Genomic DNA, 144,179 nt, shown 5'->3' on the forward strand with positions numbered 1-144,179 from the left:
AAATGCAAAGGCATAAAATATACTCGACTACTGTAAGGCAATGTTAGTATTTATTCATTATTCTCTATGATTAAATCACAATAGATATACTACTACTATAATATTATAGAAAACTAAAATATTTTTAGATGATTAAGACTTCTACTGAGTGATTTAAACACATTAGTATCAATGGGGTGCATGTTTTAAAAAATGATATGAATGTGTAACAACCTTCTTTTAGAAAAACAATCTTAATGGAAAACCACACGTATACTGGTGTCCTTGCAATTAGTTTATAGGAAGTGTTTCAAATATGGGACAAAATATTAAACCTTATGAATAGTCATTTTGTTTATCACTCACTATATACATCTAACCTATTATATACTTTCTCACCACCATTGGAATGAAGCCAAGACTGTCTTGAGAAATCTAAATAATATTTTGGTCTGTGTGCTTCGCAGCAAGTGGGAGGCCAATTCTAAAATCAAACATACTCGGAACCATATTTAATGTACCAGTTTCCCCATTATTCGGCAAACATAATGCCTCCATCATACACTGACCTCTAGTGAAACAACGCTGTAAATACATCTATAATGTATGTATAAAAGTTGTTTCTCTTCTGAAGTGACGCTGCCATTGTTTTGGTTTAAGAGGTTTGTTGTCCTGACATGTTTTGCTCACTTTAAGGCTACAGAAATATTTTGTAATCTGACCAAAAAGACACATATACATACAGTTATTTCATACATAAATCAAGTCTCGTTGAACCACCCTCTCAGGCACATTCTCGCGGGAAGTCACCGTTTGTGAGACGAGTGATCTCGCAATCAGCTAAGTGGCGCGAAGAAACGTAAGATGGCAGCACAGCCTCACCTGTGCGAAGCAGAAACTCCCAATATCACCATGTATTCTCATTCAGTTAGAGAAGCAAATTGTGACGGACCACAGCCACACTTGGGTAAGATTGTGTTTCTCCTGTCTTGTATGCCCTCTAACTTTGCAATTTTCTCATTATAACATTAAATATATGAAATAATCAAAGTAACTATGTCATAGCTAACAGGTACAGTAGCCCTTTAGTCTCACAGAGGCCTACTATCTAGCTTAACAATGACTATATCATTAAGTACTTATATGTGTTGTAAACTCTCTCTTAATTACACATGGTTAAATTGTTTAAGAAGAAATACCCCTTCATCTGTTTCTAAATCGCTAAGTTGCTATCTTTCTCGTCTCTATTAACACTGGTTAGTGTAGGGGTGACCGGGGTTGGTTAGCAGACAGATATATTCTGGTTCTTTTCGAATCTAAGAAACAAACATTTATCAAAATGCTAGCTTTTTTTGTCCTGCTATAAACTTTGTCATAACATCTGACAAAATGTTCTGGTTAGGTTAATAGTTTTCGTATGTTAAAGTAAAAAATAAAAATGATAGTCTGTACACTTATTTAAAATGTTTTACTTCCAGTTAATAGATATATTATAAGCTACATTTGTTTTAACATATATAAGTATGATATGTGACGTGGATTGCATCAAAGACAAAAAGTTGGGTCAAATGTGATTGAGTTGGTTCAGTCATTCTTTTAAATCTATTAGAAAGGATGGTTAGTAAATGATCATGATTTTTTTTAAATGTATTTTCATGAATCTTATGTTCAAATTGTTTCTGTTGGTTGCCTCTTGTAACTATAGATGTTTACCATTCCAACCCGTGCTGGGATGGGCCTGGTTGGCACAAATGCACAACATGACAGCCTGCAGTTATATCTCAAACAGCTTAATTGATGCTTTTCTTTTCTCTCTTTTCCATTTGCATCATCCATCATATCATATACACTGTGAATTGATGACATTAGGGTTCATATCAGCCTGGTGGAGCTCAACATAAAGAACAACAAGATTGAAGGAGAGGAAAACAAAGAGTGCTCATTAGATGATGCATTCTCACTCAACCCAGGAAACACAGGGAATGTGGCATGAGTAAATGGATGTGTGTTTGTGTCTATGCGGCTTGTAAAGAATAGAAGCGGTGAGATCTGAGGCCGGTAATGAGACCAGAGCTACTACACTAATTTAACTAATTGGCATCCCTTGTCAGAGAAATCAGAGGCTTTTTGTTCACCGTTGTTAGGAGTTCATTAGTTGTGATTAACAAGCTGACTGATCAGGAAAAGTTGGTAACGAGGTTGTAATTATCCTGTCTCCATGTGTCGAGAGTTTAGGATGTCCATGTTAGTCAGATTTATGGCGACAGATTAAAGCGAGAAGTTTCATTTGGAGGTTTTAAACCGACAGCACTGTGCTAAATGCCTGTCTTTTCCATCTTCCAGGTAGTGCTCTTAAGTGGCTGGTGATCATTTTTTGGTTTGGCTTTTTAGTACATGACTAACAGGTCAAATTAAAGCTTTATGAGAGGATTGCTGTTTCGTGTTATGAGCAACCACATGATTATAAAACATGCAACAAGCAGCAGCGACTCACGGTGACTCCTTTACTCTCACATGTTCAAATGATGACTGCAGCGTCCGCTGTTTCCTGCTTTCATATTGCAATAGTGTCATTTCCAAATATCAAAACCTTTTAACCTTTAAACTTCACTATTCAGGTTTTCCCTAATTTACAGATCTCAACTCTTACAATTGTAGTTCTCTTGTACTGCATTTTGGAAATAGTTGAAGTGTGCATTTTGCAACTGACTTACCACCGACAATATTAACACACGTAACTCAGCCTCTTTACACGTTGACATCTGCAGTTTCAAACACTTCTTTTTGTAGGTCTTTCAGTTGAATTAAAGCCCCGGAAAAAATGAAGAGGCTGCTCCAAATGTTCTTAAATCTCAATCTCTACATGTATGGCAGCCATTCCAGTATCTTTTGAATTCCAACTCAGAGAAACGTTGTCAGTAGTTTATAGAATACAGTAAAAATAAAATAAAAATCGTTTAACTCAAAGACAAACCTATAAATAATAAAACCAGAGGAACTGATAATGCTGCAGCGCTCTCTTTTCTGGAGCTGTAGACTGTCGCACAGGAGTGGTTAATCTTACTAATTCATTTAAAATGTATATAAGATCTTGCCTTTATGTACGTTTTTTTATCAAGTAGCATGCTAGTATGTAATATTTGCAAGCTTGCTATTTCTTGCTAGTTGGCTCTGTTAGCAAAGTCGTTGTCTTAGTCATTATCACAAGGAACGTAATCTTACAAACGCACAAGTAAAGCTGTCGATAATTACAACACTGGTGGATAACTTAATTGCACAAATGTAGAGTGACGAATTACAAAAATACCAGACAAAACTACACAAACACACCGTTCTGCTGTACAGGACAGATGAGTGGGCCACAATAGAGACATTACAGCAACGAGGGGTAGGCAGCACAGACTCGTATAACTAATTGTACTGATAACAATAAGACATGTAAATGTGTCGCTCTTAAAACTGAGTAAAACAACTTCTCTGTAGGGAATGATGTTTTACTGAGCTGCACAAACATTTGGTGTAATTATTAAAACATGAAGCTTCATTTAGTGGTCACTCCAGCCGGGGCCCCGGGCCATCACTGGAGGAGAACCATGCAGGGACCTCTTCCTCTTCTTCTGTTGAATAGTCACTTAATTATCAAGCAGGTCTGACCAGATTTGCCCATTTCCAATTAAAAGCTGTATTAAGGCATGTGTAAACTACGCATTACAGAACTTCTAATTGAAATGTTAAACTGCTGGGTCATATTAAAAAAAACTTCACTAATTATACAATTGCAAACAAGTGTGGAGAATAAATCATTTAGGCTTCAGAAGTCCTTGGAGAGAGTCTATACTTGTTCATTTGCACGCAACCTAAATTCATTATTTATCCCGGAGAATGAATAAATTGTCCCTGTTAGCCCTTGATTGAACTTGAAGCTGGTGAAAAATTCAGTCAGTGCTGCCTTACCCCAGCGAGCAGCTATCTAATGACAACAACAGAGCGGGAACAGAGGCACGGGCTTTAATTATTGCATCTGGGTCGGGAGTAGAAACGAAGAAAATAATAATGAGGACGAGGAAAGAGACTCATCGAGAGGGTTTGGTGCTGGGAATGTAAAGGAGAAGGTTTGTTTTAGAATCACACTTTTTGTTTTACTCATTCCTTTTAATGATCTTCATTGTTTGGCCCCAGTTTAAATCGCTTGAGCCCCTCTCCCCAACCTGCGTTTGAGGTCCTGAGGCAAGAGCCTGCTGACTTTTTCATGGCGAGACTTCAGAATTAAGCAGCGCAGAACTTTTGCTGTTGGGCACCTCAATTCTGATCTGCATAGTTGAATATCTTTAAGGGGCCTTTTTATGCTTATTTCCAGGTTCATATTGGTATTTTTTGCCACTACTGTGACATGTTTACATGCTGTAATGTTCAACAAGGCTCTTTATTTTTCTCATACTGCCTGTGCTGCAGCACCTCTTTTTCACCTTGTGTCTGAAACAAGAGCCCAAGAGTTCAATATTGTAAAGAAACAAAGAAATTATTGCAAAGAAAATGAGTGAAAAAGAGATTATCAGTTAAAGTGGGCGAGTGAGAGCATTAGGTAGTGAAACATGTGAATAAAGATGAAAGCTGATTTGTCTTTCTCATTTCCACTCTCACTAGGTTTTACTGAAGCAGTGAATAGGGGTGTGTGCCTGCATCTGTGTGTCTGCAGGGTGGCCACAGTGATCTGCGATCTATCTTGCTCCCTCCGCCTTCCAGAGAGCGAGAGAGGGAGAGAGAGCGAGAGAGCGCAGTCACACGCAGAGAGTAGCTGGGACGAGAGACAGAACAGAAGAGAGCTGTCAAGCTGCGAGGAGGCAGCAGAGAGACGACTTAGTTTTTTCTTGGAATACATTTTCCCCTCCATCTCTGAAGCCCACACACACACACACACACACACTCAAAGTGAAGTGTGAGTGCTGCTGTTGAATCATTTTCAGGATCTGGACTTATTCTAGCACGTTTGGATTCAGCATCTTTGGACTTTTCTTCTGAAGTGCAACACTTTGGATAAAGAGTGTTGAGTGCAACAGCCATATTGTGACACGTTCAGCACTTGGACTCAGTGTGCTTTTGTTTGTGTGTGTGAGGAGGAAGAGGAGGATGTGTCGGTTGGTGACAGTGGTGCTGCTTGCCCACCTCGGGGCTTCCTTTACTGGGGCATGGAGAGCATCTCAACCAAGACTGCAGTTCACACACTCCGGTAAGACACTTTGTTGTTATCCTTCATTCTTCTCTCTTACTTATCTGTCCCGCTGTCATGTTCCAAACACACACCATGCAGGTGACAGGTTTCACACACCTTCTCCTTATGTTTCAAGTGTCTTTCTTTCATGTTGGATTCCCGCCCACAAACTGCCATGCGATATCTCGAGCAGAAATTATACCGTTGCCCGTCTGTCCCTTTATTTGTTTTGGGTCTTTCCCACACTCTTACTTCCTCTATCCCTGTAATCACCTGCATTGCATTCATCTTCCTCCAGCACTCACTGTGAAAGCCTTGTCTTCAGTAGTCACATGAATCATTTAAGTACTTATTTTGACTCTCCAACACTTGTGCAATGTCAGAAACTGAGTCTTTTTCCCCTAAATTACACCTTTGCCACTCGAAAGTGGTTACCTCAGTACAGTAATGGCAGCTGTCAGGTTTATAAGACCTTACAGCACAGTTCTAGCTCATTCCAGCTGAGCTCTGTGCTTAGAGTAATGCTCATCTTTTTCAGGTATGATAACATTTGCCCCTTTAAATACATTTCTCAGATCTGGGTATATGGTGACATCGCGACAAACCAAGTCAGACAGTTTGTAAACAAACAAACACTAACCAGATTATCTAAAATCCTTTTATGGTAGCTTTAATAACACTGAACTGAAACGTAGCTTTTATTCTATGATTACACAAGAAAAACTGTGTACAAACACACTTACAGAAAGTACAGTGCCTAGTTCACTAGGGAGTCAGGCTGTAATCTGCGGTGGACTTTTACAAAGCACAGTTTGTGTAAGTTTTACCATCTACATATGTTGTCTCTCCTATATTTATCACGGGGTTTAATCGCCTGACTCGCCTCCTGAAACATGACTCCTTGTTACTAATAGAAATGATGATCAAAACTGTAAGAATAAAAGCTGTGATTTTGTATGTCTTTTAAACATCAGTTACCACATGTATGCAGATAGAAGGCCATTTTAATCTCATTTAGATACACTTCCTATAAAAGTCAAATCAACAACTCTGAATCAATTTAGCAATCAAGCTTCTCACCCAGAAACATGGCGACTGTCATTCACTGACGGGTCAGACGCCCCCTCAGTATTTAAAATCAAGTGTCTATGTCTGTTGGTTTCAGTAATGGCTCACAAAGAGAAAATGATCTGATGGCAGAAGTCCCAGATCCAGATCAACCAAATTAATTATCTGTTGGCCCCAGGCCGATCCGTCAACCACAGTGAAATCCAGGCAGAGGTTGCTGCAAATCCTGCAGACACAACAGAGCCTCTGAGAGCGGGGAAGCAAAGACATAATATTATTTTAAGCATAGTTTAAGCATGGTTGAATAGGAACGACAGGACCTTTTTACAGTTCAGCCGAGCCCCACAATCCTCTATTAGTTGTTTGTTTTTACCTTGTAGGTGCAGCAGTGGGGTGTGGCTTGCCTCACTGGAGAATACAAAAAATAAAATTGAAGCGCTCTGAAATGTCCTGAAGCATCGACTCCTCCCAGCAGGATGGGGTTTAACACATTGACCCATGTTGAGTGTTTTGATGTTTGGGTATAACAAACGTGACGGTCAAAAGTAATGAGGAAGCAAAGGTCTGCATCTTCTAATTAAAAAGGGATTTGGGGTTCAGTCTTTTGCCCTCTCAGCCATATTTTAAGCAAATAGCCTTCAAATTAAAAGCTGCTTTAAGGTATCCCGGCCTTTAGTTACGGGGAGATAAACTCATGTCCCTTTGATCATGTTTACCAGAGGACAACGTAGAGCAAGAAAGCAACTGATTACACGTTCTTACATAAGCCCAAAAAGAAACACAAAGGGTCTGTGAAGTGGATGTGATAAGGATGAAGTCGACTAACCGTGACCTAGAAAGAGAGAGGGAAACCTTGTTGGATTCTCCCAGGTGGGAATTTAGCTCTAATGAAGTCTGAATGTGAAAATGTGAAGAGCTGCTGAAGTAGCTGCATAGTGTTTCTGTCAGCATGTGTGTGGGGAGTGTATGAAAGTGTGTGAGTGTGAACTTAAATTGTGCAGTTTTAGGTTCCAGGATCTCTGCCCACATCAGCCTTTGTTGTGTGTGTGTTTGCATGTGTGTGTTGTATAGCTCCAGTTGCCAGTGTGTTCATCTTTGGGAAAAGAACAAAAAGGAATGGGTGATGCAAAGATGTGTGTAGAAGTTGTGTTGTCCACCATCCTGCCCGTGTGTGTGTCTGCTCTCTCCCTCCCTCGCTCTCTGTGGGAGCTCCACGCTGTGGTCATTTCCCTTCCCATCTCTACGGAGGTTTTTCTCAGACAGAGGGAGGAGATTATTTTGGTGGGGAATCGCTGTAATTACAGAAGGGTTTCAGCTCCACTTAAACACTTTGACTCGGAGGTTGTTTAGCAGTTCAGAGAAATCATCTGTTGAATGCATACCTGACAACCACTCTGCAAACAAGGACGTTAATCTGTCACATCGCTGTAATAGTGTTGTTTAAGTCTATTTCCAGCAAAGATTCTGTAAATATAGTCAATTGAATGCATGATTGGAAGAAAATGGTGCTCTGTAAAATTCTGCAAGCAAAAATGAAGCTTCACATTTTAATTTCCTGTACTGGCGGCTCTGCCCACTCATGTTAAAACCACAATGTAAAACGTCTGAAATCCATCAAGCTGAAATTAGTCTTTTTGGACATAGTTACGGTTCACCTGCCAGCACTTGTAAACTATATTCCTTTCGGCCGTTATAATTGAAACATAAGACTGACGCTGTGTCCCAAGTCTGCGCCGCTTTCTGAGTCTAACGGGGCTTTGGGTATGCACTGCATTCACTCTGGATACAATTACAACACAGAATTGATACTCACTCAGTCAGACGACTGTAAGCAGAATATATTCACTTTGTATTCCTTACTGATTGTGCTAATGTCCCAGAATGCAAAGCCCCACAGAGATGGAGGAGCTGCTCACATCTGGAAAAATCTAAAATAAATCTGTGTTGGTAAAAAATGTGAAAATAGAAAGATGGGAAGCTGTTTTTGTATAAGAGCCTGAGCAACGACGTCACAGTCCATCAATCATTAGGCTGGTAACACGCCAAGATATGCTGGGATGCACCTGCAAAGACTGCAGGCTCAATAATTGTGTAAAGCTTTGATTTTTGGAGCTACAAGGAATATCCCTTATATTGAAGTAGATATGTAATTGAAATCTCTTTTCCAAGGCCATATTTCTGCAAATTGGCAGCCAATCACCCCAGATGGGAGTAGAACCCACAATCCCTAGCTTAGGAGGCTTGCTACCAATCCATTGGGCCACTGGCACTTCTGACAGAATAAATTGACAAGTTATGTCAACAAAGACTCAGTTTCATTCTAAATCAACAATATCAGGATCGTTTTTTCTCCAACTAACCGTCATCCATCATGTTCTGCGCCTGCATGAGAGGAAACAACTCTCTGGCGGAGGAAGTCGGTAGTTAAAAAACAAACTGTTAAGATACTCACATTGAAACAGCACTTTGACACCGCTCTCACTCACCTCCGCGCTGTATTCGAGATGACTTCGGCAGTGTGAAAATATCCGTGAAAATGAAATGAGATGGAAATGAAAAAAGATTAGTTTGTTTTCTCATGTCCGTTTAGAACCCAGGTTCACAAACGCTCACTGACTGCTCCAATTGGCCGATGTCAGATAATGGGCTTGGTGTGTTAGTGAAGTCAGGTCACAGAGACCGGACAACCCAACAATCTTTATGATATCAACTCATTCACTGTAGTTGGATTGAGACCGGTTAACTATGCAGAGTGACTACATACACAGATCTAAACATGTTTATGTGTTGGTTAGAAAGCCCCAAAACACAGTTAGCAGAGAATGGTAATTCATCGACCCCTTGGTTATAAGCCACCTGTGGCTTCTCTACAGGGGCCGTAGAGTGAGTAGTTTGGTAGCAGAGCGGCAGCTTTAGTGATCAGTCTGTATCTGCACAGGAGGTGCAGGCATCTGGCACAGTGTTGAGAGTTGGAGTTTTGGCAGCACTTAATATGAACTGTGTAAATCCCTGACAGTATGGAGTTAAATATCAGCTGTCAATCACCCCAGATGGGACTTGAACACACAATCCCTGGCTTAGGAGGCCAGTGCCTTATCCATTAGGCCACTGGGGCTTTGCAACAAGTGGTATTGTGCACAAACAGTGACTTTATAATAGAGCAACATGATTGGACGAACATCAGCTTTCAAAAAAGCCACAATGGGCCCCGATGCTGCTAGGGAAAAAACGGAGAGACAAGAAAAATCAATAAAGAGAAACACAAAGAGCAGGAGGATACTGCACATTAGGAAATCATATAGAAGCTGTGTTTATCTTTCACCACAGTTACTTTATTGACATTTTTGTAAATGTAGTAAAGGGGCATCCCAACATATTTCCTACATGACATCATTTGTCTTGTCTTGGCCAGGGGAAACAGCTATAATGTGTTCTGTGGCTCTGTCGGGAGCTTTCCTAAGCGTCTTCCTTTGAGATTGGGACTAGGGGTCGTGGGGTTTGAAAGACAGGGGCGAGGCGAGGATGTAGTGCGCCTCGACTTTTACCAAAACAAGGAATTAAAGTCTGGATATTCTGCTCTCTGCTGCACTAACTTTGAGAAATATCTGCAAAATAAAAATAACTAAATTGACAGTGGCTTTGCAAAGTCGTAATTTAAATAACATCCATCAAATTATGTATTCATGTCTTAACATTTTAAGAGTCAAAGGGATGGAGCTGCTACTGCCATCAGAGCCAGGCATTCAGAGCTGTTGGTCCGGAGAAAGAGGTCCTGTCCCTGTATCAGAGATTTGTTCTGATTGGTGAAGTGCAATCACAACGACTGAGCAGAGAGCTTCATGTGTCTGGGGAAAAAACAGCTTTAAATACTTAAATGCATGCCTGATTACCTCCTAAACCCCCCATTTTTCTCTAAATGACTAAATGATCTCAGTTATTCATTCAAACTCCATGTCGCACACACAGCCTCACACGGCCCCCCCCCCCCCACACACACACACACACACACACACACACACACACACACACACACACACACACACACACACACACACACACACACACACACACACACACACACACACACACACACACACACACACACACACTCACTTGTGTGTAATGAGCCCATTATCCCAGCCATTCAGTGGACGGTAGTGTCATTTTCTTGATGGCAGTTAGAGATAGTGTCTCTGTACCACACACACACACACACACACACACACACACACACACACACACACACACACACACACACACACACACACACACACACACACACGCATAAAAAGGGACAATTTCCTGCAAATCGTTATCAAAAACACGCACATAACTATTGAACTAATCACATTGGACACACCCTATTAAATATCACACACAGAGGAACTGAACATCTGAACAAAAACAAAAGCATCATTCAAAAGGCACGCACTAAACACAGAAGCAGCTACACCTGCAGCTACTTTAAAACACATAACTGTCACATGAGCATATAAATAGTCATTATAAAGCTCCATAAATGCCTCCGAGGAGATTTAGGGCGTTTGTTACTGTACGTCATTGTGAATCTATTTTCCCACACAGAGAGACTCATGTTTTATTCATACAGCAATCATGGAGCGACTTGTTTTGCTGTACACATTTTAATGCAATTCAGTGACTGGAGATGATTGGAATTGAATCTTATGAGTTTCTCTTGTTTAAATCGAGGCATTGGCTTTGACCTTTGAAGTCTTTACGGCTGATTACTTGCGATGGTTGGGATTTGGACGTTAAAACTTATCCTGCTGTTTCCCCCAGTGTCTTCCTGGAGGAATGCCCAATTTGTAATGTGAATGCAAATGGGTCCTTTTTTAAAATTCATGCAATTAGCATGCAAATTGCCTGGTTATACTAGACAGTACCATTAGTTCTTCAGTGTCCAGTTTGCTCATGTGCATGTTTGTAAAATTCTATTTAGATTTCCTCAGAGAGAGACAAACGTGCGCAGTTTGAATATATCTTCAGTTACTAACTATGCTATTGTTTGGGGACTTTGTGATTAAAGCCCATTTCTCGCCTGGCTATCCCCAGCAACAAAACAGATGAGGAATGTTAAGGAGCCATGGACGAATGCTTTCATACAAATCCAAGATGAGCTGTCTGTTCTTAATAAAGTAGGCCGGAAAACAGCGGCCGTCGGCTGATATCTGAAACAGATTCAAATGATTTGGGAGAACATTTAAATCCCCTTTACGGCACAGGGGATTGGATATACATTTGCTCATAGTATTTAAACATTTCAGCTCTTTTGAGGAATTTGTGGAAAAGCTACGTCATATCGACCTCATCATATGCTTTATTGCTTAAAGTCTTCAGTTCTCATTCCCTAGCTTAGTGTGGAATTCATTTGGATTTTAGCACATTATAGCTTTACCTTCCCTTAAGCCTTGAAATATATCTTTGTTTATTGTTGAAGATCCAGCTCAGAGATACAGGCGATACAAATAAATACCTGTCTGGTTTTCTCTTCCCAAGGAAGGATGTAAACTGTTACATCTTAAACAAGTAATCAACTGTAAAGTGATACTTCCCATTGCAAATGAACCGTTAACAATCGTCTTTTTTAGCATTGCATTGGTGACATTGCTTTTAAAAGAATCAGTTCTGACTTCACAGGCTATTTTTTCTATTTTTTTTTCTACAGTTTTCTGCTTTCAACTATAATCTTAAGTTACTGATAGACAACTATATATACGCGGATATAATAGGCCCTAGTTTTGTTTGATTCTTTCTATATTTCTAACTTTGTTTGTGGCGTTGAAGTTGAGAGATGAGTTTCTTCCACTTGCCCCAGCATCACCTTTCTCTCCTCTCCGTAAAGCCCAAAAGCCTTTAGGAGGAAGTTAAAAATCAAGAGATATTTCATTATTCATTATTCTTTCAGATCTGTTTCTATCTAGGCCAGTGCTTTCCAGGCTCAGGGCTGGGGATGTTGCTGAGCCGCGGATTTCAATGGGTCGGTTATCTGGCACAGAAACAGGCAATTCTCTATTATTAATTTTAACTGAGGCATTCCCCAAAGGTGGCGCTAACATTACTTGTCACTATTGAAGTCAAACGGCGTGTTTTTGCTCAACCCGCAGATCAAAAAACTCCAAAGTAAAGCAGATGTTTTCTCTGCAAGTCGTTTGAATGCTAATATTGCAAATACTAAGTTTTTGAAAGTCTTGGGCCTCTTCTGTTGTTTAAACAACTTTTCCAAGGTATTTGAAGCCTGATAATTATTAATGGCTCTAACTAACGGTCTTTGAGTCTAAGGTTTTTCTCCTCTCTGGACAGAGACAGTAAAGGGAGTCTAATTACACTCTTGCTTTGGCAACAGCAGCCCCTGACAACAGTGGACATGCGGTAAATGTACCCTCAAGAGGTTAATGGTGTTAATATCAGGGGCTATGTTTAGCCGGAAGCCTGCAATTAAGCAAAAAAAAACAAAACCACAAGCTTCATATTTATTCTATTTCCCTTAAGTATTAATTTGCAGTCAATAATTTAGAGCTTTTAGGAGTATCTCACCTTTCCTCTGTGACTCAGCAGACTTCTTACTATTAGTCAGGTGTGGTGCATGCGTGGCCAGGGGATTTGCTATGAGCTAAGGTAAAATAAATGAATCCTTTAGGTTATATTGGTTGGATAAAGTGTATTAACCCTGATCCATATGTCTTGGGTTGTTTCTCTGTTCAGTACAGAAGTATATTTCTCACTACATTCCTTTCACTTTAGCTGCATGAGGGAATTTAATCCACAAAGACACACTTGACTCGTTGGCTAGCTGGAAGCCAGGAGTAGACGGGATCAACAGCGCTCACTCTAACCAGCACTTTAGCTCATTAGCTGCAAACGAGGGCAGGCTGGACCTCAGGATGTGAGGGCTGTGCAGAACCCAGAGGTTCATTCCTAAAGGAAATATCACGCTGTGAGCTTTTCTAGCAGGATTGTGAAGAATGGGATCAATTAAGTTCATCAAATTCAGTTAAGTCTAAGATAACTTAAAGGAAAGTGGCAGCACACAGACTCCAGTCCATCCTAGGATTAGCGCTGCACACCGGCACAAAACATCTTGGCTGTATTCACAGGCATTCTGACAGAGATGCTAGAAATATCTACCAAGATATCCTAGCTAATGATTATAAGATGTGAGCAGTACTTTTAAATCAGTCTTCACAATGTTTGCTGACATGTACCATCCTGTTCATTTTAATGCCTGATCTATTTGAGAATAACAGCGGGAAAATAGCTCCGCTTGAATCAAAGTCCTCCTTCTTTTTCCTCATAGTTTTCCACCTGAGGCTCTCTCTGAAGGGCTAATATCATTCGTGAACAACTTGTATCTTTACCAAGATCTAGTCCCAACATTATTTCTAAGAATTTTCTTAGAATTTCATCATTAGGAGCAAATTCCTTTACTGGGAAGCTTTATGACTAAAACCGCTGATATTTTTAATCCTTGGTGTTAGTGATCTGACATTCCCTTGGCTGTGTAAACAATAAGAAACCACAAGAATTGAGAATCAAATTCTTGTGGTTTCTGTCTGTTTTGTCAGTGATGGAAATATCAGACAAGTGCCACAAAGGGTCGGAAGTCGGGCTTCCTCTTCCTGTTTAAATAGAGAGGATGTACTGCGACAGATAGTGGTTTTATCATCTGGCTTTAAAGTATGGATTCGTCATACATTTGACACTCAAAGCTGATAATAAGTATACATCTGAACTCACTGGACAGCATTTTGTTTAAGTACAGATTGGATTGTTGCCCATTCACCAAGGCAAATGGCAACGAAGCATGTCTTGCATGCTTTGATGTCAGGCCAACAAGCGGAAGCCACGGACAATTTAAAGGCTGCAGTGGTTTTTCATTCAGAATTTCTAGCAAAGTGTCAACTCTTGCTATTAATTCTGTGCCACAGAGTACTGCTTAGTATGCGGGGGAACAGAATAGTGATTTTCTTGAATATCGGTCTTCAGTCCAGGCCACTGAGCGTGATTGTTTCCACTCGAGATAAGTGTTCTTCATACATTTGTAATATCAGCCTCGCCAGCACTTGTTATTTAGTTACATTTATAGCTCAAAAGTCATCTGTTTTTATTGTAGGGATAGAACATCATCTCCATGAAAAGGAGTTTTAACAAATGTTGGTTTGATTTTGTTATTGTTTGTTGAGGGTTTATCTACAGTGCAGCAAGTGTTCCTTACCTAAGGAGCGTATAAGTGTTTTTGTCAAATGAAATCCATTAAAGTTAAGATTCCCTAAGGTTAAAGGAAACTGTGGGGTGAATGCTAGTAAGAGACAATACAGTAACTGGGATCATCTGCGGGGTTTTTGTGTTCTTTTTTCATTTGGATAAGGAATCATCAATTTGTAACTAATTCAATTCCAGCTAGTTGCATCACAAAAGTGTATTACTTGTTATAAAACGTCCTATTATAATCATCTGTTAACTAACCCTCACCGTCTAGCCATGAGCAAAGCACGGTTCAGCACTGGGCCGCTCCACCGTGTGTGTGGCTGTGTGAACGTGAAAACAATGAGTGTTCTCAGTCAACCTTCTTTGAATAAATAAAGATGGTGAAGATAGAAAGCAAACAGTGAGCGGACTGTAATGTGTGTGTGCAGCAGCAGAGCGAGCTGGGCCGAGCAGTCTGATGATGATGAATAATCATATGCACCGAGGTCAAAGGTCAAGCTGTCCACATGGGTCTGGTCTCTCTGTGACACAGTCCAGACGTACTGCGACTGTGTGTTTGGGTATAATGTTTCGTGTGTGTGTGTGAGACAGAAGATTTGAGGCCATGTGGAACAGGAAGAAGAATTGACTTGAGAATGAGTCTGTGTTAATGGGAATAATGAGAACGTATTGTCATCTGACTTTTTATTTTTATTTTATAGAAACACATGAAACCATGGGACAATGGTTATAATGGTTTTAACAAAAACATTTAAGGTGTATTTTTAATTCCATTTAAAATGACGTCAAAGGGGCGACACATTCACTTAAACCAGACAAAATGAAAAAGGAGGTGATAGAACGACACATGTGAGTCAAGGAGAAGATGGAGGTGCGGCTGACTTTTTGTACAGATCAAACCTGTATATTGCAATAACAATGCGTCTTAACTTGGCCTTACCTCTTGGCACCACTGGATTAGAGAATTCATTGTACATATTAAAAGATGAATAGGAATGGGTCATCCTGATGCGAGTACAATCTGAGGGCTCGGCGCATCAGGAGGGAAATCAGAATTGAACTGAGCATGAGATATTGTTATTTTATCCTCTGTTGTTTCTTAGTGGTGGCTGATATTGCATAGGATTATTAAGTACAACAGAATCGGCATTAGAATAATACGAAAAAATGTACAAAAGTACATGTTTATCCATCTACAGGATAGTTTTACCCAGCCTCTTCATACAATGTAATTATAGTCACTCTGTATTTTCAAACCAGTTTATTTTCTTTGCTTTGTGTGGTACTCTCTGTACCGCATGACAACTTGTTTTTGGTATCTGATATTTCTTCCAGCTTTCAATGCAATTTAAAGGCATTTGGGAGCTGAGAAAAATGAGAAAATCTATTTTTAATTCAGATATTCTGAAAAGGCAGCATGATATATTGTTATTTTATCCTGTGTTGTTTCTTAGTGGTGGCGGATATTGCATAGGACACACCTAAAAGGCCCAGATGGAACAGTCTCTGATTATTTGTTTCTGATTCCTGATTCCTTTTCTGACACAACAAATTGTGGCTTAATTTACGGCCGCAAGAACACCTGATCTAACATAGTGACCATCTGTAAAGATATAAACGTAGTGCGATGTGATCTTGAACCAATAGAGTAATACAGAGGGAGATCTTTGTCCCTGCTGCACGTGCACATGTGTGTTAGAACTGATCTGTGCACGTCTCCACATGAGTGCCCATCTGTGTGCCGATGGGCTTTGTTCCCATGCTTCTGCAGGCCTCCCGCTGTAATTGCACCAGTAATTGGTGAAGTGATAACCCCATTTCCACAGGAAATGTACCCCCCGGTTTCCTCGCCCCCGCCACCATCACCTCCCTCTGGTGGCGCAGCCAACAAAGTCCTCCCCCTGGGAACGTTGCACCAGACAGCTAAAGTTCCCTGCGGCTTGGCGAGTAGATGAACAGACGGACAAAGACAGACACACAAACAGACCTCAGAAACAAAATACACACGTGTGCAGCTTACCAACACACATGGAGGAAGCTGTAGGCTGTGGGGGAATAATTGGATAGATCAATGATAAGTGAGGACTTGCTATAACACACCAGGAAAATAACAAACTGGATTCCTATGAGTGAGATAACGATTGAAAGAAAGACTTCTTTCATCTACTTTTTTCCTATTTGTTTCCATTATGTCACTCATATTCCACTTTGCTAGTTTTGCACCCATTACTTTGTATACATACAGCTGTGATACTTGATATGTACTGCAAGTCCTGCCTCTTGTCGGGAAAGTTTGCTCCCTCAAACCTGTAACTGTCCAGAATAATCGGCGCAGCATGCATGCTAACCAGATGAGTGAACCTCCTGCCTGAACCATCACGGCGCAGGTTGTCTCTCAGCCTTGACGCGTTACGCGCTGCCACCATGGAGAGCAGTGCTGATGCTCACTGTTTGCATAATGGATACCCATCAGAGAGCTTCTGTCTGCCTTTTTGTTGCCGTGACCTCCCTGCACCTCGGCTGCCAGTCTCACCTTCACAATCCCACCTGAGCACAAAGCCTGCAGGCATACATCTCAAACATCATTCAAACAGACCTGAGGAGCTCAGAGAAGGGACGCCAAACCACTGATTCTTTCTAAGCAGCCTTTTATTCAGGGATTCAAGGATTCGTTTTCATTTAATGATTTGTTGAAATATAAATCTTGATTTCGCAATACATCCCAGCCAAACAGATACTCTGACAGACCAATCACAGCAGCAGAGGATTGGACGTTTGGAAGTGAGTATCGGATATTTGTGGCTTCCCAAAACTATCATGTGGGAATCTCTGGCCTTACCTCTTTAGTACTGTTGCTATGGTAACTTGCAACCTAATATAGGTTGAGAGCTGATATTAAACTGTCGAACGTAACTACTGTACGTTTAAGACATATTGACAAACTGCGTTCCCAACTATAAAGGAGAGAGGAATCTTTAGATCAGCTCCGCACTGCTTCTGGTTCTGTGTTCACAGAGCAGCAATGAGTCCTGGGATCTATAGCTGCCTGTCTGTTAATGTAAATACTATTAGCTTAATTCCTTTGATCATTTGATTAAAGTCTGCAATGCATGTCATGTAGTAAATGCAATAATGCACACAGAGCTGACCCTTGATCTAAAACTGATGAACCTCATCTGGGCTGGGACTGTTCCTCTTCCACATTCATCAAGTATCCAAGTGAGAAAAGTTGCCTGAAGCAGCTTTATATTAATAGTTGTAGACTAGTTGGAACTGTCTTGTTTGTTTGTGTAAAACAAACAAACAAACACAAAATGTCAGTCAAATCAACATTTGATAAACAGCAGCATCAGCACGTTCAGCTGCTTTAGATCAGCACCATCTACCTTAAGTCTGTCTGCCTGTGTGCAGGTGTGCCTGTTAATGAGAAAGTCCGACCACATATGCGTGTGTGTGTGTGTGTGTGTGTGTGTGTGTGTGTGTGTGTGTGTGTGTGTGTGTGTGTGTGTGTGTGTGTGTGTGTGTGTGTGTGTGTGTGTGTGTGTGTGTGTGTGTGTGTGTGTGTGTGTGTGTGTTCTGTGCAAGCAATGTAGGAATGTTCTTAGCTGTATCACACGGCACACATTTGCCCTAATCACATAGAGGTCCATCACAGCTCCCATGACCAGCAGCCTTTAATCTAATATTCACCATGGATAAAAATATAACACACACACACACACACAGACACACACACACACACACACACACACACACACACACACACACACACACACACACACACGTATAAATGCACAAACAGTAAATAAACTAACTCAATAAGGCAAATATGGACAGGCTGACTCATGCAGTGCTATAAGAAACCATTCACACACATGTCAGTGTGTGTGTCTGCATGTGCGTGCATACACCAGCAGGATTGTGTCTTAGCATTTCTGTTCGTTAACGTCTTAACCTTTTCCTTCTTTGATTCACACTGACGGGGGTCAGAGGGCAATTGGCTCGGTTCAGAGGTCACAACCCTCGTTGACCCCGCTGTCAACTCGATGCCGATAAGAGTGGCTGCATTCTGCAGGCGTGTGTGTGTGTGTGTGTGTGTGTGTGTGTGTGGGGGGGGGGGGGGCAGAATGCGCACATTGCATTTGTTTTTATAGAACAAGGAAGCTCTTTTTGCAATCTTAGTTTTTATCACTCAACTCTTATTGGCTTCTATCATTTCAGTTTTATTGGATCATTTACTTTAGTGGCATCCTGGACGGACGCTCAGAAATTATACTTGTAATTTTTGACTTCTAATGATGTTTGACAATAAACTAGTGTGTGCTACTTGCAAATCACATTTTCTCCCGAAAAAAACCCCCAAAAACATAATAGATGAAATATTTTTTCCAAATCACTCCTACTAAGACTTACAATTTCCCCCATAGCAAATAGCATCCATCGTACCATACATCTGCGTTTCTTAACTGTCTCAAATTAAGTTAACAACAATAAGTAAAGCATTTATATTTAGGTTTTAAAATTCATAATTTAGTGCACTTTTAGAAATTTGAAATGGAAGTTGTGAAGTATATTGGCAGTAACATCAAAGTTGGTGAATATTTCAGTTTTGTGGTTTGTGTTAAACCCAGAAAGCTGCCGGTAGCTTGTCATTTATTTTGGGTTTAACACAGTGGTGGAAGTACTCCCATTTAAAAAAAGTGCTTGTTACAAGTAAAGGACTTGCATTCAAAACTTTCCTTAAGCAAAGTACAACAGGATCGGCATTAGAATATACGATAAAATAAATAAAAGTACTTGTTTATCCACCACTGGCTACAGGATCGTTTAATACGTTTTACCCAGCCTCTTCATACAATGTCATTATAGTCACTCCCATTTTCAAACAAGTTTAGCCATTTCTAATGATTTCGGTTATTCTTTAGCTTTGTGTGGTACTCTCTGAACCATATGACTACTCGTTTTTTGGTATCTGATTTTCCTTCCAGCTTTCAATGCAATTTAAAGGCATTTTGGAGCTGAGAAGTCATTAAAAAAAAAAATCAATTTTTAATTCAGAGATTCTGAAAAGGCTGCAGAGTTGGAAAAACAGATCGCCTCAGGGTCGATAAAAACATTACAAACAGACACAGATTAATGCTTAAAAAAAGAAATCACTTGCGCTTTCACACATAAAAGCATTTATTCAGGAGTGGGTGCAGAGTGTGTGAGGTGGGCGACCTTTCCCCACCGTGTTCCGTTAATGTTTGCAACCATTTAGTTTAGTCTTGGCAGGCATGTGTTAATATCCTGTTGAATGCTGATCATGACAGATAGCCAGGCAGCAGGGCACGGATGCTGCTTTTTGTGTCTGGAAATGTGTGTGAAATTGAATGCGTGGATGTGAATGTGTGTGTGTGCCCTCCTATTAACTTAACATCTTTCATCTTGTGGAAAAAACACTCCGTTATTCTAAACTGCCCTCTGTGCTTTAGCCCGAGTGATGAGCGGTGTGGGCCATAGCATTCATTACTGGGTGTGTGTGTGTGTGTGTGTGTGTGTGTGTGTGTGTGTGTGTGTGTGTGTGTGTGTGTGTGTTAGTGTGTGAGAAGGTAGGGTATGGAGGCAATGCCAAGAGACACCCCTCCACACACCACACATACCCCCTCAAAAAATAATGTCGGCATGGTTGCTGTTTCCAAGGCAACTGTCCCAAGAGTAAGGGTGGGGTGGGTGCAGCTGGTGTTTCTCGACTTATCCCAGTTTGCGCGTGTGTGTGTGTGTGTGTGTGTTTGTGTGTGTGTGTGTGTGTGTGTATGTGTGTGTGTGTGTGCACATGCACGCATGCCAGGGGGAAAGAATGTGTGTGTGTTCATACTCAATAGGAGGCATTCATTATTTTTGTGAGGTCAAGGTGGGAGACAAAAAAAATCCGAAAAATTCTACTTGTGTGAAGGTGTGACAAAGATAAAGGGGTTGCATACACACCGGGAGATGGTGTGTGTGTGTGTTTGTGGGGAAGCTAAAGCTAAATGTGTTTTAGTCTTGAACATGTGCTGCTGACTCACTATTGCACCCACTTTCTATCTTTGTATGTATGTGTGTGTGTGTGTGTGTGTGTGTGTGTGTGTGTGTGTGTGTGTGTGTGTGTGTGTGTGTGTGTGTGTGTGTGCGTGCATGCTGAAAAGCAACTCCCAGTTCCCTCTTAGATGTGAATGTCATCTTTAGGCCTTAATGCTGATTTAATGCTCTCTTAAGTGGAGATGCGAGCTGGATTCCAGCCGTCGGAGCCAATGGGATCTGGTGATGCTAACAGTTGCTGAACGTCACTTGGGTTTCGACCGAAGACCTGGTTTCACATTCAATTTAGCTGAGCTCTTCCTTTTATATTGAATTAAGCAAGGTCATGGCGCTCTTGTGGCACACTCTGTAATTCAGATGAAGTGCCTGATGCTTGAGTAGGCAGAGCAAGGCATGAATTCCACCGGGGTTAGATTCCCTGTGAAGATGAGGGAATAAACGTCTTTAAATTGAAGGCGTCGGGTTGTAGTTTCATCTTAGGAAGTTAAGTGGGATATGCTCGGAATTCAAATAGCTGTAACCATGAAAACATGGCCAGGAAACCAAAAGGGACCATGTGCTGTTTTAAAAGTTGTAATTACTTCTTTGTGTGATTTTTGTAAATAAATATAAAATCATAGCTTTCAGTAATGTTAGTTACACGCATGAGTTAAAAATAGCATGGGAAAAATATCAATAAATAAATACATTAACACATTTCTCAGAACACAGCTTTACTAACATTTATCCGCTGGTCATGCGAATGAAAACAGGAAGCACTACCACACTGGAAAGCACCCGAAACTAAAACACCACTGCTTTTTTATTGCAAAAAAATGCTAACCCCCCCCCCCCTTAATAAGTAATATAATAATAATAATAATAATGACTTTTCTGCCCAAAATGTCTATCACACAAATGTACATTATGATATTGATGCTGCTTTAAATGTCAGCTAACTTTGCAAGCTAGCTGTATAACTGTACTGCTACTCTGGCCACTATAAAAGAACAACATGTTAGCGAGGTTGAAAAGGTATAATAATCTTCAATAAATGATCTTAATGTCTCAAATATTGGGCTTGAAATGCATCAGGACATGTTGTAGGTTAAGGCTGTTTATTTTTTACAAAATGTTTTTGTTTTCTGATCAGCCTGTCAGGTGTTCTTTTCCCCATAATGACCAACTCGCTGCACATTATCCCGCTTATCACCCGGCCAGATACTAAATAAACTAACGACTCGACTCCCAATATAATAATTGAAATTGTTTTATTGACTTTAAAATGATCGTATTTCTTCCACTAAAAAAAATAACTGTTCCACGGCAAACAACTTTGCGGCAGCTCTGATTGATGTTTTAACCATACATGTTGATACATTTCCCCTTTTACAAAACATCTTTATAAATACAAGTGCTGTCAGGATGTTACAAAGCAGTTAGTGGTTGATATTAAGTACAAAATACTTCAAAGTAGTGACATGAATGGAAGTCATACAAACATTCAAAAGCATAATGCTAGCTTGTTAGCTGCGTTAACATTAGCTTTAACTACATTAGCACAGATAGCAAGGCAGCACATAGTCTAATGTCAAAATTATCAAACATTTGTTTTACAAAAATAGGTAAAGGTAAAACAATTCCTGGACGTGATTGGTTGCTTCTCCTCTTGGTAGTGTTGGTGTGGTGTCGTCTGTTAGTTTATCTGATGTCCAGCACCCTATCTTTTAACATCTTTTCCTTTCTCTTTTTTGATCCTCCTTAGCAACGGTCATTGTAGTCCTTGACAGCGGTCTGTACTACTGTATTAACAATGTGTCACACATGTCGGAATCGACCAATTAGAATGGAGTATTCAACCTAGCCGTGTCATAACTAAGGTTATTGTACTCTGCCTTATGTAAGTCCAGCAAAATACAATTGCGAACAACTGGGTAATGTCAGACCTGATAATGAACTGGTAACAATCGGGCAATAAGGGAAGTCATCAGGGTATAGGGACATGTTGTGGGACAAAATTGGGACATTGGTTTTTGTTGATAATCAGCAAGTAGGTTTCATAACTCAAAAGCCATAACCAGCAAAAGTTCTCGGAACATAGAGACAAAACAATGTTGAGAGCTTGGGTTTATTATCCACAGTTTTGGTCGTCATTCCAGTTGATTATCATAGCATCTTGTTTGAGGGGGATGTGGTGACTCTCAAAACAAAAGGAAGTTTGAACCAAACAAACAGAAATGCATTGAGCTGCTGAGCTGATGCGCCCACTGTGATTAATGACGGCGCGATCAAAAACAATTTACCTCTCTGACCGCCGGCTGAATATTCATCACAGAGTACCCGGCGGCTCATAAGTGTGGATTTCCCACTGAGTGAAAGTATAGGTTTCTACTTTGTGCCCGCAAAGCTTTTTCTCCCGCTGCGACTGTTTCAAATTATCTCGCCATTTCCGTTGAGTCATGTCTTCCTCTCTCTTTTTCCTCCCCTCATTTTCTCTCTGCTCATCCATCTCTTGTGTTTTCTCCCGACTGTCAGCATGTTGTTCCTCTCATTGCTGTCTCCAGCATCGGCCCATCTCTCTCTTCTTCTCCCCCCTTCATCAGACTTTTTTCTGCCTTGCATTTTTTCCCGTTCTTCTCTGACATGTTTCTACTCTTCTCCTAGCGTCGCTCTGTCTTCCCACCTCGTCCCCTCACCCGTCCTCTACCCAATCATCATTTCTCACCCTGTCATCATGTCGTTCTTTCCTCTCACTTTTGCCTCTTTTCTCCTTCTTCTCCTCCTCTCTATCCATCATTATTCCCTCTGTTATTAAGGGGCAATTTCCCCTCCCGCTCTGGGCTACTCTTCCCCTTCATCCTCCTTTCTCACTTCCTCCTCAATCCCCCCATATGCCTATCATCTCCCGCCAACCCTGTCATCTCAACATGAGCTCTCGCTTCTACCCTTGACCTTTCCTGCCCAATCCCCACCTGTCTTTTCCCATTCCTCCTCTTCATGCTCCTCCTCATCATCATCCATCAACTTTTATTAATTTCCTCCATCAAGATTTCCTTTCACTCCGCTCTCCTCCTCCCCTCTCCTCCTCCCCTTTCCCCTCATCTGTCTGTCATCGTGTCATGTTTTGATATTTTTCCTATTCTCATCTCGTATCTGTCTTCACCCGTCGGACTGTTTTCATCTTCTTGTCACTCTGGCCTGTCTTCTTCCCCACATCCCTCCCTCCTACGTTAGCTTTTTTATTTTACCCTTCTCACATTGATTTTCTACTTTATGTGCATAGTGAAAAATACAGATGTTCAAAACTATTTGAGCATCGGGGATCAAGATTGGAGAAGTTCAACAAAATGTTCTCCGTACCAAAAGGAAAGCGAAACTGCACTAGCAGTATCGGGTTCTGTCCAGATCACTTAATCACATTACTGAGATTAAATACCAGACACTAACTGTGAGTGAAAGTCACATGGGCTCCCAGTATGCAGCTTGTTAATTGGGCAGCGTTTTGCAAAACTGTCATTCCACCTTGTTAGACAATTTGATGAAGTTGGATCCGGTCCAATGTCCTGATTCAAGTTCCTGTTTATCAGTTAAGCATGATGGACTTCCCACATTCTCTCTGTCTGCTGCTCATGGCAGTTAAAAGCACACAAGGAGTCGGCTGGATCTGAAGTTTCATCTGCTGAACACATTTGTACGTAGAGGTTTCTGTGGACATGTGGAGCTAGGGTGTTAACTTCTTAGTGGCATCTTAGTTTCTAGTAGCTGCATCGAAAAACTATTTTCATTTTAGATTTATTCATTGATGTGTTTTCTAGATACATCGTTTGGTCCATAAAATGTGAGAAAATAGTAGAAAATAGCATCCCAGCTTTCTACTTTCTACTTTGAATGACAGTTAATCTAATGGTTGCATCTGTAGTTACCAAAGGAATCCAAACTTGTGGGACTGATGCATTGAGATAAACAAGAAGGACTTGCACTCTCCGAGTGTTGTGTCTGAATTTACCCGTTAAACCTGTTACCTGTTTGGCCGCTGTCACTATTTAGAACATGACTTGTTTCATTGTTATTGTGCCGTTTATTCAGAGACTATTCATAATCCCAACAAAAAACACTCAATGGTGTATTTGGTACAACCAGAGTGGCCCTGTCTTGTTCTTGAGTATTATATTTTTACAAACTGACAGTGAAATCTCCCCCCTCTCTCCGCTGTCTCTCTTGCCATCTCTTCATCCATCCTTTGTATTTGATTCCAGTCCGTCATCATTTCAGGGTCCTTCTCAGCAGTGTCGTCTCATTTATTATTAAGTCTTTCCGATCGATCTGCTGCACCTCCACAGGCTCCCACTTCTCAACCTCTCCAATCTCCCCCTTTCATTTTTCCCTTCTCTTCCCCATCGTGTCAATCCTCAACCAGTTTCCTTCATCTATAAGTATCTTCATCTGTTCTAAACTCCTTTTCCTTTCTAACTCACATGACCACTAACATTATATGTAACATAGAGCAACATTTTGAAGACATCCAGAGTCCTTCATTACCTCATTCTTAGATCCCACATCTACTTCAGTCAGCTGTTTAGATAATGAATGTGTGTTCGGAGAGGAACGTGTGTGTGGGTATGATGTAGAATAAGGGGTAGCCACAGTGCGTGTCAGCAAGCCAATTTATGTTGTGATGAATACTGGATATTTTCTGTTTGTTGGGCTTAAAAAAATAAAATAAAGGGGAAAGCAGAAGAAGTGTGACAAGCAGTTTCCATTTTAGAACCCGTTTGATAAGTCCTACAACAGCATTAGAAATCATTTCAAAAACAGGTTTAAGTACATTGGTTAGCCTTCTATTGCAGGTTTACATCCCTTTGATCCTTACATGTGATAAAAAGTCATAGAATTGAAAGGAATTTTACTAACCCGATCATATTCTGATGATCTTTGTGTTTCAGCTGCTTGAGGAAACACGCCGTATTTTAGAGAGGCATTATCACTGCAGCGGGGGAAGCACCACTCGAGAATACAAAACTAAACATGGTCTCTCTTTTAATAAGAGTGAGCTGGGTTTCTGCCGCAGTGAAAGATGATAAATCATTAATAACGTCTTCAAATCTTCCCTTGAGTGAACCAAAATGATGTGCTAAGGTAACGTTGAGGAATAATTCATCTTAATTACAAGCTGTGTTATGAACTCATATATCCCATTCCTCCTCTGGGTCTGGTTTATACACTCAAAGTACAAACTCTTCTGCCTCTCGTCCCTTTGGTGTCCTTTGCTGAAAGCAGAGCGGCCAGGTTGCCGAAACAGGAGAGTGCTGCGTGCTATCACCAACATAATGTGCCCAATTTTCAGTGTTTTGAAGTTCAAACCGTGCTTTATGAGCTCTGTCTGCCTCTCACTGCTCTTCAGAGCTGCCAACGTGTGAAGCCTGGTTCTGCTTTAGAGCCTATACGTTCATACTTTCAGCTTTGTGAGGCCATGCCAAGTCCGATCCACTGAAGAACACTTGGCAGTCAAAATATAAAAGTTAACACGAGACAGACAGACAGACAGACGTGTCCTCATCGTTCTCATAGTTTACACGGTGCAACATTCTTATCATTTCAAAGCATTTAACCTGCGTGCTACGCTACCATACCGTCTGTCTGGAGATGTGGTTTAGGTACACTGTGTCTATGTTTGTTTATTCACAGAAAGAGATTGTAGTTACTTTTGTTTGACCTGAGAGTGATAAGGCGAATAAAGCAAACTAATTGTGTGTGTTAGGAAGGTTGAGGGTGTTGGGAAAGTAAGTCTTTGAACATTTTGTACGTTTATGTGGTTGTCTGTTGAAAAGAGAATTGTCTCGCGACAAATCTTTGCATTCGGTGTTGTCTATTTCATTTTAAAAATATGTTTGGATTAGTTGTTCTTCCATATACCCATTTATACAGTTGCAGACAGGTGCAAAACATTTCCATTCAGAGAAACATCACACTGTAAATACAAAACGCTGAAAATAAAATAAAATGCTGCAAGAAAAAAAACGATTGCAAGAATCTCAAAACACAACGGAAACGGGGACACTAAAAAGGGATGCAAACAGCTGGGACCAGAGCGCTTGTAGACGTTCGGGATTCTAAAGTTGGCCAACCGTCACTGTTTGCAGACTTAATCTGTTTCAGAGTCTGCAATCTCTGGCCGTACCGTAGAGCTGGAGTTTGTCCTCACTATTTTGCTTTTTGTCGATAATGTGAATGTTGTCTGAACAAATGGCCCAATAGCCATAAAACAAGTGTGTGAATGGAAGTGTTTTGGGCAGTTATAGTGCGTTTGCACCTATAGGCCACCGTACAAGCATGTGTGTAAACCAAATTTCCCATTTTTATTGTAAGCAAATTTCCCTCTATTCTCTCAAATGTTCAGACTGGCAGACTTCTTGTTTTATTACAACTGCAATTTAGCATTCGTTTGTTAATGGATTTTAACACGTTGTGTTTCCTGAAAGAGTGTCCGATGCTTCCACTCCTTACGCCCAGCTAATCGAATCAAATCCTGTCATTAGTTCCATAGTTAATGATCACAGATGGCAGTGAAGTCTTCTTATCAGACTCCCTGCAAGACGTGCTTTATGTTAATTTCTTCCAGATTTCCTTGCACGTTTCTGATTCTAATCCTTCATTTATCTCCCCCTCCCTTATCAGAGCTGATCCAGAATGGCCGCCTGCTGACGCTGCCCCTGGTGGCCGGAGACATGCAGTCCCTGCTGCCTGACGAAGACAGGAGGCGTCTGTACGTGGCCACGAAAGATAACCTGCTCTCTACCAGTCTGGATGACATAACGCAGAACCCACGCAAGGTTAGAACTGGAGGACACACACACACACACACACACACACACACACACACACACACACACACACACACACACACACACACACACACACACACACACTCATTTTCACATACCACCGGAGGCAAGGTGCATTGCAAACATGCCAGGGATCGTTGATGAATGCTTGGAGACAAACACAGATAATTAATGTGAGGGCTTTGATGGGACTAATTACGATATAATATGAGGAAGAGGAAACCCACACGCCTCTGATTACAGATATCTGTTTCTTCCTGAGTCCCCCGCTTCCTGGTTTTTACCTTCTTTGCCTCTAATCAGGAAGAAATCCCTTTCCACATAGAGAGCAGCGATGTGTTCATAGTATATTACACAATCTGGCCCTCGCTCCAACCTGGCCTCTCCATAAGAGCTGCAGTGTTGTGACTTCCCTAAAACATCTTCAAAATGTGGATTTATTCCTTGGCCTCTCCACCATGTGTTGTTTAGTTTATCCACTGATAGTTGGAGGGATTTCAAAAGCCTAACAAGCCTGCGTTAGTTGTAGGACTTAAAGGTGCCCTGTGGGTTTTTCTTGTAAACAAACAAAATAGGTGTTTATATTCAATTCTACTCACCAAAACACATTGTGTATAAACATGAGGTCTCAAAATATCAAATGCATTTCTTGTATTGTAAAGAATTTGCAAAACAGCAAAGGCATACATATTTTTGTTAACATATTTACAAGCTTGCAGTCATCTTCTTCCCTGCCTTTCATAGCGCATTGTTGCATATTTTGGCACGTTACTGCAACCCGTTGATCAGTTGAGTAGTGGGAAACCTTTGGCAGGACGCATCTGGGTGTGTGTGCATGTCCGTCCAAGTGTTTGTGTACAAGATAAACAAAATCGAGACTCACTTATTGCAAAAACATCTCCATAGTGCCAATGGAGGTCTAATAAAGCCTTCAGAGACTGAAATCTAATCCAAACTATTGAACTACTGCTAGCAATGACGCATAGCATTCTTTTGTTGTCGTGTTATTTGTCACTTTCTAAAACCGACTAATACATAGCAAGATAATGGGTTCCAGGAACAAATTATTTCCCTCCCAGTTTCCAAATTCCTACCTCCACCAGTGTTCACTGCCGGGCAGTATTAAAGAAAAACAGACTTTTTAGTGATTTACTTTAATATTGAGGGCTTCTGCTTTCTTGCCGTTTCTGATTTAGTGGATGTATCTATTGTTAAGTGTATACAAACAGTTTAATGACCGGATTTTCACATGTCAACAATCCTATACAGCTTAAAGATTTAAACATTAAGACCTTGAGTCATCCCACTGCTCTGATCTGACCTCGGAGTTCAGCGGATCCAGTTCTCGCCCTCACAGATGTCTCTCCTCCTTATGTGTGTCGCTACCATAGAAATACAATAGGGGACAGTAAGTGTGGTGGTTTCCACCGTACTACCAGGATTTTCTTTGCAGCAGTTAGGCCGGAAAGCCAAATTGTTTTTTCATGTACAGACATAGGGACCTGAGAATTGTCATTTAACAGGCATAATTAGGGGCAACATGGATTCTCCTTATGGAGAATTTCTGATAAAGATTCAGTGACTTGTACCCAAAAGGACTGTACCTCAGAGCACTCCCAAAACATATGTGTAAAAGTACTCACGCAACCTTGTGAACATAATTGGCAAAGAGAAGATGGCACTAACTTAATCCGGTGTCTAAATACAGGTGTTGTGTAAGTCCTATGTACAAATCTTAAGTGAATGGTTTGATGATTAGGATTCTTTGAAGCTTGTTTTATGTTATTCCAAATAGTTTTCCAAGCTATTTCGAGAGAAATCGAGCTATATTCATGTTGCCAAGATGTTTGAATTTTAATTGGTTTATAGGAGCTTTGCATTATTTGGGAATACATTGTTGATACAGTTCCCTTGGTATTGTTAGTATTGTACAGTGGTTTTGTAAGGTCATATTTAGGAAGTTCAGAATTCCATGGGACTCCGTACGCTTTCAGGGCGTATAAGGAAAAACCTGGTAGATACTGTTGCTGGAATGTACGGAGACCATTATTATTGAAAAGCTGTCCAAGTAGATAGACTCCATTATTTGACCATATTGGGTAGGCTACTGTCCGACCACCAAGCAACAAATTATGGTTCTGAAATATCGGAGTATGGTAATGCCACTTAATTTTCGATTTAGTGTAGTCAGTCACTAGTTTCCTGAAGATCACTCACCAGGGAGGGAAGTAAGGGTACTGAATATACTTATATTGTGTGTATGTGTGTGCGTGCATGCTTTTGTGCATGCTTACGTTTGTGCGTGTGTATATATAAGTATGTGTGCATGCACGTTTATAAGCAGCGTGCGATTTGTAGGGGGGGATGGTGAGGATTTCCCCCCCTCTGGTTTTCCTATCCCTACCTCTGCTAAATTATTTTTATCTCCGGTGGGGACAAGGATTTCCCCCCCTTGATAGCGATGAATGCAACTTAACTGCTAGCCTACTTAAACTCTTGAAATCTAACGATCTTCAGTGTCTTTACATCAGAGTAGGCTATTCAGCAGCCTTCTGGCAGACGGTGCATATTTCTGAACGTCATCGAACACATTGTAACATTTTTGTGCGGGAACTTCGCAGGAAAAACAGCGCTGAACCAAACATGAAACGCGTTCAGAGCAGCATATCATCTTACTTTACAGGACCCATTTGCAGAATTGTGGATAGAAGAGGGCCGAAATGCTGCAGACAATGCCCCGATAGGAAAAACGAAAAAGCCACCACAAATTTGTCACCAGAGCCAACTTACTTTGTCTAGTTTTCCAGACCTGTCCCTGAGTGTTGACAGCACGTTGTGCTATTTAGTGAATTATTTTGAGTGTTTGATTTAAGTTAATTGGAGGGTCTTTTCATGGAGAGCATTGATGCTGTTCTATGGTGCTTTCTGCCTGTTAGTGCGTACGCATGTTTTTGTGACGTTGAATAGAAACATGTATGGGTTATTAAAAGTTTTGCCATGTTGTGATGGGGACTAATCCACGACCCGAAAAAAGGGCCTGTCTACTTTTTGCGTTTTTTTCTCCCTAGTTATGCAAGTTAAAAGTCCAATGTTCTTGTCTATGAATAAATTAAAAAAAACATCCCCCCCTCTGTTTTTTTGTCAAATCGCACCCTGTTTATAAGTATATAGGATTAAGTTTTGTATGTGCAGGTTTACCTCTGTATCTGCTTGTGCATGTTATGCCAATCTAAGTCTATGGATATATGGATATATGTATATTATTTGCATATTACCGGGTGTATGTACATGCACACCATGAATTTATTGAAGTTTAATTTAAAACGATATCTGTATGTGTATACATGCTCTTTTCTGTTAACATGAATTAATCAAAAATGACAAAAAAAACAACAGGGGAGCAGAACATACATTTAAATTTAAATCAACGTAGCATGATGATTACAACGGCGGCCATTTTTATGTGTTGCGTATGCATTGCGACTTATAACAGTCACGGACTCAAGGAGGTGAGTTTTTGCGAACGTACAAAGCCAGAGTAACTAAGTGTTGTTTATTAACTTTATGCTTCAGTAACACTCTTGTCGCAGCATAGGAAAACAAATTTGCTATAATTTTCTGTGAAGTATTCAAACATGGTCCAATTAGCAAGTTAACTAACATACCAACTAGCCTGCTAGCTAGTTTCTTAGCTAGCTTGGTATCTCTACCATGCTTTGCCGCTAGCTAACCAGCCAGTGGCTATTGTGGGTATATGTAATGGTCTCTCTGCCTTACTTCCCACCGCTCTGGAGATGGGCAAGCTAACTAGCTAACATGCTAACTTTCCATCGCCACAGTTTGGTCCAACCTTTATGTCCCCAGTGACGTGTGATGTCAACATAACAACTAACAACATTTTCTTTTGTGCCCGACCACGGGAAATAGTGCAAAGTGTCTCCAAGTCTGTAAAATTCTCCTTATGCGGTTGCTACGCACTTATTTCCTGCAGTGCTGCTTAACAATGGTATAAATGACACAACATGTCTAACACCGGTGCAAAGGCCTCTCATACTCACAGGAGCCCCAACCATTATTTTAGGTGAAAACACAGCATCTTGTAGCTTCACGAGGAATAGAACACAGAAGAGATAGAATATGGATGAAAACTATAACAATACGTTACAGGTGTTTTACAGTATCCAGTTTCAGGCTGCAGCTATGATTTTGAATCTAGTCAGACAAGGTGACAGTTTCCCAACCAGTCAGGGTTAGAGAAAGGACAATGCCTTTCTACTTTTGTGAAATCCTGCAGACTCAAATCAATCGCCTCATCTGTCCGATGAACACGTTAGCGATCAGATAACTGACAGGTAGGCAAGCAGACAAACGGCCAGTGAAGCAAAGCCGTGAAGCTGGCCAGCCACCCACTCAGCCAGGCAATCGGCCAACGAAAGATAGATAGTCATATCGAACTCATAACTCAACTGCGTGCTGTAAAGTCATACATTTGTGCGTACAGTATTTATAGTGTGTTTATTCTGTTCCAGCTCGGTGCAGCTCTTCCCTTGCGGTGTTAGAACCACTCACAGCCATATTCTCCACATTCCTGTTTTTTTCTCTGCTACTGACACCCAGGGCTCCTTATCAGTGCAGCTTGAGGCCACTTCATTCCTACTTATTTAATGCTTTCTTTTCATGATTTAAACCTAACACTTACTTCTCATATATGTGCAGTCTGACTGACTCAATAGAACAGATGTTGGCACCGAGAGACGGACACGTAACCGGATCCTCCGATCCATCCTATTGCAGGGCCGAGTGCCAAACGTGACGCGGTTGCCTTCAGTTGCATTTTTCTTTGATCAGACCAAAAACCCTTGAGACATTCCTTCTGTGTGAGTGTGCAGCTGGCAGCCCACATTACACACAGGGTCAGCAAGGGTTGGAGTGTGTGTTTGTGGCTTTTGTTGCATATTTGTTCTTTATTCATTCTCCGTACTCCTTTTGTTTCCACTTTATTCCTTTCCTTTTTACAGCACCAGTGTTCTCCACCTAAGTTCATTAATGAGTTATTTCTATAAATCTATTATTCCTTCAGATTTGTCCTGCCTATGAGTTCGGTATTTCCCTTAAACTGACAACCAGCACGCTTCTCCCAGAGAGGTACATCTACATTAAACGGGTTCAGTACCTGGTGAGAATCCTTTAGTGGTGGTCCGTGTGCCTGTCAGTGTGTGGTATTTGAAGATAAGGGGGAACATGGGCTCTAATCTAATCTAATCTGATCGTCTCTGCTCCGCCAAAGGCTCTGCGGGAATGACTGCACCAGAAAACTCGACGGTCAGAATAAATTGTTTCCTGAAAGCACCATCATTTGTCGTTAGTCACTTTCAAACAGTTGATGTTATATTTTCTAGATCCAATATCCACACGTTTCACAGCTTATGTCTTTCAGTATTAGTGGTGAGAAGTAGGTGTTTTCATTTGCCACTTTTCATTTTAAGGAGTAATGTTCCTGCCTTTCCTTCAGTAAACTTTGCAGATGTTATGGTATGTAGCGATAAGTGAGAAGGATGAGTTGTCATATCAATTCAATCTCTGCTTGAATGACTGACTCAGTGAAATATTTAGATTAGTCATGTAGCTGTCATTTCCCATGAAGCCATATTTTCTCTTCCTCTCTCGAAGCCTTGTCTACTATTTTTTGCCCTTAATCGCTTGACATGAGAGTATGGAATGTTATAATTATATAATAATCATTTTAACATAGACACAAACAAGGCAGTTTTATGTAATAGAGACAACAACTCAAGGATGGATTTCATTAGTTCCATTAGGTCTTTTTTAATTAGTCACTGGTGAACGAACCCTTTCCCTCATTAGAAATAATACCTTTCATTATTGATTCTCTTAACTGAATCTATTAAACACGCAGCATACACACACACACACACACACACACACACACACACACACACACACACACACACACACACACACACACACACACACAACCAACCAAACGTAAACAGGCCTGAAGCAAATGTAACCTGATCCCTGAACAACCTGTGGATTTTTTTCAGACATAAGGATTCAGACAGTTTGGAAAAAAGTGAATAAACTGTCTCATGCCTTCCCGAAAAACCTAAATTCGTTAACGTCTGAATATGTGCCCCAGAGCGACAGGTGTGACATCTGACAGGTTCCATTGCGCACCTCATTTCTGCATTACAGACGTTTCTCTCTTTTAACCTCTGGAAAAGTGTCATTTTTTTTGGCAGAGATGCACAGGGCTACATACGTTATGAAAATATACAGATATAATAAGTGTACTGCGTTGCTGTGGAACGGCTCATGATTGGAAAAAGACATGACGCATGAAGCTTCTGTGTGGGCGAAACTCTGAACAAAAACAAACCAGCCTACATGTGTATTACCTAGCCAGAGTGCTGTTCTTTGAACATAACATTCATAATCTAATTATACGAAATTACGCCTAAACCTTAATTTTCCTCACACATTCTGGAAACTTGTTGCAAAGAAAAATGAAGTTGACATGACATAGATAGACGAGTTGGAATTTGGGTTGAATCGGTGCTGTCAAACGTCTGTAAACAGGATTGATTAGCATTCTAACAATGGAGTCTGCAATAATGCCTCACTAAGCCGTAGGTCACTGCTGTTACAGTGCTTGCACAACTAGGACTGGTGTATCCACATGAATGATAATGGTTTACATTCAGACAGAGGCATGCTAATTCATTCAACAGTAAATGAACTGATAGCTTTTTCCAATCTGATGACAACAGTTACTGTGCTCATGTTAGTGTAGCGAGCACTGCAGTCACAGTCTAACAATAGCTGTGTTTGTCATGTTGCCACCATCACTGCCGCTCTGACAGCTTGCCTCATCATTAGGACTCGGCGCTGCTGCCAGTAACTTTCTATATTCTCCTCCCTGAAGCTGCATCCCTAGAGGTATTGAAATCTGCCTCGTCTCCTCCCGTTGTTTAACATCTAGATTAGTCATGTTTTGCTGCCTCGCTTCCACCTCGAGCACACCTCTAAAATCCTTTTATCAGGGAAATGTAGAGTGAGTAATAAAAACTGTTTTTAAATATCTTTTTGGCTTCTTTATCTCTCTTGCTCTGTAGCTGTACTGGCCTGCCAGCCCAGACCGAGTCCAGGAATGTCTCATGGCTGGGAAGGATCCAGAGGTGAGTCAACACACACACACACACACACACACACACACACACACACACACACACACACACACACACACACACACACACACACACACACACACACACACACACACACACACACACAGCAACATGTACCACAGTAAATAAAGTGTGCAGCTGTAAATGCAGGTGAGCATTTCTTAAGGCAGGAATCTGTTCAGATCAGAGTTCAAATCAGGTTTAACATATTTGTTTCTTATATTTAAAGATATCTTTTCAAATGAAAACACTGTCTAAAGAGATCAGCATCAATAAAGCAAGACAGTGGCACGGTAGATTACAATCTAGAGCAGAACTAAAGCTGAATGAATCTGATTCATTTGAACAATAAACAAACAAGACAGCTCTGATCCTGGCCAAGTTATCAAGATTCAGGTTAGCTGCATTTATTTAGACGACAAAACAACATGTTACGGGACAAAATGGACAGACTGACAGAGAAGAAAAAGAAAAACAGGTGGTGCTTATCAAATCTTAGCCACCTTTTGTAGCACCCAGGCTCTTTCTGGTACTACATTCCCAATATTGTTACCTGCTGATAGAAACTCAACCAATTAATATAAATGAATCACTTACTCATATATGTAATAAAGCATTTAAAAAGATATTCTTTATATTGTTCTCTCTCAATGTGTGTGTGTTTTTCTCTGTACAGTTGGAGTGTGCTAACTTCCTGAGAGTTCTGCAGCCTTTTAATCAGACCCACCTCTACGTTTGTGGCACTGGAGCCTTCAACCCCCGATGTGCTTTCATAGCTACAAGCGTCTTCAAACAGGTAATACTGCAAGCACACATACATCAGCATTTTGGTAAATATATTGTTGTATATAAGAATCAGATCAGAATCAGCAGCCCAAATAAAGTTGATGTGGACATCCCCAGTTTGAGTTTCCCCTTAAGCACCTTAACATATAAAATGTGTGCAGGATTTCCCCGAGGATGGAATGTGTTGTTGACTAAATGTAACCGGCCCTTTAGTCCTGAGTCACGGTCAGAGATGGCAAACTATCAAGAGATAGACCAGTGATAATTTCAGAATTGGCACGGGCAGAATACTACCAGTTTTAAGAAAGTCTGCATTACAAACTGGTTGCATGATGTCAATTATATTTACTTCTTCACAGTAAATCTCAGCTGTCAATCACCCCAGATGGGACTCGAACCAACAATCCCTGGCTTAGGAGGCCAGTGCCTTATCCATTAGGCCACTGGGGCTTTGCATGCCTTCATTTTACCCTTTCATGAGAAATTAGTTCCACTAGGAAGCAACAAACGGGCACAAACATAGAGTATAGTCCACAATGGCCCAACAATTGAGAGACAGCACAGTGATGTTTTCACAGTTGGCATGGACTGGAGAAGACACATTTTAACAGGAAAGCTTACTTTACAAACTGGTTGCATGGTGATTGAAAGATACATAGAGATATAGAGTGCAGGAGTTTTGGCATCGTTCAACACAGGGTTTATTACTTCAGAAATCCAGCATAATTATCAGCTGTCAATCTGGGACTCGAACGCACAGTCCCTGGTTTAGGAGGCCAGTGCCTTATCCATTAGGCCACTGGAGCTTTGCGTGCTATATTTTAGCCTCTCACAAAAAATGTTCCACTTCGAAGCAGCAAAAGAGCACAAACGTAGGCTTTCGTCCATAATGGCCCCTGAGGTTACCGTGGTAGTAGCAGGGATGGTAAAACAATCACAGCACAGTGATGTTTTGGATTAAAGGTCTACATTTATAATTCCCAGTCTACCAACGTTATGCAAGTGCAACTCCAACTTTAGTACTTCTTTATTTATTTAATTGAAATGTCCAAGTCCAAGGCTTTAGCTTAAATGCATCACTACAGTTGATGCATTCAGGCACGGTATAGAGTGCAGGAGTTTTGGCATCGTTCAACACAGTCAGGGTTTATTACATCAGAAATCCAGCATAATTATCAGCTGTCAATCACCCCAGATGGGACTCGAACCCACAATCCCTGGCTTAGGAGGCCAGTGCCTTATCCATTAGGCCACTGGGGCTTTGCATGCCTTATTTCAGCCTCTCACAAAAAATGAGTTCCACTACAAAGTCACAATAAGGCTTGCACAAAATAGGCTTTAGTCCACAATGGCCCCTCACGGTCAGAGCCAATGTTACCCCTTTTCCACTGAAATGAGTTCCGTGCCTGTTCCGCTGTGGTCATGGTTCGGGTCATAATTGGTTTGCAATGATGAATCAACTGCAAACCAGTCTGCTTTTCCACCAACAAGAGCCCTGTAGGAGCCAGGTCATGACCTCACAGTTTACGTCGCTTCATTTTTCTCTCAAACTCCTTGAATATCAGAGATGGCGCAACAATAAAAAGACAGTAGAGCGATGTTCTCATAGTAAGCATGGGCTGGATTTTGAATAGAAAGCCTGTATTATATAGTGGTTGCATTGTGTTTGAAAGACATGGACCTTTACCATTCAGGGTTGGTCTAACTCAGGGGTGTCCAAACTACGGCCCGGTGGCCAAATGCGGCCCGCAGGCCATTTTGAATCGTCCCTCTGCAAATTCTAAAAGTATAATGTAATATGGCCCACAAATGATCTTTTGTTTGACTTATATTGTACTTCTCAAATATATATGTTCAAATATATTAATGAGCCCAAGTTTCAAATACATTTTGTCATTTAACATGTATACATTTTCTAACAAATCTTAGTTGATAAAAAAAGCCCTATAACTTATTTCTATACCAAGCTTGAAATTGAACCGTCATATTTACTCTTATTATCAGCAATCTGAGGCTTCTGTTTTAAGGAATGAGCTGCCAACAATATCAATGAAGCCCTAAAGACAGATGGGATGTAGGCTGTTCTTTTCTGAACACGTTTTCAACTATCATGCATTAATCACCTACATTTGATTTGTTTTGCTACCTTATAACTTCACTTTTGAGACAATATTCACCTCTATAAGTGGCCCAGCTCTCCGTATATTTTTCTGTATGTGGCCCTCGGTGAAAAAAGTTTGGACACCCCTGGTCTAACTAAAAGATGCTGTGTGGTTACACATTGGACTAATGGTGTACGTGGCAGTCTGTGGAATAAATACTCTGAGGTTTATGGGAATTGTAAGGTCAAGAGTTTTTGAGGTTTGACCTATTTAAGGTCAACTAATATGTTCATAATTCCCAGTCTACCAACTTTAGGAAAGTGCAACTCCAACTGCAGCACTTATGTATTTATTTAATTGAAATGTCCAAGTCCAAGGCTTTAGCTTCAGGCACGGTATAGAGTGCAGGAGTTTTGGCATCGTTCAACACAGTCAGGGTTTATTACATCAGAAATCCAGCATAATTATCAGCTGTCAATCACCCCAGATGGGACTCGAACCCACAATCCCTGGCTTAGGAGGCCAGTGCCTTATCCATTAGGCCACTGGGGCTTTGCATGTTATATTTTAGCCTCTTACAAAAAATGAGTTCAACTTCGGAGCAGCAAAAGAGCACAAACATTGGCTTTCGTCCATAATGGCACCTGAGGTTAACGTGGTAGTAGCAGGGATGGTAAAACAATCACAGCACAGTGATGTTTGGATTAAAGGTCTACATTTATAATTCCCAGTCTACCAACTCCAACTTTAGTACTTCTTTATTTAATTGAAATGTTATGTCCAAGGTTTTAGCACACTGCTGTATCTACAGATGATGCATTCAGATATAGAGTGTAACAGTTTCGGCATCGTTCAACACATTCAAGGTTACATCAGACATGGTCATGTTTCCAACTTAATTATCAGCTGTCAATCACCCCAGATGGGACTCGAACCCACAATCCCTGGCTTAGGAGGCCAGTGCCTTATCCATTAGGCCACTGGGGCTTTATGTGCTGAATTTTAACCTCTCACAAGAAATGAGTTCGACTACAAAGTCACAATAAGGCTTGCACTAAGTAGGCTTTAGTCCACAATGGCCCCTCGCGGTCAGAGCCAATGTTACCCCTTTTCCACTGAAATGAGTTCTGTGCCTGTTACGCTGTGGTCATGGTTCGGGTCATAATTGGTTTGCAATGATGAAAATATCAGAGATGGCGCAACAATAAAAAGACAGTAGAGTGATGTTCTCAGAGTAAGCATGGGCTGGATTTTGAATAGAAAGCCTGTGTTACATAGTGGTTGCATTGTGTTTGAAAGACATGGACGTTGATCAGTAAATATATTATTGTATACAAGTATCAGATCAGTAAAAGCTGAAAAAAAAATGTATCTGGACATCACTATTTTGAATCTCCCCTTTGGTGCCTTAAAATATAAAACGTGTGCCGGCTTTCCCATTGGATGAAATGTGTTTGTTAACCACATCTTAATGGCCTTTTCATCTCTATCACATTCAAACAATGTAGCTCCTCAGTTAGCTTCCCGCTATGCTAGTTTTTCTGCTATGATCTATAATGTCATTTATATAAACAAGTTTACATAAATAACACGAAAAGCAAAATAAAGGAAGCAATGCTTTGCCTGCCACCCACCGTCCTGTGTGTGTGTGTGTGTGTGTGTGTGTTCTGACTCCCAGCCCCTATACACAGTTAACAGTTCATCAGCAGCTGAAACATCATGTGTGTGTGGTGTCTGCCCCCATACCCATATATCCACCTGGGTCATCTTGTGCCATCTGTGACAAAATTATAGTGTACCTTTTTTCATTCAGGCTGCACTCCTGGCGCCTATGGGCACTTTAGATATTTTGAAAGAGACATTTTTACGTCAAATCTAATGCGAATATGATTCTAAAGTGTGTCTCCTTGACGCCACAGAGCAGCTGATACATGATCGGAACACATGTGGGATACAATTTGTCAGAAATAGGTTAATGGTTGTTAATGTTCTTCCGCCATAGGTTTAAGTGTGCATGTGAGGTTTAAACCTTTGCAGTACTGGGATCAGACATAGTGTGTGATGTTATGTGTGTGCGTGGAATGTGGATTCCTGCATTGGTGTGTGTGCCAGGGAACAGCTAATACCATGAAAGGTGGTGTGAGATCAGAACGGTTCAGACGAGGTGCTTAGAGGAGCCGGTGGTGCTGACTGATTTAAGATTTGGACTTCACACATTTTAAAATCCCTCCACTTACCCTGGTTACCCTCAATTAGGTGCCCATATCTTGTGTGTGTGTGTGTGTGTGTGTGTGTGTGTGTGTGTGTGTGTGTGTGTGTGTGTGTGTGTGTGTGTGTGTGTGTGTGTGTGTGTGTGTGTGTGTGTGTGTGTGTGTGTGGCAGACTAATTCTACTGGCTGGAAAAGTCTCTATGCTTCTCTGTGTGGATGAATGAAATAATTCACAGATGAAAGAGTAAATTAAAGAGTCACAGCCCGTCAGTCTGCCCAAACAACTTGTCCTCTCTGGTGTGTCTTCCTCTGTCTGGATGATTTTCTCCCTCTCTGTCTGAGTGACCTCTGTCTCTGCTTTCCTTGCCAGGCGGAGCACCAGACTCTCTCCTACGGCCAGACGGAGTGTGGGAAAGGGAAATGTCCCTACGATCCGTTCCAGAAAACAGCCTCTGCTGTCGTTGGTAAACTGACTGTTTCTCTCCTCAAACAGCAACACAAATAAACTATCAATGATAAGATATCACAGGACCAGATATGACTTTCAGGTTTCAGGTGGTACACTGACTATGATTATCATACAACCAATTTGACCGATGGGATGGTTTTTTTCCATCTTAACATAATATCATGGGGGTGCAAATTTCTCAATATGGCTGGTTTGCTTGAGGAATAAAACACACCTGTGTACTCTGCAGGAGGTGCAGCGGCTTCAGGGCACAAACATAGGCTTCAGTCCACAATGGCCGCTAAGGTTACCGTGGTAGTGCCGGTGTTTTGATGGTCAGGAGCCTACACATTTTAACACCTGTGTTGGTCACATGGTGTTTGAAAGACATGCACGTTTACCAGTCAGGGTGGAATGAAAAAAGATGCTATGTGACATTAGTTTGAACTAAGATGTTCATAACTTTTTATGGAAGTGCAATACCAACTGAAGTACTTCATTATTTGTAAACTCAGCACAAACAGCAGGTGTCAATCACCCCAGATGGGACTCGAACCCACAATCCCTGGCTTAGGAGGCCAGTGCCTATCCATTAGGCCACTGGGGCTTTGCACGCCATATATTCAGCAGATCCGTTCACAAACAAAGGGTTCCACAGCAGAGTGACAATAGGGGTCCCAGACTTTAGTCCGCAATGTCCCCTTAGGTTACTGAGCCTCTGTCAGAGATGGCAGAACAATACAGAGACAGCCCAGTGATGCTTTCAGAGCGGCGTGGGAAGGAGATACATTTTACTAATAAAAAAGCAAAGCAATGAAAACTTGGGAACATTTAGCATCTACAGACTACCAGCATATAATTATTTTCTAACACTAATGTCTGTGTACATTTAAAACAAATTGCACTGGGGATCTCACATAAAAAGGAGAAAAGCTCATTACAGACTCCAATATTTTTGGAATAAACCTTAACTTCAAATGTCATTCGATCTGATCCATTCTGTGCAACCTAAATAAACGTTTGTTATTTTGTGCAGACGGAGAGCTGTATGCTGGGATCACCTCAGACTTCATGAGCCGGGACTCCGCCTTCTTCCGTAGTCTCGGCAGCCGTCACGTCATCCGCACCGAGCAGTACGACTCCACCTGGCTGCAGGGTAAGGGCAAAGAAATGTAGGAGAGAACCAGGAGTAAAGTTCAAAAAGTCCCTACATTTAAAAACAAAAAAGACACAAGAAGACTCAAAGTGTTGTTAGAAGATGATTAGAAGGCAACAGACACACTTGCCGGTCTCTTCTACAAAGAAAAAAACAAACACTTATCACCTCTCTCTTGATGTGTTTTTAAAAGTCAGTACTGCCTTAGAAAACCTTCTTTGTGACTGAAGCATCGCCTCTTTTTATATCTATCAATGCACAGAAGATAAGCGTGTACGAATGGGTTTTTTTTTCTGCTTCTTCGAGAATTCAGCAACTATTGTAATATTTTTTCCTCGAGAACACCAAAAAACGTACTATATTTTGTAAGTATGATTCCCAGGATTTGTCTTGATTGCCTTCTTTGTAAAGTGTTAGTCATGTTGTGTTATAACTATAACATGTGGCACAGGGCTAACATAACAGCTTAAAAGGTAAAAAACATCACATTTTACGTTAATGATTTATCATCAGTAGACCTTAAACATCTTCTCTTTAGTACTTATCTGTTCCATTTCTGCATCTTTTCTCATGTAAGGTTTTCTCTTTGGTGTCATTAGATTGATATTCATTCAACCTCCTTTTTTCTCTTGATATTTAGCTTTGTAAACTAAATATTCTAAAGCAATGTTCTAAATCTACATCTCTAAAACCATCCCATACTGGTGTTTCTCCAGGCCAGTGTGTCGCGAGTGCAGCTGATAACAACAGAACACACGTTGACTCTCTGCTGTTTGTAAACGCTCCTGTCTCTCCCACAGATGCGCAGTTTGTGCGGGTAGCGCCGCTGTCTGAAACTGATAACCCAGAGGACGATAAGGTCTACGTGTTCTTCACCGAGCGCGCTCAGGAGGCCGAGGGGGCTGCTGGAAAGGTGCTCTACTCCAGAGTGGCGCGTGTGTGCAAGGTACAGAGTTACGGAGTGTGTTTGTGGCAGAACGACAGGCACCAGGTTTGTGTGTGTGTGTGTGTGTGTGTGTGTGTGTGTGTGTGTGTGTGTGTGTGTGTGTGTGTGTGTGTGTGTGTGTGTGTGTGTGTGTGTGTGTGTGTGTGTGTGTGTGTGTGTGTGTGTGTGTGTGTATGTGCTCATATCAGGTCTGCGTGTAGTTTACGTAAACACGTGTTTGTCTGAACAGGCAGAGCAGCTACGTGCTGCTCAGAGAGTGTTTACGTTAAAGCGGCTCCGTGTGATTGGACGCTCCTGCCAGCTCGTACAGATGCGTTTGATGTCTGTGCATCGGGACTGTTTATGTTTGCTGTGTCTTTTGATGCACTGTGTGTTTGTATGAATGCCTTTTTATGTAGATAAGTGTAAACATGCATGGCTGTGTTTGTGTGTTTGCATGATCTCTTGACATGTATGCACATTTTTGTGTTCATGTACAAGACGTTTATTAAGTAAACACATTTTGCAACAAAAAAACAGTTTGATATTCAACAACACAATAACCTGCACCAAAGAAAAGTATGGTTTTAGGTTCTCTGGGAGGTTTGCTGCTTTAACAGTATTACATATATAGAATTGTTTAGTAAACTGAATATTATTAAGTTTTGTGCTGTTGGAAGTAAAATAAGAGACCGTTTGAAGACATTATGTAATGTGTTTACATTTGTATGATGTTTTACAGACCAGACAAATAATGAAATAATCAGGAAATAACATTTTTCCATAAAAAAGCTTGTGTATGTGGTGTTAGCCACATAAGTGTTGGATTTCTTAATTACGGAATACTGTAAATAAACGTTATATTAGGTCAGGGGTGTACAAACTACGCCCTGGGGGCCAACTGCAGCTCGAGGTTCATTTTTAATTGGCCCTCAGTAGATTCTAAAAGTATAATGGAATATGGCCCGCACCTTCAACTTGTGCTCGTCTTATATTGTACTTCTGAAATATATATATAAATATATATTACACAGTAGTATTCATGTGTTAATAAGCCCACATCTCAATATACCCCAGCTCTAGTGAGGGGCTCAGACTGTAGTACATTTTACCCTATGTGGCCCTTAATTGGAAATTAAACATTAGTATGTTATAAGCCTGCATTCTTTACTCTTCCTTTAAATCCCCTTTAGCCTCCACATGCTGACTGAGTCATCCTGAGGTTCATATTTAATATCCTTAGGAAATAAGGTTAACTCAATGACATCCAAGATATATACAAGAGAGAATGATAAGTTCGATCGACCCAAAGCAGACATGAATGCACATATTTTAATCAAACTGCTCTTCGTATGTGTGTGTAGAATGACATCGGAGGCCAGAGGAGTTTAGTCAACAAGTGGAGTACCTTCCAGAAGGCCCGCATGGTGTGTTCAGTCCCGGGACCAGACGGCCTGCAGACGCACTTCGACCAGCTGCGTGAGTACACACCAGCACCGAGCCAGGAGCCCGTTACATGCACAGTAAAGCTAATCACATCAGACAGGCCTCCACAGCCACCAGTCACACTCACAGCTGGATCTCTGCCACTGAACGCTTCACAAAAGAGGAATTGAGTTCAAAAAAGCACCCGTTGTGTGTGTGTGTGTGTGTGTGTGTGTGTGTGTGTGTGTGTGTGTGTGTGTGTGTGTGTGTGTGTGTGTGTGTGTGTGTGTGTGTGTGTGTGTGTGTGTTTATGAGCGTGATGCACAAAGACAGGGAACTTTTCATTCGGAAATGACGAAGGATGGTTCACAGACTAAAGACATTTTAGAAGTGCTTGTGTGTGTGGTGAGTGTCTGCGTGGCTCCACAGTTACCACGGTGATCAACAGCCCTGTCGGTCACCTTAGGTCTGTCTTCGTTGCCTCAGCCTTGGTAACCACGGAAACTGGCCTCAACATTCAGTTGCTGTGGGTTTATTCATTATCAAAGATTTGCACCAGTTTCCCCCGGTGTGTGTGTGTGTGTGTGTGTGTGTGTGTTTGTCTCTGTGTGTGTGTCTCCGTGTGTGTGTCCTCAGCAGGAGGGCTAGGAAGCATGGGTTTTTCATGTGTATTTTGAGCAAATTGGGATGTGAGCCTGCTTCGCTCTCTGTCTGAACTTGTAGATGTACAGGTCTGTGAGTCTCAGTGGTGGTGAACACAGTACGATCACAGTGTGAACGGTTATCTCCTGCTTTTAAAGCACAGGAGCCTGCAGGTTCTTAATACTGGCTATTAAATGGGTTTAACAAAGTTTCCTTAGTTATTATTTATTCACTACGGTTTGATTTCGCCGGCTCAGATAGAGTTACACACTAAATTCCTGCAGGTCAGGAGCTTTACGTTTGTTCCCACATTTTACTGCAGAAATCTTGAATGCACCGCCAAGTTAAATCTGCTCAGTGTCCCTTCATGGCGCAAAGCATGAAGAGTGCAGAGAAGCTGTCAGGTTCCACCACAACTCACTTGGACTTGGACTGTAGACACTGTCCTCAGTAGAGCAGGGTGTAACACAGGAAGAATTTACTTTTCTGAATGCAATATTTCCCTCTGGATCAATAATGATGAAGAGCTTCCACTCACATCTTTGAATTGTTGTTCAGTTTGTACAACCAGACTACCATTTATTCAAGCACGGTTGTGTTCATTACGATGACTTCTGAACTGTTTGAAAGAGCCAATAATTCCTCTACCACTGTACCATGCTGTCAATCACCCCAGATGGGACTCGAACCCACAATCCCTGGCTTAGGAGGCCAGTGCCTTATCCATTAGGCCACTGGGGCATCAAGTTTAGTGTCAAAGAGACACTCAGAGAATGCACAGAGGGACATTCACAGTAGGGAGCAAACATTGCAAAGCAAAGCTCTTAAAAAATGGGAACATGAGACAAAGAAGTGTTGTAGTAAAGCAACAATGCCATAGTGCTCAGCGGGCTTTGTCTACCGCACACTCTGTTCTGCTGACTTGCACAGTCTGGACTGACAGGATTTGTCATGGTAAAATAACATGCTCTACTTCCCTGAGAAGAGGGGGGGGGGGGTTGCTCATGTGGATGAGCGAGACGGTTGACTCACATAAACCTGTCCAAAGCGGGTGGGCAGCGGACGGTCCACGTTGTATATGTCTGGTGTTTGAAATGTGTTGTCACTGCGCCGCCGTTTTTAGAAACTGACCTTTTTATCTGACTTGTAATTATCATTTCTGCAGACATTACAAGCAGCGCTATTGTCTGGAGCGCTTCTTCTCTGCCACGACTCCTCCTGCTTGTTGCGTTTGTCCAGCAGTGTAGATGGATGAGTTTGACGCCATTGTTTTGCGGAGTTGTCAGAATCGATAAAAGAGATTGATAACCTCCACGGGTATAATCCTGGTGGATCGGGCAAATTAGAAGTGGTTCTGGTCTTAGTTCTCTTATCACTTCACTGGGCTCCTAAACTCATTGTCAGAAAGGTAGTCAATATGTAAGGGAAAAATCATGTTATTCAATCATCCAGAATAAAAACAGGGTGAATTGTTCACCAGGGATTAATAATTGGATGTTTTCGCAGCTTTTTTTTCGGACTCACAGATGTCTGGTTGCTGTTTCCCACTCACTAAGGCTGAACTGACATCAATTTCTCAGAAACTTTTCTCCATTCAGCAAGGGACATTTTCCCGCTGACACCCTATTATAGATGGTAGTTAGAGACATTTGTCTTTGAACATGCCTTATCAGCATGTTGTTTTTGATAGTCCGTCATGCTTTAATTGTGTTTAGCCCAGTGATGAGTGCACAAACTTAATAGAATGTAGAAATCCTTGAAAGTATGGGGTAAAAAGCAGCTGTCACCCCAGATGGGACTCGAACCCACAATCCCTGGCTTAGGAGGCCAGTGCCTTATCCATTAGGCCACTGGGGCTATGCACACCATCATTTTACCCTTTAAAAAAAATAATTCCGCTTTGGGCAGCAAAAGGTGTCTGTGTCTCGACAGGATGCATTCAGGCGCAGTATTGAGGTATTAAGTGTTGGCAGCACTAACACAAACTTAGTGGAAATGTGTATATCTCAGTATGGATTTAAACAGCAGCTGTCAATCACCCCAGATTGAACTCAAACCCACAATCCCTGGCTCAGGAGGCCACTGTCAGAAAGACAACCGAGAAAATGATTTATTTAGGTATAAAACACACCCAGAGCCATTATGTCGCTTTCATTTTGAAATAGGATACATTTTATACAAATCACTGGTGCCGCACCTCTCTGCTGTCTGCCTTCGTTGGCTCACCTTTTGCTCGGTGAGAGAGCTTGCAGAGAGAGAGCATGGACGGAGAGGGCGAGTGCTGTGGAGACAGGACCGGTTCCTTATCTTTGCTGTTTTTGTAAACAGAAGATTCCTAGAATAAACGACATCACACACACACACACACACACACACACAGACACACACACACACACACACACACACACACACACACACACACACACACACACACACACACACACACACACACACACAGACAGACACACAGAATTGCTGTTTATGTGAACATACGCAGTACATTAAAACATTCAGTAAATCACACACTCTTTCTTTCAGTCAAACCTCTGTGCAGTAACACATTTGAATGCTCTCGCACAGCTTCAGAGCTGTTACACACATACTTGCGCCTCCGCCTGTGTACACAAGACAGTTCTGACTTGTCAGGAGCATAAACATCTCTGCCCTGCATGCCTGTGGCCATGTTTCTCTCATCTGATAAGGGTGCGCACAGATTTGTTTGTGATTACGCTCCAGCAAGACACACACACACACAAAACCACAAACCCATATGCAGGAGATGAACCCATCAGGTTAAGAATGCGGTCAGTGTTGTGTTTTTGCCACGCTCCACCACACAGAAACACTACAAATCCCATCAACCCCTGAGAGTGTACGGGTCCCTCATAGCAGCAGAGCGGTGGTTACCACCTGGCCGAGAGTGTGTGAAAGTTATTATTACAATTTGCTGAACAATTTGAGTGTGCTAAGTTATTATAATTAGATGTATTATATTTTAAAAAATGCTGCGTTTTAGTGACAGAAATGTGAGTGGGTTCTCTGTGAAAGTACTCGGGGGTCAAGTCCATCAGAAACCTTTTATTTATTTTACTCTGTTCACATATTGGATGGTGCAGTTGTTTCTCATTTACAGCGAGATACTTTTGTCTCTTCAGGTCAGCTAGAGTCCTTCTTTCTGATTAAACATTGGATCATGCTTCACAGGACGAGGTGGCCGAGTGGTTAAGGCGATGGACTGCTAATCCATTGTGCTCTGCACGCGTGGGTTCGAATCCCATCCTCGTCGAGTTGCTTTTGGCGTGGCAGAGGCTCAGTCTGTAGGGACCTGGGTCTCTCCCAAACAGACCAGGGTCGGCAGTGTGGACTGGTACTCAGAAAGATCCCAGTAACTCTCAGTACTGCTGTGGTGCCCTTAAGCATGGCTCCTAGCACTGGGCTGGGTAAATGCAGAGGTCCCTGTGTGTGCTTTGCTCATGTGTGTGACATATAACAAGGGTTCATTTGAATCCTCTGTTTCTGTTTCTGTACTATTGAGAAGAAGCCCAACCAATAACAATAATAATTATTATTACATTCCTTATTGAACAACAATCATGCATAAAAATACATTAATCTAAAACATAGAAGAGATGCTATGTGCCAGATTATAGCTCTACAAATAAATAAATCAATGAACTTGTGATGTGTAACAAGAGATAAGAGCTTCTTTATTGATCGCAAACTGGGACATTTTTACGTTGCAGCAGCATAGAACAAAACAAGGCATTGCACATCATTAGGAATTAAACGAGTAGAAATAAGCGATTCTAAAAATAGAAACATTTCAAAAAGAAATAGAAATAAACCAGCATTAGAGAGCAAAAAAGATCAGTAGAGTACGTCATACAAGATGCAACTCCTTAAGCTATTGCGAGGCAGAATACGGCCTCTATATCAGCACCACATATTGGAGGAATAACAGTTTTATTTCCTATAGTGTTATTTCGGTCGTTGTTGACTCACATATTTAAGATGTTGACCTCCCTCACATTTGGCTTCCTTCTGAAACGAGCATCTGGTGTGTGTTGGCCACATGGACTGACTCATGACACAGGATTGCTTCAAGTTCATTGTTCAGTTGTTTTGTTTCTGAGCATCCCTTTCATGTGGCTCACCGCACATGTTTACGGTGTCACTTATTGTGTGAAAGCGTCATTTAGCCACAATTGTTCAAATAAAACTCCAGTCGTGTGTTTCATATTTTCTCTCTCATGGAGGACAGACGTTCCTCCTGTTGCCCTGTCCATCTGAAATAACTCACAAGTCCAGCTCACAGGAAGAGGGTTCTGGGATTCTGTTTACTGTTGTTGTCCCTGTTGTGGTAGTAGTTGTTGTGGAGGAGAGTCATGCTATGAGGTTTTTCGGACCGGAGACAGACAGCTCTCTGTGGCTGGACTCAACGTCATGGCATCTAGAGACACTGAGGTATTTTTCTGGCAATTTTCATCGTCTATTTTTGTCTGTGTGTGAGAGATTCAATGTTCCCGTCATAGGATAGCGCCCATATCTGTGTCACTACATCACCCACTGACGCTGGCAGGGAATCATAGAAGGGAGAGGAGCAAAGAAAGAATATTTGAATTTGATTTGGACGTCACTGGGGAGATGAGTGGAGTAAAAAAGAAGTAGGCAGAAGAAGAGTAAGAATATGAAGTGTGTTTTTCTAGCTTTAAGGATAAACATGACGAATGAAAGGGAGGGAAGATGGAGAGAATGAGAAATGTCCTCTTCTCGCCCTGGTATGATGAGGTTTGCAAAGGCTAGAAAGAAAAACAGTCTTGGAAAAATCGAATGAGATGAAGGAGGATGAAGGGAAAGATAGACAGCAGCTATATTTACCCTAAGGCAGCTTGGATATAAATATAGCCATAAACAATTCAAAACAAATGTAAATATGACTGATAATTGGTTTGAAATGCTACAACAAATAAACCAACCACAGTGTGCTTCTAAACAGACATCATATTTATCTCTAAAGTCAGTTGGTGGATTTTTGAGTCAGAAAATGATATGTAAATCTGAATTACAAATAAAACTTGCCAGTAAGTTCACATAAATTCAACAGCGTCAGTGCAGAGGACCTCACTAAGAGGCACATCTCATGACAAAACGGCATGTTAAGACAGTTGTAACCTGGAATTAAAGCTTTATTTAGGTTGATTGTTTCTTTCTTTCGGTCCATTTACTTTACTGGGTAATAAAGATTGGACTAGAAGGATCAAAAAAGAGAGTGGGGTGGAGATAATATCTCAGCCCTTATAAACCAAGGAAAGAGCACTGCCTGTATTACTGAGACCCGGCCCTGTCAGACTAACCTGAGTAATGCTTTTCCACTATTTACTTCCTAATTACCTCATAAACCAAAACACTCTCTGTTTAAAGCGGCTATGAAAACATGTTTTGTAATACTGAAAGAAATTAATCATGTTTTGACGCCTCCATTCAGCCTTTTCTTAATCCGTCATAGCTTGTGTGAAGACACTTGAATAGAAGCCCGGTTCATCAGAAGGAGAAACGGAGGAGAAAGAGGAGGGAGGTGGGTTTAGAAAGTGGGGGAGACAGAGAAGAAGAAGTAGGACAAGTAGGGAGAGGGTAGAGGTTATATCACAAGGTGTTGAGCAAGAGGAAAGGAGGAGGAGAGAAGAGGAGAGTAGAGACTGTTATTGAAGTGTGAGAGAAGGTGAAGGAATATCTGATTTGAAGATGATTGGAAATACAGGGAAGGATACACAAAATGGATGATGGGGGGAGTGAGATGTGTCTGGTACTAAAGGTTATTTAAGACTTCTTCGGTGGAAATTGCAGTAGCATGGGGAGAATATGCCTTAGAGGCTTGTGCAGCCTTCCCCGCTGGCACCGGTTCCCTATTCCCCTTGAGCTACAGTGGCCTTAAAGTGACACAAGCGAGTCTTATTATAAAGAGGAGTAAGATGGCAGATGACTAAGTGCAGAGATCTGGATGAGAAAGAATGATCAAAGTAAGAAAGGTCCTCCCTGGTCGTTGGCAGCACATCTCTCTAGAGTGTGGAATTAGTTTAAGTGCTGATGCTACCAGAGGTCTGCAATTAAATACAAATGGTGCAATGGAAAGACAGAATAGGGAGGAGACACACCCAGAGTGGAGGTGAGAGTTATGCAGCAGGAAACATCCCAGTCCAGACAAAAGGCATTTTTCTTCAAAGGAGGGGGGGGGGGGGGGGGGGGGGGGGGGGGGGCGGGGGGGGGGGGGGGGGTGCAGAGTGAGGTGAAGTGAAGCTAAAAGGGTGGGAGGAGTGGTGGGAGGGAGACTGGACGGGAGGGAAGGAGGGGAATGGGGTCAATAGGGAAGGTACAGAGTGGGGAGGGAGGAGGGAGGAAGTCTTAAACGGACTTGTTTAGCCAAGTGCCTTATAGCTGCTGGCTAGATTCCCAGTCTTTAGAGGAATTAAAACCAGCGTGGAAAGCGTTCCCTAAGGACGCCATACTTTTGGAAGAGTCGTCAGTGATGATACAGAATAGGTTTTGGTACCACTTTACAATAAGACTACCCTTATAAAGTGTTTACGAATAGTCTGTAATTGATTTATTAATTAGGTTGTGAACACTTTATAAATCATTAATAAGCTTTTATAAGACAACAGATAAACAGGGCAACTGAGAGAGGCCAAGAAACATCAAGATGGATGGGGAATCAACTCAGTGAACAACAGATACCAAGGACGCTGGCTGATGAAGGAGACGAAGTAAGCTAGGTAGCCAATATAAGGCTTAGTCATCTTGCCAAATAGTGAGCCTGCGTTGATGTATGAAAACTATGTTATAAATGGTTCTTAATGATTGATAAAGTGTTTACAACCTAATTAATAACCTAATTTTAAACTCTTTATGAATCATTTTAAGGTTAGTCTTATTGTAGACTGGTACCTAGGTTTTTTCTCATTTAGATTTGCTGATTTATGGCATTTTACGAGACGAAAGGTTCCAGGCGATGACGTTTAGCGCCATAGTTGAAACGCCCTTCAATGCCACCTTGGAAAAGTAGGCTTCTTCCAAATGGATTCCTCAGTCTGGACATAAATGGAGAAATGGAGAGAGGCATCAGGGTGGGGATAGCAGCAGCCGCTGGGGGGGGGAAGAAATGTGTCACTGAGACAAAAAAGGTGCAGTGGCAGAAGGAATAGGGCCAATAGCCGAGGGGTGTGGAGGGGAGAACCAGACAAGATGGAGGCAGGGCTATTATTGGCAAATTACTATGGGATGGCGAGCAGGATATAAAGACAGGGAGTGTGGTCAGATAAATGACAAGCAGGGGGAGGGAGGTGGGAGGATGTTGGCATTAAGGGAGGAGTGGAGAAATGAGGAAGATAGGGGTGTACGCCTGGGGGGGGGCTACAACCAGACAATTAGGAGGAGGAAGATGATGATAGGGGCTGCGGCTGTAGGTCTACGGGCCAGACAACACTATCTTCCCTCAGGGGAACACAGCAGCTTTGTTTAGAGAAGAAGAGAGGGAGAAATATAGGCCAGACAGACAGATGGACGAGGGAGACGGAGGGATAGAGAGATAGCAGGAGGGAGGGATGGTGAAAGTGAGAAACAAAGAGAAGGAGAGACACCCAAAGGGATCATGGGAAGTCCAGGTGGATTTGAGCAGAAAGGGACGAGGGATGAGCACCTGATGGGAGGATAAGAAAGAAAAGGCGAGAAGAAGATCCAGAGAGAAGAGCAACGGGTTACTGTGATAGCGTATGATAGTGGTCTGACAGTGAAAGAAAATAATGTGGCTTAAAAGATAAAGACAGAGTGGAAAAAGATATGGCGATGTTTCCTCTTACTGCAGCATCATTAAAGTGCTTTATTTTACACATTAATAACTTCATATCTGCCTCCTTCAGCTTGATAAATATTTAAACGATCATCTTGCCTCACCTGGTCAGATAACTTTGAGACAGAAGCAGACTGCCCTCATATTTTACTGCCCTGTGATTAATGTGTGTTTGCTTCCCCCCCCCCCCCTCGTTAAAGATTAACGACATTTAAGTCACTACACTTTCATAAATCACGCTGGCAGCAGATGTAGAAGCGAGGTGGAACGGCACTAAATCAGGACATCATTTAAACCTTGTCACGGAGAGATAAGAGGGGATTTTCTTGCCGAGCTGAGCTGTAAATAACCGAGACGTCTTCTTCAAAGTCTGAAAAGGCAAATTGTTTTTTGGCTGCGTCTTCCGAAGTTTAACTTTGTATTCATGTGAAGCTGAATGCACAGTGAGCTGCAGAGAAGAAAGAGACACCGGGGAACTTTCAAGCAGCAGGCAGGCAGCAGTTTCCCCTACAGGCTTTACCAAAGTTTGTATTAAGTTCACAAAGTTATTTAATATTGAACTGAGTTTATTAACTATATGATACACGGCATCTTTTCTACATGGCTTTAGAACACTTTGTCATTTACAGGAAATTGAGATTGAGGTTGTCAGGTTTTTTTTGGAGCATATTAGCCATGCTTTTGATTCAATTAGTTCGACCACTTTTGACTAAAGTTCTTCCAAAACTGTTAAATGAATTGCTATGAAATTTGATGTAGTATCACTTTCCCTCTAGTGCTGCTAAAAGGTTAAAATACTCCTTTTCCAAGACTTGAACATAAAATTGATGTTCCCTTTACCCACAGCTGCAAGTTGTTTTTAGCATGAAGACACACCTTAAAACACCAGTGCCTTGTTTCTATTCTCTCGTTTCCAACTGTTGTTCTTATCATGAGTTCTTTAGCACAGGTCATTAATGATATTCTAAGAATTCGGCAATGCTCTGCTGAAAAAGAGAAAAACATTTGAGTGATTCAACTTACAAAAATGTAGAAAACCATTTCAAAACCTGTGCAAATGATGAGACCTCTTCAATGGTATTTCGTACTGTAAAATACAGCTTGGCTTCATCCCAAAGGCTAATTTCATTATACTGTGATTAAAGTGTGTGCTCTGTTCCAAGGAGGTCTATTCCGGAAATCCTTCAAGGCTTTGTAATACACTACCGTTCTCTCAGCTGATCCCTAGAATGGTTTCTTTAGTAGTTTTGTCTTGGTGTACATCTTGTACAAATCTCATCCTCTGTGTCTTGAAGTCTTTTGGCTATCAAATGACCAAATTGGGGCTTTTTTTCTCATGGTCATGCAGTTGTTGGAAATATACTGTATGTTTTGTTATAGAAGTATACACTTATGTCCTGCTTGTAGCTTGGGTTCCAGTTTACCATAACAAGTATCTGAACTGCCTCATTATCTTGTTTTCTTGTTCATTACTTCTCCACATGCCATTCATGGGTTCTGCAGACAAACTGCATCAACACTTTGTCATCAATGTGGCCTAATATGGCTGTGGCTGCCTCTAAAGATGGGATATAGATGATTAGAGTTTGAGTGCACACTGACAAATGTTTTTTATTGTGTTTTTTTGCGCTAGGTTAAAAGAGAGTCTGTCTTTCATCTATACAGAAAGGTCTATAAAACTCAGCCAAGCAAGTTAGGATGTAAATCTTCCCGTGCCCTTCTTTTGACTCATCCCTTCCTTGGAAAAAAACTTTGACGTGCTTTGAGTGGAAGCGATTACCAAAGAGTATACATATTATCCGGATAAAAAGTACTTTGAAGACAAGGAGAAGCAGGGGGAAATAGAAAATGTAGCCTAGATAATGGCTTTAATTAATTACAGGAAAGGGAGATATTTTGGAAGATGTGAGAAGGAAAGAAACTAGTTAGAAATTATAGAAAGGAGGTGGAAGAAAAGACGGGATGATATTCTGTAGGATAGAGGACAAGAACAGGAGTAAAGATGCACAAATGAGACATCTACTTTGTCATTTACTAAAAGCAGAGGCGATAAAGAAAAGGTAATAATTAAGGAGTGAAACGTTAAATAATGGATGTATGGAGTGATACGCTGCAGCCTGCAGACTACCCACAATCCTCTCTGCTCTGCCCTGAGGGGCCTACTCATTGTATATGTGTGTGTCTATACGTACAGTATCAGCGTGTGTTCGTCTCTGTGCTCTGGTCCCTGTAGTTTTGTGTGTGTGGGGGGTAATGCATGCTTTTATATCTTTTGTTTGATATGTATGCGCTCCTGAATTCCTGTGTGTGTGTGTGTGTGTGTGTGTGTGTGTGTGTGTGTGTTGTGTGTGTGTGTGTGTGTGTGTGTGTGTGTGTGTGTGATGAGATGAGATTAGACGTCCTGCAGGGCTGTAGTTTCATGGAGGCCATCTAGAGCAGCGGGAAGGTCAGGAATGTGGGGAAAGTGATAGGCTTCGCAGTCTCCGCCAGCACAACAACATTTGTGCTTCATCGGAGAGGAGAGGAAACAAGGAGAGGAGGATAAAAGCAGAGAAGTGACGAGCGCACCCAAACATTGTTTTGAAACATCTTATTCAACCTTCACTGCTACACAGGTTGTAAAACTCTTTGTGTCTCGACATCAACCTTAGTACGTTCCGGGTAAAAACCTTTTTATAGAGTTTCTAAAACTTTAAAAGTTATTGGTCCCGCCGTATAGGAGCAGAGTCAAGTTGTGTATTTATAGATTATCACAGCATGCCACACCGGAGACAAAGTGCTCTGTTCTCCTCCGTTGTGATATGATGATGAAAACATTCCCAACTCTTAGCTGAGACAAAAGTGCAAAAACAAAACACCTGTGATCTAAATAAACTGTGAAAATCAGGGCGGCGTCTGTGCTGTGACAGCTGACAACTGAATTATACAACACTAGAAACACAGGGACACAAAGGAGGAACATATGATTGACATTTCAAGTCTCTGCAACTGCAAAATTTATTTTTAAATACAAGAAATCAGCTCCAAGATTCCTCTCAGTTTGTGAGCCCCAAAATGTGTAATTCTAACCTGTTGATCAATGGGCTGGTTATGTGTCAACTGGAAGTAAGGAGTTATTGTCATCCTTCTTAAATTCCGCATGATGCACTCGATCATACGTAAGGGATAATATGCACATTATCCTTACCTATAGTATACTATATACAATACTATACTATACTAAACTATACTGTGCTAAACTATACTACACTGCTATATTATACTATACCATGCTACACTATATTACAATATGCTAAACTATACTATACTACACTATACTATTCTATACTTTACAATACTATGTTATACTATACTCTTCTTCACTATACTATTCTATACTATGCTATAAAATAGTACACTATACTACACTATATTATTCTATACTATACTATGCACATTATCCTTACCTAAAGTATACTATATGCTATACTGTACTGAACTAAGCTCATCTATGCTATGCTTTACTAAACTATACTACACTGCTATATTATACTATACCATGATACATTATACTATTCTATACTACGCTATACTGTTCTTCACTATTCTATTCTATACAATACTATGCTATAAAATAGTACACTTTACTATTCTATACTACACTATACTATTCTATACTACACTATACTATTCTTTACTACACTATACTATTCTATACTACACTATACTATTCTATACTACACTATACTATTCTATACTACACTATACTATTCTATACTACACTATACTATTCTTTACTACACTATACTATTCTATACTACACTATACTATTCTTTACTACACTATACTATTCTATACTACACTATACTATTCTATACTACACTATACTATTCTATACTACACTATACTATTCTTTACTACACTATACTATTCTATACTACACTATACTATTCTGTACTACACTATACTATTCTATACTACACTATTCTATACTATTCTATACTACACTATACTATTCTATACTACACTATACTATTCTATACTACACTATACTATTCTATACTATTCTATACTACACTATACTATTCTATACTACACTATACTATTCTATACTATTCTATACTACACTATACTATTCTATGCTTTACTATACGATACCATACTATACTATGCTATACTATAGCATACTGTGCGAGTTGTCTTGTAAACAAATATAGCAACATGATGTTTGTTAGTCAGTGAGAGACTTTTGAAAGATGCTTTTTGTTCTCCTGCCATCTGTTTATTATTATTTTAATTAATGTTTGACATGCGTGATTTGCACTTCCATTTTGAAAATGACAGCGATTAGCCCCAGGAAAGAAATGATAGGATATGGATTGTTTGGAATAGCTTTCATTTATTCTTACATCTCAGGGACCACTTTTGATGTTTTTTTCCCCAAGTCTACTAACATAATTATAAACCATTTACTTTTGATGGACATGTAAAAAACATACAAACAAATCTGGGACCTGCTCATCAAAACATTGTTCTATAGTACCCCCCGTGATCAAAAGCTCTGCAGGATAGCTTTTAATTAAACGATTTTCTGATCAAAGTCTTTTTAAGTCAATTCTTATTTACCAGGGCTGCAGCTGATTCATTCTGACCTCCTGTAGAGAGTGTTGTTTGTGCCGAGTTCATAGAGCTGTAATTAGTGTCATTTATCTTTTGAAAATGTATACATTCAGCATCCTCTAAAAGTTTCCATTTGGTGTATGATATATGTCTTAGTAATAATAAATAATTCATTTAATTGGAATAGCGCTTTTCTAAGTACTCAAAGACACTAACAATATAAAAACACTTTACACAAACAAACGTAATTTCAGAAATGGAGAGAAAATATTGAAAATTAAATAAAGAACTTAATCACTTTGTTATATCTGTTTATATATGTTTACATAAACATCGCCAAGGAGTCGTTTATGTAACTTTATTGCTAGAAAAATATTACAAAGTCTATATTGTCAGTGTTGCATGAGACGTCACGTTTCTAAGAAAGACAGACGGAGATAATGAGCTGCTACACCTGATTGCGCCGTGTGAGGCACAGCAGTCGGAGAGAGAAAAACATATCAAGCGTGGTGATCGACTGTGGTTGCAATAGAGAGGGAAGTGTGTGTGTGTGTGTGTGTGTGTGTGTGTGTGTGTGTGTGTGTGTGTGTGTGTGTGTGTGTGTGTGTGTGTGTGTGTGACAGCAGGTGTTGTTCTCCTGTGGCAGACCCCGCGCTCCTCTCTCCCACAGCGGCCTGTAATTAATGGCTACAGGTTCATTACCAGCAGTCAGTCAGCCATGTGGCCAGCACGCCCAACGCTATTAGTCTCACAGTCACACTGATAGATGCACACCAAAACACGCATACAGGTGTGAAACTTACCAAAACTTCTCCAATAGCCTTGAATGCTTTACCTCTTTGACTCCGTCCCTTCCTTTCCCCTGATCCCTTCCTCCTTTCCTTATTTCCTCAATGCAGAAGACATCTTCATCCTCCAGGCGAAAGACAAGAAGAACCCGCTCATCTACGGCCTGTTCACCACCTCCAGGTGTGTACCACATGTAAAGCTGGAAACAAGGGGATATACTTTGGATCATTTAAACAGCATTTTGTCATCTGTGCACTCTTGTTTGAGTGCCAGTATGATGGTGGACGGGAGGCACTTGGAGTGTCTTCAATTTCCTCTGGGTGGATAGTTTTCATTCCTACACAAATTACTCATAGTTGGGACCAAAATACACAGAGACATAATTAAATCCAGGGTGGGTAACATTAGAGAAAGAGCAAAGTATGTTTTTTTAAATGATCCAACTTAATAAACAGCCTAATGTTTTCCAATATTTTCCAAGCACTAGCTCAAAATGTTGCTAAACCTTAGCGAGAAAATAGCTAAGTTGGAAACACTGAGAGCCGGTCCCTTCAGGCCGACAGCCAAATAACTATTATGAAAAGGATCAGGATAAATGAAACGTAATAAAGTCTATCAAGTTAACATAGTTTTTCTTCATTTGATGTATTGATTGCTGTCAAATATAAATTAACAAACACAAATTACTAAATGTTTTCTAAAATAAACGAGAAGTATTGAGTTTAAAAGAAGGCATTTAGCTCTCAGTGAGTTTATTTAAGGAAACTTAAAAACAAATAAACCCAGCTTTTTTATGTACACTGCAGCTGACACTGGATATGATTATGACATTTAAGTAAGTCAGGATTCATGCAGTGAAGACAGTGCCACCACTGACCTGAACCCTGATCAATAATCCACGAACGGACAGAGTTTTATGGAGGATACTAAAACATGCCATTTTAAGGGAGCAAAAAGTAAGTCTCAAGGTTTATATAAGAAAAAGAGAAACCGTTTTTCTTGTGTTTTAAGAAATGGTGTGTGTTACTATTATGGAGAATTACAGTAGCTCCCATAGTGAGTAGTTAGACTTTTAACTTCTCTGTGACAGGATGAAGTGTCACACAGACAGAGATGATCTCACATACTGAGAGATACACACAGTCCACACTCCCTGTGACTAATGAATGAAACACATTCATTGCAACACAACTGAGCTCATGTGAGCCTTCTTCATCTGATCATCATCATTACTGTAATGCATAAAGTACGTGTGTGAGATAATGTAGCTATGAAAAGTATTTTTCCAGCTATTGGGTTAGCTTTTTTCTCCCTTTATTTTTCCTTTCGCTCTGAGAGTTTTTGAGGAAACGACTGGGAACATGAAGAGAAACACTGGAATAGAAATTGCAAAATACATTATGCTCTGTCAAACCAGATTAACAACAGGCTGCCATCTTTATTAAAACACATGCCTGAACAAAAGATGGAAAATATGAAGCAGCACCGATTTGATTAGAGACTATAGACAATATGCTTTCTGTTAGTATCTACAAAATGGTAATCATAACAAATAGGGAAAAACAATATTTTGACAATGACGCAAGCACATCAGACTGCACGATAGAAGCCAGTTAGGTTAGTTAGAAAAAAAGTCTCTTCTCAAAAAAAAGTCTATCTTTAGACTGAATACCTAAGCACTGGTTGAAAGTAGGGGTAGGAATTATAAAATGAGGAAAATCCAGAACATATGAGCCAGTGGGCATAAACTAAGAAAGCCTGCACTTTCTCATTTCTTCCAAACGACGACTCCTCCTGCACTGACAGTACTCAGTTCCTGCAGCCAGGGCTCCACAGTAGCAGCAGAGGTATGACGGCATTTGGCAGGCGGAGCAGGGAGTTGGTCCGTTTCTGGCTTTTGGAAAGTGTCTGAAATCTCAGCAGGGAACGGACAGAAATCCAAAGCATCACACAGGGTGGGGTCCCCACCACAGAGCTGCAGGGTGCAGAGAGGTCATTCCCTGTGAATGGAAGCCTCTGCTCGACCATGAATGCACACACAGGCATGTGTGTCCCTGTGGGGGAGTTAAGAGCATAGGCTGATCCGACGCTGTTACTTGTATCATTTAGTTATTTTATTTCTTATTTGATTGACCATCTAGCACATGCAGTATGGGGTTTGTTTCACAATCAGAATAGAGTTTATTGCCCGGTACGTTTACACATGCAAGGCATTTGTTTTGGTCTCTGGTGGTGCAAACACAAACGCCATAACAACATTCTATTTAAACACTGCTGTTCTGAAAAAGGAGGTGGTGTGTTCTTTGTTAGTTTTGCCCATCATTCATCTACTCATTCATATTTGAGTTGTTTTGTTAACTTATTTTCTTATTCATTCATACATTATGTATTCATCATCAACTTTTCACACAAATAGGCAGCCCAAAGACCAGAGATAAAAAAACAAAAAACATTAGTAGACATAATTAGTTAAATAATTTAATAAAACAAAATTTGAAGAATTTTAAAGTTAAATTAGACCCATTAGTCCACCTCTTAAGCTTTTCGTCCGGTGTCTATATATTAAAGGCATCTGAATGTTGACTTTCATTTCTGAATTTGCGTTTAAAAATTGTTGGGTGTATGTTCTGTGTTACTTTACCGAACACACAGATTTGTGAGTGCCTCTCTCCAGAGGAACATGAGACTGAACAAACCGTATGTGTCGGTCACATGATCACAGCCCTGCCTTTCTCCCTGCGCTGTCTCTAGCAGCTCTGCTCATCAGCTGCCCTCTGTAGCTTAGATACACTTAGGCAGAAATCCTAACCATGATGTGCTGAAAGCGGCGCATTCATCCACGCTGGACGTTGGGTTGGACCGCGTTCAGTGAATTGATGCGTTCAGGCTGAGAAAGCAACCATGACTCACAGCCTCCATGCAGCACACACACTACATCACTCTCTTATTTAACGCACTGCTTTACCACAGTAACTCCTCAAGTGAGTTCATCAAAGACCGGCTCAGTTTATGTTTCTATTCATGCGCGCCGCATGGAATAACAGTTCCCCATTCCCTCTTGTCTCCGCAGTGATATCCTGAATGGTTCAGCAGTGTGCGTCTACCGGATGGAGGATGTTGTTCGAGCTTTTAAAGGAAACTTCCTTCATAAGGAGGGGCCTCAGTATAAGTGGGCAGAGTTTACAGGCAAGGTGCCTTACCCGCGACCAGGAACTGTGAGTTACTCAAAACGCCTTCAGGCAACGTTGTCAATTACACCAAACATGTTGGATAAAAGTGTCTTCCAAACATGTATAACCTTTTCTTTCTCTTCCTATTACTCTATTCTTACTTCTCGTAGTGTCCCAGCAGCACTTATGGAAGTTACAGCTCCACCAGAGAGTATCCTGACGACGTCATCTTCTTCAGCAGGACTCACCCCCTGCTGCAGGTACACATGATAATTCACAGTTTTAAATTATATCAATGGTTTTCATTAGATTGCACCCTAATTTACCAAAGGGTCAAACCTGTTTTATTTGTGCCAATTCATACATGGAATCTAGAAAATTAAATTTGCATTGGTAAACACAATAAAATAAATCACATTCTTCATCCACATGATTTGCATTTTCAGATTTTTAAGATTCAAAACCCTAAACTGTGAATGTGTTTTAGGAAAATGTGCTGCCGCTGGGCGAGCGCCCCCTCCTGGTCAGAGTTGGGGTTCACTACAAATTCAGCAAACTGCTGGTGGACAGGGTGGAGGCCGTGGATGGCACCTACGACGTCCTGTTCATCGGCACGGGTAAACTGTCCTTGCTGGACCTTTAGCCTTCATTTTTACTCCTAATGTGTAAGATTTTTCCCAATAAATAAGATATTTTCATATATTTCTGCAGACTCGGGCCTCGTGCTGAAGGCCATCCATCTCCCCAGAGAACATGGTCAGGGTCAGGAGGTCACTCTGGAGCAACTGCAGGTCTTCCAGGTACAGCAAAGTCCTTCTGTACTAAACACAGGGCTATCTCCAGTGTGTGTGTTCAAACCCATTTATTATAAACTGGTTTCTAAAAGGATTTTCCTGGCTTTCATGCAGCAATTTTCTAACCATTTCCTTGTGGTTTGAAACTCAAATCTCAGACTGTTCAAGCTCAAACAGTTACGTTATTGTCAAGAGGTAATGCAGCACAGACTTTTGAAATAAGTCTGCACATAAGACTGCATTGCCATGCGACCGAAATAAATGCAAACATTGTGTTCTATACTTAAAACTACCGATCGGCTGCTCATCCGATATGCATATGAATGGAAACCAAGAGCCTAAACAATCTGAAGCACTCAAACATTAATGCTCACATTGAATTTTCAGAAATAAAGTAAAGCATGCAGGATTTAATAAGAAAGACATAATGTTTTATGTTTGTCAGACATAAGTCTTCACCCATACATACCATTACACAGGAAATGTGTGCACATATTTCTCTTGTCAGACTGTAGTGGATTATTATTCCTGCAACCACAGTCCACAATATCCACAGTTCTGCTCAATATTATGTCAACTGGAGGCTCGAATAAAAAACGACGCTGTTTTCACTCTCGACTGATGTGGTGGGGATTTCTTTGTCTAAGTGAGGTCTGATGTTCTTTTTAATGCTCTTTACTCTGAAGTCGGTGCTTTGTGAAGCCCTTATAAAGGGAAATGGATGATAACCAGACGATGAGATCAGTTCGGAAAATTATTTAAGACTGTTTAACATTATTGTGGTTTGCAGGCTCACCCAAACACGCAAATTCTTTTTTTCCATAGAAACAAATTCAATATTGACCTTCTTATTGATGTCTGTGTCTGTCTCTCTTTTTTTATGTCTCAATTTTGACTCAATTTTCATCTTGTTTCCTCGCAGCACAAATCACCCGTGACAGCCATGACGCTCTCAAAGAAAAAGGTAACACATTTGAGAGAGACAGAAACTTTGAAACTCCCAAACTATATCAAACACACACACACACACACACACACACACACACACACACACACACACACACACACACACACACACACACACACACACACACACACAGCCGAACACGCACAACATCACACTTATCACTCATCTTTCCACCTTGTATCTCCAAGGACAGCTTCATCACCAGTTGCTATGGTTACCCTACCTCAGTCGGTGCAGTAATGAAGATATGCCACACTCACACACACACACACACACACACACACACACACACACACACACACACACACACACACCACACACACACAAACACCCTTTGCATTATTAAAATAGTCTGGGTTTCATGAAATAAAATTCTAACGCTTCCTCACACTCTCATACACACGTCAAGAGTATAAAAGAAAGCATCATGATGTGTCTCAAACACACACACACACACACACACACACATCCCGTGGCCACACACTGACATTGTTACAGTGCGTGCTGGGTGTTTGGCAGTGCAGATGTTTCTGAGCTGTTGATAGTGAATGCTTCTCTCTGTTTCGCGGGAGCAGACTGTGCGCCCGCTCTCTCTCTCTGGGCTCTTCTTCATTTATAACTCTCTTCTTTTTCCTACTTATGTTTTCCGTTTCCTCTCTCCATCTTCTCTTCGACCATCCATGTCCATTGTTTTCTTGTACATCTCTATTTCTATATTTCATCCCCCCGCTCGCTCTTCCTCCTCCTCCAGCAGTGGTTGTTTGTGGGCTCCAGGGAGGGTGTTTCCCAGCTGGCCCTGTACCAGTGCGAGCTGTACGGTCAGGCCTGCGCTGAGTGCTGCCTCGCCAGAGACCCATACTGCACCTGGGACGGACACGCCTGCAGCCCCTACATGCCCACCGTGCGCAGGTTAGATCTGTCCTTCCAAACAGCACTAATTGGAATATCTTAGATGTGCTTTTTTTCCCACTAAAGTCTGGAAAGCAAAGGACAAACACATTGAATCAGTCTCTTACAATCAAACTCAAACCACATTGGTTGATAGTTTAGAATGTGTCTCAATTTACAGCCAAACTACTTTAATCTTTCTGATTAAATGTGCATTTTTTCTACTTGACCAACTATTTTCCATTACAAAGTATGAAAAGTTGGATCTATTTCCATGAATCTTCCCAATGATAATGTTTTGATGATGACGCCCTTTCCTCTAGTGCCACTATTATCACTTATTAGCCAAAATGTCCACTTCCAAACTGAGCAAATCGACACTTGCAAAGTGAATTAAACCTTCTTACTATTGTCAGAGAAAAGTTTGTAAGTCCAACACTTCGTCCTTACAGGGTGTATTTACAACGAAGCCTCCAGATCAGCTATCAGGCTGTGATTCTTTGTTTACTGTAATTTGATGTGTTTTTCCCTACAGAAGGAATGCTCGCCACTTAGGGGAGGAAGAGGATCCCCTCACTCAGTGTGTCAGACAGGGAGGTGAGGAGCTATTTCACTCTAAAGTGTTTATTCAGTTACAATGCTAACAAATACAATCAATGGTGTAACTTTGGCAGCATTGACTGTGATACTAATAATGCCTCAGCTACAGATAACTTTAGATGATTTTAGTCAATTTATTTGTATAAAAGTAACAATCATGGGAAGAACTGATGAGGGAGTTTTACATTCTACACAACATACAACACCCTCTGTCCTAAAAATGGAAATAAGCTTCACAATGAGCAACACAACCTGAAAATAAATGCAGAGAACATGCATTTTTTAAATAAGGCACAACAATTTGTTTTAACTGCGACAAACAGAATCAAAAGGGAAAATAAACCAGATCTCTGACGTCTCACATCTCTCCTTTGCTGTCCGTCAGCCGGGCTGCAGGTGGAGGCGGAGCAGAGGATAATGATGGTTGCCGAGGGCAACAGCACTTATCTGGAATGTCTCCCCCGATCCAGACACGCTGCTGTTACCTGGTACAAGCAGGCAGGGGAGAACAGCCCCGAACTTAACCAGGTACACACACACACACACACACACACACACACACACACACACACACACACACACACACACACACACACACACACACACGTCTCACCCTTATTTTTAGATGCAAGACATAAAAACTGGAAAATATGAAAATCAGAAGCAGGTTAATTGACAATTAAGTTTACATATACTAGATGTACTTCGGTGTATAATGGCGTGTAGTGTGTAGTTTAAGTCCATTAGGATAAAAGTGTCCCGCTATATCCTGTAATAATGTGATGTGATGCTTTAATGAACATAGTACGAGGGTGATTTTAGTTTGGTGCAAATTTGGAACTAGTTTAAAAACTATTATAAAAGTAAAATGTTTAAAAAATATAAATTTACAAAAAGGAAAATACAATGAGAATATGACAAGAATATACATTTTGTTCAACCCTTAAATATACTCTCAAGTACCAATACCACCCCTGTACTGTATTTTAATAAAGAACACAGGTTGCAGCCTTTTTTTAAATGCTCTCTGTCTCTCCCCAGGTGGTAACAGGTGACCAGCTGGTGGTAATTGAACGGGGCGTCCTGATTCGTCGAGCTGAGCTGACCCACGGTGGCATCTACCACTGCCAGGTGGAGGAGCACGGCTACCACTGGACCGCCGTCACTGTGCGCCTCGCCGTCTGGAGCCCCTCGGCCAATCGCCTCCTCGCTTCCTGGTCCGCCTCGTCCTATCAGAGCACGGGGAGCCAGCCCTGGTACGAGGATGTGATGGCGCTGGTTCATCCCGGAAACATCGGCCAGCACTGCAAGGCAATAGGATACCGCCCCCCACGCAACCACCGCCGCTACAGTGCAATCAAGGTGGAGCAGAAGAAGGAGAAAGAGAAGGGGGAGAGGCACAAGCACGGGGGAGGGAGAGGAGGTGGAGGGGGAGGAAGAGCAGCCGGGAGGAAGAGCAGGAGCAAGCCGCAGCAGAGGGCACCGAGGAGCGCTTGAATGTGTAGCGGAACAGGAGGGCGGATTTCAGTGACTTAAAAAAACACACACATAAATGTCCACACATGTACACACACTTAACTTATACACTGAGACACACACACACTGTACATACAGAGACTATGACATGCGCATGCACTTATCTACAAACAAAAAAGGCATCCTTTCATTATAGTGACAAACTGTCTGAAGTATGTACAGGAGGGGGGGAACAGCAGAGACACCTAGACAAAAGACTTGTGAATAAAAAGGAAAAAGTAGAAACCCTTAGGCTGCGTAGCGTGTAGAATGAAGGATGAGCGGCACGTCTCAGTTTATCTGACTCTGTGTCGTGGCAAGGACATTGGACTTTGGATCTGGAGCCTCTACAGAGAAAGAAAAATCTAAATGTAGATATTCCGCATTTGAAAAATCATCCAACCCTTCTGAAATGATTGCTGCCTTAAAGCAACGTACCGGTGGCTCTGCATGTTTGATTATAAGTCATATAGATGTTGCCAATTATCCTCCATAGCAGAACAGATGTCTTTAAGATTGATTTCGTACCTTCCAGGCAGACACTGCTTCCCATAAAATTTGGACGACTTTGAAAACCATCGTACAGGAGCATGCAGAACATTTGAAAAAGCTGCAATCAGTGTTTTCCAAACGTTGCTATGTGTGGCGTTCCAAGTTTCAAGGACATCCTTGGTGTTCTCAAAACATTTTTGATTGACTAGCTTTGTTGTTGGAAAGTGAAACAAACACACTGTTGTTCACTGTCAAAATGAGTTAAAAGGTATCTTTGGGAAAATAATCAGCAGTGACAGTTTTGTTTAAACGCCTTTAAGAAGGTTAATCGCACTGATTTTATTTGTTACCCTAAATTATATATACCAACAGTTCACCTACAGTAGAGAGAGTTATTTCTGGATTCTTCAAATAGGTGGGGTCTGACACGAGATGACTGAGTGTGACCACAAAGATGAGGGCAGAGAGAAGCAGGGCGACAGCTTTGATAAGGTTACACATCTTCTTTTACACACTCGCGACAGGAGAAGTTTCCATTACGTTCTCCTGAAAGCTTCAGAAATGTTGACTGGTTGTGTTCACAGACATATTTGGCACTGCCACGCAGCTCAATATAGGTGTGGGAAAAAAGCAACAGAAATAAGAACATAGTAGATCTGGTATGTTTTATAACGTCACAGAAAATCCTATTCGGGGTGTTGGTTTAGTTTCCCTGCAGTCCCACATGAGTACAGTGTACAGATTTAGGAACATTCTTTATTGTTGGACAAAAGTAACATCTGCACATCAACCCCTTCTGCAGACAAATGTACACATTTTAATATTTGCTTTTGAAATCTGGCTTTTAGATTAGGCCCAATTAAGCTTCCACAGAAAGCAACAGCAACAAAAAACATCTTCCTTTATTTTTAAAGATGAGTCTAAACGTCAGAACAAGGATTATTTTGGCAAAAGGCAGGGATATTTTAATTGGTAGTATTTAAAATTATATTTCTAGCACTTAAAGACCTTTAGAGGCTGTGTATCAACTGTGTTCATGTCTGAGTAAAGTATCAAGATGCTTTTTCATTCAAGAGTTTTCCATAGTGTTTGAAACAACAAGGAGAAAGAAGCATGTTTGGAAGAGGACCGAGGTGTGAACTGAAATGCCAATAGACTTTGTACAGAAAATGCATGTTTTACAACCCATAGCTCTGGACCTAAAACTGGCTGTTGCTGACTTTGTGTGGGTTCCAGCCAAATAAAAAAAAGTGGAGTAATATAACGCTGGTCCCGTAACTCCAGCTGTTAATGACATTTGGTTGTAAATTATGAAGCAGGCCTGATGTTTAATAAAGAAGCCTTTATCATACAAAGTGGAACCTGAGAAAGTGCTGAACAGGACTGGCGTCAAGTGGACTCTGACGTGTGGGATTTAAGCGACTTCAGTGACTTTCCAAGGCAGTAAATTGTGATTTTCTCTAAATGTTTTAATGTTAAACCAACACAACGCTTTCCACCTGTATTTAACTTTCTTCTTATTGGTATTTATTTGTTTAGTCTTGAATGAAACGACTTGCCTCATAAGTTGTGAGGTCAGATATTTTGTGGTCATTTTTTTCTAATTCAACCATGATGTCTCACAAACAGGCTGCTAATTCAACATTTGTGTTGGTCTCTCTTGGTATCTATGTCCTGTATGTTTGTGTGCCCACACATTGAAGTCTGCACAGTATTTCTTTTGAAAAATCTCCAAATGTTACCATCTGCTTCTCTTGACGCACCTTCCTACTCCTACCTGTGGAAATTCAGATCATGCCTGCCTGCAACCACGGCTATTTAATGTTTTTTAACCGTCCCATAGGGCAAGCAATTAAAAGGCAGCAAGAACTACAATTCTCTTTCCAAATGTGATGCTTTGTCTTACTGTTTCTCAGAACAACGAATAGAAACCAAATGCTGAAACATCTGAATGCTGATTCTTATTAACAGTAAGAATAGAGGGACATGGAGAAAGCAAGACTAACTCATTTCATTCAAACTTACTTCACTGGAAGACTATGCATGCCTGGTTAAGTCCAGCAATCAGTCTCCCATATCTCCATATATTCAATTTCACCCAACAATGATGAAGTTGTGCACGCAATTCTGCACATATTACATTAAATATTACCCATGCTGGGTCCTGCTGGGTACTGCAGGATCCTGAACCCTTTGCACTGCTGGTTGTATGTATTTCTGAATATGTGTGTGTGTGTGTGTTCTTGTAAAGTATGCATCTGTGTGTGTTTTTCAAGAGTAGGATCAGAGTGAGTGGAGCTAAAATGCAGGTCCAGAGGCCAACCCAGTAAATGTGCCAAACAAGGATCTCAGAAATGGATTAGAGACACGTTTTGATGCTGTATGAAAAATAAACCAGACCAACTTCGAGCGGAAAATTAACATGGGCTGGGCTCCTTGGCTTCTTGGCTTTGGCCACATGAAAGAGCTAACCAGGGCTGAGCTACTTCTGAATGTGTGTTTGAGTAAAGAAAGAGAGAGTTTATATGTTTAAAGTGTCAGGTGCAGACACGCCTCAAAATGAAAGGATGTGTGTGTGAGTGTGAAGCTGGCAGTATGATTCAAGTAAAATCAGGATTGAGTTCTCAGTCTGAAAACACACTCACTGATTCAGACAGCTAACAAATCTGAAATTTAGGTTGTGAAAAGTAAAAGTTCTTGAATCGTAGCTATTGACATAGGCTACTGTCTGGGCTGATAAATGTTAACAACAAAATAAATGTCAAGCAGGTAAGGAGAATCAAAGTTTAGCTTCCCTTTGTTAGCTCCCGCTAGCATCCCACATCACTGAGTTTCTTCATAGAGGCCTTTCTAAAAACATGACATTGGTGTTTTCTGTGCAAGAACAATGACTATCCATCAGTGTAATAAAATGTGAACACTTTGTGACCAGTATAAAAACGGCAGTTACACTGTTAGCATCCAAATCAACATATCCAAGTAGTCCAAGCCTTTAGCAATTAGCAAATTCCATTATGGAAGCTAACGCTAATGCTAACAAAAAAAAACTGAAATATGTTTTTTGGGAATACCAACCAATTCAGTTAAAAATACCAATCTATCATCAAAGGAAAGTTAACATTATAAAATATGTTTATTTTCTTTCTAGTCAAATCTTAATGCAATTCTTATAACATCTTAAAGCTACCGGCAGAAGTTGTTTAGCTTAGCAAAAACACTAAAAACAGGAAGTGCAGCTACCTTGTCAGAAAAAAATACTTTTAGAAATCGACATAAAACCGCATGACTATTTAAAGAGAGTTTCAAAAATAATTGGTTTGGTCATAACATTACAGAAGCTAATGGTATAGGTAAGCTAGGCTAGGCAAAAACAAAATATAGGCTGTGCAAAAATGTTGACAAGCAAGCATCAAACCTAACAACCTAATAAAATAATAAAGCGGTTTTCAGCCTGTGGATATTGTGAGGGTGAGTTTGTGTGTTGGGCTTTATTTGTGTCAGATCCAAACAGCATAGGAGTAGGAGGCAGAAGTCCTATGAGACTTTTTTATTGTGCACCATTTTAAACATTTAAGACGTAAGTGCAGAGCTTTCATTCCCACGGCCTCTTGTGTTTCACTCTGTTTTTCTGTAATTACATCTCAGTGTCAATATTTCTGTTGTGTGATTTTCCATAACGATTTCTTAGCAGGAATGTAACTGTCTTAAACTGATCTTCTCTCATCATGTGAGTCTTTTTCTTTTTGTAAATATGTATAAAGGTCTGCTTTCAAATATGTTTGTGGTTTATTGTGCCAATAATATACAGATACTGAACTAAACAGAAAGACATATGCACGCAGTGGATGGACAAGTGAAAAACGTATTCATTTATTGTTGATTCTGGTTTCAGCTAATCCTAAAAAGGTCATCAAGGTTAAGAAGAACCCTTAGCAAACTTCTTGTTGTGCACAGGCATCAAAATAAGTCTAAACGCTCCTGTACAAAACCTAAAAAATGTAACATCTGTTGTTGCAGTTATGTTGTGGCCTTACAGATTCATTGCGCTTTTGTTCTTAATTGATGCAAAGTTAGCCAAAATTGTGGAAAAATTCAACCGACAATCCCAGATAATGTAAACATTTTCCCAGCCTGTACAAAGGGGAGCCTCAAAGCAAAGGATTTGGGTCAGTCAGTTTCAGTTTTTTCAAAATGTACGTTTTTAAATTTAGAACAGCTCATATAAAGTTAAGATGACCTTGTACAAACGGGTTTTGACATACATCAGTGTTCAGTTATTTTGCGGGAATATATTTAATTCCAGCTTTGCTATTTTTCATGCATGCTGACCTTCACTCTAAAACCGAAACATACCATATAATACCAAACCACCGTCCAACCCTGCCAGAGTGACCACATACAGTATTTAATGTTCATGTTGAGTAATGTTCTGCTCGAAAGATGCGTTCCAATCAAGCCGGATACCCAACAACGCTTCACTTCACTCTGCTGTTTCCAAACCCTTGTGGGTCAGCCGCAGTGTACTCCATTGTTTTCTGCTGTTTGTTTATAATGTCATCAATTATACTTTTTAAATTGACAGGATGTGTGACTGCGGCTTTGCATTTATTTTACTGCTGAGCTGCACTTCGTGAGTAAAAACCTTGCGAGGAATATCTTTTAAGAAACTATCGATATGACTGAGAAACAGGATATCAAAGCAAAACAGAAAACCTTTTATTAAAAATAAATGAGTGTATTGCAGTGTGGCATTTGGTTTGGAATGAGACATTCGTTCTCTACTGCATCCGACAAGTATGACAAAGGAGAAGGGTACCATAATTACTCTGCTGAAGCAAAAGGATTAGCCTGAAAACTAGACACCATTTCAATAAATAAATCAACTTTTAAGCTCATTTGTATCAATTTACCCTTTGAGACCTGAAGAAGACTCTCAAAACTACTTTTTCAAAATTATATTTTTGTTTTGGCATGTGATAGTCACACGGATGGAAATATGTCACTGCTTTTATGTGTACTGTGAGGTCATTTTGGTTTCTCTTTACCAACCTGACCACAGTATCAGCACTGTAATATTTGCCTTAAGAGCTGCTCCATGATTCTCGACTCTTGGAATGGCGGTGATGGTTGGTCGGTCGACCACTTTGGTCAAGACCAAAATATTTGAACACATACTAGATGGAATTTCCATCACATTTGGAACAGTTATTCTGTAGGTCTCCAGAGGATAAATCATGATGACATTAGTGATCAGCTGACTTTTTGTTCAGTACCACATTTTTCTGTGTCCTATCATCATTAGCTGTATTTTGTGTTAGGCGCAAGTAAACACGGTAGCATGCCAACACAGTAAACTGAAATGGCAAACATCACTTTCTCAACACAATGTTTGGATTGTCAGTGCTAACATTTTAATGAAAGCACTTATTTGCAAAAGCTGCTAGCATGGTTGTAACACCTGACACAAGCTCAGTCATCACAGAAAAAATGGTGTAAAGCATGCAAGGCACAATACAGCTTGTTACTGGTTTTCAGGCACTCTTTGGACTGTTGTTGTCCTTTCAACAGGTCGGCCAGACCAAACCTGCTCCCTGGTTGACTGAATCTTCCTACCAACAGCAGAAAAGAAATGGTAGAAATCAAAATACCCTACTGACCTCCTTACCTATTGATCTGTTTTCTACTCTTCCTCTTCTTCTTGCAGCTAAAAGCACTTTCTTTTGATCTGAAAATCCAATAATCCTTCCCCAGCCACCAAAAACGTTTCTCAAACTTCTCCACATTATTACTAAACGGTTCAGCTCATTTGAAGTAATGCACCAGCGCTTACTGTACAATGATTTGGCTTATTTGAAGCAAATGTGCCTGCAGGTTACTTTGTTTTGTATCATTAAGGATGATTGCATTTATTGCAAGTCACTTACAGTTGGATAAAATGGTCAGCTAAATGAAGTGTAATGTAATGTACTGAAGTGGTGACTCAGAATGGATTCATATTTATTGCAGTGCTCTGTAAAGGATTCAATAAAAAACATACAGCATGGTTGGAATGTCCATCAAATAAAAAATCAGCATAGGAATCAATCAGTCAGGAAGAGTCACTTTGGTGTTTGCCACATAGTGACTCATTTGATGAGGTTTTTGCACTTCACCAACGTATCCCTTTCAGTGATGCTCTCACGCTGGATAAAACTGTCTGCTCAAGCTTGAGATTGAATTTTACAGCCAACTGCCTCAACGTTTTTTAAGGACTTCATGGTTTCTGAGTATGCACACACTTCCACAGACTGCTGTATTTGAGGATGTCCTTCCCCCTGACTTGTAACCACTGGATCTTCCGGTTGAGCATTCTTGATGATTGAATTTTTATACAATAGCAGAAACTCCTTTCTAAATGTCCTTGAAGCTTGCTTTCAAAACTATACCTGTATACCAAAAATAAGAATGCTGAAGATTTTCTTGAATTTGGAAATACCTGTGGTAACGTTTTTAGTGTTTACACAAAAAAACATTTTCATGCCTGTTGTCCATTAAAACTTAAATGTGTTAAGCACTGATACACGCCACTTTAGGTAAAACTGATTTTTAGTATTTAAACAAAAATAATTCTGTTTAAAGTGTGGAGCCTCTTAATGTTTATATACCTATTTGGCTGCTATTGCACGATTACTTCCTGGTTTTGTGAGCTGATGAGTAGCACAAGAAAACAGAATCAATTTGTGTTGCTGGGAGGATGAACTCTCCCCAATCTGCTATGCAATTCATATTTGTGACTAATGGGAATATGATTTATGGACCCTCACTGTTATTTTGGTTAACAATTTGCAGCATGCAGTCTACAGCGTTTATTATGGAAACCCCACATCTGTTTGAAGGCACATGCTTTCACTTTGCTTTGCATGCCTCATTTTCCTAAATGGGGCCTTTCTGGTGGTGGTTACTTTACTGTTAAAAGAGCTTCCCTCTGCCAGTAATCTCATCACAAAGAAGACTAAAAGGTGGTGAAGGTCGTAGTTATTTTTGAAATGTGCTAATGGAATTCTCTGGAATCATTGGCTTATTTCAGAGGTCTAATTGTCTTAAGGTAAATATCTACCACTTTTATGTCTGGCACAAAATCAGAATGAACAAATGAAATAAAACAGCCAAATCACCACAAAGAGAAGGAACAGCTGGCCTGCGTGGATGGGCTGGATTATAAATGTTACGAGATCTTTAGATGTGGTGACAGTGTGGTTTTAGAATCCTCTCTCCGCAGCAGCAGCAGTGTTTGTCATTTCTGGCCAATTTTAAAGGTTTAAAAAGCCACAGAGGCTTCCACTGTGGGGGAAAAGCAAAGTAGAGTCAGGACCTTCTCATTATTTAAACCCTCCATCCATTCTGTTAACCATCAATTCATACCATTTCTAGCACAATTCTTTAATTTAGCAATGGTTTATGAGACATAGGAAAAACAGCAGTTTTGCATCTAATTCAAATACACCATTTATCCTGATATTTTTCTAGACAGGAAACTGACTTTATTAAGGACTGGAATTGAAAAAAAAACCAAACATGTTCATAAGACCATACTATGAGCATGATGCCTAAATCATATTCCAAAATTGACCTGAGAAAAGGTTTGAAGAAGTATCATGTTGTCAATTCAAATCATTTATACAGTGGGGCAAAAAAGTATTTAGTCAGCCACCAATTGTGCAAGTTCTCCCATTTAAAAAGATGAGAGAGGCCTGTAATTGTTATCATAGGTATACCTCAACTATGAGAGACAGGATGAGAAAAAAAATCCAGGAAATCACATTGTCTGATTTTTAATTAATTAATTGGTAAATTCCTCGGTAAAAGAAGTATTTGGTCACCTACAAACAAGCAAGATTTCTGGCTCTCACAGACCTGTAACTTCTTCTTTAAGAGGCTCCTCTGTCCTCCACTCGTTACCTGTATTAATGGCACCTTTTTGAACTCGCTATCAGTATAAAAGACACCTGTCCACCACCTCAAACAGTCATACTCCAAACTCCACTATGGCCAAGACCAAAGAGCTGTCAAAGGATACCAGAGACAAAATTGTAGACCTGCTCCAGGCTGGGAAAACTGAATCTGCAATAGGTAAGCAGCTTGGTGTGAAGAAATCAACTGTGGGAGCAATTATTAGAAAATGGAAGACATACAAGACCACTGCTAATCTCCCTCCATCTGGGGCTCCACGCAAGATCTCACCCCGTGGGTCAAAATGATCACAAGAACGGTGAGCAAAAATCCCAGAGTCACACGGGGGGACCTAGTGAATGACCTGCAGAGAGCTGGGACCAAAGTAACAGAGGCTACCATCAGTAATACACTACGCCGCCAGGGACTTAAATCCTGCAGTTCCAGACGTGTCCCCCTGCTTAAGCCAGTACATGTCCAGGCCCGTCTGAAGTTTGCTAGAGGGCATTTGGATGATCCAGAAGAGGATTGGGAGAATGTCATATGGTCAGATGAAACCAAAATAGAACTTTTTGGTAAAAACTCAACTCGTCGTGTTTGGAGGAGAAAGAATGCAGAGTTGCATCCAAAGAACACCATACCTACTGTGAAGCATGGGGGTGGAAACATCATGCTTTGGGGCTGTTTTTCTGCAAAGGGACCAGGACGACTGATCCGTGTAAAGGAAAGAATGAATGGGGCCATGTATCGTGAGATTTTGAGTGAAAACCTCCTTCCATCAGCAAGGGCACTGAAGATGAAGCGTGGCTGGGTCTTTCAGCATGACAATGATCCCAAACACACCGCCAGGGCAACGAAGGAGTGGTTTCGTAAGAAGCATTTCAAGGTCTTGGAGTGGCCTAGCCAGTCTCCAGATCTCAACCCCATAGAAAATCTTTGGAGGGAGTTGAAAGTCCGTGTTGCCCAGCGACAGCCCCAAAACATCACTGCTTTAGAGGAGATCTGCATGGAGGAATGGGCCAAAATACCAGCAACAGTGTGTGGAAACCTTGTGAAGACTTACAGAAAACGTTTGACCTCTGTCATTGCCAACAAAGGGTATATAACAAAGTATTGAGATGAACTTTTGTTATTGACCAAATACTTATTTTCCACAATCATTTGAAAATAAATTCTTTAAAAATCCTACAATGTGATTTTCTGGATTTCTTTTTCTCATCCTGTCTCTCATAGTTGAGGTATACCTATGATAAAAATTACAGGCCTCTCTCATCTTTTTAAATGGGAGAACTTGCACAATTGGTGGCTGACTAAATACTTTTTTGCCCCACTGTATGTATGAATGGTCATAATACCTCATTACCTCCTTAGAGCTTAGAAATTGAGTACAAGACTTTTCTGTCTGATCAACACTTTGCCCTCCAGGTTTTCTGAAGAGAGGAAAAGATAATTAATAGCAAAGTGTCTTTTTGAGTAACTTAAAATGACATTAACGCAAATCAAAACAGGATCTGTAAAACTTATTTAAGAGATACAACTTTCAGTCAAACTGGGGTTTTATACAGTCAGGTCCATAAACATTTGGACATTGACACAATTTTCATTATTTTGGCTCTGTACACCACTACAATGGACTTGAAATTAAAAACTTCATATGTGCTTTAAGTGCAGACTTTCAGCTTTATTTTGAGGGTATTACATCCAAATCAGATGAATGTTGTAGGAATTACAAAACATTTTATACACTGTATCCCCTTTTTAAGGGACCAAAAGTAATTGAACAAAGTAGCATAATCATAAAAAAAATCGTCACTTTTAATATTTGGTTGCAAATCTTTTCTAGCCAATGACAGCCTGAAGTCTTGAACCCATAGACATCACTAGATGCTGGGTTTCGTCCCTGCTGATGCTCTGCCAGGCCTCTACTGCGGCTGTCTTCATTTCCTGCTTGTTCTTTTGGCAGTTTCCCTTCAGTTTTGTTTTCAGCAAATGAAGTGTATGCTCAATTGGATTCAGGTCAGGTGATTGACTTGGCCATTGCAGAAATTCCTCTTTGGTTGCTTTTGCATTATGCCTCAGGTCACTGTCCATCTGCACTGTGAAGTGCTGTACAATGAGTTCTGAAGCATTTGGATGAATCTGAGCAGATAATATTGCCCGAAACCCTTCAGCGTTCATCCTGCTGCTTTTGTCAGCAGTCACATCATCATTAAATATAAGGGAGGCAGTTCCATTGGCAGTCAAACATGCCCACGCCATAACACTACCACCACCATGCTTCACTGATGAGGAGCACGCTTTGGATCATGAGCTGTTCCTTCCCTTCTCTATGCTCTTCTCTTCCTATCATTCTGGTACATGTTGATCTTTGTCTCATCTGTCCATAGGATGTTTTCCAGATCTGTACAGGCTCTTTTAGATGGGTTTTAGCAAGCTATAATCTGGCCTTCCTGTTTTTGAGGATCACCAATGTTTACATCATGTGGAGAACCCTCTGTATTTACTCTGGTGAGGTCTTCTCTTGATTTTTGACTTTGACACAGATACACCCATCTCCTGGAGATTGTTCTTGATCTGGCAAACTGTTGTGTAGGGCTTTTTCTTCACCAGGAGATTCACCACAGTGGTCTTCTATGGTCTTTCAGGTCTTTTGGTGTTGCTTAGCTCAACAGAGCATTTTTTTTCCTTTCAAGAATGTACCAAATAGTAAATTTGGCCACACCTAATGTTTTTGCTATGTCTCTGATGTTTAAAAAAATAATAATTATGTTTCAGCCTAATCATGGCTTGCTTCACTGATAGTGACAGCTCTTTGGACTTCATATTGATAGTTGACAGCAACACTTTCCAAATTCAAATAACACACTTGAAATTAATTCTAGACCTTTTTTCTGCTCCTTGTAAATAAACTAATGAGGAAATAACACACCAGGCCATGCAACAGCCGGGCTGCTAATGTCCATTCACTTTTTGTCCCTAAAAAAGGGGATACCCGGGATAAAATGCGTTGTAATTCCTACACCATTCACCTGATCTGGATGTAAATGCCCTCAATATAAAGCTGAAAGTCTTTACTTAAAGTACATATTTATTGTTTAATTTCAAATCCAATGTTGTGGGGTACAGAGCCAAAATAATGAAAATTGTGTCAATGTCCAAATATTTATGGACCTGACTGTATATCCTTAAAGACAAACAGTATCTTTACATTTTTTTTTGTTATGAAATAACCAAACTACAACTTGTGTTCTTTGGAGGGATGTTTTCGGCGTTGTAGTGGTGTTTGTCTCCATCTGTGGGAGAACACTGTTACATGCAGGATGAACCTTCATGGTGTGGCTAGCGATAAATAAACTCACACTGCCAAAGCAAGCAAGAGTTAGTGTTGCTTGGCATACATCAGACCTGCTCTAGAAAAAATGAGTTTTGATTGAAATACTACTATGTCAATATCAATGAACATACAAACAAGAGGAGTGCTATTATTTCGCATGAAACGCTTTTATTTTTGCAAGGCGGAACTGTTCTGTTGAGAATCGTGGGGAGGGATTTGCTTGTCGGACTCGGTTGTTGCTTACATTTTTCGGAACAGGAACTACACTGGTGAGTGTTATCTTTATTAAATTATAGTCTCTGGAACTACTGTATGACCTTATCAACAGATAAGTAGCGTTGTTTACAAAAAAGTAAGCGTTGTCGTGTAGGAGTTTGCGATAATAGAAGACGTGGTGTGAAAGCATTGTGGTTTAAAGGCCTGGACAGCTAACGTTAGCCGTCCTGCGCTAACATCATCCAACAACATTAACCTTAACAGGGAGCTAGCTAGGCGCCTATTGACAGCAGCACATCAACTTCCTCAACGCTGCCAGGCAGCTCTTTATGTGTTCTTCATTCCTTTATCCTGTTTGTTGTTTGTTTGTTTGTTTATCAACGTAGTCTTTGCCCACTTGCTTTTGGTCAACCTCCAGGGGCGTTGTTTACTCAAAGGCTTGAAAATACAATGCAAGCTACTGTAAACACCAAGTAAGTTTGAGTCCAAGCTAATGCTAAGCTAATCAACCCTATATTACGTAATTTGAGACCTAACCGATAGTAACTGTAATCCATAAACCTCTCCATGCAACAGCTGCTGTTGTGGTTCAATAGTTTATACAACTATGACATTAATAACATGCAATGGAAAATAATAAGTTTATGCAGATACTTCATTAACCTAACCAAACAAAATTAGAATCGCAACAAAAGTAGAATCCTTTTTTCAATAGTAATCTGGCCAACAGGGCATCATAAACACAGTTGGAATAATAAGCATAACAATACACACAACTGCCACACCCTAGAAATAAATACCACAATGTCAAGTAAATAATAAACACAAAAAAACAGCTATATTTTAGAAAACGGTAGAATTTAAAACACTGTAGGGAGAATGTAGGATCAATTACATTCAGCAAGGGTCCAAGTTTCTCTCAGCATACATAATGTATTTTCTTATTGATAAACCAGAGGCATGCCAAGTCATAAACCGCAGCATTGTTAAGTTATGGTTATATCCGCTTCTCAACATTTCCCTCTTTAGAATATAAAAGTTATTGTGTGAATAAACTCCCTAAAAAAGAATCCCTAAACAAGGGTATGAGAAATGTATTGTTTTGTATGAGTAGCAAATCTCAGCTACCATATCAGCAGTGTTTCTTTAGAACTATAATAACCAGTGGCCCTATTAAGCAGTGGTTCATAGAAGTATGGTAAGTCCACCGTTGTTGAATAATTGATTAAATATATATTTAATAATGTCTAACATTCTCTATTTCTCCTCCAGCAGGTGGAGGGATGAGTCTCTTCCCTGTGATTGGCACAGACGTGCCAGAAACAGCTAATGGGGATGTGGCTCCCATCGCTTCAGAAAACGGCCCTCATGATCAGAAGTTGGTGAAATGCGGGGGCAGCAGAGTGCCCTGTTCTGGAGAGGGATCAGGGGACACTGACAACCACGTACATGTGGAGAACAAAGTTTATGATGGCGAAGGCTGCTTGGACTCAGAGACATTGAATAATGGTAGAACATCTAGTTTATCGTTACGCTCTTCTGAAGAGACCGACCCCTCCCTCCCTGCTGCCACATGCACAGGAGACTCAGAGGACTCAGAATCTGGCTCCAAAGACACAGATATCCATGAGGCTTCTAACACTGTAGAGCCTCCTGGTGCAGCTCTGCTGTGGGACCCTGCACAGCAGGCACATTTTAAAGAGTTACCTCCTAGAGAAGGCCCTGCCACGTCGGACAGACAGCAGATGGAGACGGACACCGTAGATGGAGACACCGACAGCCGAGACGAGGAGGAAGATGGAGAGAAGGAGAAACAGGATGAAGAGGAAGATGAGAAGAATGAAAAAAAGTGGATTCGTCAGCGTTCAGGAGGGAGAACAAGGGTAGAGGTGAGTGCGCTTTCGGATTATATTCACCTTTTGTAAGTTACATGTACCAGCAAGAGCAGATGGACACGACATGTAATGAACATATCCTGAACAAAGGTCCATGTAATGAGATGCTTTAGAGCCTTTAGGAATTATCTGCTTGCTTTTTAAGAAGAGTTGGTCATATTTCTAACAACTTCATTTGTGGATGAGACAAGAAACTTTCCGTCATAGAGAAGAGAAGTTTCATAATGATCTGTCAGCATAATTCAATAAGCAGAAATGTAACCGCTGCTCTTTACTTCCTCTACTGCTTTTCAGTCTTCACGACACTACTCCTCCTCAGCCCCTGGTCCCAGCACCTCGTCCTCTTCCTCCACCCCGCCTCCTCTTCTTCCCTCAGACGACCTCCCCTGCCCTCCCCACGTCATGGCCCAGGTCTGGGTACGCAATGTCCGGGGGATGCAGGACAGCAAGAGCCTGGATGAAATCAGCCAGTCGTGTGGAGGTAGATTTGGTTCTGTGGGTATTGCAGTATGGACGCAAATAAACAGCAGAATGTGAAAATCAGTCATTACTGACGTTTGCGTTTTCTCCACAGGTGGTTCGGGGGCACGGGGAGGGGGCAGAGGGGGCCAATCAGAGGGCAGACGGGCCACCATCTCCTCGGCTCTGGAGCTAGAGGGGACAGTCCACCAGGAGGGGGACCTGACTCACTTCATCTGCAAGAACCTGGAGCAGAAAATCAAGATGAGCTCCAAGCCCAGTCTGGACTGCAGCGACTGTAAGTATGAAGCTAAGGCTAAACTTTAAAAGGTTTTATTTAGACAAATAAAGTGAATCTTTAATTCATAACCAATTTAAAATACATCCCACTTAATAATTTATACATTTTATATAAAATAGTATAAAATCCTTATATGGAAAGGATTAAGAACTGCTGTAAGTGTGTGCGCAGAGAACTAGACATGCATAAGAGTGTGTGAGGATATCATGTCCTGTTACAGGTTGTCGTGTCCTGATGTAAATAAAGGATATGTGTTTTGTGTCTATATTTGTTGCTTTCATGATTGTGTTTTCAGGATGGTCTAACAGATGGTTAATTACATTTCGAGAGGCAGTGGGGATTCACACACAGTTTTCCCCTGCAGAGGATTACAAGCCTCATCATTTATTCATAACTTTGGTCATGTCTTAACCAGAAGTAATAGAGAATCGATCGACTATCTTAAGCAAAATAATGACTGTTTCTGTCAAACTGATGCTGACATTAATCATCTGAGCTACTTTCAAAAAAGAGCATCATAATGTTTGCGACTTGTTTGATATAAATCCGATAGATTATCTGGTGCCATATTTATAGGGAAAAGGTCTAAGTGCTTTTCTTTTTTCATACAGTTTCGCGACCCATTGAGAGACACTGTTTAAGTATCGTTATATTATTTTGAAGTGGCTCTTTGGCCTCTATTGCCATTGGTTTGAAGAAAATAAAAGGAGAACCTTTGCTTGAACAAGATAATCTCAGTTTAAGTCCCACGAAGCGTTATCATTTCCAGAGTCCTCTCTCTGTGAGATTTTTAAATGAATAATGAAATTGCGATGAACTCTCTTTGCCCTTGCTCTCTCCTTCTTCCCACTTGTTCCTGGTGGATTAAATTAGCCTCAGTCTGTTTTTTAACGAGCGGCAGAGACCCAAAGGAACCGAAACAGAGATGGTTTTTCCTGAAAAGGTCACACATTCACAGCAACGTCAGAGATGAAATCACGTCTATAAACTCAGCAGGTTGTCTGTGAGTCCAGCAGGTCCATTAGCGGCCATCTGTCCTGTCACATTTTCCAGGAGAAAGACGCTGAACCGCTTCCCTTCCCTCAGAGGAAAAATAGGAGGGTCAGATTAACTGGCCACTCAATTTAAACACAGCGACACAGTCAATACGCCCTCTGTGGCAGCTCATTCCCTCCACCTGCTGATTCAATTAGGAGCCATGACTCAGACTGTGTTTAGACTGGAGGGATTTATAATTGAGGTGCTGCTGCAGCCTGACAGGGATCCTTTTCAGACCTGCTTTTTCCTCCTGTCGTACCCTTCTATTTTGTGTATTCCAAGATGTAACAAGGCACATCTGTTCTTTTAATTTAGTGCCATGATTTGTTTTCATCTGTGTTGGCAGTTTATTTTGTAAGAGCGGCTGTTTCAGTAAACAGGAATCATTATTCAGTTGCTTTTGTGTTTATGTGTGGGTGTTTAGTTAATCTATTTTTGTAGTTTTCTTGTCCATTTTTAAACTGACACATAGTGTGCCTGTTTGAGGGTTGTTGCATCACTCTGCTTTTCCCTAACTGTGTGAAGAAAAAAATCATCAATCATTTTAACAATTATTTATTTGTAATTATCAAAGCAAAACTGTTATGCTCGTTTGGGTGTTCCCTTCCCTGTAGTGTGTTGTGGAGGTCTCTATGTAAATGGTCTGCAAAGGGTCAGGTTTCTCTCCCACACACTCCCTTGTGGTATATTATCCATCTCATTTCATAATTTCTTCTTACCAGCGGACTGTTCAGGTCCCATATACCGAAGCCGGGGGTCGTCACGCAGACCAGCAGACATCCCCCCCATTGATCCCGCTGTCCTATTGGACCTCGAGAGACACACCCAGGAAGTGTCGCACAGCGTGGAGATGATGATGCGGAGCCTCAACGGCACCATCCAGAATGTGAGTTAGAAACACAGCTATTGGTATAAAATGGATAGGGGTTTTTCTCAGACTCTTGCTAACTACTGCATTTGTGTAAATAATGTATCTCTGTACATCTGTGTGTTCATCCAGATGACGGCTCTGAGTGTGGGCTACATCCAGACCTACAGGGACTCTGTGGACAGCCTGGGGGAGTCTGTGGATATGAGCATAAAGGTGACACAGTGTGTGTGTCTTCTCCGTTGAGAAAAAGGGTTGTTTGAGGGTCCGCCAGAACTAAATTCTAATCTTCACTACAAACATATTTATGATAGCTTAACCTTTACTTTTAGTTAATTTTTAACATTTTTAACACAATTTTTAACATTTTGGACACAAATATTATAATCTATCATCATCAATGGGATTTATTTTACAGCAATAGTGTATTTCACAACTTGAATCATCATATCATAGCTTTTAGCGTTTGTTTTATTCAGTAGAAGATTTTGTAAATAATTTCCTTTTAATATTTAAATTTGAGAAGCAATGTGTAAAAGCAAAAGAAAGGCAGAACCGAGCACCCCTCAATATCTGTTTATTTATTGCCCAAAAATATTTGTATCACCTATTAATTAAGAGCATATTTTCCTCATATAGTGCTGTCTCTAAGGCATCATCTTTCTTATCGCCTGCTCTGTGCTTTCCCTCCCACAGGGCATGTACACACTGATGGCTCGCTGCGAGGAGTTGGACCGCTCCATGCAGCCCATACACACCCTGGCTGCACAGATCCGGGACATCAAACGCACCCTGGACACCCTGGAGGTGATCTGCAAGTAACCCCGCCCGTCCGGCACGAATACACACTCCACCTGCAAAGATCTGACGTCAAGCACATCCTGAGCGAGGCCGTCTGCAACTAAACACACCTTCCTGCAGGTAGCGCACACACTGCAGCGGGGCTTCAGTGCACCTCTGGATTCTTGGAGCCATTGCCACTAGGAATGCCGGATGATTGGCCCCTCCGCTAGTTCATAATTTGAAGATGTTTGTCTCGTGAGGTTTACTGAATAGCGCTTGATTTGTTCTCGGGGCTGATCTTCATCCTCTTCTTTTTTTTTTTTTTAAAGAGCACCACCTAAATCTCATCATTTTACTCGCTTTTGGGACACTTGGTCAAGTTCCTTAAGCCATACATGTGGGAAAAAACACAGATACAAACAGATCCATTGAGTTCGTGTGGGTGAGTGCTGCCTTTCTCCACCTCACAGCCTGAGGAGTGTTTTGTGTGTCATTGTCCGTCCAGCCCGCTTCGTTCAGATTGCACTAAGCGTTCCTCGCCACAGGGGAGCGATGTTTCTCTCTCTGTCGCTCTCTTCTTGTGTGGAGAGGCCAGTATGAACTTCTCAGAAGACACTGACTTTTGCACAGGAAGAGAAAGTCTATTTTTTAATCTTATGCAACAAGGATCAGATTCTTTCACTGCGCGGTTAATGAAGGGAGGGGGGCGTCATGTCTGTCGGTCTGTCTGTCTTTTTAAATGTTTATTTATTCGCTAATCTCAGTGCGCATGCTTTTTCAACTACACTGCTTCTCTGTGTCACTAGGAACAGCCAGATTTGTTCACAGGTTGCCACTGAACAGCCCACCTGTAGCATTTGGAGTTTAAACTCAAATGCTGCTTGAAGGTAGTTAGCAGTCGTAGGTAATGTAAGAGTTTTCTACTAAAATTCTCTCAGACTATTTATCAATTAAAAGCCGGTAACCTTTAATCTAAATGTCTGCCTTCCTAATTTAAAGCTATCACCACCCATGTGTCATTTGGCCTTGAACCTTCCTTTCCTCCTCTGCATCGATGCAAGATGTTTTCGAGCACTTAACTGGAAAATTGTAGCCGACAACAGTGGCTTTTAATGTTTGAATAGCTCTTGGTACTGATTTGAATTTTAAATGTCATCAAAAGTGAAAAACAATTTGTGCAAGGCTGATAAATCCAGCCAACTGAAACCACTGAAAATCTAATTAAATTTCCAGACATGGAGGTAGCTAACAAACTGCTCTGTGTCATTAATTGGGTTGTGTTGTTTTAGTTTTGAATCAGTCAATTGAAAGAAATGATATATTGTATTAGCAGAGCTCTGTGTCAAAACACATTTTGATTCCAAACTGCTAATATTAGGGTTTAGGTTTTGGTTATAACTGTGCTGCTGTTTAATGGTCGATACCTTCAACTGGAACATTATTTATTCTATATCCCCTAGGTTTGTGTTCCTGTAAATTCTAACAAGTGATGCTTCTGATTGTACTGAACAGTCTCAAAGAAACAAGGGTTGTGCAGCATGTCCTAGCGTTCGTTTTCTTCAACATTGAAAACATTTTTTGAACAAAAGATGATCTGGGAAACGTCGCTGGAGTCGGGACAGACCCTCTGCATGTGAACTAACGTGAACTCGTGTCACACTTTATGAAGTGAGTATTTATTAATTTACCTAACCAACCAAAAACCATTTGGAGCATTATACTTAATTTAATGTAAAGACTGCGGTACGTCTGTCATTGCACTGGTGGTAGATGGATTGACTACTGATGGATTTTGGGATATCTACAAAACGTTTTCATACTGCAAAGAGAAGTAGTGACTCTTCTTAACCTTGTCCTGCACCTGCTAATGTGTTTTCATCTCTGTGGGGAAAGATAATGTGATTGGCTTCACAAATTAAATTCTGTGTGAAATCTGCTCTTTGTTTGCTTGTCACTTTCCACGACCTTTTTGGCAAAAGTTTGTGAAAATTGTAAGGGTTATTATTAAAAAGGAACGCAAGCATCTCTTGAAAGCCTACAATAACACAGATATTGATCCTCATTCGCTTGATTTAACTGTAATTCCCTCCACTACGTAGTAAAAATGTAAATGCTCTCTTGCAGATGACGCTAAATGTCCAGAGAATGGAGCTTTGGTAGATTTTTCAGGTGAGGAAGGATCCTTGAGCTGTGGCAGGAAATGTGCTCGTTCATATTATAAATGTATGACACACAAATGTTATGTTGTACAATCAGATGCACCTGTGTAGATATTCCTTTCTGTAACTAAAAATGATTGAGATACCCTTCATCTTGAGTGTATATTTTATTGAAAATTAACAAATAAATTTACATCAGCTGCAAAAACAAACGTTTTCCAAGTTTATTCCTTTTTTTCTTTTTACATTGTACTACCTCAAGAAGGATGGGAGTGAGGCAGTAGCAGTTATAAACAACACTGGCTTAGAAAAAAATATTTACATATATGCACAGATGCTTATTATGTATTGAATGTACAGCTCCGGATAAAATTAAGAGACCACTCCAAATTGTTCTTAAATCTTTATCTCTACATGTATGGCAGCCATTCCAGTGTCTGTTGAAGTCCAACACAGGAACATTGTCAGTAGTTTATAGAATACAATACAAATGTGTAATTTAACTCAAAAGACAAACCTATAAATAATGAAACAAGAGAAAATGATAATGCTGAAGTGGTCTCTTGATTTTTGTCTACGGCTGTATGTCCTTTGATCAACAGATCCTGCATTTAAAACAGACATTTTAATTACTATAACTTTATGCTGGTGAGACCGAGAAGCTTTTTCACAGCAGATATTTTGATGTGTCCCAGCAGGAAAAGCACAATGTCAGAAATAACATTAACCATGGCTCTGTTTTATTCCCTGTAAGCTGTGACAGAGAGTAACTGAAGCGGTTAAATTAAATCCAGCCATCAATAATGGTATTGTTTACACCCCTGCTCTTGCTGCTGTGACATTTCAATTACAATGACCATGTTGAATTCTGCTACCACTCACGCGGAAGAAGCTAGTGAGCTGCAGTCAAGTGAATGAAAAAAATAATATTTGATGCCACAAAGTCTGGATGTTTTAGACAGTATGCAACATTTGAAGGCCAAAGTTAAAACATATGTCCTTTGTCCTAGATATGGATGTCAAACTTACTACTGGAAAACGAAGGAACAAAAACAATAAGGCAGATTAAAGGGCTGGTTCACTTGTGTTTCAAATAAACAAAAAGTCTCCTTCACCCCAATACAATGAAATGCTTCTTTTTCCTTTCTTTTTTTTTTTGGCGAACCAACCCTTTAACCCAACACTTAACTACTAAATGGAAAGAGAAACTTGAAAACATGAAATCATTTCCATACAACAAAGCACTGACAGAAAAATGTACAAACAAAATGTGCAAAAAAAACAAAACGGTCTGCATTCCTGTATCTGTGGTCACGGTAAAACATGGCTGATTCAATATGACAGGGACTACCTAAAATGTCACATCTCCTCTCTCTGAAAAGGATTAAATACAGCCTGGAGAAACTGAAGAAAAGTGACAAGTGTTTGTACCACTACTGTCTCTTGGCACGTTCGTTGATATGTTTGAAGTTCCAGCTTTAAACATAGTCTGTTGTACTGAACAAAGCAGCACTCCTGCAGCTAGCAGTGATCAGTGTCTTGCTCAAGGGCACTTCAGAAGGGCTCATATTGCATTCCTAGACCAGACCTTCCTGGTTTGTTCACATTTTAAAGTTCCAGGTAAGACTTCCAGCCACCAGCAACAGCAGACCAGTCAGGTTTGGGGCACTCGATGGATTCGTACAACTACCGGTAGTTACTTCCAGGGAAGGCGATGGACTTTGAGGACCATTTGAACTGCTTCCTCTCGACTCAATCACAGAGGCCCCTTTGGTTGTAGAAGCTCTTGTAGAAGGAGTTCTTGTAGTCCCCATTACATCTTCAGCCTTTTCTTTTACTTTACCCACAACAGATGCTCCGTCTTTGGGGGACTGCTGGTCCGAGACCTCCCCATCTGCTGTCTTGTACCACTGGCACTGGAAGTCCTTCTTCCAGATCTCTGCCGGGTCTGGTTCGACTGCTTTAGTGTTTGTGTCCGGCTGATCTGTGGCTTTTTCTGCCTCTGCTGCTTTATCGGCCTCTGCCTGAAAGACAAAATAAAGTTCAACATTAGAAAATGTTTCTGGAATTATCTTCTTGGAGGAACAATTTGTAATATCACTGTTGAAATGAAATTGGATAAAAAAAAGTCTGTCCCAAATTCAAAGGAGAAAAACATTTCAGAGTGTTCTTGTGGGTAAAACATTTTTCAGAATCCACATTGTGTTATGCTTTTTTTGACAACTAAATATCCTCAAAGAACATCCAGAGATTTCCAAACAGTGATAAGTGTTCCAGGGAACACATTGTTCGTGTGTTCAGGGCTCCAGCAAATCTGTATCTATTGTATCTCAGCTACTTTTTCCCTTTCTGCTTTCTTACTGTCCAAACACAGAATATCCTCAGGCAGCTGGACTCTCTGCTGTTGTCTTGGTTATTTTTATTTGTCGTGAGTTGAAATGAGTTGTTCTTTTTCCTACTCATCACACAGAAAGAACATAAGTTGAGAACTTATTTCTCTTCCGACACGTGCCTTTCACCAGGTGTACACATTTAAATCAACTCTTCAGTAACAGTCAAGGGGAGGAATGTCAAGGAGACAGAGACCTCATAAAGGAGCTTGCATCTTCTCAGCACATTGTACTAGTGTCTTGTATCACATTGTTGTATGTGTTTAACTTTTCTACAGGTATGATTACCTCCATTAATGCTGTAACTTAAGGAAACACTGTGCAATCCAGAGACTAACATGTAGCTAAAACTGTAGTTTGCTCAATTTAAAAGCACGACAAAAGACAGCCTACAAATAATTATAACATGTAATCAACCTGGACGGATATCAGAGAGAATATCAATCAGTTTCTATCTTTCATCGGACATTGAGTGTTCCGATAAGGATATTTGAGTGGAGATGAAGTATTTGCCTGAATCGAACCGCATTTTATTTCAACACTGTTACGTAGCCATGCAAACATGTTGGATTTGCGATAGTTTTAAGAGTGAAGAGCAAAGGAAAAACTAGATGTATCGAGATGTATTGAAAAGACATGTAAAACAATTTAAGAAATTAAACTACATATTGGAATCAAAAGTTGTAGTAGCCAATTTACTAATATTCAACATCCCAAATGCTTGACAACACTAGTTCCTCCTTGGCATTTATTGGATCAATGGATTTTCAACCGAGAAATCTGTGTTTCAGACAAATCAGTCAATTTAGCAGGTGGATTCAAAGCTCTGCACCCAGAATGAACTCCTCTCTAAATCAATTGTATCATTATATTTTTTAAGTACTTGTGGTGTATCATTGATCAGTTGCTAAAGTCGTTTAGCCAATTAACTGAAAACTGAAAAAGTTATTCCTTAAGGCTCTTGGAGTCACCACACCAACAAGAGAAGGAGTCAGAACCCGAGATCTGTGGGCATCAAGCTGGTGTACAGGATTAAAGATAACTGCAATTTAATATACAGGGTTTTTAGATCCAGAAAAGATGCATCTTTAAATCGCCTTTAAAATCACATTCTCTCACCTTTTCTGTCACCTTCACCACTTCGGACGGAGGTGTGGGTGCGAGTGGCGGAGCGAGGTGGAGGTATGCCGAGCTTTCTGGATTTTGACGAACACATCGTCCCTTTCCCTGGCACAGAGAGGCTGAGCAAAGCCGAGTTGCCGTGGTTACGTTCATGGAGTAGGGTCCCAGTACCTTACGTACAAACTCTGCTAGGTCCTGACATTCTCTCTGAGAAACAGGTGGGTAGACGAAAATAAAGTTTTTCTCAAGACATGTCATAACGCACTTCTTTTGCCCACACAAAGCCATCTTTGGAAGTTAATGGTAAAGCTATGGATTAGGAAGCTGAAAGCCTTTCTATCCTTTATAAAAATCAGTGGCTGGACAAAACTTGCAGAGATTTTCATGGGTGTATGCACTTTATGTAAATATGTAGTTTTATACCTCTGTCTTAGTCTCACTTCTCTCCCAGATGACAACTCCAGCTGTTCCCATGGCAGCACTCTCTCCTATGGTGCTGACCAGGTCTGCCTGTTAACAAGAAAGTATTCAAAGAAGCTTTAAAAGCACAGCACGCTGTTTTACAGCTATCCTCTGTCATAGTATAAACACCATTATACTTTATTTCACCCTTCATCCATCCACTGAAGATAAGAGTGCAAATCCAAAACCCCTTTCTTATTGTTTTTCTTTCCAATTTTAGAATAATTAATGCTATGATACCACATGATACCTGCAATAATACCTCACCTGTGACAGGAAACTGTTAGTAGAGGCGTAGACACTCTTGATCAGTGGGAAAACAGGAAGATCAAACGCAGTCCCAGCCAGAGAGGAAACTCTTATTGCTTCTTTGATTTGACTGGACAAATAAAGCCTGGCTCCAGGGGTGCCACCCTATCAGAAAAAGGTGCAGATAGTACAGATTTGTACCAATTGTCCAGGTACAATACCATTTGTCATTTACAGGATTTATACTGTTTCGTTTACAGAAAATGCTCTCTCATCAATGCTCTCAAGGGTCAACCGGTCCGACCAGTACCTCTGAATTGTGTGGATGTGGGAGGACCCCTGCTTGAAGCTTTATTTATTCAATCGGATTGCTTTCTTTACCCAAAACAGAAACCTGAAATAATAGACAAAAGAACAACACATAAACGTTTCCCACCTGCATCTTTTCCAGGGTGAGGAGAGGGTAGAGGGCGGAGCATCGTTTCCATAGCCACAGAAGCTCATCGTTAAGGGCCATCTCCGTAGCAGGGCACTGGCTGGTGTAATTGGCTAATATGGTCTGGGCGGGATCCCCGTTGTAGCAGCTGGGGTACGGGGAGACGCCCCATAATGCTTTGGGCCTCAACCTTTTGACATCCCGTAGAGTTTCCGTCATTACTGCCTGCGCTGCTGCCTCGAAGTCCACCTGTGACAAGATCAATACATCCTCTTTCAGTGCCCTCAGCACACTTCCTCTTTTGTGATCTGAAATGTGCAGTCCTTCGATGTTTTTGGGAAGAGTGAACATGAAATGCCCAAATCACCAAACTTAACCCAAGTGATCAGCGATATGTTGGACACTGAGATGATAGAACTGTTTGTTGAAGATTTGGCCTCACAGTTTCTGCTGGAGATTCTTTTGTTAAATTGAAAGCTCTGAACACAGTTGCAAATCAGTGAGTGAAAAAAAAAAAGAAGCTGAACACACTAATCTGCTTCCTCTGAACTTTAGATACACTCATTAGCAGATATTTTCATATAAATGCATAATCTGTAGGAGACAGAAGCGTTCTGTTTGTATTTGAAGTCCCGTTGGAGCTCGAACAGTAGGACCTTTTACAGTAGGTCCTTGTTAATAGCAAAAAAGGCAGAGGGCATTGGCCGAATTGAATTTACGAAACCGATCTTACGGCTTTACAGCTTTTTATTCGCGTAACAAAAAACTTGTGAATGAGTTTGGCTGTAAACATTGTCTCTTACCTCTAGCTGCATTGGCATCTGGATATCGGTAACCTACACTAAAACCCTAGAAATATTGAACTTTTGAAAAGGCAAACTGAATGGCGAGAGACGGGATAATTATCTTGGACTGGCATCGCAGAAGTTTACTAATGAATACTCTACATCTCATTTGTTAAATCCATTCAAAAACAGTTGTTATAGTGACTGTGATTAAGGTGCAAACTATTGCTTGACCAGGCACAGTTCCTTTATGGCGTCTCTGCCAGTTGCTGGGAAACTTAATTGTGAATACACAAGTTCAGTACAATGACCGCCTGTGAAACCACAATGTGCTTTTTTTACACTTTTTGTATGATGGTTTTTGCATGAATTAACCAAAAATATAACATGGTATTTATTCCTTTTTGATACCTTTGACAGAACCCAGCTAGCTGTTTCATCCTGTTTATAATCTTTATTCTGATCTAAGATAACTATATTCTGGAGGTAAAAAAATGAAAATGGTGTCGACTTTCTTCTAAATATATGCAAGAATATAAGGGAGGCTATTTCCAAAAGTGTAATGTTAAATTAGGGTTGGACATATTCCAGTCTAAACTTAACATATTTTTTCACCTTTGCCTTCTTATCACATATTTTCTATTGGCCATTGTTGATTCGTTTGCATACAATTAAACAGGAGATAAGAGTCACCTACTTGGTTAAAAAGACTCCCTGTTTATACAACCATTTTAAATTTACAGAATCAAAGTAAAGCTGTTTTTACTCTTCGTTGTAAATGATGAATCCTTGTTTCTTCTCAGCAAATCGTGCACTTGGTCATAGTGAGTCATCACATTAAGTAATTATATTCTGTCACTCTTCTTTCTTCTGTTCCTTACTCATGTCCTCCCTCTTCCTTCTTTGGAAGGTGCTCACATCAGAAAGAAATATAATTGCCAACATAATACCGATACTTTGGTTTAATGACCAAAAGCAAATGGTACCATAGTGGTGTTAGTCCATGTAGATATCTGTAGCAAAGATGTTTCTTTGACTAAAGAAAATACATTTGGAAGTCTTACACTCTCCACCACTTCCAACAACTCTAAAAGCTTTCTCTCCAATTACAGCCATGACCTGACAACCCCAACCTTATGAGCCTTCCTTTTTATGTCTCTTGTCTTTCCACTTTTTATTTTTGCAAACAAGTTTCCTACCTTGTTCCGTACCTGCATAGCTGTTTCTTCTTCTAACATTTCCCCATTTTATAGCTTATTTCGCTTCACATGTCTTACCTGTGACCACCTCTCGACCTCCTCTGGGGTCCAGTTCGGAAAGAAATTCTTCATCAGGTTCCTAGAAGCCTCTAGACACATCGCCTGCTTTTCTCGATTTCTTGACCACTGAGGAACCCACTCTGCCCAGCGCAGCACCCCCAGCCCGAGGTACCTTGGGGCAGGTAAAGCTGCCTCTATGTCCTGCTGTGTCTTTTGAAGGTGGTTGTCCAGCCGTGTGTGCTGTGGTAACCCGCCGTTCACCGGTGTGTCTTTGTCTATAAAATAAGGGTAGTTCCCTAGAGTGTCCTCATAAAAAACTGCCACACGGCCCTCCCGTTCCATCCCATAGGAGCTTGGATCTGGCCGATCGGAGCAGGCAGAGTCAGAAATGCCCCAGAAAATGATAAAAGGCTGTCCAGACAGGAGAGGGGGGCGGGCTGGCTGGGGTGGACCAGCAGTTCCCAGGTCAGCAAAGGCAGCAAGCAGGAGAAGGAAGGGCAGTAAAAAAGGAGGCTGAACTTGAAGGATGGCTGATGAAAAAGTCCTGCCATTGTAACTTGTCAATTTCGGTTCCTGCTTTGGGTCTGGACGCGTCCGTGGCTCGGTCCACGCCATTGGAGCGGCCACCTCTCAGGCTTTCACCCCTTCAAGCCCTCACAGCCAATCATGTTCCTGTAAAACACAAAGAGGAAGTCAAACCTTTATTCTACAGAACGATACTGCCAAGTAATGAGCAACAATAAATGAAGGTCTGCAGTATAATTCCCCTGTATGGTTTGTTGCTGAACAGCACCTACACATCACAAAAATATAACCTATCCTGAGATACTGTGTCTTGAAAGACGGAAGAAAAAGTCTCAGGGTTTTTGGTCTCCACAAATTGCCCTACAAGAATCTCCTGATATTTGCTTCTGTCTACTCTATAGTGAGCTAAACCCTATTTTTTATCTATCATCTTTGTCTTATTTTAAAATCCTCCCTTAAACTGCTCTTATCTTCTCTACCATCCTTTATGTACCCCATTGTAAGTGGGTTTAGTTAAATCTGTGACCGATTATAGATTTCTCATGGATGCCCACAGTCACAAAGAGAAATAGTGTAGTGTACTTAATATTTCACTTAGCCATGCTCAGTTGTGTTCCACGTTTAAAAATGGTTGGATCGTGATGAAGAGGAATACATGCGGACATCTAAAGCAGAGACAGAGTGTTTCTTAGGGTGACAAAGTAAGAAAGCTTCCTATAATAACTCCTCTCCTTCAACTTTCTTTCTCTTTTTTTTTTACAATGATCTGCTGCATCACCAGGGACTGATTGTCAGTTCTCCATGCCCAAAAACATAGAGATGTGTTGAAGGATTTAAAGTTTAATCAAAAAGGCACATTAAAAATGTGTTTCTTGAATAAATTGACAACATAAATCCCTGAACCATTTTTTTTTTGTTATTCTCATCAAACATGGATTCTCTTACCAAATAAATACTCTTTTTGTAAATAGAAATCCGGTATTAAGTACCCAACTCAATAACCGAGTTGCAAATATGTTCTGGCAAAACTTCACATCCCTTGCCTCCATATGTATGCATATCTGTGCATGAATAACATATTTCTTATAGGACTTTTTGCACTGATTTACACAAAGAAAGGCATGTGGAATAATCAAGTATTAGCCACACGCTCTACTGCTGCAGTACTACTGTCCTATATTTAGTACTTTTATCAATAATAGAATTCTGTCTGTAAAATAATTAAGATTTTATCCCAGCATTTGTTACACTGCATGTGTTCTCTAACATGATCATTTACCATCGTAAAGAATTGTAAAAGGAACCCAGGAATAGATTGCAGTCCTGTTATATTGTATTTCCTCTCTGCAGTAACACATGTTGTTCTTTAGACAGTTTTTTTTTTTTTTACAAAACAGTAAACACCTTAGTTTTCTTTCCATACTACTTCTCTTGTGTTTTGCATCCGGAAGCTGGCTTGAGTTACTCAGAGACCTCACAGTTTGTTAGCATAGCGTAACTGAAGCAATTATCACATAATTTTGTCCCTTTAGTGCCAAGGGACTGACAACCCTGTGTGACTCACTCAGCTAATGAAGATAATGTTGAATAAAGTGCTAATAAAGGTTAGCAACAAAGAATCCGGTCAGAGATACATGCCAGGGAAACATTTGGAACATTTAATTTAATCTAGTACTTAACTTTGGTTAAATTGGAATTTGTAATTCATAATATTGATTATTTATATATTCACTTTACTATTCTTAGATTCCCTACACTTCAAATTGACATATTCTACTCTTTCTCCCCAAGAGATCCCTTACAGCTGCCAAATTTCCCTGCAAAGCATGCAATAAGCTTATAAAATATTTAGCTGTTTAAACAAAAGAACAATTTGTTAGACCACCTGCTATTTTAAAGGCCTACTGAAGTGCAGCAGTACACACCACGCAGTCTAATAGTACATATACAACTGAATAACATATATCATTGCAACCCATGTCAGTGCGTTCAAATTAACGGAGTAATTAATCATTTAAAATTGCGCGCCAGGAAATCCCTGAAAACGTTCTTGCTTGAGACCTTTGGGGGTGGAGCTCCGTCGTGACGTCACGAGTGTTACCACAAGTTTGGCGTCCATTGTTGCCGGTGTGTTTCGTCGTGTTTTGCTTTGTCAATTCTAGGCTAAAATGACAAAAATTGCGAGTGGGAAGCCATGCATTGCGGCCTTCTGCAGCTGATATAAATATAATCCACATGTGTCTAATCTATACACATTATCAGTGCTTTCTTTGTAGACCATGCATCGCAGCGATGCAGTCTTCATACTCTCTGACTTTGTACTATGAACTGTGAAATAGTACGGCCGGGGCAGCTTTTTCATTGATCTGTTGTGTGCAGTGTGGCAGTGGCCACCTGTAATGTTACGTACATGTATTTAGGATTGACTTTTGTATTGGTCATTGACATTATTATTACTATTTGTTAATAAATGGACTCCTTTCAGTTTCACAATGCCAATGGCACGATTGTCTACTGGTTGTGCATTATCATGGGTCCCAAAGGGTATAACAACTTAGCAATACGTATTTGATTGGTTTAAACAACGTTTCTACACACGATGCTGTTTGGGCACTGTATGTCGCCCCGGGCAGGCTGCAGTGCTTGGGACTCTGGGGCTATATGACACCCAGGGCTGGGAGGCAGTTTAGAATCTTGGCGACAGATGTCGCCCAATGCAGTAGACAGGTTAAAGAAAAAACAATGACAATAACAGGCCAGGCTCAAAAGGAATACTAATTACCATTCTGTATTTTGTAGGCGATCTATATCGTGGTCTATCCCTCCACCGTCTCTGTCGTCCTCACCACTGTCAATGTCACTCCCAGCGTCTGACACGGCTGGCTCAAACATATATGGTTGGACTCCCAGTGGCTCTGCCACGTCGATTTCTCCATCTGATGACAGCTCAGGGGCATCAAACAGCTCACTGACGTTTTCATCGTGTTCAGCACCAACAGAAACCGACGAATTTTCGCTGAAATCACTCTCACTAGTACTGCTAGCAATGGTTGCAACACCGGTACAGTTACACTTGTGACGTCACGCGAAAGTCGTCTTCTACTTCTGGTACAGGCAGACTGTTTTGAGAACGTCCTCACCGGCTGATAAAAATCGTTTTTTCTTGTCAATTATTCTGCTTGTACGTGCTCCCCAAAAATACAAGAATTTCCATCAAGTAATACTGAACTGCTATCCCAATTTAAGTAAAAAAAACAAACATTTCAGTAGGCCTTTAAAATACTGCCTGCAGGTAAATGCATCAATAATTAAACACCAACACACACAGAAGAGGCAGGAGAACTTTGAAGATAAGCTCTGCAGTTTCTTCCCCCCAGTGTGTGCTTGTAGAGTTTATAGATTAATTCATTCCACTTAGCATCATGGAACTTTACGGTTAGGGATAATGAAAGACACAGAAATACAGTGACAGAACACCAAAGTAGTGCAGTTTGAACTGATGAATACAATCTGAACATCCAGATGGCTTTTTGGCAACATTTTAGGAGAAAAGAATGTGAAAACAAATAATAATAACGTTTGACAAATAATCTGTGTTTTTCCAGGAAGGAGGTTTTGTTTCCCATCTTACGAGTTGACAGAAAGCATTTCAAATGAGGTTCTGCTCATGTGACGGACAGAAACAGGGGAAAGCCCTTCCATCAGGTAGCTGTCAATAATGGGCCTGATTAGCGAAACCTTCCGTCAACTCACAGCAGTGTTGTTCCATGGTTACATCGAAAAAAGCGCTAGTTCAAAAAGCAGCTCATGATATGAGATAATGAGAACTGCAATCTCCACTAAATGTTTTTCTCTGTAAATGATGTGGGTGGCTGAGTGGCAGCTTTGCGTAGGCGGTAGGACACACTGGGAAAAAAATGGCTGAAAGACCAATGTCACAATTATTTTTTGGTGTAAAGTCTGTAGTGCATGTGACTAATCCAGCGGTACTAAAGTAACCACATGGAGACACATAGGTTTTAAAATGTGTTAGCTTGGGATGTAAACAGTGGATTTTAGCAAACAAGTCTCCCTGAATGTTAAAAATATGTGTCTGTGTTAACATTTGTCACTGTGACTGTTGACCATTGGTAAAATGGCCAAACTGCAATAACCGACTTCCTGTAGTTTTATCAATACCGTACTTGTCCCTTTCACCTTTCAGTATCTTTGTTCACACAATCCTTACAACTCCCCTATGTCCACGTTTGAAAATCTCTGCTTTAGACTCTCCAAGACTTTGAATTCTTCTTTGTAGTTATTTTTAAACCTATTCGTCAGTCTGATGATGATGATGATGATGATGATGATGATGATGATGATGATGGATCGTTAAACTGAGTTAAGTCCAGTTGGCTGTAAAAGCTGAAGAATATGATCATTATAATCAAACTATTTATTTATGCCCTGTTTTGAAGTGGCTTGTTATTTATATCCACACACGTTTTTCAGATTTTCTTTTTCCATTTCTCACGGAGTGTCCCATTACTCTCGGGTTAAAGGGGACATTAACCCTCACCTTTTACTTCACATGTATCTGGGTAAATGAAGTGCCTACTAAGTCAATCCAGTTAGTTTTCTATGAGCTGCCTCAAGTCAGAAAATAGTTTTCCTTCCCTTCAAATGTCAAATTTTTCAGGACGGGTTTAAGGGGACAGGCGCTTAAAGGAGTGTTTAACAGAGGGCAAAACCTGATAAATTCAGACCACCAGTAAGAGAAAAATAAAGTTCTGTAAACATATTTTAGTAGAAAACCAAAAAACAAGTATGAACCTGAAATTGAGCATTGTATGTCTCTTTTGATGTTCTGTGATATTTTTTTCTTCTTCATCTTGTTGTAGCTACACAAGGTCATATTTTGTACAAAATGCCAGACAATTGCTTGTTAGCAATGGAGCCTTTCTCTACACCTGCATGCCTTCTAACAAGCTATTCAAAGAGAGAATAAACACTGATTTACGTCTGGTGTTGGAGACAAAGTGCATCTCAAAATGCCAAGGGATACCATTAAATATACTGAATTTAAATGAATACACATAAAGCTTTACCATTCCCCATTTGAGGCTCTGCTCACCCTCACAGGTGTTTTATATTAGCCCGGCAGATTACACATTATAACCATATGGTGCTATGTTGGAAACCAAGAGATTTGTCAATAAAATGTTAAACCGGGATATTTAACATATTCAAAGAAAAAAATAACCTTTTCAATACATACATTAGCATTTCATTTTTATGTAACCCTTTTGTTGAAATGTTGTCATGTGAAGGTTACAGTAATCCAGTTGATTGACACCTCAGTCAAGGTTTAAGTATTTAACGTTTGTACGTTCTTATCCGTACAGACTTCCACAGAACGGTTGAATAAGCTTGAGATCACCAACATTATAATCCACTAATACCTAGAAGGTCAGAGTTCACAGATGCACTGCTTATATCTCAGTTAAAAAAAAAACGTTGATGTAAAAAAATGCACAAAATCAGTAAAAGAAATAAGGCAGAATGATTTCCTCTCAATTGTTTTGATTATTCCAAACCTGTGAAATATAAAGAGACTTTTTTTTTATTGAATTTGATCTTTAAGAATATATTTACTTTTATTGTCTACGTTTTACAAAGAGTATCATATCAACTTATTACAAATGTCACCTGCCAGATATTATCTGTTCTCAAACTGCTATTTCTTTTATTCCATTAACTTCCATCGCGTCACACTGTATGTAATCCTTCACTCGCTGGTGGTGGTGAGTGGTAAACGTAATAGCTGACTAATCTGTTCAGACAAAGCCTCTGTTCTGTGTTTACTCGTCTGTCTGGAGTGAGGCTGATCCTGAGCCCACCGCCTCCGCAGCTCACGGCAAACACCCTAAACCTTAATCATTATACACTATGGAGCGCTTCAGTTTATATATTACGCTCTAGGTAAGAGGTACAAATCAATCCACTGAATAATACATTGTGAAACACAAACATTCAGCAGATTCCTGATAACAGGCTATAAATATAAGTAATGTTTATTTTTATGGTGTCCTTCAGCCAAGATCAAATTATAAGCATATGAATTCAGCATTTTGTATTTGCAGTTATTTAATTTTCTAATGTGTTCATTTTTATCTCACAGCTCATTTATCTGCTCATCTCCCATGAAAGCCGCCACGCTGTGCCACTAAAGCAGGGAAAATAAATCTATTATTTCAACCTGCTGGCAGTCTGATTTGATCTCGCTGTCATCAAACAGTGTTCAAAAAGTCTGTTTCTGGGGTGAAACATTTCCATTACATCAATACAACACATGCTGATTATGTTAAATTTAGACCTCAGGATCTTGTTTGAAATCCGGAAGCTGCAAGCTTACGGCCGCATTTGGCTGCTGCTTTCTATTTCTGACATTGACAACCGCATGTTAGCTACAGTCTAGAAAAACTGGTTTTCCTTTTCCGTTCTGTGTCAAGTCAAACTTCTCTTTATCAAAAGACCTAGCTATGGCTTAATTTCAAAGCTTTTAAGAAAAAAGGGGCACTTATTCATCTTTTGTTTGAAAAACATGAAGCCTGAAGAGAAGAAGTAGTTTCTCCTAACTGGGGTTAAACTACTGATATTCTCCTTTTGAATCTTTGTGCTGCAGTTTGTTCTGTTGCTGAAGTTGTAGCAGTAGCGATGGAAGGGTCCAATCAGGACGGGAAATCGGTCGAGATTAGAGCGATGCATGCGTCACTCCAGTCTGATGCCCAGAAAAGAACCATGCTTCTGAGTCAAAACATAGTACATTGGTTTAAGTGTTTAGGGGTTATAGTACATTTGATGGCAGACAAGTAGCCCTCACAGCCTCTACAGTTATGTACATGTATGTTTTATATTGTTAATAATATATATTATATAGTAGTCTTCCTGAGGAGTGTGTGAACAGTTGGCAGTATTTGTTAATGCTCACTGACAATAGTGACTTCTGTTTGCTCAGAAAATGGACATCAAAACATCTGTAAGAATTGTAAATAGTAGGAGCCACAGGTTGCTGCCATTTTCACTCACTGACTACGTTTTTACACCCAGGAGTCTAAAGATAGAGATGTCAGTCGAGCACTCGTCACATCACTGTCAGCTCATAATTTCTCTTTGTCCAGCACATTGGACTAGTTCACGATACAGGTACAACCACAGTGAGCATCTGACATTTGCTGTGAATTATCATGGCCCCAGAGGAAATGAAATCTCACCCAATGTCAGCTAGGGTTAGCTCAAGCCCTGCCCCAAACGATAGCAGGGTATGAATTATTTGGTGGACAGGGTATATAAGATATCTTTACTTCTTTCATTGTAATAACAATTTCTTACAATTATCTCCCAGCCGTGGTCCTGTCTTTCACAATATATTAAGACGTTTAAAACTTAAAATACAGAAAAGATCAAGAAGGCCTTTACACCTGTGATGGCAGGTTCAGAAGTGCATAGCTTTAGATGTGATTGATAACCTGTGTTGATGTAGCTGTGATCAATTTGGGGTTAATGATAACATGTTAAATGTTTTATCTAGAAATCTTTTAAACTCATGCAGTAACACACCCCGGGCGGCGTACATATGGCAGCCCACCGCTCCTAACACTAGGCTGGGTCAAATGCAGAATGTGCATTTCCCCTCTGTGGGACGATGGGTTCCTTCTTCTTCTAACTCAAATATATCTTATATCTTTTATTATACATCTACAATATCAGTTACCCTGATTTGAAAACGTTTTCCATTGTTAGAAACAATTATATTTTAATGCCATTTGTAATGACAGTGGTTTTTAGTTCTTAATTTCTAAAATATTAATTTGACTTTTCTTTCAGGGCCATAGTCAATTATTTTGTGATTTCTATTAATGTAGCCCTTTCCAAATAGTGACTCAAAGTAATTACAACCGCACAGACAGTAAGTCAGTGTAGCATGTGTGTGTGTAACATAATGGTGTGCAGTATTTATTTAAGTAAAACTAAACTCCGTGCCTTGTATTTGCAGGTAATAGGTCATAAAGTGATTATTGATTTTATAACAACTACAGTTGTGCCCACTCAAATTTAATGCATTTTATTAAAGCATAATGCGTGAATAGGAAGGTTATATTAAAGCATAACGGAGAAATAGGACTACCTAACTTTTTACTTAACGTTAGTTGACTAATTATATGTTATGCTTTTCGTTCATTTCACATTAGACTATAACGCTTCTCTTAAGAACTTATGAACACTTTTCTTTTTTCCTAAACACAACAATTTCTGAAGGCCATTGATTTCAACAAAATTACAATTTATCCCAAAACAAATTTTCACTCCCTGCCTGGCTCCAGACCTTTCAATAGCTGAATTTGTATTCATTGATTCAAAAAGAATAATGACCTGAAACAAAATGGTAATTCAGATTTAATTATGATGCTCGCCTCTGACCAAATGTCATGAATAAAACAATACCATTGCATTTGATTCAAATATGGAGATCTGTGTGTTATCATGTATCTAATTCTGCTGTGAATCTATTTAATGTTTTAATTTGGCATTTTATCTTCTCTACTGATGATTGATGATTCTTAATATTTGTCATTTCTATAAACATAGCTTGTTGTAATGTTTTTTTGTAACCCGCTGGCTTACTTTACTTGCATTATATTTGATAAAATAATGAAAGTTCCACCACCATATCAAGTCAAGAGAAACTTACCGAGGCCGGGCTTGTTCCTGTATTTACTCCTCACAGTCTGGACATTATCTGAATTACTGCTCCTGACAGGGCACTCTTTTATTCCTGTTTCTTCTGTTTTATTCGTTACTCTTCCAGAGACAGAAACCAAGAAATCCTGCTGGATTTGTGCGAGCATGGATAAGCTGTGCATGTAATACATGCAGCAAAAAGAAGCCTGACATCTGGAGGACAGAGATAAAGAACGAGACGGAGGGAGATATAGAGACAGAAATAGACAAGAGAATTAAAAAGTCAGATAAAAGGGGAGAGGGGGGGGGGGGGGAGAAGGAAAAGACAAACAAAAAGGTATAATAGAGAAGTAGAAGAAGAAGAGGCGCTGAGAGTGCGACCAGGGGAGCAAACTGATGGGTGGGCAGGTGTAGGTAGGTGTGTGTGTGTGTATCTGACCTCGCCTTCACAGCCAGGCTAAGCTTCCTTACCCTGAGGTGGTAAGCAGGGTCAGTGTCGGCCATGACAACTCACATGACCAACGACACCGACCATAATCCCATAATCCTGTGCTCCACCGCTACCGCTCTTGGCTAAACAAACACCCGAGCTGTGGAGGATCACACCTGTCCTCCGCCCACTCACTTCCTTCTCTCCCTCCTCTACTTCTTCATTAGTCCCTTGTCTTCTTCCTATACCTCTCAGTTTCTTTCCTCTCTTACCTACCCCATACTATTTAATTTAAATTATTACCTGTATTTTCTTTTAATTTCTTTATTAATTCCCCCATTACTTTTTTGTCCCCCCCCCCCCCCCCCCCCCTCTGGCTCCTCTGCTCCTTCCCAAATCCCTCTCTCCCTAATCTCTTTTCCTCCACACTTGTCTCTGTTGTTCTATATTGACCTTTTCTGTCAAGGACTCAGCAGCAACAAAAAACCCCAGCACTGTCTGGGTTGGTGTAACACAGCTACATCTTACTCCTCCTCCTCCTGCTGCTCTTTTCATTCATCTATCCTTCTTTTTACCTTCTCCTTTTTGTTCCTCCCTGGTTTCCTGTCCAACTATTTTAATGTCTGTTGCTTAACACATGATGTATGTGCCTCCTGAAAGCAATCTTGTTTACACAACACTATAGAGAAGCTGGAACCACACCAGCACCCCCGTGAGGATTTAAACGAGCAGGTGACTTAACCTGTTGGTGATTAAAAGGTCCGGATGAATTCTTGGAAATACCTCACTTGGTGAAGGGTGCTCCTCCCAAGAGAGAATTTAGTTTAAAGGTGTGGCTATTCTTGGTTAACAGTTGATAGTAGGAAATACTTGATGTATAACATGCTTCATTTGAACCATTTCATATTCTTACACACTATATTTAGGCAGTGTTTTAAGAGATCTGTAATTTAGACATATTGACTGACATAGAATAAGTGAGGGTTTGAGTTACCAAATGGGATTTAAAATCTAACATTAACATTTGATTGGATTGCTTGAAGCAGGTGGGGCTGACTGATGGGACAATGTATGCTGAGTCATTCCTACTCGCTCCGAAATACACACAGTAGTTTACTCGAGAGAGTTTGTGTTTTTCAGACCCCATAAATCATTGTCAGACAGATATAGAGTTCCACAAAGTTTATTTTCGAATCTCTAAAATGTGAAGCATTGCATTGTTGGATTGTTAGCAGGAGGTAGTGTACCTGCCATGGTCAAAAGCCAAGTGCAGTGTTATGAATTGTGAGCAAATCATCCCAAAATCACATTTAATTAATCAAATATAAAAAGGCTGAGTTAATGATGAGACAGGAAAACATCAGAAAGGGATTTTGCGATAAAACTAGTAGAGCAGACTGGGCTCTGGTTTCAGACAGAGGGTGAAAAGAGGTGGTATGAGAGATTAAAGACCTTTTTGAACATTAAAGCATGGAGACATTTCAGATTGTGGAGGAACAAAACACTAATATGAACATTAATATGTCCTCTTAGAGTCGAAATCGAGTTCCCCCATTTAACGTTTTTCTTGTGTCCAGGTACCTGGTGAATACTAACTGTGGGCTTTTTTCCACACGATGCTTCCAGGGAACCAATCTAAACGCTGCTGATAACATTATTCTAGTGCACAATTTATATTTAATTCATTATGTTACAACTAAAATGTTAATTGCCACTATAAGCTGATATATATTCTGTTATTGTAATACTTTGTCATGCATTTAGCTTACTATGACTCAGGCTAAACCATGTTGCACGTTTAATGGATGACTGGGCAGCGCTTACATATTTATATGGGCTATATTTGTCATGCAGACTGGTATACGTGCACACAATATAGAAAAGCGTATAGCTTCACCATGTCTGGCTTTTGTGCAACAAATCACACATTTATATTCTCTCCAACAGTATCATTTCTACCTATATTGTATTCCTCACTGCATCATCTTTTTCTTCATTGTTTTTGTCTTTTTTCATTTTCCTTCCTATATTTCCACGCCAGTCCTTTATTTAGGCTCCATACCTTTCACATTCCATCTCTCTCTTTTAAGTTGCCTGTCATTTTTTCCATTAGAGCTGTCACTGCACACAAAAGCTAATAACCTGGTCAAAGAATTGCACCTGTGCTCTTGTGCTTTTTCTATAAATTCCCCTCTTTTCTCCTTTGTATATCGCTGCTATTCTTTCAAATTTATTTTCCATGTTAAAAGTTTCCCTTGGTGCTTTTTGTAGCATTTTATCTTTTAGTTGTTAAAGGTAAGACCATTCTTTTCTGCAGCAGATTAATTTAAATGTAGTTAGTATAATTTGGAATGCAATATAAAGGCTGGCAATCCTCTTTGTCATGGACTCATTCTTTTATATCAGCGTATCAACATTAATACGTAAATGATTTATTACACTTTGAAAGTAGCTTACACAATCTTTTTTATATTAGCATGCTTCATATTATTCCCTGAGCGTGTCGGCTTTTGTGTGTGTGTATGTTTGTGCAGTTCAGAGCATTCCACACAGTATCTGCATCCAGCTAATGCTCATGGATCTTACATTTCCCAACCTTTTATTTTATTCCCACTGAGGTTTCCTGCACTAAAAATACATGCAAGGCACCACGGGGAGTTCTGGATAAAAGCATTCACGATATGCCGAGCAGCAGGCTTTACATGGATCCTGCGTATCTTAATGTCAGCGTTTGTGTTGCGCTGTGTGCTCGCATGTTATTTCCAGGTCTCCAGTCGTCATATACAGTATAGTGTGTCCCTCTGTGTGCATCAGTGCTTTAGTAGTTGTTGCATTACACTAAAGATATATTGCATTTATCTCTTTACTCTTTTTTTACTTGATTTTACACATTACATGTTCACTCATCTAGCAATCACTGATCTTTCCTGCTGGTTTACAACTACAGGGTTAATGTAGCCAAATGATTATTTAATATTTGAAGCCAAAACATATTCCTAATATTCTTATAATAATGCTTTAACTCTAACTCTGCTAATTGAGCGTTATGTGTCTTTTTTCAGCAATTGAGTTAAACCAAGATACGAGTAAGAGTGGGTGGCGAGAGTTACTATAACACTACAAAAGCATACAAAAATAACATATTAATGTGTATTATAAACTTTAAAATACCTAATTTCCCCTCATACTTATATGGGTGATGTTTGTTGGCCATTGGTATATATACACTGCCTGGCCAAAAAAAAGGTCACACTCTAATATTCGTTGGACCGCCTTTAGCTTTGATTACGGCACACATTCGCTGTGGCATCGTTTCCACAAGCTTCTGCAATGTCACTACATTTATTTCTGTCTTGCATTAATTTTTTGCCAAGATCTTGTATTGAGGTCTTCTCCAGCACATCCCAAAGATTCTCAATCGGGTTCAGGTCTGGACTCTGTGGTGGCCAATCCATATGTGAAAATAGTGTCTCATGCTCCCTGAACCAGTCTTTCACAATCTGAGCCCGATGGATCCTGGCATTGTCATCTTGGAACATGCCCGTGCCATCAGGGAAGAAAAAATCCATTGATGGAATAACCTGGTCATTCAGTATATTCAGATAGTCAGCTGACCTCATTCTTTGGGCACGTTGCTGAACCTAGACCAGACCAACTGCAGCAACCCCAGATCATAGCACTGCCCCCACAGGCTTGTGACCTTTTTTTGGCCGGGCAGTGTATATATATTACAATTGGAGGATGAAACCCTATATATTTATATATATATAAAACATAATTATAATATTTAAATATCCACCTCTTTTTTCATATAGGTATCTATGAACACAATAGTCCTTCCTTGTCCAATAAAGCCGACACTGAACTGCTTTGTGTATTGCTCAAGAACACCTCATTAATGAGTTAGTGACACCCATCAAGACACTGCACACATTAAGAAAGACCATTTGTGATTAACGTACAGTATGTTAAGTTTGAGAGCATATCACATCCCTCTGTTTGTATGCAAACTATTATGTGTTGTTGAGTGTCTTGTATGTTGCATCAGTGCTCTGTTTTTGCCAGTCCACTTTGTGTTTATCCCTCTTGGCACTGCCCTTGTTCTGTTTTGTGTTACGGGTAGTTGTGTTTCTACTCGTACAGCTTGTGGTACCTGTGTCATGTTGGCATGAGGAGGTCTGCTGCCCTTGATAGTGGAGCAGATGGGTCCCGGAGTACAGGGATTAGAGTTTACCAACAATACCTTTAGTTTAAACACACATCTGCACGCCAGTCAGATTATATGTTTTCAATACCCTAAGGTTATCCGCTTAGCTCCTAACCATGTTTCCCTGAACGAAGATCCGCAAGGGGATGATGGCTGTGATGGTGATCTCAAAAGCCGATGTATACGGATCGAAATAGGACACACCGGGGGGGGGGGGGGGGGTGCAGATAAGGAGACAGGAAACAGTTAAGTAAGGAGGAGGAAGATAAGGTGCTAGGAGACATGGAGCAGCTAGGAGGATTTTTTACAGTTCAATCAATTCACATATTGCCGAATGACAACATATCAGTGTCTGGGATCCGGATGTTTGATTCCTGTTATTGCTGTCAGATAGGCTGCACAGATGCCTCAGTTTGTGCTGCTGAGCTGAAACCTGCTCCCAAAGACATTTGATCTGACATTAAACAGTTCTGATAGTCGGACAACAGGGGATGAGAGTGACGTCATACTGGTTTAAAAAATGATTTCCCCTGCATCCCAGAGTGCACAATGTCTAGTATCTTGAAGACTTGCTCAATAGCTTTGAATCATCCTAAACAATGGAGAGGTCATCATTGTGACATACAGTAATGGCCTCAATGGTTAGCGGGCGTAGTTTGGTAGAAAAAATAGTTCTTACGTTAAACTGCTCATAACAAGGTCTGTGGACCAGGTTGTGATTTATGTGAAGTGACAATGCTATTGAGTCTTCCAAAGGTATGTTTTAGTGCTTTGAGCATCAAACACTGATCCCCATCACCATGTTGGAGATAAGGCAGACATATCTGCAGCCAACATCTCCAACAGTCGACACCTCACAACAAACCAATCTTCACATATTAATCGCTCTAAGATAAGGTAAGATACTTTATTCAATCCAATTTTCCATCTAAAGGTAAAAGGAAAAATAAGAACTTTTAATTTTGGGACGATTTTAAAGTAAAAGAGCAGCACAGCTGTGTTAGGGAATGTGCAAAGCATTGTTTTGGAGATAGGGAAGTATTCAACTTGCTAGAAATTTTTTTACACATTGTTTGCATTTGGACAATGTTTCAGCCATCTCTTTATTTATTCATCTTCAAATGTTTTGGTATGCAGGTTGCCATTGTGGGCAATAACAGCATCAAACCTTATATAACAGTGGAAAGCTATCAGTGGAACCTGAATCTCTTCGTCACTCTGGCAATCATAAAACATGGAGATACTCAAAATATTGTTGTACCTCCCCTGTGTTCTTGTCTTGTCTTTTTCTTCTGCGAAGTTGCAATATTTGGTGAAAACTCAACCGATGTTGGACTTGGTATAATGTATCCAAAAGGCACAGTTTACAGAAGAATAATTGAATGATTTGACTGTGACATTTGCAAACTGGAGAGCTTCTTGTGAGTGTTTTCACTGATGTGCAGGCGCTGAAGTTGTAGGGATTGTAGGAGGTGATAGCAGGGCTTAAATACAGCTGTTGGACGTCATTCTTGGCTCTGGGCTAATTGGATGTTGGCTCACCCAATTCCTTTCTACAGTACGTAAAATAAGACGATGCACGTTGTAGACTCGTCTCATGTCAAATCAGTTTATGAAAATGTTTTCTTCTTCAATTAAGCATTTTCTTCAGATATACTGTACATGCATTATGCAGAACTGACAGCAAGGACACACATGGCAGGAGTTCATCAAGTTGATGGTGATAGAAATAACATTTAGGCGGAGTCGTGTGGAGTGATCCGGTTGCAAGAGAGCTCCCTCTGATGGCCAGACAGACAGAGAGGGAAAGAACAAGCCAATGAAAGAGTATACACACAAACACACACACGCACGCACGCACACACGCACGCACGCACACACGCACGCACGCACGCACGCACGCACGCACGCACGCACACACACACACACACACACACACACACACAAACAGTGAGTGGTATTGCAGTTTGGCTGACGTTGCGGCTCCGAACTAAAAGATTTGCAGTGTGAAAGCACCTCCATTGTGCTTTTTAGTGTGACAGTATTCAGTAGGAATGTGAAGCTAACTGGTCTTTTTTGCACACAATAGATACCATCGGGTTCAGAGGGGACACCGGCCGCAGAGTTTAGAGCTGACGTACAAAAAAAACCGACTAACCAGAGGGGAGAAAATGCAGCTTGTGTGGTTCTATCTCAAACTAGCAAAAAGAACAAATTCACAATTTGCACCAACAACATTTAGATTTAAATGGCCACATGTTTTATTTTACAAAATGGAACTAGCTGAATGTATTCTGCTTTTTTCTTCTAAAAATCGAACACTGGTAAATACAGACCCCAACTTAGAACTCAAGGTTGGTTTAGAAGGAACAGGAAGTTTCCATTTTAACTCAAATTTAATCTGTGGATCATAATTGTGAGAATAAGATTAATGTAGCTGATTCCAGACTTACAGGATGTAGTTGGAAGAGAAATGTCCTTAAACTCATATTCCCCAATGAGTTTAATTTTCTGTTGGAGATCACTTTTTAACAGAGCATCTCACTTTTTTTGAATCTCATTTTGGAAGCAAGCTCCTAAGATGCAATCTGTGTATTATGTGTTAGTGTGACTGTGTGTAGGGGGTTCTACAAGGGACAGAGGGAAAAAGCCCTTGACACTGTTTGAACTGGTCCGTTAATCCTCAGCTCTTCAGGTTGCTCGTCCCCATGGAAGCAGTGTTTGTGTGTGTGTGTGTGTGTGTGTGTGTGTGTGTGTGTGTGTGTGTGTGTGTGTGTGTGTGTGTGTGTGTGTGTGTGTGTGTGTGTGTGTGTGTGTGTGTGTGTGTGTGTGTGTGTGTGTGTGTGTGTGTGTGTGTGTGTGTGTTTAGGAGGAAGAGGTCAATAACCACAGAGAGGTTGAAATGGTGGGTAGTGTTGGAATGAAGTGTGTGTGCGTGTGTGTCTGTGTTTGTGTGTGTCTGTCACGGAGGTAGCTGAATGACAATGGAGGCGGATGTGGACACGACATGAAACCGGAACACGGCTTCTTCGAAAAAGTCTGAGGAAATGAAAAAAAGGAAGGAAAGAGGAGTATAGAAAAATGAGGGAAAGATTGCAATTGAGGAAGGAAGAATGTAGTGTTACAAAAAGAGAAAAGAAGGAGAAAAAGTAGAAAAAAAGAAGAAGGAAGAACATGGAGGGATGAAAGAAGGAAGGGAAAACTGTTAAGGTACATTAAGGGAGTTAGAGGAGGGGAACTAAGATGGATGGAGGGAACAGAGGAGGAGTCAGTGAAACCATCTTTGATCTCTGTCTCGTTTAGGGGAAATGAAAGGAATTACAGTGTGTGTCTGCGGTGTGTGTGTGTGTGTGTCTGCGTTGTGTGTGTCTGCGTTGTGTGTGTGTGTGTGTGTGTGTGTGTTTGTGTGTGTGCGCATGCATGCCCATCCAACAGGCCTCCATCCTGGTTTGTCAAATCCTCAACTGAAGTGAGGAGTTGAGTGTGTGTTCTTACATCTACTGTGTACTTATAAGTGTGTGTGTTGAGGCGGATGTTTTCTGAGCTCAGCAGCCATGTCGGAGTAAGAACAGAGAGAGAGAGGAAGGTGTAAAAGGAGGGTGGGGGGGAGAGAAAGTGGAAAAAAAGAGCGTGTCCCAGGAATTTACAAATGAAAAGAGAAGGTTTTTCTTTTAATGCGATTAAATTTTTCCATTTCACCGCTTCCCCGGCCGAAAGTTTCAGCTCTTTAGGAGCACAGAGCCGCAACGCAAGGCTGTCTTCAAGACGGGACGGCAGGGGGTGAGGAGGAGGAGGGGAGGGGTGGCTGGCAGGGGGTAAACAGGAGGGAAAGGAGAAAATGGCGAAAGAGAGGGAGAGAAAGAAAGGTTGGCATAAATTTTACATTTCGTGAACCACTTTGGCACTGTTTCGTCTGGTTAACAGTCGTGCCAGTGCAGCGATTCAAGCTGAGAAATTAAATTGAAAAAGTGACAGACAGAGAGAGACACAGACTGAAAGAGAGGGAAGAAATGCAAAAGGATTAACGCTTAGACCAAGCATGTTAGAGTGAATTTGAAGGAGTCTTATCAACTTTAGACTGTTAACATCATGAGATAAAGCATTAAACCAAGCGAGGACAACGCAGTTTGAACTTTAAGAATGTAGTTTAGGTTTATTAGAGTCAGAAACGGGGCGCAGATGCACCTTTAGTTTGATGTCAAGGATAACAAGACATGTGTTTCCTTTGATATTTGATACCACAGCTATAAGAATAGCCAATGGGAATTTCATTAGATTTAAAGGTTTTTTTTTCATAAAGCAAAGTGCTGGACATATGAAAGCTTTGACCTGAAGATGGACACTCCAAAGCAGTTACAATTCATCCTGAGGGGGACATGAGTATTTGTACCATTGTTATCCGTCCGATAGTGGTTGAGATGTTGGAAAAAATGTCAACCTTAGCGCTAGAAATAAAAGTCAGTCGATATCAACAAGGTCAGTAGGATTTCTCCTCTGAGGATTATGGATGTCAGGACAAAATTGTAGGGCAATCCATCATAAAATGCTGCCATTTTTCGTTTGGACCCAAGTGGTTGATCAACCTACCAACTAATGGACCAATACAGCCATCCAAGAAAAAAAATACAACCATTACATCCTCTGATGGTTGAAGGTGACAAATGATGATGCAAATAAACCTAAGACAACATAAGTGTTGATATACTTGCAGATGAATGCAGTTGTGTATGAAACTTCCTTGAAATTCTAAGATGCAACCAGATGAATGCTTTGGGTTAAGGAGGCACTTAACAGAGCTCAGAAGTTTAGCAGTCTTATTACCTGTTGAATGAAACTGTCTCCGAGTCTGGTGGTTTTAGTCCTGAAGTACCTCCTGCCAGACGGCAGCAGACGGAACAGTTTGTTGCTGGGGTGATAGGGGTCTTTGATAATCCTGTGGGCTTTCTTCCTGAGCTGCTGGGTGTAGAGGTCCTCCATGGATGGCAGCTTTGTCCTGGTGATGTGCTGTGCAGTTTTCACCACCGTCTGTAGAGCCTTACGACAGAAAGCGGTGCAACTGCCGTACTATGCCGTGATGCAGCCGGTCAGGATACTCTCTATGGTGCTCCTGTAGAAGTTTAGAGTATCCTGGAGTCCAAGTTGAACCTCTGCAGCCTGGGGAGTCACCATCACCTGTTTTGGTAATGTTGATGTTCGCTCTTATTTTGTAAACAATGTGCTTCATGCATATGATTCTGCTGGATAAATGACTGTGCATTTTCCATGCATTGCTCTGTAGGATGTTCTGGTTGGCGGCAAATAGGCAACATTTTGTGTACCCCATATTCGTACTGGAAAAATATTGTCCAGTTGAAAACAGCCCCAGCTGGCTTGTATTTGTGTAACTGGGCCTAAACAGACAAAGCTCACAACTGCAATAACTTGTTAAGGAAGACAAACTCTGAGTGTGATCGCACCAATAAGACCAATGAGGCGCCATGAAGCTTATCTATTCTAAACAATTGTTAATTGGATGCTTTATGGCCTTTCCCGTGTGAACACTATGGATCTGAGGCACTTCATGATAAGATGAGATTTCTGAAAAGGCATTTTTGAAAAGATAGGAAGAGAAAAATACTAGTTTCAACAGCAGCCCATCCGTGTGATTTTTTGAGAGGCATTGGAGGAGTTTTAGGAAACAAACACTTAAATTCGGAGGCGAGCGATGCCCCATCTGTGTGTTTCATGGAGAGGCTCAGCAGCAGCAGACTGAAACCAGACACGACACTACTTTCTGACAGATGCTTCTTGCCAACAGCAATTTCTTTTAATTTGTTGAAGTATTGTATATTGATGTATGCTGAGTGGATAGCAAATTTAAGAAGGGGGCCCATGGGACTGTTTAGCTGTGTGTCTGTTTTTTTAAAACTAAATTAAGAATTTACGGATACGAAGATATGCTGTTCTATAAAGGTGTCCACACTTTTTTGTTATTTTTAGCTGGTAGCAATATTTAGCAGAAAGTGGTTTCCCCCACGGGGTAATAAACTGTTGTCAGCTCCTCTCACTGAGAGTAGCATTAAGTCCTGGGCAACCAAAGGGCATTTTGCAGTTCTGGCCAAATTGCCCATTGCTGTAGACAGAAACCACATATCCATAGAAAATACAACAATCTTTTCATTTGGTTTGAATAACAAATAAAGTTTACACAATACATATTAGTTTTGGTTTAACATGTCAGTTCTGCATCTGTTACACTGACAGCTGTCATAGAAATGCATACTGACTTTCTCACACATGCAGTGTCTGTTCTACTGCAGAGTTATTGAAGAATACATTTATTCCCATCATGTTTTGGTATGGTAACAGTGGAGCATGTGGATGCAGAGGAAAGAATCTCCAATGTACTTTGTTAAATTGTTTTATTAATGTCTTTTCGTCTTTTACTAACTATGATGTTTGGTGCTTAAACGTGTTCCCCTGATCAGTCATTTTTTGGGCCAACTGTGGCTCAGGAAGTAACACTGTCGTCCAACAATGAAAAGGTTGGTGGTTTCGATCCCCAGTCCCTGTAGTGACCATCTCGGTGTTTCCTTGTGCAAGTCAATCCAAATTTCTCCGGAGGGCATACCCAATGGTGTTTTAATGTTGAGCAGGTTGCTCGTGTCTGGCAGCCTTTGCCTCTGTATGAATGTGTGTGAAGAGGTCAATGCTGACATGAATGTGCAAAAGGGCTTTAAGTTGTCGCAAAGACTGGAAATAACACTATGGTAATGCAATGCCATCTATCATTTTTGTTTGTTTACAGTCCCACTGATGCAAATTCAAAAAATCGCAAAAGGAATACACAACTGTTGACAATCTTGTTTCTCTTGTGTAGCATAAATAAACTAGGCTACATCTGCAGAATGACAAAAAGTATCCTTTAACATATTGTGATGTGTGGAACAAACAAGCAATAGCTGTTTTCAGTCTGTCATTTTCACACTTTGTTCTTTGGTCCCTCCTCTTCAGCCACTCCCTCTTTTCACCGGGTATACTCATTCATATATTCAACTCCTCACACTTCCATCATCGGTATTACCACTGTAGGTCTGACCTACTGGATGTAGATTGTAGGTATAAGCCTGACATTGGCCGCCTATTTCACCCAGCACTCTCCTCCACTAAAGCTATCTCCGCAATCTTTTTTGAAAGAGCACCATTGCTGCATCCTGTGCTTACCGTCGCCCCAGATGATTGTGATTGGTATGAGGAAATGGGAACAAGCCAGCGTGTTTTTCCCTTATACCATAAAAATAATATGTTTCTCTATGACTGTCACAGCACTATAGATACTACTTATACACTTCTTGTACCGGTCTACTTCCTTCTCACCCATTGGTTTTTCACCATTTATTTGGAGTTTCTGTTTCATACCTGCTGTTATCTGCCTGCCATTTAGACTCTTGGCCCCTAAGCCAATTTCAATAAATCACTTGGTTTACCCTGCTGCCTCTTCATATATTTCATCTGTGTTTGGGTCTCCTCCCAATGCGGCACTCCCAACCGTGACAGAACTAAGCTCTGTGCAACAGATCAGGGCAACAGACTATAATTATATATTTTTTATTACCAATAGATCACATACTTGTATGGACAATCCTCTCATCTCCTGGAGTTTTACAGTGTCTTTCAGCTCATTGATTTGGTCAGTTCCAAGTGGAATTTCTTAATGTAGTAATTAAAGTCAGTCGATCAACACATCTTTTATCTTTTGTAAGTCAAGTCCTCAAATTCCTCAGCATTATTTCTCAGAGAAAGCATTATAGAAATGCCTGTTATAGTATATAACATATAACGTTATAGTAAGTTATAGTAAACAAACTCTCTCCAAGGCCTCCTATGTCTGAATTTTATTTGTTTGCTATATATGAGGTGCTACAATAACACATAATAGAAGATTAATGACAGCCTTAAGGCTACCGTGGTTTGCAACCAAGGCTATATAACCGTCTTAAACACATAAAATACACTTTTTCCTCATTCTCCAATATCAAAAAGCTGCTATTTGGTGTGTGTACAATAGAATGGCGGATCTGTCCCCTGCTGTGTGTTTTAGTTAGTAATTACAGCCTACAGCCAACCTTTCCTGCTTCCATTTAAAAAAGGACAGGGAAACAGTGAGTGCAGGAGTAATGGAGCCCTTTACCAACAGTTTGGACGGATATATAAAGATGTGAAGATGAAATGCATCAGATTGTTTGAACCCACTTGTTGGCGAGTAAACAGAAAAGCTGAAAACATAAATAAGAATAATTTTCCTCCTGGTGCTGAGATGGCTAATGTTGTCTGGGACTTGGGCAACGTTCAAATGCTTTGTAGCTCTTTACTGTTTGGCGCAGAGCACCTGGTGTCCACTCTGAGCGACAATTCTGTAATTACAAACAGTTTGCTTCAGTGCCAGGATGCAGATTGGCACTAACCACGCCAGTCAGTGTAAGCGCCCACACTTTGGCCTTTGTAGTATTACACAGCCATCTTAGCTCCAAAGTCCTGCTCTGTGGATGTTGCTCAGTAACTTGTGTCTCTTTGCCAGCTGGCTAGAACAGCACACATCTAACCATGGAGATGTTATGGAGGGAAACGCTCTGTGTATGAAGCCAAATCTTGTTGAGAGGGCGCTGCACCAGATCGGGCTGCCTCCAGGAGTCTTTGATTGAGGGGCAAATTGGTCTCTGTGCTTCCTCCTCTTGATTTCTCCTGGTGCATCAGTTGAAACGTCAGTGCATTAATTACAGCAAGAACTCTTGTAAAAGAGAAAAATACACCTTCCTCCTATTAAAAATACCATTCAATGCAAAGTTGACTGCAAAATGCTTACAAATTGGTAATACCTGTATGTTTAGGTCTTTTGAGTGCATTCTAGCTGCTTATGACAGTTCTGCATTTGAATACCAATTACAAGAATATTCAGCAATCTGTTATTTAAACTTGTTCTGGCTCACCCTAAGACAACCCACACATTTAGTCTGACCTTCGATTATTAAACCACCATGAATTGTTCACATCTGCGATTTTTTTTTAAAACAACATTTCTTATGTTTGTTTTGCTGCCTATCTCTAGACAGATTATATTGAAATCCTACAATTTATCCAAGGTTTGGTTAAAAAACGCCAATCTATCTGACTCCTAATGCTAGTCAGGGACAAAGGAAGGTTGTATGTAATAAAAATTAAGCAAACAGGGTGTCCTTGCACTGAAATAATTGTTTTGCTTTGCTAAAGTGTTCAAATTATGCAGGTTTCAAAGCGAAACATGGCTTTCAGAATAGCTTAACATTTCTGAGTGATTTTTGGATACATAACACACAAGTCATTACCTTCTGAAGACCAGCTTCAGTTTGTGTTGTGATTAGTTGCAGTGGTATATTTCAGACAATACAGAAAAACTCACAATTGCATTTAAATTCCAGGGTTGCTTTGCTGCTTGCTTGTATCATTTGTTATTCTCTTGCCCCCCGAGGCTTTCCCATGCCCACTTCTTTGGCATCTCTGTGCACCCGAGTGTAACAGCCAGACATCCAGCCAATGAAGCAGGAAGCCAGCTATCCTGCCCGCCTGCCAGCTCTCCTCTCAGGCCGACAGACAGTGGAGGAACAGGCTCTGCTTCTGGAAGCTAATGGTTCATGCCCTTCTCCCAGTCTGGAAACCGACTGGAATGTTGTTTACTTCAAACACACCAGGTCGACGCGCAGAAAGAAATATACTGTAAATCTTGCCTGAGTTAATGTTCTTGAATAGTGACAGAGTCTGAGGCACATTCATCTCATTGATACATACAGATAAAATACTTGATTTTCTCACCTTTTTCATAGACATAATAAAAGTGAACCGAGTGTGACAGCTTGATAGAGAGTAAATCTAACTCTGGGCACACAGTGTTTGTGTCATCAACAACTTAGCCAGAGATTACGAGACCGAAAAAATTAATCAGAGCTATGCCAACATTGGAGTGGTTTTGGCCCTGCACAATTTGAAAACGGGATCATTAAAATGTGTCCCAATAACTAAAATCAAAGCCAGAATTTGATGGTCAGATGTGACAGGAATGTCATTTTTTTTATAATGACATCAAATAATTGTCCTGGGCTGTACCATCATAAGTTTTTCTATAATTCTTTAGCGACCAGCAAGGGCCCTGGAAGAGTCATCTTGGCGCCCCAAATGACATTTGACTAACATTTCTGATTAGCCCTTTATTTCAAAGAATGAGGACCTTTATCTAGACGAGTTATATGGTTTACATTATCTGTCACTAAAGACAGGGGGTGTGACCTTACAAACACAAAAAAAGCTGAAAGAGGGGCCAACGTAGGCGCCACAAGAGACATTACATCTGAGCTTGTCAAAAACTGTAATTGAAGAAGTGGCATTATACGCCAACTGGGACATTCAGAAAGACTGTTGATGTCTATGTTGATGTATTTAGTGTCTTTCAGTGTCTATCCTGTGAGCCAAGGTATTCACAGATGGGGCCCGACGCACCATTGAAGGTCCTTTTCATGTCTGAATAGTGGGACAATAAAGGTGAAGTGGGAGGTCCATTCAGGTCCATTCAAAGGACTTTCACAACACACACAACGGTTTGAGTTTGATGATGAACAATGTCGCAAAGGTCAAAGGTTGATCGTGGGGCCACAGAGACGCGTGTCAGAGCGAGTTCAAGGTCAACATCAACGGGTTCAAGTTCAAGTTATGTAACGTTATAGTTGTACATTTAGAGAATGTAATCAATAAAGAGAAGGAGTCTTTGTGTCCCTTTCTATGGGGCAGCTACAATAAAGAAAGTCAAATTATAGCTTCAGGGATTTGAATTCACCAAACCAAGAGTAATGTATACCCAAGTTGTTGCTCTTCAAGGTTTTGTGGTTTTGTTCACAGTCCCTGCCTTACAACATTAGCATTCTAGTGCTGAAATAGGAAAATCACTCACAAAAAAGTGAGGACCCTTTTGATGCAAATTGCAAAAAAAGCTCTAATTGCAGTGAAAATTGTGGCTTTTAATTGATAAGAACGAAATGTTGGTTTTAAGCAATCAAGATGAAAGTGTTATCCTCATCAATGAATTAAGGGGAAAGAAAACAATAATTTCATAGCTCTCAGTAAAGCAGACAACGGTTAAATTGTTCACTTAGTAACACAATTCCTTCCCATCCTTTGGCTCTTTTGAAATTATTCAAGTGCTCAGATATCTCCCAGGGTTTGATGTGTGAAAATGAGGTGGAAATGGGTGAACAATGCAACAGTTACTGGAGTAGAAATCTCTGCTGCATGTTCGGTCGGCGCTGTAAAGGGCAGCAGGTTGAAGACTCGTAGTGATGGCTCAACCAGGCGCGCTGTGTATTGTCAGTGACCTTCAGAGCACCTCAGACCTCATAAGCCTATCCGGCAAGATGCTCCCACTGTTGATGTTTTGAATGCATGACTTTTCACAAAGCCTTTTTGATAGGTCTGCTTTGCCCCCCGGGCATGAAACCCGTCAGTGTAGATGCAATATGGATGAAGCCGACAAACTCAGTGTTTTTGAACAGGTCAGCTAACGTTGTAACTTTGTGGTCCTGTGGTTTGTCTGACTTAATGTGTTTAAATCTCTATGCTAGATGCTCCTGCAGCTGTACTGATCATTACTCAAAACAAAACAGGCTAGCAGGATGGATGGTAAACTGAGAAACTACCCCCTGTTGCATTCAGAACAGTTTACCTTCTTGTCAACAGGACAAAATACCGTAGATAATTTAATCGTATTTTAACAATGTGAAATCTGTTTCTCCTTTTTCATTTCTATTAATGTGTACGCTGTTGTCAGAAAAACATATTGATGGGAAAGTGTTGGTCGGAATGGCCCCATGGTAACATGCTAATAATGGCAAGTTAACATGCCTATAATTAGCATCCAGTGAGGTGTTTTCTTTTAGTCGTGCTACTTAATTGGTTTGTAGCACGGCAACAAATGTGTACTGATAAGGCTCGAGCAGATGTATCACAATTATATCCTTACAGTAACTGACTTAGAACTTAGGGGGGTATATTTTTATTCATTTTGTGAATATAAAAATAAGTTTGGGCATTACATCCGCCAGAGCTTCAGCTGTGTGTATTTTTACAGTGTTCTGCACTTCAGTGTATCCAGGGGCTTTAGCAGATAGAGCAGGTGGGGTTAGAATAAGTAGAACTGGTGGTTTGCTGGGTCACATGGGAGGCACATAAGAGAGAAAGAAAGTGTCACATGCATCTAAACACATCAGAGCACGTCAGAGCAGTGGGGTGTTGTATGTTTGTGGCATGCCTGCATGTCGTGGTAACCATGTGAAATGCAGTTGAAACCTAAATGTAGTGGAAAGATGCTGGGAAAATAGTGAGTGAATTTCTTGCTTGAACTTCTGATTTTGTGCTCGGGTAAGCATGTCTGGAGGCGGAGATGTGTGTGTGTAGGTGTGTTTGTGTGTGTGTGTGTGTGTGTCTTAGTGCGCTAAACCACAAATTGCTAAAAGATTTGGATGTTGTTTGATAGAGAAATGGCAGCACACAGTGCGAGTAAGTTAACTTGCACACCACGCTGTTCTAAACACACACACACACACACACACACACACACACACACACACACACACACACACACACACACACACACACACACACACACACACACACACACACACACACACATCAAGGCACCTGCATGTGGTGGCTTCAGTTGTCTTGTCACTCCTCCTTGCTATGAACCTATTTGACCCGGCCACACACACCTTCACAAACAAAACACAACACACTCTAGATGCAAACTTGTGTTGGTATCCCCAAGTTGAAAAAAAAAACACATTCAAAACCTCTTTTACACTGTGACACACTAAAAACACACACCTCTTTTCTTACCTCCTGAAGTGTAGACATTCACACCCCTCGGCGACTCTGACAACAGGGCTCATCTGTCATCACACACACAGAGCAGGAGAAAATAATAACCTGTGTGTGTGTGTGTGGGTGTGGGGGTCTGTGTGGGTTTGTGTGTGTGTGTGTGTGTGTGTATCTGTGTTTGTGTGTGTGTGTGTGTGTGTGTGTGTGTGTGTGTGTGTGTGTGTGTGTGTGTGTGTGTGTGTGTGTGTGTGTGTGTGTGTGTGTGTGTGTGCAAACAGCATGCACATTCCAGGAGCCGCTGACCCGGGCTCTGTGGGTAACCATGACGACCACTGCTTCACCATGGAGACGACCGTTACTCCCTATACTCGCCCTCCTTTTTCCTTTTCTCTTGCCCCCCCCCCCCCCCCCCCCACAATGTTCTCTGTTCTCCTCCCTCAGCGTCCCTCTCTGTTCACCCATGATATCTGTCGATGCTCCAAACAGCAGCCAGGTGCTCTCCCTCCATCTCTCTGCTAATGTCCACCTTGACTTGTCTTCAGCATGTTTAGCACATATTATTTTACATTATTATTATTATTATTATTATTATTATTATTATTACAACAGTTTGATCAGAGGATTAGGATTATTTTTTTGTTAATTCTGAATTGTTCTTATTGTCACCAAATCCAAGACAAGGACATAAACTAATAATGAATTGTTCCTCAAGAGTATTGAGTGTGTAGCATAAACCTTGCCTAACTTCTTCCTCTGTGCCATTGTTGTTCGAAAAGTGTTAAATGGTCACTGTTGCAATGGGAAGCATGTTCCTTCATTACCATCAACACACTTTATTTTGAGTTGATCCCAAATACACCGTTCTGCTGCTTTGTTGCACATTAGACCACCAAATGTACCTATTTATTTGTGACCTATTTTCAAACATTCAAGATTTTATTAGTGAATTTGGAAGACGCTGAAAGCACAAACAGTATAGAGGGGTGCAGTGATGACGTACTTTTGTATGCCAGACCCGGAGTTAGCCCCGCAAATGCTAAGCTCTGTGGGTAACACACTTGATACTAAACACGTTTTGTTCAGCAGGATAAACTCGACATATAAACACCAGCAGTGGCTCAGTCAGTAGGGGCTTGGACTGGGAATCGTAGGGTCGCCGGTTCAAGTCCCCAAACAGACTTGAAATATGGAAAGTGGACTGCTACTTGGAGAGGTCCCAGTTCACCTCCTAGGCCCTGCTGTGGTGCCCTTGAGCAAGGCACCGGACACCTCCAATCCCCCCTCCCCATTGCTCCCCGGGCGCTGCACAATAGCTGCCCACTGCTCCTAGTACTAGGATGGGTTAAATGCAGAGGACCAATTTCACTGTGTGTGCTCTGCTGTGTGCATGTATGTGACAAATAAAGAGGGTTTCATCCTCCGATTCTATCTATCTTCTATCTACCACTTAGTGATTCTTTAAATCGTAAATGCAATTGGCAGAAATGAAAAGCCAACACAATGCTATAAACAAACTACATCTCGGTTGCATGGCTGAGCTTCACCACCGCTAAGCTAAAGACGGACTTGTGTCGGCTTGATGACGTTTCGTAGTTTAATTTAGTCACATGTCAGCAACCGTACACAAAGAAGCTTCAGACATTCACAAGTAGTATTTACAGACATTACTTGAGGCTGTTAACCACAAACATGTACAAAAAACACATTAACTTCAAGACAAGGGAACTGGAAGTGGTGAAATGTTAAGTCTTTCTGTGTTTCAGGACTCACTACTGCACCACTCTATAAGGATGTTGAAAAGTGATGTTGATGGACTAAGGCTCTGGCGTTGTTGTTTTTAATCTTTAACATGCGATTTTTTGCCGACAAAGAAGCCTAAATCACATCTCTGACGCCACAACAAACTCTCACCCATAAATCATCCACTGGCCCCCCCACCCGCAGGAATCGTTTTCACTCCACCTGTACCGGTCCCTGTGGCACGGCCCCATAATAGTCAAGTATGTTAATAGGAACCTGATGAAAATGCTTAAAATATATTGCTCACATTTTAGAAAGTGTAGTTAATGTTTCCTCATTAATGATTTATTATTTCACCTACCCCCAAACACATTCACCCTAATCACAAATGTTGATTTTTATTACCCAGCCCGCTCAATTTGCAGATTAATTGTGTACAGGCGGTTTTAATTGCAAACGACACATCAAACCCAAGTTGACAATACTTAAGAGGGACTCGACACTAGCCTGCCCTTTAGGTATTTAAATGATTTACATACTTACAAAACTTCTGATGACCTCATTTTTGTCAATTTCAAACTTCATCATTGTTTCCTTAAAACCTTCTCTTTTCTTTTTCCTTTTTACCACCTACTGTTGTTTCTCAGCGTCTCAACAAGAGCTTTATCAAGACAGACACTGGAATTTAGTGAGTGGATGAAAAACAGCATGGTTTGTTCAGATTCAAAGGCAGCTCCGAGCATTGGCAGCCCCTAATAGCAGCAGCAGCAGGTAACAGTCTGAGGTGACATTTGCAAACCACAAACAACACATTCATGCTTACCAATCTGGCTGCCCTGCGATTGTTTATTCCAAAGACAACCAAAGGGACTCACTCAAAGGAAAAAGATCTGACTCTGGCCAGCACACATGCCTTTTTTGTTAAGATTAATGTTTTGTCCCCTTCTGTGTGAGTCAGGAGACAGGTTTTCCAGCAGCTATCATACCTGATATATTTGGTGAATCTACGGCTTCTTAATCTGTGAGCAGTCCACTTTTGCAACCCCAGCTTATCATTTAAATTCATTTTGAAGTGTTATGTGATGTGATAAATCGTTTGTTTGCCTAGAATTAAGCTTCAGTAATACCACCCAGTGATGTTTGCCTGTCCACACAAAATAGGTGTGGCATGCAGCTTAATGACGCAGTGACTTGTAGCTGTCTATTATTAAAACCTATTGTCTAAACTGATTGATTTTTATGTGGCTTAAGTTCCCAAATAATATCCATTAACACGTTTTCTTTTCTCACAAACAGCACTATAAACATTGCCTCTGCGAGAGATTAAGTATCAGGCACATTGCTAAAGGGCATTTTGTGGATTTCTTCTGTTACTACTTTGCCTGTGCACGTACACAACCAGTCCACCCACACTAGGCTGTCACTACATCTTGAATCACTACTTCCTGGCCTCTGCACATTAATGTGACCGATCTGCTTTTTGTGGGTGGTAATGTCTGACCTTCACTCAGTGACGTTCCAGACAGGATGTCCCGGAGGTATGCTACAGCGCCGGCACGACAGCCTGCCGAGGCTGGCTCATAATCATATAGTTATCAGCAGAATTCATCCTTAGAACATTTTAAATAAATGGGGGAGTAAGAGAAGTCTTTCCTCAACTGTCCCACAAATTGAATTGGTAGGAAGAGCGATGAGCTCCTCCTTTGTGTCTGCTCGGCAGAGGTGAACACCTTCTCTCTTCACCTGCTGTTCGCTGCGCTTTCAAAAAGTCAATTTTTCTGAAATTTAGAAAGGCAGGCTCATTTGAAGATTGATGACTACGAATCTTTGAAATCTTATTAAGGATACTGAATGAAGTTGGTGGGCCTCAGGGTCAGACTTGCACTACCTATGAAACACCACATAAAAAAACCTCCAGATCAGAGAAAATGTCTAAACAGCAACCTTTCTAAAAGCAACCTTTCTAAAAGCAGATTTTCTTAAAAAAGCTGTTGTTTACTATACTGTTGTGTCCCATTCCATTAAAGTTGCCATGTCAACAACATTGAGTTCATTGAGGATTTACTGTGTCTAATTAAAAACCAGGTATAGGAAATCCTTTTGGACAGTGTAGCTTATACCGACACACACCGTGTTGATATATGCTCACACTGACACATCCTTCACACCTTAATGGTGGTGTGACATTAAAATGACACTACATGTTTCAGAAAGAGAACAAGCCCTGTTAGTATCCGCGTACATCAGTAGTTCAAGGTCAGTACCAAGTAGTCCCACTCCTTTTAATCTTTCCTTCGTCAATTGTATTTGGTTCTTCTGTCCCACTGAATTGATACATTTTTAAACACAAATGTTTGTTGTTTTTCCAATTTGTTTCAAAGTCGGAATTAAAAAAGTATATTTGGGGTGTATTTTCTACTGGATTACAGTCATAGCTCAAAAGGGTTTTCCCTTTCCTGTAGTGTGTTATATATGAAACGCTCCATTGGCCTCCTTTGTTTACTTCTGCAGCATTGTGATATCACGACTTGCGCTTCTATTGGCTATAAAATACCAACACATTGGACGTGATAGGCTAAGGGGCAGAACATCTCTATGCGGTCGACCAATTACAACAGTGCCGGCCAGCTGACCAATAAGAGCAGAGTGGACTCTGGTATCAGACAGAGGGTCAAAAGAGGTGCTGCAGCACAGGCAGAATGAAGAAAATAAAGAGCTTTCTGAACATTAAAGCATGTAAACATGTCACAGTAGACACACAAAATACAAATATAAAACCTGGAAATGAGCATAATAATGCCTCCCTGTAAATTGAAACTAAACAAAAATATTATAAATAACTAGTAACTTAATTTAAATGAAGTCTAACTTTTGGTTTCACAGTGGACGCAAACAACAGTCCCCCTGAGTAAAAGTCGTCCCTTTTTCTGCAGACTTTGATTACAAACGCATATGTGATCGTCAAAAACAAATCAAATCATGGAGAAAATACATTTCCATGAAACAAAATTACCAATGAAGTTTTCTTTTATGGGAAGAGACCAGGCTGTCTTCTGTAAAGGATGTTTCTATTTGTTTGTTTTCCTACTCAACTTGAGAGGATGGGATTTTTAAAGCTCTATGTAACCACCTCCCCAGTCTGTTGTTGCAGGAAATGAAAAGCTCTGCCTGTCTGAACCCTCTTTGTGTTTTGTTTGAAACAATTCCTTTTTCTTCCAAATCGGACCCTATATCACAGAACTTAAAATGCGTGATGTATCAACTGATATTGCTGTTGATGATTTTACAGGGTAACCACTGTAATGTCTTAAATTGAGTAAGGTTTGATTCATTTTTGATAAAGTGCAGTATGTCATCATCAAGGTCGGAGGAGATTTCACCAGTTTTCTCATTTTTATGTCAAACCTATTTGTGACATGAGGTGACATTTTGCCTTCACATCTTCCTGTCCCCTTTTTTTTTTACTACCACAGAGCCCTTAATAAGGCAGCAAAACTTAGAAAAGACACATGCATCTATATATGGCACAGATGAAATTTGAGGCATCCCACGTTTTCTCTTCACTCATTCATATTATTGCAGAGCGATGGCGTCATGCACCAACAAAGGTGACACCACAAGTACTTAAGTCTTCCGTCGCTGTTTTTATAAAAAATCTTCTTCCTGTCTTTTCTGTTCTCTCATCACCTCCACTCCTCCTCTAAATTCATCTCCCCCCGTCTGTTCACCTGAGCAATTTGGCTCCTCATCACCTCCTTTTTTTCATCTCCGGTCAAATGATCTTTGCGAGCGGTTTGATCCCCAGACCAACTCCCTCCTCCAATCCCTCTATCAATCTCGTTCCGTTCCTGATTGTCTCGCTCATTTTTATGCTCATCCAGCTGCCTTTCTCCTCACTCGGTCTTCCTCCTTTGTTACTGTTCTCTTGTCACATCGCATGTCTTTTTTTAATCCTCTTCTAACATTTCCTATTTATTGTCCATTCCCATCTTCTCTCCAGTTGTTTCCTGTTGCTTTTCTGTGTCATTACCAGTCTCCGCTTCTTTCCTTCTTTGCCCCTTCCACTTTTCTGTCCTGTGAATTTCCATCCGAATTTCTCCATTGTGCTATGTTGAATTTGTTCTTCCCTTGATAAAGGAGACAGTGATTTGGCTTTGTAATATTACTGGCAACAAAAAACAGCTAAGGCCAATTTTTTATCTACAAGAAGCCCAATTATGATAGTCAGTCAGGCAAACAACTAAACCATGTCATTGTAAGAAGATGACCGGCATCAACATATAGTTAAATTAAAAGCAATTAGGAATACATTTCCTGTCAGTCTGCTGGTGGACGATTGGCAGGCCACAAGCTAACAATTAAACTGGTATTTCCTTGTCTTGTCAGTATTTTATATTTTAATGCAGAAAGTCACTTCATTCTAAAGGATTACTTTGACGATTGATGTTGACCTTATTAGCATCATTATGTAGTTGTGTAGATGTGTTACAGACCGACATGTATTTGGCAGACCGGGTCCCATTGTTTACGGTGTCTGTCCTCTCTGTGGATGGCCTGGAGACACAGATATTTCCTTTATCGTCCTTTTTTTATGTAAAAGTATACAACTTTGGATGTTTTTGTGGCTTAATATGAAATACACGATACAGCACATTCTTTTAGACATGATGAAACACTTTTTCCCACTTAGCGCCGATTCTTTGTTTTCACTGGAAACTTGGCAGACCATTATTTCACCAGACAGTGACGGCACTGCACTCATCTATGGCTTTGTTGGTCTATTAATTCCCATCGTCTGACTTTTCTTATACGACCTTCCTCATAGCTTGTGATTCCCTTCCTCACTCTCTGCCTTCTCTTTCATGCCTGCTATTTCTTTACCTCTTATCTATCATTTCCTTTTGTCTCTCTCTTATTGTCCTCAGCCATTAGCTTACCAGTCTGTCTCTAAGTTTCCTGTCAGTTTTTTTAAGGCTCTTTGACCCTCCTTCCCCAACCCTTTCTCCCTCTTCTCATTGACATTTCTCCCTCTCTCAACAGCCTTTCTTTCTCTCTGAGTCTCTATACCATACACATACACACACAACACACACACACTCCCCTCATTTATATTCCACCTGTGTCAGTCTCCTTGGAGTTGTATGAGGGAATCAAATCCACCTTCATATTCATCTTTTTTTATTCTTCTTATTCCCTCTCCGACTCAAGGTCTTATTCTTTTCTCAATTCTTCTTCACTCTCTGAAGTGTGTGTTTGATGGAGAAAGGCGATATAATCGGCAGAAATATTTACTTACTTTTATTGTTTACAATGATGCAAAAATAGGAAGAAAATACTCACATAGTACATTCAGTGTTTACACAGTGACATGGCATAAAGTCACACTGTCTCAATTTCTTCCCCAAATCAGAAAATAAAACTGAAAAGGAGAAAAACAGATGAAAAAGAGGAGAACCCTGTTTAGTGTGTAAAGGACAGTCAAGGATGCTTGCAGCTTTAAAGGACATCACCAGTGTTTGATTATTTTCTTTCTTCCAATAGGAAGCACGGCTACACACTTCTGGTGGCAGTAGAGAGGCGAACAAAACTCTTAAGTGGAGCGAAGGATAGCCTTCTGACTCTGAATTGTCTTGGCCTTTTAATGTGATTTTTGAAGAGAAACCGAAATATGAAATAATCTTAGAGCCAAGGTTTATTAACTTTTTTAATTAGCTTTCAATTAATCTCACAGTCTTTATCAGCACGTAGAGCTAAACCTGAACAGCTTCGATTACTTAAGAAATAAGCTCACATTTACCAATTCCCGGACTCGTTAACAAAACCTTTGACTAAATATATCTTTCAACACAAATGTTTTGTCACTGTCAAACAATAAATGTAACCTTGTCCAAATGCAATGTTGTTAATGTGAAAAATTGACAGGAGTATTCAAACTAACTTATTCAATCAACTAAACCCTGACTGAATTAAAGCACGATGAGGTTAACTAAATACGATATGTTTTTCCATATCTTGCTTGCATTTGTTTTGCACAAACTCAGTGGTGCATCACTCCCTGTCAGTTTCGATGCTTGCCAATCACACTTTTGGCAGCCCAAAAATTCTCATTACATGAAAAAGAAGATTTATTTTTGATGATATTCTCCCAATGAAAGTGCACTGGAATAGCTGTGTGCCGTGTGACTCGAGTATGAACAAGCATCAAACCTTTACAACTGGTAATTACAGAAGCTGTATGGAAAAATATTCTTCTTCAAGTGTTGTATTTAAAGTGATTCTCATGAGCACGGCAGCATTTCTCACCAAGCTGTTTGTCTTTGTAAAATTGGACTAAGTGATGCAGTTTGCTTCGGTTTGATTAAAGATACTTTGTCTGAGTATCTGCAAGAGATGGTGTTATCAATTAGTTAAAATAGTTCTTCCCTATTCACCAGAAGTGTCTAATACTCGGAGTATATTTTGTCCTCAGACACGGTGAAAATGAATTACTTTAGAATTTCAACCTGGGTTTATAAAATGTTAAGAAAACATTTTAGAAAACATACAATGTTAAAACATTGTTTTAATGTAATGAAACAGCTGGTGGGGTGTCGTGGTGATATTTATTAGTTGTTTAAACCATTTTCATCTGTGTAACTCTTACACATGTTGACTGTGACGCACAGTTTGGTTGTTTGAGAATCAAAACCGAAAAAGGAAACAAAACATTGGTCCAATTTCCTATTGCTTAGTCGTTTTAATGTGTTTAGAGATATTTTCGATCTGCCTTTCACGAGGAAATGGTGTTTTCCACATTTAGAAAGTTGAGAGTGGGCTGTGCATCAATCCCCCCCCCCCTCTCTCTGACAGGCCGGTGGGTCTCCTGGTGAGAGCTGACCTTTCTCCTGAAGGGGAGAGAGGGGCACCAAATGAGGCGAGAGAGGTCGCGATGTAAATGAGCGGATGATAATTTACTTGGAAAGAAGGATGATGTTTGTGTGTTGTCAGACCGAGGTGTGCGTACATGTTCGGTCTGGTAGGATGAAGTGGTGTGTGTCACACTTAGTAAAATGTGCTATTGAGAAAGAAAAATAGGGGGGGGGGTGATTGTATGTGTGTTTGCCATATGTTGATAGGTTGTGTATAGGTTGTTGGTCTCATTATGGTAAATAGAGATATTCACAGCATTGTGTCTTCGTGTGGTAACCATGACAACATCACAGTTGGAGAGGCTGTCTGTCTCAATGCATTATGACATCAATGTTTAACCCTCAAAACACACACACACACACACACACACACACACACACACACACACACACACACACACACACACACACACACACACACACACACACACACACACACACACACACACACACACACACACACACACACTATCTACTATGGCAATCATCCTCTCACTGTTACTGAATAGTGAATACAGCTGGTGAACACACACAGTTGCTGCTTGATTACACACACAAACAATACATTTACATAAAAATATACAGAAACACACACATGATGCCGAGCTGCAGGTGTGCAGCATTTCAGCCTGACGTGGAGAAACACTCACAGCTCTTAACCACACAGAAACACGCACATATAAACAGATGCATGAACACTCAAATGGAGCAGAAAGAAAACCTGTTAACACTCAAAGGGAACCATGCAGGTCTCTGAAGTACTTAGAGAACACATTGTATTGTGGTAATACATTTTGTGTGTGTGTGTGTGTGTGTGTGTGTGTGTGTGTGTGTGTGTGTGTGTGTGTGTGTGTGTGTGTGTGTGTGTGTGTGTGTGTGTGTGTGTATGTGTATGTGTATGTGTGTGTGTGTGTGTGTGTGTGTGTGTGTGTGTGTGTGTGAGAGAGAGAGAGAGAGAGTGTGTGTGAGAGAGTCCTGCATGTCCTGCTTATGTTGTACATATTTAAAGAAAAACTCAGACATGCATCATTCCTCTAAATGTTTTTTTTAACCTAAGTATAGAAACATGTTAAGCCATTTCTAATCTGCTCATGGATCATCTTTAGTATTCACATAATGAGCAACAAGCATTATTTGGCAGCTATTTCACAAATTAACAAGTTGTTGATGCCTTTTGATTTATTTATTAACTTGGAATGCCAACGTTTGTACTAGTGGTTTTTAAATGATTTTAGATCTGACGGAGCAGGGTGTACTTTTATTAGAGATGTGTCAATGTTGTTTTTAGAATGTGTGTGTTGTTATCTGCATACCAAATCTACCTATGGGTACAAATAAATAACCTGAACCTGGACCTGAACCTGAAGCATCAAAGACAATTCAGATTTTCTTTAACCTTTTTAGTGAAGTTTGTTTTCAAAAAAGGTGGGTTAATCATTTAGCCTGATTTAGCCTCCTTAAAATTACTGACCAGGCTTGGGGCTTATTAACAACCTGTTTCTGTTGGATAGAAAAATAGTTACTGTCAGTTCAACAAAATCATGGTTAGTGTTCAATATAAACCAACAGCTACACTCAATATGCAGATGCTAATTTGGGGAGAAGTGGTCAATAATACAACATTTCAGCACCAATAGTTGTCCTAATGAAGCAGACAGGGAGACAGCAGCAATATAAGGGTGTTTTAAACATGAGGAAGCACAACTCTCCTTTAAAACAAACCTCTACTCCTATTTTCAATGCAATCACTCTTACTGTTGCTTCTTTCACCGGTTTATAAAGCAGTTTAAAGGAAGCTTGGGAAATGTAGGCATATAGTCTTTCATAATATCACATATTCCGAACATGATTGTCTAACATTGTTGTGATATCAAGAGGAGAGAAAGGGAAAAAGATGCACCACATTATTCACATGACATTATAATATGTGTATGTTCAACATATTATCAAATGTCATTTTAAATGTCATAGTCAATAGCGGTATATCGCAACACCCCAAGTAGGAACTGAATCAGAGCTAGACAGGGAAGGTAAATGTGAAAAATAAACAAATCCCCACACTCCATCTGAAAATATCTCTGACTGATGATATCTAACAGTGTAAAAGAATCTGAAAGGGGGTTTTCCTCTGGTGATACTGAGGTAAAGATGTGTTTCCAAATACTATCCATCACCTCGCTGTGTGTGTGTGACAGAATGTGTGAGACGCTGCAGGTGTGTGGGTGGTGGAGAAGAAGAATTGGATGGAGAGGGAGAGAGAATGAGAAAGTGAACAAGAGAAAGGGAGAGAGGGAGTGAATCATTCCCTGAACAGACCACCTCGACAGCGTGATATCAGATGCATTATTTGATGATTGGATCACTGGCTACAAAAGCTGATAGATCTCCGCCTGAAATTGATTTCTGTCTGGATGTGACTCAAACACACACGCGTACAGGCACACACACAGATGCTACGAGACAGAAAGCCAGGGGAAACTAATTACCAGTTCACGGAGTGTCTGAGGGAACCTGAACCTGAATGAAAACACCTGAAGGACTGGCAGGCTGGCAACGAGAGACAAAATAAATTGGGAAATTAATGTTCTATTATTGGACCGTGAGTGTGTGTGGGTTGTTCTTTTCAAAGGGTCTGATGATTTGATAGCCTTTCGGGTGACTTTTGGTCCTTCTCAGGGGCAGTTTTATTAAACTGTGAAAAATACAGTTGCACTTCATATTGGCAAATACACAGCGAGTTTGTCAAGCTATAATCTTCTTAATTTTAAATAGTGTGGGCCAACAAGCTAATGATTTTTCTGCTGCTTCAGGTAGTGCAAGTACATTTTTGCCCAGAAAATCTTAATTTATCCAGGTTTTTATTAACTTTTAAGAGCATAACGCCTTTCTTCTTACCTCAGTGTTTCCGTTTTTTTGTAAATGTGCATGTCTGTTGCAAATACAGTTTTGATGTGCTGTATTTATGTCTCACAGTGAGGTTTTGTGTAGTACCATGTGGAATGTGATATTTTGAGTCTGTTTTTTTACACAGCATTCTCATGTTGTACAGGTGATAACAGTGATCACTATGAGACGCCAAGAATCAATCTTAATTTTCTGATCACGGGAGCCATTGCTTTATCTCCATTCTTTAGCGGCTGACTCCTCTAATGCTCTTGTGGCTGAATGGGGACAAATCCCCGAAGCCAAGTTATCACAATGTGAAAAGCCTTCCAGGGGAGCTGAGATAGCAACATATAAATGCCTGTGGTTTCTTGAATTAGCTGTTCAACAATGCCACAGCACAGGTAATACTGAGAAAATGGCTCCTATGTGTGGGAGATTTAATTACCGCTAAGCCTGCAATAGCCACTAATGGGCCACCGAACCACTAAAGGCCAAAACAAGCAGGGATGCAGCCATACCTAAACCCTGGTTAGCTCCACTAAGTTCATATCTTTGAATTTGATTCACAAATTCTTTCATTACAATTCACATGGCTAGTGTAGCTCATCATTAAACAGCAACACAGTGTGTTCATCTCTACAGCCGCGGAAAAAATGAAGAGACCACTTCAGCATTAGCATTTTCTCTTGTTTTATTAACTACTGACATTTTTTTCTATGTTGGTATTCAACAGACACTGGAATGGCTACCATACATGTAGAGATAAAGATTTAAGAAACATTTGGAGTGGTCTCTTAATTTTTCCGGAGCTGTATGTTCAGGGACATATGGTACTTTGCAGTTACACAGTTTGTTCATAGTAAAGTACATCAAATCAGAGTACGTTGAAAATATTTGAGTTCTAAGTATTATAGTCCAGTTCTGCTGATAGATCCCCTGAAGCCTACACATTGAATCTTTACATTGTGTTGTGAAATTTTGTTCAAATTACTTAGGCTCCACTTAATAAACTATGATGCAACAATATCAATTAGACATTTAAGAAGTAGGTAAACTGACTGTTTTCTTTCTGCTACATCGACGTGTATGGAGTAACATTACTGATCATGGTGATGTTGTTACTGGTACGTGTGTGTATATGTGTATGTGTGTGTGTGCTGGGTTGGGGGGTTACCTCTCTGTCAGAACTCTTCTGTCACACTCAGTAATGATCAAAGCGCTCCCTGGGACCCCCTACCATACACACTCACAGCCAACCAGCCAACTGGACAGGAATTGCTCAGCCATGCAGCCCGTGCTCCACACGGCTCATACAGGATCTCTCACACACACACACTTATAAATACACACATAAATGCACGCTAGTCCTGTTTCATGTCTTTTACTCTCCTCTTTTTTCTTCAAACAGAACTGTTTCAGTTCTCTAGGTTAAAACTCTCTGTTTAATGTATCGCCTCTTCTTATGTCCTCCTCTCCTGCTGGTTCATCTTGCTGTTTCTCTGCGTTTTTTAAATGCTGCTTCTGGTGCTGGTTCACCCTGTTTTTCTTTAAATGTAATTTCACTCAGTTCACTTTATTTTCCCATTCGAAGTTGAGGAGTTCTGTTCAGCCTTTTACTTCATGTCGCATTAATAAAATGATAGTGTTTTAGCTTGTCTCGGCTAACTTTGGCCCCTCTTTTCCTATCATTTCTGGTGCATCCTTCATACGATGGATAGTTCATATGGTTTCTTCTCTACTCTCCTTCTTTTATCTCAATAGCGACTGCTGCAATAACTACTGTGAAGACACTTATTGAATGTATACCTACCCTCCATTGAGTTGCGTTTATGCTCCCTCCTTTCTTCCTTTAATATCAACGCTACTCACTTCATATTTCCCACTATTTGCTTTTAGATTCTCGTTCCCTCTCTCCTCCCCTTCCTTCTTCTTTCTATCCTTTCATCTTTCTCTCGTCTTTCCCTTCAGTTATTCTTTTCATCAAAGACTTATCTGATTTGAAAGTTTGTTTTATGTGTTTTTTAACTTTCAGTGTCTCTGCATGGATCCTCGCCACGAGACAGTCTTCAGAAGATGACGTAAGCCTGGCTTTCAGCAAGAAAATATTGCCGTTGCTTAATTATCACCCTCTAAAAAACTTCAAAAGACTTGTAATGTTGCGCCAGTTCTGAGGGTTATGTATTATTTTGTCGCTGACAAATTCAACCTGTCTCTCTCCTTATCCTGAACCACTGGTTTGTACTACAACTCTGTCTTTTTAATGGACAGTGAGCAGGCATTTCCATCTCTCTACACATCCCTTCCTCGAAACCCTGCGGCAAACCAAAGAGCAGATACGACACGAAAGCCCAGCACGAGACTGGAACCAAACCCACACACACAGGCATTGCATCTGCACTGATACACCCCCAGGAAGCCCTATTTGTTTTCTAAATTCTCACCATCCAAAGATGCATTTCTGCTTCTCTCAGAACTGTCCAAATTAGTTTTGGATAAGCTTTAAAGGAAATATTTCTGAAATCTTGCTTTGTGGTGGACAGTTAGCTCTACTAGCTAAAGGGGCTTTTCAGTTTGTTAATATATTCTATTCTTTCTGCTTTTCATGTGTGTTCCCTTATAATTACATTTGTAATATGGCCAGTAGACATAGCTAGCTGGCAGTATACTGCACGGAAAAAGGTAATCATTAATGCAACAATACTTACAATGCAGTAACATAACATAGGAGTTATTGAGAAATTAGTCATTGTGCATAGTGGGTACCTGCACATTTGGTATATTTTATGCTAACTTTTTGTGCTTTTCCTTAAGTAACATTTTAAATGCAGTCGCAAGATGAGTATTTTCTGTACTGTGCTGTTAATACTTTTCATAAGTAAAAGATATGAATACTTTTTTAACCACTGCAGAAGTTTTAGAACAGTTAAAGGCGTGTTTTTGTTAAAAACGAATATAACAGAATATAGGCTGAATTTATCATTCCATCTGACTGCAGATTGAAATCTGACTGTGTTACATTAAATATATTTGCAGAGCTGTTTTCTCTACTGCTGGCATTGGTGCGTCACTCCGCATTGAGACGCTGCCAACCCACCTGAAAGAATCTCATTAGTATGGGTTTCAGCTGAGACTTGTCTGATGTGTGACAGTCTACATGCTGTTTGAAAAGCCTCTCCACGCTGCCGATTTGGAGGCAAACAGTGCTGCGCAGGTAATAACAGGATAAGCATGGATTTGACTAAAGAAAAATAGCCTTGTCTAAATGAATCCTAGCTATTTCTGCCTCGCTTATTAGACAAAATGTGTCATAAAACTGCCTGAATGAACTCATCATAAGCTGCAGCACGTGTTCCTCAGTACACACAGGTGCTATCCCTGAATCAGACCCCAGAACTGGATCACTACCCCCAGTAACTCACAGATTACCATACTATAGCTGGCCGGGGCTGACTGTGCACTGCACTCAGAACAAAGCAGAGAGACAGAAAGGATAAAAGAGCAAGAGAGAAACCCATAGGGGACGATTTCGAAAAAAAGCTTCTCGTCATCGGCTCTGTGGAGCTGAAATCCCCTCTCTCAGCTCTCTGGCTGGTGAACAAGCAGGGAGCCACAATAGCCTGCAGATTCCCCCGGATTTGGAGCACAAAGGGTGGGCAGCCGTCCACCCAATAACCCCTCAAAGCCCCCTCCACCCTGCCACATGCATCCCGCCTCTTATCGACCCGCACTACATCCCTCCATCCATTCATTTTGTAACCGCCACTGGCTGCCGCAGTAACTGGCCGACTGAAACAGCACAATACATGTGTGAATGTGTGTGTGTAAACACATACTTACCCAATAAATCCTTGGGGATTTCAGCCAACTGTCACTGTCCTGCCAAACAAGTATGTCATACTTGTGGTAATTGGAGTTTTGCTGCAGGCGCACTCTTTTGTATTACTATGAGTGCGAGGACACAACAGTTTTTATTCCTAATTCGACTAATTTGACCGTTAACTCAAACTAAAATAGACTTAAATGACTTCGCTTTGCAGGTATATCAACTATATAGTATAACTTGTTTAAAGTTTTTATCTATCTTGTAGCAGGCTCATTAAAAGTTACCTGCTCCTGTGACATCTGGACCCAGCAGAGGAGAGCCCTTGACCTATTTCCAGTCCCCACCCTTAGCTTAAGAAACTTATGACTTCCCGTTTATTGCAGCCAGGTGTTTATTGCGCTTGAGTTTGGCATAATCATTAGGTTGGTTTCAGATAATTAAACAATGAGACAATTAAGCTCAATTAATGACTAATGTCTAATGTCTCTGGCACTGTTATGTTCCCGCCTCAAGCCAAGGTACGGAGACGGCAGCAGGTGGCTGAGTGTAGCACAGCGATGGAGCATCCACTTAGCCAAGATACAACTACCAATTGTGTGCGTCTGCATTTCCATGAGAGTGTGCCAGAGCCTGACTCTAATCACCAGGATTGTGCCACTTGTGTCTGCCATGACAGTGATAGTAATTGCAGCAGCATTTGGCTCCAGTGCTAATAGAAGTGTGATGAGCAGCCAGGCGGCCGCCGGGACTGATCGCCTCTTCAGAAATGGACATCGGCAGGCGTTTAATACGACTCAGCAGTGTGTTTAAAAAAAACAATGTAATTGCAGTTTTGATGTTTTATTTTTTTTATTGGTGATGACATACAATCTGTGGAGAAAAGGTGAAAGAGGACAAATGGTTTGCAAGAAGACAAAATAATAGATATGTAAAGTGAGAGCTTTAAATTAGGATGGAATCCAAAAGATGAGCTATGAAGAGTGTTTTTCATGACCTCCGCAAAGGTTGTAAAATATTGCGTGTGTGCACACCATGATTAGGATCAGTTCCGAAATGTAATCGGTACTCCCTTGGCCTACGTTAGCTCCTTACAACCAGTTTCATGAATGGCCTGCAGTTTTTCCATTATTATGCCAATAAACAGACAAACAAACCAACTAATCTCCTTGGTGGAGGTTATACATCCTCAATACATTTGCCTATACACTGTTATATTTCAAAGACAGTTTATTTTCTTCTTGCTTTTAAAGCACCTTTCCATTCTGCGCACATGAGCTTCTTGGGTTACACTTCAAGACAGGATTAGGCACTCAGAACAGCTGAAGAGATCCTGTGTATATCTTGTAGATTGGGCATCTAATCAGGATGGCCCGTACTCCATCTAACTGGGAAGAGATTTTGGGCTCGACCTCAAGTATCCTCTCAGGGCAATCTTGGAGGAGCTGCACGCTGGAAAGAGGTTTATCTGGACTGCTTTGATTGGCAAGCATCAGTGAGCTGAACTGAAATGATTTATAGAAAAATGAAAAGATGGAGTGGAGGACAATTCCTTTACTTTTGGATCTTTTAGTCTATTAACCAAAGCGTCATCAAAAACAAAACAATTATCCTGGAGCCGAGGGTTTGGACTACTTTTTAGGTAGCCATTTGAGTCAGCTATCTTTCTCAACTGATGGCGATTTCCATTTCTGACTTCAAGGTTTACATTTTTGACAACGGAATGACGGATCAATTCTAATCAGCTAAAAAAAAAAGCAGTCTATGAGTACACCCATCTTGTTTCACCAAACCTGATAAAAGGGTCTGCAATATTTACTGTAATACTTCTTACGTTATTTTGGATGCTATATGGTTTGTACCTGAGCATGACCCAGCACTCGTCCAGGAAATATTTTCACTGTTCAGTCGTTCCTCAGAGATTTTCATGCAGCTCCAAACATTCAATCAGTCTTAAACCCACAGGTTCACTCAGAAATGTCACACAATCTGTTACAACTGCAATAGTATCCATCAAAAAGTCGAGGGGTTCAAGCTGTTTATAGATGTTTTTTTACAATCAATCAGAACTTTCTTTTTTACAACTGTTCTTTTCAAAGCTGTCTAAGCAGAGACAAGGAGACAGCATCGAGAGGATCAACGGCTTAGCTGACCCACTAAAGGTTAAAAATCAGATTTTCTCCTCTCTTGTAAATGTAACCAATGACTAACACCAGACTGCCTTCAAAGCTGGCTCCAACTCCCAAACAGTTTCTGGGCAAATGACCAATGCTATCAAAGAAAAAAGCTTTGATTCCCATGGCATATTTATTGATCATAACACTGCCTTTTGATATGTGCTGCTAGAAGGGGAGCTCTCCCCTGAATATCAATGAAGTCCCTCTGACAGGCAGATAGAGCGGGAATGTCATCAAGGGCCTATTCATATTTGGTATTTTCCTATTCCTGCCTATCCTCTTCTGTTGCGTTCAATTGTGCCTCACTCTGCTCATTTTCTGATGTGTTTTTTTCTCTCGCCTTTTTCAATCTTTTTTCATTTCTCCTAGCTCACCTTCTCTTACCCCGCTAATGTTGTGTGTGTCATTAAAGAGTGTGCCACAGTTAGTTTGCAGGAAAGGTAAAAGCCTTACTCTCCCTGTTCTTTTTTTTACAAAAGATCAAACGCATAAAGCAACACAAACATAATTTCCTTTTAATTTCTTGTGTGGTTCTTCATGCATTATCATTCTTGTTTTCCCCTTATGATCATTTGTATCAGTAGATGTACATTTATTATGTGAAAACACAAGAAGACATTTTTATCCAAAAATATATTTCTAATGAGGTGCACTGACCTCCTTCTCTTCTCTGAGGAACACTTTGTAAGATTACTTGAAGAGGAAAATCTATATACCTTCCTACATTGTGTTTGATCATACTCCACTAAGATGTTGGAGCATTCTTAGCAGATGCTGAGAAATTAAAATTCCCATCATTTCCACACTGACTACTACATGTTTGATTGCAGCTGTAAAATCTCAGTTTTGCCTCAATGCATCACATTCACATTCACAGTGCAGAGCAGCCTCCTGCATATTATGGCCTCTTTACAACAGCTGTCAATGCATGCCAACTAATAAGTCAAGTTCAGAGTATGTATAATCTCAAAACCAAAAACAAGAATGTAAGAAAAATGAAAAGACATGCTTTATTCTGTACAGGGGGCAGCTGTGGCTTAGGGGATCATCCACTAAAGGGGAGTTTGGCAGTTCCCTCAGATTGCTTGGCATAAAGTGGCAATACAAATAAAATGTTAACGCCACAGAGAAATACACATACTACGGGCACAGAATCTTTTTTATTTGTTCTACTGACATGACTCATGGGATTGTTAATGTCAGGACTGAAATATCTTAACATCTATGGGATGGATTGCCCTGAAATGTTGTTCAAATCCCCAGAGGATGAAGCGTTAAAACTTTGGGAATCCCAGATCCTTGCTTCCTGCTCCACCTGAAGGATTTCACTTTAAATATCTCAACATGTACCTGTTGGATTGATAAAAAGGTTCATACAGACATTCAGGGTTGCAAGACGTCCTCCATATGAAAGTTAATTGGTTGCAAGTGCTCTCTAGAACAACACACGAAAACACTTTCTATGTTAATTTATTAGCTTAAACTAAACTAAAAAATCTGTTGGATTTTTAGGTTTGTATGGGGTACAGTGGTCGGAACACTCCTTGTTTGGAGATTCAGATAGAAATACCAGCATTGAAGCAAAGAAATGTACTGCTGTGGATTTGAAAAACCATCTAAAAGAAAAGCCGACCTTAAAAAAAAACCACCACAATTTGACATGGCTTGTCTACATCCAACTCCATCAGAACACCACTATGTTTAATGGCAGTTTGTCAGTGGAGACTGGTGGCTCTGGAGAGAACATAGATAACAGCTTTAGTTCGCCGTAGGAAAGGGCTGTCTCACGGCAGGGTAAAAATGCGGTGAACGTATTCTAAATATAACGTACACTTCAACTGATATTGATTTTTGTGAAACTTTGATTTAGGTGGCTAGGTGCTGCTGTTCATCTGTCCACTGCTTCCATGTTTTTTTATTTCTCTGATATTCAATGTTTGCTATTGTTGCTTTCTACCTTCTACTATTTAATCAAAACAAACTAGTATTCACCCTGTGCACCCAGAAACCCCCACCTGACCCCAGGCCTTGAAATGTAAAAGCCTGAATCAGTCTGACAGTGATCAACCGCTGATAAGAGAAAAAAGCTCAACACTAGCTGCTGTTATCGCAATAAAAGGCGGCTTGATATTACAAATAATCAGGATGGACAGTTACAGCGACTGCTATCTTACCTCAGCCATGTCCCACCTATTTGCAATTGATGTGTGAAGGGCATCTTAGATATTTTTTGTGATGAGGCGCTGCAAAGTGCACTCCAACGTGTCCATTACCGCTCTAAAGTGACATTTAAGATTAGAGATGGAACCTGTTGGCAGTCTTTCAGTGGTGCAGATTGTCGTTGTGAGAATGAATATTTCCGTTTGGTTTGCTATTTCAGAAACTGAAGAACTGCAGGGCATCTCCTTAATTCAAAATTACCCAATTCAGAAAGTGTTTTTATATTTAATTTAGGAGTAAGTTGGAATTCAGGTGATCCTGTGGGTGTATTTGAGGTATGAAATAAAATCTGGGTAGTAACATCATTTGACATTTGAATCTGAGTGGCTGTCATCAACATGAGGAAACTCACATATGATTCTGCCTTCGAACACCTGCTTACCCTTTTTTTAAACTCTCCTCGTCTTTTTTCAAGGATTTTCTCCTCTGTATTTTCTCCGTCTCTATTCTTTTTCCACCCATTCTTCCTTTCCTCACTTAATTCTGCACAGTCTATATATAATTACAATATATCAGTTACTCTATATCGTTGTTAGTATCATATGTCAGTCACTTGTATTAAAAACCTACTACATCTTTTATAACGTATTACTATTGTTTTCAAGTTTGAGTTTTATATAATGCTCTGAATGCTGCTTTAAAGGTTTGCAAGCTGTGAGAATAAATAACTTATTAACCAAACTTCAATACCTGAATTATTGATGTGGTATAAACAACTTAAACTTTAAACTCAGTGAATAATAAAGGTATCAGTATTGGCCTTCAAAACCCAGATGACTTGACCTTTAACCTCCTCTCATATAATCCCTTCTCTTCTCCCCCTCTCTTCCCACACATGGATCAATGAATAGCATCTTACAATAATCCTGATTGCAGTAGATTGGAGTCCAAGATAAATGCTTTAACACACTATCCTCACCAGAAGCACACAACAACCACCAATACTGAATCTAGTCTGCTCTTAATGAGTCATTAAGGTGGATATCTGTATTTATGTATATAGAATCTCATCAGGAACCTCAAGTTTACTTTGAGAAAACATCCTGTTTCTGTTTGTCCATGCTCAAGAGCCAAAGTGCTGCGAGTCCAGTTCAACGATGACTAGATTTCACTCTCAAGGTAACTACTTTTAACAGTGTAGCATGTGGCTGTTTCTCTCTCATTAAATAAATAACACCTTAATCAATGATCAATGTGGCACAATTGGCACATCTATTTGAGTACTACATGAGAACAAAAAGGAGAGTGCTTGGAGAAAAGTTATTGTAGCCATATGTTTATGGAATTATTGCAAAAAATATATTCGCTACTTGATCCTGCCATTGCTTGTTCTTACTGCAAACCTACTTTACACTCTTCATGTTTGGTATATAACCTTACATTGTTAGGTTAGGTTAACATTAAAACGTCAATGTGTGTTTTTAACATCCTACCTGTCTGGTATTTCTTGCGACTTCACCTATGTGTGCTATCACCTTGTCACATTTTATTTTTCACTCTATTAAACTTGGGTTTATTTAACCTTATTAAAACAGGCAGCTTAGAACAACCCCATCTGACTTGGCCTTGTCAGGAGCAAATGTTTCTTAACAGTAATTTAACTTTTTTAATGTTATTATGATCTCGTGGGGAATTGGCGGGGGTGTTACTTCATTAGTGCTCCTATGGGATATTTCATTTTCTATTGTCTGGTCTCCTCTCCCTATTCCTCCTCCACACAAATTTGCATCTCTTTTTTCTCACCCAACCCTCCAACCTTCCTTTTCTCTCACCAGCTCATTTCTTGGCCTTTTCTCTCAATCGCCCCCCATCAATTCTCCTCTTTTCTCTTTCCCTCTCATGTCCTCTGTCACCTCCTTTGCCTTCCCTTGCATTTCCTTTCCTTCATCTTAACCTACTCCTTGTTCTCCTTCACAGTCTCCCCACTTCTTAACCATTTAACCATCAATCCTGTCTTCCACTTCATCCCCCTCAGGCTCCCACCTTTACCTCCTCCTCCTCCTCCTCCTCCTCCTCCTCCTCCTCCTCCTCCTCCTCCTCCTCCCTCCCTCCCTCCCTCCTCCTCTGCCCGGCATGACGTGGGACCAGATCAAGGAACTGTGTTGCCGGGAGTAACGGGGATTGAGAGCGACGCCTTGGAATGCAACTCCAGCCGAGCCCCTGAGAACAGGAGGAGGAGGAGGAAGGGCGATTCAGAGCAAGTATTTCCACTTTATCCCTGTGAAGTGCTCCAAATTCCCTCTCTTTTTCTCGGTTTTTCATGCCCTATTCACCTCTTTTCTTTTTCCCTGTCTATCTCTTTTCTTTTCTGTAGACATTTTAGACTACGTTCCTTTTGATAGCCCTCATCTATCTTTGAAAACAGGGTGCCAGTGACTGGTTCACCTGTTTCTTTCCTCGTCTTTACCGTTTCATTGCTCGCTCACAACTTGATTTGGATTTTCCTTTTTAATTTACTAACCTTTCTTACTTGTCTGACATTGGGGCTTCTGTTTATCGGCCGTCTGTACACCCAGCCGTCTGTTTGTCTGGCTGCTCACAGTGTAAATGCCAGTGAAGGAGACATAGGGAGAGACAGGGCAAACACATGGAGATGCACATGGACACACACTCAAACACACACACACACACACACACACACACACACACACACACACACACACACACACACACACACACACACACACACACACACACACACACACACACACACACACACAATCACACATTCCCTCGCTCTACCGTGCCACCGTACACACACTCTCTCTCTACTTTATCAGCAGAATGAAAGTGCTTTCTGGCGTATTTGAATGAGACAGAAAAGAGCCTTATTCAGCCCCTCTGCTCGGCTTTTATTAACATAGCGCGTCACTGAGGGGACATAAGCCTCCCCTCCCTCACACCCTCTGTCACTCTGTGCCTGTCTCCACACACACACACACACGCACACACGTGCACACACACACACACACACACACACACACACACACACACACACACACACACACACACACACACACACACACACACACACACACACACATACAGACAAGCATAGGGGGGTCTCCTGTTCAGGTATGATGATGCCCCCTCCTTGCTTCTTTTTCCTTTTTTCCCTCTCCCTTTTCTTTCATCCCTCTTTTTTTCATTGGCTCCTCCTCACTCAGGGGCTTATGTTACCTCACCCCCCTTTCTCCTCCTCCTTTCCTTTTCCACCACACCTCTCTCTCTCCCCTCATTCTCTCTCACTAGCTCTGTCTGTTTGCCTCGGCCGCTGAATGGAAATACGCACAGATGCGTAAACGGGCGATCAAACTCCACATATCCACTGGTGGCTGCGGCAGCATCACCCCTTCTCTTTGGACAAGACGAGCGAGCAGGGGACAAACTAATATCCTGGACAGTTGCGCAGGCCTCATGCACAAGCATGAGCCTGGAGCCACCTGTTTGAAGCCGGACCCTGTTTGCACCAGCAGCCCGGCGGCAGGGCGCAGAAGGGCACAGAGGAGGATCCGCGGTGTCCCGGCTCGGATGCATGGATGCTCGCTCCTTTTCATCGTTTTTTAAATTTTATTTTTTTACGAGCTGCTCGTCTGTGATCCAGAAATAGCAGCAGCCAGTGTAGAGGTTTTGCGAGGAAGCGTCCGAGGAGGGTTATTTGCGGTAATTGATATGCTTTCAGGGACGAATTGACCCGTTTTTGTGTGATTATTTATTTTGTTTTTCTTTGTCTGTCTCGCCGACTCTATTCTGAATTTCCAGCTTTGATGCCACTTAGTCTGCCGGAGTCGCACTAATTAGCGTCTTGATTGACAGCTCGGTAATTGGATTTATTTCATATCCGCTCCTTGAAGTTGTGAAGCCTCTAAAGGGGCGACATGAATGGTTTTATTCTGTATGAAACAACAATAAAATACCTACTTTAGACATGTAGGGGGTTCTTTTCTAGTTTAAATCCAATACTTATCCTTTTCCAAGTCTCTCCTGGAGCTTATAAGGACCAGGAATACAGGGCAGGGTATGTGGGCTATTTCAGGTAGAGGGATCATTTTGTATTTAAAAAAATATATTGCACTTAACTCTCACAGTGTTCCCTTTTATTGATTATCTCACATGCCTTAAAATGTGCTTTCTTAGTTCCATTATTCAGGTACAAAATATTGACTGATCGACTGCAAATATGTGATTCTTGATTCTAGTTGGTCTGTGAAATCATCCTTCTCTCTTTTTTTAATTGGTTTGGTAAAAATGTGTTAAGTTTGCAACATGTCTCTATCCAAACAACAGGTGCTACTGAGCTCATTGGAGAAATAGTTGACCCCTCTTCCCCTCTTGAAGAGCAATTTTATTTATTTTTAAGGTTAAATACAACAGTAAGATTTACACTGATAACAAATCCTGATTTTGTTCTGAATTCTTGGTGGCGCAGGAGTGATATCTTTTTCAAAACAGAAAATCATGTTTACATCTTTTTTTAAAGAATTGACATCACTTTAGAATATGTGCAAAGTGCCTCTCGAGAGTATGTTTCAAAATAAACCAAATTGGACCAAAATTAATTAATTGATAACATCTTTACATAGCCAATATTTGTCCTATGTATATGTATTAGTGCATTTTTGTAGACACTGTTACACTTTTCAATGTAGATTTTTGCCCTTTCTTTTCTAGGTTTAGCCCTCCTTTAAGGGAACAGGTATGTACATTATAGATTACAACACTTGTTCTTCTGTGCTAACCACCTGTTTTATTTGTGCCCTTGGAAAATCTCAAGGTAGGGAAAAGGGATGTACTTTTAGTTAAGAATAAGAGTATAATAGGAATAGATAGAGGTTAAAAAGGAAATACCAGGAAATACATTTTTTTATTTTTGTGGCCGAAACATCCAAAACTTGGCAGCTTGTGAAGGTTAACAGGCTCAAAATTCTTCAAATTCTTAGACAAAGTCTTATACCGGCTCTCTCTGGTCCCAATGAGCCAAGAGCTGCTCAGTTGGAAATCTAGCTGCTTTGGAGACAACACTTTGGGGATGAAAAGCCGTGCCACACCTGTTGCCACACCTCAGCATCGGCATCATCACTCATCGTTGATGAAGCTGCACATGCTCTCCCTCTGACTCACACACCACTGCCCTCTGGACAGTCCTTGGCCCAGTATGATGCACTATTCCCAGTATACTCAGTATACAGGGCCTAGCTGTCTTTCTTCCTCCCTGGATGTCAATTTCCTTCACCTGCTGTTTTCCCATTTTCCAGTTTTGAAGCCCCCAGGGGTTTTATTTTAATCACTTGCTTTTTTGTGTGTGTGGTGTGTGTGTGCGTGCGTGGATGTGTCCTTGCTCTTAAAATCCAGTCTTCCTAATGCCTAGTGCGCTGTATGGCTTTTTATTCCTATCTGACTGTACTGATGGTTCATATAGGGATGGAAGCCATGCACCGCGCTGGGAACACAGCCCACTGGACCATGGACTTAAGCTCTCTCACCTCACATAAACACACACACACACACACACACACACACACGCACTCACGCCCACACACACACACACACACACACACACACACACACACACTCACAACTTTATGTATAAGCACTCTCGGGAGCCTACATGCTCACAGAAGGCATTAAATGCATGCACACATCCAGGAGACCATGAAGCGGAAATCTGTCACAGAAATATGGATGCACATGCACTGCACACATAATAAACATGCATTCATTTATGCGTGTGCATGCAGTGGGTATGCATATGTATGGATTCATGTTTTATGCACACTCATGACAGAAATGGTCCCACCAGGCCTCCATACTGCAGCAAGTCAGTCTGAAGCTGTCTGTAACTGTATCAGCTGACAGACAGCTCTCTGAAGTGAAACACACACATCTGCCAGAGAGACTCAACATGATCGATACGGATCACATCAGAGTAGAATGAACGTTAAATTGAAATGAAATGAATTGATTCAGACTCAAGAGGCAGAACTCGTGGCAGGGGAATCACACAGACTCGTCGCAAGAAGTCATTCGGTCATGGTCTTTTACCCACTTAATTCTTATTCAGT

The 144,179-nt window shown here is 40.7% G+C and overlaps 3 protein-coding genes and 9 non-coding genes across 14 annotated transcripts; 3 read left to right on the top strand and 9 right to left on the bottom strand.

Moving 5' to 3' along the window:
- Positions 1-4,769: 4,769 nt before the first annotated feature.
- Positions 4,770-69,696, top strand: sema3h (sema domain, immunoglobulin domain (Ig), short basic domain, secreted, (semaphorin) 3H). 2 transcript variants are annotated; one of them, XM_063889462.1, is made up of 18 exons: positions 4,770-5,206; positions 27,197-27,351; positions 34,500-34,562; positions 35,248-35,367; positions 40,040-40,133; positions 41,154-41,273; positions 42,074-42,219; positions 43,563-43,677; positions 57,607-57,676; positions 60,567-60,711; positions 60,837-60,926; positions 61,154-61,283; positions 61,378-61,466; positions 62,383-62,424; positions 63,179-63,336; positions 63,851-63,912; positions 64,301-64,443; positions 64,957-69,696. In XM_063889462.1, exons 1-18 carry the CDS (start codon positions 5,107-5,109, stop codon positions 65,410-65,412), a joined length of 2,298 nt encoding a protein of 765 aa, XP_063745532.1. In that variant the 5' UTR covers positions 4,770-5,106; the 3' UTR covers positions 65,413-69,696. The 2 variants fall into 2 exon arrangements, with proteins under 2 accessions (XP_063745532.1, XP_063745541.1); XM_063889471.1 differs by having other exon boundaries at positions 63,182-63,336.
- Positions 9,299-9,371, bottom strand: trnar-ccu (transfer RNA arginine (anticodon CCU)). The gene has a single exon. It is a non-coding gene; the product is annotated as a tRNA-Arg (tRNA).
- On the bottom strand, positions 35,735-35,807 carry trnar-ccu (transfer RNA arginine (anticodon CCU)). The gene has a single exon. It is a non-coding gene; the product is annotated as a tRNA-Arg (tRNA).
- trnar-ccu (transfer RNA arginine (anticodon CCU)) lies at positions 36,545-36,617 on the bottom strand. Its single transcript has one exon. It is a non-coding gene; the product is annotated as a tRNA-Arg (tRNA).
- trnar-ccu (transfer RNA arginine (anticodon CCU)) lies at positions 37,939-38,011 on the bottom strand. Its single transcript has one exon. It is a non-coding gene; the product is annotated as a tRNA-Arg (tRNA).
- On the bottom strand, positions 38,374-38,446 carry trnar-ccu (transfer RNA arginine (anticodon CCU)). Its single transcript has one exon. It is a non-coding gene; the product is annotated as a tRNA-Arg (tRNA).
- On the bottom strand, positions 40,653-40,724 carry trnar-ccu (transfer RNA arginine (anticodon CCU)). Its single transcript has one exon. It is a non-coding gene; the product is annotated as a tRNA-Arg (tRNA).
- trnar-ccu (transfer RNA arginine (anticodon CCU)) lies at positions 44,934-45,006 on the bottom strand. Its single transcript has one exon. It is a non-coding gene; the product is annotated as a tRNA-Arg (tRNA).
- trnar-ccu (transfer RNA arginine (anticodon CCU)) lies at positions 46,050-46,122 on the bottom strand. The gene has a single exon. It is a non-coding gene; the product is annotated as a tRNA-Arg (tRNA).
- On the top strand, positions 47,470-47,551 carry trnas-gcu (transfer RNA serine (anticodon GCU)). Its single transcript has one exon. It is a non-coding gene; the product is annotated as a tRNA-Ser (tRNA).
- Positions 69,697-77,375: 7,679 nt separating the features above from the next.
- Positions 77,376-85,116, top strand: borcs6 (BLOC-1 related complex subunit 6). Of its 2 annotated transcripts, XR_010166342.1 has the most exons (8): positions 77,376-77,454; positions 78,674-79,290; positions 79,591-79,777; positions 79,871-80,053; positions 81,817-81,980; positions 82,095-82,178; positions 82,659-84,413; positions 84,870-85,116. XR_010166342.1 is itself a non-coding variant. In XM_063890220.1 (7 exons), exons 2-7 carry the CDS (start codon positions 78,685-78,687, stop codon positions 82,782-82,784), a joined length of 1,350 nt encoding a protein of 449 aa, XP_063746290.1. In that variant the 5' UTR covers positions 77,376-77,454; positions 78,674-78,684; the 3' UTR covers positions 82,785-85,116. The 2 variants fall into 2 exon arrangements, 1 of the variants encoding a protein (XP_063746290.1); XM_063890220.1 differs by having other exon boundaries at positions 82,659-85,116.
- si:dkey-72l14.3 (Glyco_hydro_56 domain-containing protein) lies at positions 85,108-101,171 on the bottom strand. The gene is made up of 7 exons (XM_063890211.1): positions 100,864-101,171; positions 91,626-92,279; positions 89,564-89,812; positions 89,146-89,292; positions 88,840-88,926; positions 88,414-88,623; positions 85,108-86,928 (listed from the first exon to the last, which is right to left on the bottom strand). Exons 2-7 carry the CDS (start codon positions 92,220-92,222, stop codon positions 86,506-86,508), a joined length of 1,713 nt encoding a protein of 570 aa, XP_063746281.1. The 5' UTR covers positions 92,223-92,279; positions 100,864-101,171; the 3' UTR covers positions 85,108-86,505.
- Between the last annotated feature and the right edge of the window lie 43,008 nt (positions 101,172-144,179).

Source organism: Eleginops maclovinus, chromosome 1, assembly GCF_036324505.1.
Source record: "Eleginops maclovinus isolate JMC-PN-2008 ecotype Puerto Natales chromosome 1, JC_Emac_rtc_rv5, whole genome shotgun sequence".
NCBI classification, from domain to species: Eukaryota; Metazoa; Chordata; class Actinopteri; order Perciformes; family Eleginopidae; genus Eleginops; species Eleginops maclovinus.

What these genes read in the sequence shown, in the direction of transcription:
- sema3h (XM_063889462.1), top strand. Translation starts at nt 5,107, where the DNA reads ATGTGTCGGTTGGTGACAGTGGTGCTGCTTGCCCACCTCGGGGCTTCC. An exon ending in TGGCTGGGAAGGATCCAGAG is followed by an intron (nt 34,563 to 35,247) that starts GTGAGTCAACAC and finishes TTCTCTGTACAG; the next exon opens with TTGGAGTGTGCTAACTTCCT. An exon ending in TACATGCCCACCGTGCGCAG is followed by an intron (nt 63,337 to 63,850) that starts GTTAGATCTGTC and finishes TTTTCCCTACAG; the next exon opens with AAGGAATGCTCGCCACTTAG.
- borcs6 (XM_063890220.1), top strand. Translation starts at nt 78,685, where the DNA reads ATGAGTCTCTTCCCTGTGATTGGCACAGACGTGCCAGAAACAGCTAAT. An exon ending in GAGGGAGAACAAGGGTAGAG is followed by an intron (nt 79,291 to 79,590) that starts GTGAGTGCGCTT and finishes ACTGCTTTTCAG; the next exon opens with TCTTCACGACACTACTCCTC. An exon ending in CTGTGGATATGAGCATAAAG is followed by an intron (nt 82,179 to 82,658) that starts GTGACACAGTGT and finishes TCCCTCCCACAG; the next exon opens with GGCATGTACACACTGATGGC.
- si:dkey-72l14.3 (XM_063890211.1), bottom strand. Translation starts at nt 92,222, where the DNA reads ATGGCGTGGACCGAGCCACGGACGCGTCCAGACCCAAAGCAGGAACCG. An exon ending in GAAGTGAGACTAAGACAGAG is followed by an intron (nt 88,624 to 88,839) that starts GTATAAAACTAC and finishes CCTGTTTCTCAG; the next exon opens with AGAGAATGTCAGGACCTAGC. An exon ending in TGGTGAAGGTGACAGAAAAG is followed by an intron (nt 86,929 to 88,413) that starts GTGAGAGAATGT and finishes TTTGTCTTTCAG; the next exon opens with GCAGAGGCCGATAAAGCAGC.